We start from the raw sequence: 139330 nt of genomic DNA, 5'->3' as shown, positions 1-139330 counted from the left end.
GAAATGATTCAGAGGTTAAGAGCACTGGCTGCTCTTACCGAGGACCCAGGTTTAATCCCAGCACCCACATGCTCATCCATAACCATAACTTCAATTTCAGGGAATCTGGCCTGTGTGGGCACCAGGCACACACACAGCACACTTGCATGCAGGCAAAACACTCATACACCTGAAATAATTTTTTTTAAAAAGAGGGTATGGGTTGAGGATGTAGTTGGTAGACCGCTTTCCTGACCCACACAAAGCCCTGAGGTTCAGTCATAGGGGACCATATGGGATGAGGGTACACATCTGTAATGCCAGCACTTGGGAGGTGGAGGCACAGGCAGGAGAATCACACATTCACTGTCATACTCGGCTACATAGGCCATGTTTCAAAACAAAGGGCTGCGATGCGGAACAGCTCGGCTGTTAGTAGCTGTGTGAACCTGAATGGCAGCCATCAAGCCTCACTTCTCATGTGTAGAACATGATCCATCACAAGTGGTTGGGAGGAACAAGGCTGCAGAGAGCAGAGCAAGGCTGAGGCCTGGGCAATCCTCAATAATGGTGACCACTGGGAGTGTTGGCCTTTCCCAGGAAAAAAAACTGTTGACCAGACAACTAGTGACCCCTAGTGGCCACTGAGAGCTGGGCCAAGACTGAGGGGTGAGGATTGAACTGTGGGTATGCCCCATTCCCGGAACTTTGGACTGTTGAACTTGCTGAACAAGAGAATGTGACCACTCAGGAGGCACTTCCTGTGGCTTGAGCCAGGCCTGGATGCAGGGAATACTGTTCACACTCTTAGACTTGCTCCCAGGTTTAAGAAGGGAGGCAAGCTGGAGGTGAGGGACAAAGGCCTCTTACCCAGCTGGCAGGTGAGGGTAGGCTGTCAATAAAGGGACAAAAGACAGCCTGAATTGCCATGGGAAGGACAGGACATTGAAGGCAGAGGAAGAAGCACTGTAGGACACCAAAGCGCTGGACTTGTGACCATGCTGACCCTGACACTGTAGATGTGGTGTGGAACAGTAAATGCCTGCCATCCCAGCACTGAGGCTGAGGCCACATTTCCTAGGCACTTACATGTGTACCTGACTAGCCAGGGTTACAGAGCATGATGTGTCCAAAACAGCAACAACAAAAAGCTAGGGAAACTGCTTCTGGTGAGGACAACTCTAGAGGAGTGAGGCACCTGTAGAGAGGAGCAAACAGCAGCCCAGTCACTGAGGGGCGGAGACAGTGGCGGGAGGCAGGCAGCCTATGGTCCAGGTGGGATGCAGGCCAGGACATGGTCCCAGTCTTCAGGCAGGCCTCCTGCCAAGGATTCTGATGTCACTCAAGCTTATTAGGGCCCTTTCCACCAGGACCGTCTACTAGCCCCAAGAGCTACTGCTCTTCCCTGCCCCTGCTTGGGCCTTTCTAAATGCTATTCCACGGTTAGACTGGAACAGCCAATTTCCCTGTACCCCCCAAATGTTTCAAAGAGGCAAGACACAGGTAGTTTTGTTTGTTTGTTTGTTTTTTCCCACTTTGAGGAAAATAAACAAATAGAGATTTTTAGAAAATTGTTTTTTTGTTTTGTTTTGTTTTTTGCTTTTCAAGACAGGGTTTCTCTGTGTAGCTTTGCGCCTTTCCTGGATCTCACTCTGTAGTCCAGGCTGGCCTCGAACTCACAGAGATTTGCCTGGCTCTGCCTCCCGAGTGCTGGGATTAAAGGCGTGCGCCACCGCTGCCTGGCGACTTTTAAAAAATTGTAATCCCTAGCTCACACTTTGATTTTAGACAAACAGGCCGGGTCCTGCCAGGCCCTCACATAACATCTACAGTTGAATCAAAGCGCAGCTCTGGAGTCCTGATCAGAAGGAGGCTGTTCTCTGGCTTCGGGCTTCAGAACACAGCTCCGATCCAGACAGGGAAGCCGTGCCCCTAGTGCCAGAGCACCACCTTCCTGCCTTGGTCCACACTCACAACGTGGTTCCCAGAGAAGCACCAGGCCACGGCGTTGACAGCGGCACTGAAGAGAGGAAAGACGGGCGTCAGGAGGACAGCAGGAGCAGGAGGGCAGCAGGAGCAGGAGGGCAGCAGGAGGGCAGCAGGAGCAGGAGGGCAGCAGGAGGGCAGCAGGAGCAAGCGGGCAGCAGGAGCAGGAGGGCAGCAGGAGGGCAGCAGGAGCAGGAGGGCAGCAGGAGCAGCAGGAGCAGCAGGAGGGCAGCAGGAGCAGCAGGAGGGCAGCAGGAGCAGGAGGGCAGCAGGAGCAGGAGGGCAGCAGGAGCAGGAGGGCAGCAGGAGCAGGAGGGCAGCAGGAGCAGCAGGAGCAGGAGGGCAGCAGGAGCAGCAGGAGGGCAGCAGGAGCAGGAGGGCAGCAGGAGCAGGAGGGCAGCAGGAGCAGGAGGGCAGCAGGAGCAGGAGGGCAGCAGGAGCAGGAGGGCAGCAGGAGGGCAGCAGGAGCAGGCCGGCAGCCTGACTCTGCCCCTCAGCATCCGACCTAGGCAGCTGGAGGAGCCTCGCTAAGCCCAAGACCATTTCCTCATCTATAAAATGGGCTCCCAGGACCGTGGCAACGATGGGCCCAAACACATGTGGAAGGCATGCATGTGGTGGTGTGCTCACCAGTGGGGTCCCTGTAGGCTGCTCTCCAGTTTCCCAGTGTCCACATCCCAGATGTACAGGGCTCCATTTGAGGAACCTGCCAGCGCATAGCCTCTGTCAGGGCTGGACAGGTCACAGCAGAAGATGAGAAGGGGTTCAGAAGTACAGACACGCGCACACGGGCTACACAGGCATGCCCTCCCAGACGCACCTGAACACAGCTTTGGTCCAGTCAGAACTGCACTTGAAGCCATCCGCCCTGAGGACAGAACAGGGCTGGAGTCAGAATGCAGGCTGCTTCCAGGGGGCCTGTCCTCCTCCAGATGTGAGAAGGGGCCGGCAGGTCCTAGTCTAGAGGGGCTACCAGGGAGTGCCCCCCACGACCTTGCACAGGGGAGGCCCAACAGGCCCAGTACCTGAACACCTGTCGGATATTGCTGATTCGCAGGTCGATGACCTTGAGTGTATTGTCTCGGGAACAGCTAAGCAGATGCAGCTGGTCGTGGCTGAGGCTCAGGGAGGTAACCCGGCCCTGTACAGGGATGACCTGGATGCAGTGGGGGCCCCTGGCGGGAGGGAGGGGAATAGGGATAGAGAGGAATGAGGAAGAGGCATCCTAGGGTACTTCTGACAGGCTGTGTGTGGCCACTTTCCCAGCTAATGTATTCCAGAGGCACCCCAGGCCTGGATCCCTGGGGCTGAGGCTTACAGGACTACCAGCCCTTCCTACTACAGCCAGCTTTCCATTGAGAGACTGATGTGAGAGCTGGAGCCTTGGGTCACTTGGGAATAATGGTGTTAACCAGACGTGGTGACAGGCCTGTAATCACAGCTGAGGCAGGAGAATCATTTGTTCAAGGCCAGCCTGGAAAACTTTACTGAGATCCTGTCTCCAAATAAGTACCTAAAAAGGCTGGGAGCATTCTAGCAGATATAAAGCCCTTGGTTCAACCCCAGGCAGATGAGCAATCTCAAAAAGAGAGGCCGCAGAGACCTACAAAGCACTAGCCCTGCTTTGGTCAGCCAACTACGCTTTTTTGCTGTTTTTGACTAAAATGTGGTGCTAAATACGGAAAAGGTGCTTGTCTGTGTTGGTTATAGGCCTGGGGAAGAGTTCGGTGCTGACTTGAGAACCACTAAGAAGGCGGCACAGCTCCCCAGACACACTGAACCCTCAAAGACCATGCCCAGCAGAAGCCACCCACTGGCACACTTCCCCAAGGTTCCACAACCCTGCCACAGCCAGAGAAAGGAACAATAACTCAGGGCCTCTACCACCCACAGCCCGTGCCTGTCACCTGCTGTCCCAGAACCGGATCTTCTGGTCATTGTGGCCACTGATGATGATGTGGTCCCCGCACACCACGTCATTACAGTAGGAAAGCACATTGATGGTCCTGGAACCTGAGGACCAAGGAGGAGAACCCAGAGTCTCAGAATCAGCGGCAGCCACTGAATGTGAGCAGTCTCCTTCCAAGACTGGGGTACAGGCCTTCCCAGCCCAGGGCTCACCCTACCTCTAAAGACCAAGGTCACCACGAAAGCAGGAAGAGAGCAGCAGGGAGTGACAGAGAAGGGAAATCATTAGAGGTGTGAGGCCCAATGACATGAACCCCGGAGCCACCGCTAGAGAATAAGGTAAGGTCTCTGTGACTAGGAGCTGGGGCGAGTGGGACTGAGCCTCACAGTAGGCGCGGCCCAGGTCCCATTCCTTCACAGTCCGGTCTCGGCTCCCAGTCACTGCCTGATGCCTCGTTAGCTTGAATTTGGCAGCTGTCACTTTGTCCTTATGTCCAGACAAGGTTTCCTGTCCCCACAGAAAGCACAGATTAAGCCAACCCCGCAAAACAGCCATTCTGCAAATCCCGAGGCATGACCCTTAACCCTTAGGGAGCCTCCCCAGCCAGGCCTCACCTTGGACTGTGTCTCCCCCACCTTCCAGAGCTGGGCAGCCTGGTTGTAAGTAGCTGCCAAAACCTGGGAGCCCTAGAAAAAGGGAGTAGGAGAGGTCCTGGGCCATGGTAGGCCTGACAGAGGCATCAGGCCGTGGGCCAGAGAGCCAGGGGAGACTGCCTCAAAGCTTCCCGGTCACGGAGGGCAGCTCCTCCAGGGTCGGTTCTAAGACACCCACAATGTGCCCTCAGGCCCCAGGGCCCCACTGCCCTGTGTAGAGACTGAGGTGACATCCATGCCACTGGGGCAAAGTCTCCTTACCGAGGGGTCAAAATCCACACTGGTGATGCTGCCACCAGCTCCTTCGAGGGTCTGGTTGGCCTCCAGGCGACCTGAAAGCAGGGGAAGGGATAGTAGATGAGATTATTAGCCTTACAAAATAGAGGAACTGGGACCCCGGACAAGAAGTAGAGGACAGAGTGGCTGGGTCTGGCTTGGCCTGGGGGAGAGTGCCACCTCCTCGAACTGCTGTACAGCCCTAGGGGCAACTAGGCAGGTCACACTGCTAGAGAGGACCAGAGAGGAGGGACTGTCCCTAGGTCACAGCAGGCCAGGCCAGCCTGGCTGCACGCCCACTTCTGGGAAGCCTTCAGGAGTTGGTGCTCGGTCCCCCTCCCTACAGAGCACACATCCTAAAACAAGGTGGACAGTCAGTGTGGACCACCTCATTGATTTCCGGGAGTCTAAGTGATCCGAGCATAGGATGTAGCTACTCTGGGCACATTGGCACAGAGTTAATACCAGCACCGAGGAGGCAGAGGCACCTGGTCTGTTGGAGGAGGCCAACCTGGTCTGCATAGTGAGTTCCAGGCCAGCGAGGGCTACGTAATGAAACCCTGTCTAAAAATGAAAAGGAGGTAGTTTGGTAGACCCAGGGACTTGCCCAAGACTTGGCTCTACATGCCCTCAGGAAGGATCAGGTATCCCTACCTCCTCCAACAGCAGCCATCTGGGCTGGGCCTCCCTGTCCTGCAGACCTGAACCCAAGGAGCTTCTTGAGAGCAAGAGCTCAGGGTCCCTCTTCCTCAGAGTTCTCTAGCCACTGTTCATAGACTCCTCCCAGCAGGGGACAGGGGGGACAGGCCTAAGACCAGGGCCAACCAGGATCCAGCTGAGAATGGGGTCTGCAGGAGAGTGCTGGGTTGACTTTCAGGAAGGAGCTCTAACCTCCCACGACATTCCAGAGGTGGATGAGCCGGTCAGCCCCTCCCGTGGCCAGGAGGCTGCTGTTGGGGCCAAAACAAACAGCATTGACCTCAGAGAGATGGGCATCCTGTTTAAAAAAAAAAAAAAAGAGGGGAGGAGTTGGTACCCCAGATCCTCCCCATGCATGCCTCTTTGTGTCCACTCACAGGCATTTCCACGTCTCTTCCTGGCCTGGCAGCTCCCTTTGTGTGTGTGTGGGGGGGGGGGGTCTCTGAAAACCCTAAGTTTCACATTTGGCCCCACCAGGTCTTTCCAACTATGCCTGGACCCCTGCTGCCCCATGCCTCATGCTGAGTGTCTGCCTCTACCCGACTCCAGTCTGTGTTCTACTGTAAAATGCTGTGTGGCTCCCGCCACAGGCTACAGACAAACTCCTGCTCAGCCCACTTGGTCCGCCCTTGAACATTCTCATTAGCACCCCCGACATGAGGCCCAGCTCCTTCCTTACCAAGACGTCCTGAGCCTGGGTAGGAATCTGAGCAGATACACACACAGGGATGCTTTGGTACCGCTGCTCAGGGGCACCCCCCACCGAGTGACCTCGCCTCTTCTTGAAGCTACAGGGGTGAGGAGAGAAAAGCATTCGGCAAAACCTGCTAACATGGGGACTTTAAGCTCTCCTGAGGCAGCAACAAGAAGCAGACATGGCAGGTGGCGGGGACATTCCCCAAGGTCCACAACCCAGCCTGACCCCTGTGGAGATGCGGGCAGAGACGAGCAGACACAAGACAAGGTAGGAAGTACAAAGAAACGTTAAGGCTGGCTGGCATTCCGGTAATGGCATTACCACTGCTAGGCTAAGTAACTGAACAAATCTTAGACATTTCCGAGCCTCAGTTTCCCGACTGAATGGGCGTTCTTGATCAACCTCAGGCGAGAGCTCTTATAGTCCCCTGTGAGGACCCTGAATAAGGACAGTGTTACGAACCTGAAAGATAGTTATCAGGAGCTGGTCTCGAGCTATCCACCCAGATCCTGCCTGTGGGGCCCAACAAGATGCACAGACAGACAGACATCATATGGATGGACAGACCAAGGCTGGGCTCAGGGAGCCTTCCAGGGGGTGCCCATCCCTTCACACATGAGCACACACACTTACTCAAGCAGCCCCTTCACCACGTCCACACAGCGGGACAGTGTCAGAGAGGTGGCCGAGGCAGACCTGGGGCAGAACGGAGAGGCACACTGAGAGCCTGGCTCATGGTGCTCCACCCAGCAGTCACTGATCCCTATATTTCACGAGGGACCCCTGAGGAGGTCATGATCACTCAAGGCAAGAACCAGAACTCGATTCACTGAAAGCTAGGAGAGGCGTGACATAGATTAACCAAGAAGGGTGGCGGGAGGGAGATTCTTGGCAATGAACACCTCCCCAAGTCTCCACCAAGATGACAAAGAGTCTCATTCCCCAGGTGCTCACCAACAAAAGCTCCTGAGACACCGAGCCCCGGCCTGTGGAGAGGGCTAAGGAAGAGAATGATGCTCCCAGGCTGAGACAGTGAGTGGGGAAAACGCCAGCTCGCTGAGCAGCCCTCAAAACACCCAAGTAAATGTTTGTGCTGAGACATCTAGACCATTAGTGCTGCCAGAATTTGGGGAACCAGCATTTCATGGTGCTCCCGTTCATTCACTCTCCCAGGGACAGAGGTTCCTGAAGGAAAGACTTCTGGAAAAGAGCTTCAGGCCAGCAAAATGGGGAAGGACTGGCAGCCCAATGACAAGCCAATCAAGATGTGGTAGAAGCCAGATATGCTGGCCCATGTCCTAATCCCAGCTATTGGGAGGAAGACCAGGAGTTTGAAGTCATCCTTGACTATACATTGAGTTTGAGGTCAGTCTAAGCTATATGAGACCCCCCTATATATGGGGGGGGGGTTTGAGCAGAGAGACACCTGAAGATTCAAGCTCCTGTCATAGCTCAAGTGTGAACACGCTTTAACTCAGGCTCACACTCAGATATGCTCACTAACCTTGCACACATGCTCATGTCCCTGTGCGGACACACACATGCACTCCTGTGCTTACACACACAAGCCTGGGACACCTGAGCCTTGGGTCTTGTCCACTTTCTTCCCAGTGACACTCTTTCATAAGCCTTATGGCTCACCCTAAGAGCCCTGGTTCTTGGAAGTAGAGAATGGAGTAACACTGCCTGCCTCCAGGCACTGAGGTCAGAACAGTACTGGGCTGTACACAGCCCTCTCCAAAAGCTGGCCCCGATCCTGGAAAAAGACATGGGCAGCCTTCTGGGTGGGAGCCAGCTGAGGTAGGAGAGTACCTGGATGCTCACCTGAAAGGCCTTTTCCATTTCTCACAAGTCTCACTCTCCAGGAACTCAGGTGTAGCAACAGGGGACAGAGGCGCAGACTCCTCCCTGGTCCCACCTTCTAGAGTGTTTGGGATCCTGGGAGAGAAAAGCAGCTTGGGAAGACCAAAGAAGGCCACCCCTCCCCGCCCCAGCAGTACACAAAAGTAAGTGATCCCCAGCAGCTAAGAGCCATGGACTGGCTTCCATGACCACACATATCTCTACACCTGTCCAGGGACCTGACCTGTGCACACAGGCACCCAGGTTGCAGGCCGGCAGGAGTGAGGTGTGCATAGACTGTAGGTAGTGAACACATCCCAGGGCTGCAACCCAATACCAGAGTCATCCCTGTTCCCTCCCCATTCTTACTCGCTGATGCTCACAGTCCGCTTAGCCGCTCTCTTCAGCTCCTGGGACACCCGGGCTTGGTTGGCCCTGGCAGAGAGAAAAGCATCCTAAAGGAGATGCTTTGCAGGTGGAGTGGCCCAACTTAAGCGGGTCCCTTCTGATCAATGGAAGGCCCTGACCTCCCCGGGCCCCACCCCGCCCCGCCTCATTCCCAGTCCTCTCAACCAGGTTGGGTCCACACTGCCTCCCGAAGGCGTGGCCTATTTCTGATGGGGCGTGGCCCCGAGCCTTCACCTCTCCTTCGCTCATTACGCAGATTGCACTCGGCAGCGGCACGCGCTTTACGCTGCACAAGCCGCTCCAGCAGGTCCCGTGCCTCCTCCTGGAGCCTGCGCAGTGCGGCCTCCTGGTGTGCTGCTTGCTCTAGCAGCGCCCGGTAGGCTTCCCTCTGCGCCGCGTTCTCCGCCTGCAGTTCCTCCAGCTGCCGGGACTGCTGCGCCCGCGCCTCGCTTAGCTGTACCACGCAGGCTTGCAGGGCTTCCAGCCTGCAGGGCGGAGACATCAGGCGGTGGCCTCTAACCTCCAACCACAGGTCTAGGGGGCGCTTGGGGACCCAGGGGAAAGCTCTAGGGGCCTTTCCCATCCCCTCGCCTGAGGCAAGACCGCTCCCGACCCTCATCTCACCTGCCCTGGCGCTCCTCCAGCTGTGACTGCAGGGTGTCTAGGGCTGCGCTCTTCTTCACCACCTGGTAGGCCATCTGGGGAGGGCAGGTGACATGGGGGCCTCTCCAGGGTGGACCTAGCCAGCCACCACCCCGCTACCCACCCGTTCCTCACCCAGGCTGAGATAGGTTGGGATCCTGTATAAGGATGCCCCGCACTTCAAGGGATAATTGTCAGACCCAGGGCTCTGGAGTTTGACTCCTAACGGTCAGTCCTAGCTGTGACCCAGCGATAGACATTTAACCCGCTGCAAGAGGAAACTGCTCCATTTCCTTACCTGTAAAATGGCAGGGGAGTGCGTTCCTAATCACAAGGTAAACCAGAACTACTATCAGGAACTCCATGGCAGACTATTAGCTTACACTTGTGTCGCGCCTCGTCCCAAGCTAACTTTCAGTCTCCGTCACACCCAAGTGAAGCACTCCCATTTTCATACTGCAGATGAGGATGCTGACGGGTTAAGGGACTTATCCAAACTCACACAGCTAAGTGGCAGACCTGAGGACTCGAACCCAGGCCACCTAACTACATTATGCTCCGCTCCGTATAAAGCACTGGTGTTCTCGGGGCTGCACTGGACGTGAGTTCTAGTTCCCAACTCCCAACACCTGGCTTCCTAGCCCATCCCCCACCACTGGCCAACCCAGGCAGCCCGGAGCACACAAGGCTAAGAACAGGAGCAGATTAGGAGCGAACGGCCCAGACTCAATCCTGGAGCTGTGGGCTGAGGATACCTCAGCACTCCTTCCGTGGAGAGCAAAGAACAACTGCAGGGGTGCATGGAGGGAAGAACTGCAGGGGTGCAGCCCCACCCTCCCCTTTCGGTGCTGAAATCCCGGGAAGAACAGATTCCCGAGGCAAAGCTGTGCCCACCAGTGTGGCAAGGAGACCAGCATGAACACCTCTGGCTCAGGAAACGATGGAGCTGGGGGCTGGCTCTTCTTGCTAACTTGTCCCTCACCCTTTCTTCCCAGAGGCAGAGGAGCAAGCCAGGGCTGCTCACCTACCCTGACACAACTTCCGGTGTGAGAGGCCTGGGGAGGGACCCTGCACAGGCAGGGTGGACCGCCCATTCCATCATAAGCCAATTATAACGTTTATCTTTTTTCTTTTTCTTTTCCGAGACAAGGTTTCTTTGTGTAGCTTTGGTGCCTGTCCTGGAACTCACTCTGTAGCCCAGGCTGGCCTCGAACTCACAGAGATCTGCCTGTCTCTGCCTCCGGACTGCTGGGATTAAAGGTGTGCGCCACCACCATCCCAGCTCATCATTTTCAATACTGAGAAAGCCAATTACCATCTCCACCTCCCTCACCAGTCACTTGCTTTCAGAGTTCAAATGGTAGAGAGAGGTAGAAACAGATTAGTGGTGGCCAGGGATTAGCGATGTTTGGGTGTGACTAAGAAGGGGTAGCAAGAAAGGGATCTTGTAAACAAGCACTGCAATATCCTGATTGCTACACGAACCTACACGCGATAACGTCACACACCACTCTCAAATTACAACCACACAGCACTCTGGGGAGGGGCTCTCCAGTGTCTTCCTAACCCACTCCGGCCTTGTGTTTGGGCAGGTGAGGAGGCATGCTATAAAAACATGTGATTACTGGCTCCTCAGTCTCCATGGAAACCCACAGGGCCAGGCCTAGTTTATGGCCGCACTCCCTGTTCCTTGGATTGTCGATAAATAGGTGTTGAGAGAATGAATGAAGAGTCACAGAAAGTGGGTTTGTGTGGGTGAATGTTCGAGTCCAGGGTCCACACCTCGAAGCTCCATCCTACTCCTCTGCGACTATAAAGTTGTGGCGGCGCGCTGGCCCAGATACTGCCACACAAACAGGACCACTCACTCAGTGCCAGCTTTTGGGGACCATCGCTCCCTGGCCCACCGTTCGTGCGCAGGCCCCACCCCGCTTACCTCACCGCAGACCAGCTGCAGTTCCTTCTCCTCCTGCTGCCACATCATCCTCAGAGAGGCTGCTGAGGAGACCCGGTCAGAGGCAGGCCCGGAGAACTCCCCCCTGACAATAAGAAGAATTCACGGTCCCTCCTCTCCCCCCTGTCCCCGAAGAATACCCTAAGAGTGCCCCCCATAAAAAGCTCCAGGAGCCATTAGCTTTCTCTTGGGGTAGGGGGAAGCCAATCAGAGAAAAGGCAGTCTCAGAAATAAGCTGTCCAGGACCCCTCTGCTCCAGGATGGTCCAGACCTCGGATGCCTGCCAGTGACACCCCTCAAGTGCACAATGGCACTTACTCGCTTCCCCAGAACTCAGGAGGCCAAACCGTATTCTGAGATCAAGACCAGCATGAGCTACATAACAAGACCCGGTATAAAATAGCTCAGGGTTGGAAGGATGGCTCACTCGGTACAATGCAAGCCACACCAGAATGAGGACCTGAGTTTGGGCCCCAACACCTACATTAAAAAACCTGGCACGAGGCCAGGAGGCAGTGGCGCACGCCTTTAATCCCAGCACTCGGGAGGCAGAGCCAGGAGGATCTCTATGAGTTCAAGGCCAGCCTGGGCTACAGAGCGAGATCCAGGACAGGCACCAAAACTACACAGAGAAACCCTGTCTCGAAAAATCAAAAACAAAAACCTGGCACACTTTACCAGAGCTAGGGAAGTTGAATCGGCTCACTATAGGGTCAGTACAAGACCTTGTCTCAAAAAACTAAGGTGAAACGTAATTAAGGAAGACACACAGTGTTAACCTCCAGCCTCCACAGATGCTCATACAAATAGCATGTGTAGTCCGGTGGTGCACACCTGTAATCCCAACCCCTGAGAGGTGGAGACAGGAAACCAGGAGTTCGGGGTCAGCCTGCCGAGGCTACACACTCTTCTCATTCTGTCCCCCATTTACTCCTGCTCTTGGGAATGGGTAGCAAGCCCCTCTTTGTAGCTATCGGGAACAGAGAGAGGGAAAAGACACAGAAGGGAAAACAAGATTGCGGGATAGGCCAGGAGGCAAATGCAGAAAGAGAAGAGCCTAGGAAGAAGATGCTAAGCAGCCAGCTTGGCGGGGGGACACGACACACACACACTCACGGGGCTGTCTACTGTCCCCTCTCACATCCCCAGCAGCCACAGGCTGATGAGGTGCCAGGGCTGTGCATAGCAAAAGCAAAGCGCAGACAAAGAGGCAGGCACAAGCAGCCCTGCTGTGATCCCTCACACGGACTCACCAGCAGTCCTGATGCGGGGCGGAGGTGACATCCTCTGGCTCTGACTTCAACTTCTCTGAGAACTTGGCTAGCAGTTCAGCCTTCTCTAGGAGGTGGTTATCTGGGGATGTGAGAGGGCACAAGCCTGTGGCAGAGGCAGACACTCGCCAGCAGACCCCTGGCATACAAGTTACCTCAGGCTGGGATGGCTGCAGAAGCCCAGGATCCTGGGATAGGGAAGCTGCTGGGGGCCGGGCTCTGGCCCTTCCCGGGGGGTGGGTAGCTGCCTGGTGAAGCCTCCTCACAGCATTGGCCTGGTGAAGCCTCCTCACAGCATTGCCCTCCCCCCCCCAGGAGAGAACCTGTCCCCTCCAGGACAGAAAGACCACCACTGCTGGGGACAGAGACGTCTAGGTCACACTTGGTAAAGGACAGAAGGAAAGCAAGGAGATGAATCCATCTCGGCCAGAGGTCTGAATCCAGAGCATGAAAGCACACCTGCCTGTCCCTCCAGTAAGACACTTCCCCTTCAAGGCCTCGGAGTTTATAATTAAGTAATTCTCACTTCCACCCAGTAGCTTCCCCCAGGTCAATATTGAAAGTCCTTGAGCAATTACCTAACAATCTTCCCAGGTTAGGTGGTTTGACCTTGGACCCCCCTCGCCCACACCCCTTTCCAGTCATTTCTGCTTTTTTTTTTTTTTTTTTTAAACCAGTTCCAGGGCAGACTGGAGTTGAAAACCTCGTGCGCAGATCTTCCTCTCCCTCCCTCACTGTGACCTGACTGAGGTTCCTGGGCCTGACCTAATACTCAAAACTCGACCCCAGACTCCTTCTAAAAGCGCAGCCCCCCCACTCCCAACCCCCCATACAAGGTCACAGTAAGCCTCATTTACCAGTAAGAAATCTGAGGTTAAGGACTTGAATTATCCATATCACAGACCTGGGTCTCTCTAGTTCCCCAAACTTACAACTCCCATAGAGGTCTTGGGAGGGTGGTTCCCCCCTCAAACAGTCCCACTGCCCATCAGAGCAGTTGGAGAACTGAGGCTGCCTGGAGGTAGACAGAGGTGGGTACACAACCCCGGGAGAAGGCCAGCCCCCGGCAAGTTCCAAGGAAAAACAAGTTGGATGGCATAGGTGCATCAAAATTAGCAGCAAGTGAAGAAGCAGCAGAGACTGTGGTTAGACTTCCAGCCCAAACATACAGTCACAGTTGACCAGAGGCAGTAAATACAGACGCACTCCAGTGTATCTTGGCTTGAACTGCCACACCCCCTCCTGACCAAACCGGCCCGAAATAACTGTATGAGGGCCTGTCTTCGCCGACACAAGAAGCACCTAGGATCCGCTAGGCACCGAGGCGCTCCACAAACCTGTGCCAGGATTAACCTATCAGTAGCAGAATCTACCAGGGTTTCGCTCCTTCCTTTCGGCCACTATGGCTGCTCTGGCCACGCCTGCCTTCCTTGACTGCACTTTGGGGACCAAACGGACTGACCAGGCCCTGCCATGGGGACCGCCGGTAAAGGGCGAAACCAGCCCGGAGGGACGGAGCTGGTGTCTAGGATGCTCAAGGGAGGCAGAGCTGAGTCTTGAGGGCTAAGCAGCGCCCAGGCTGGAAACGGCAGGTAGGGACCCTGGTCAGTACGAAGAGGGGCGTCAACAGGTTCCCCGTGCAAGGCTGGGAAATCGAGACAGCGCCGCTGCCCCGAGTCACCAGCCTAGCGGCGGGACGAGCCCTCCCGCCGAGCGGGGAGCCCCATCTCCTCAAAGGCCGACGTCCCCGAGTCCCCCGGGGCGCACTCACAAGCCGGCACGAGCTCCAGGAAGAGCGTCTTCTGCGTGCGGTCCCGATGCCGCAGCTGTCGCACGATGTGACGCTTCCAGACGGCGGCGGGCGCGGAGGGACCGCCGGGGGCGCCGGGTCCCGCCATGGCCGCCCAGTCCCCGGCCGCGGCGCTCAGCTCTCGCCGGAGCCGAGCTCGGGGGCGGGGCTTCCCGGGGACTCCTTGACGTCAGGGCGGCGGCGGCGGCGGGGAATCCCCGGGCGGTACCAAGTGCATTCGTGGGGGACACCTGGGCGCCCCAAGGCGGGTGCTGCGGCGGCCAAAACTTCTACCTCGAAGGAGCTCGTTTCGGTCTCCCGGGGAAGCAGCTTCCCCGGCGCCTGTGGGCGCGTCCGGGGCGGGGCCTCGGGGTCGCGTTCCTTAACCTCGCCACGCCTGGACCAGAGTCAGCTGCTAAGGATGCTTTTCGCTGTCGCCTCGGAAGCAGGAAGGGCAGAGACCCTGTCACCCCGGGGCTGTACAGGGACAGGCACCAAGCACAAGTCTAACCGAAGAGACTGCCTGAAAGAACCCCACTGTCGCCCGATGGTCACGTTTGAGTGGGGTTTATGAGGGATCAACCAAGAACATTAATTAGCCAGAGAGGAGGAAAAAAGGACTCAAGCCCTTGGAAAGAACAAATGAATAAGTTTGATGACATAAAAATGACCAATGCAGGCCTGGGGTGGGAGTAGCTCAGGCATAGGGATCTTGCTTAGCCTGTGCGAGGGCCTGGGTTCAAGGTCCAGTGTTTCAGGCTTGGAAGGACAGGAAGCAGAACTTTAGGGCTCTAAGAAAAGGCTCAGTTTCGCCAGGCCGTGACGGCTCACACCCTTAGTCCCAGCACTCAGGAGGCAGAGGTGGATCTCTGTGAGTTCGAGGCCAGCCTGGTCTACAAAGCAATTCCAGAACAGCCAGGACTGTTACCACAGAGAAACCTGTCTCGAAAACAAAATAAACAAACGAAAAAGAAAGGGCCCTGTTTATTTGGAAAACGCCAGGCTCGGAGGAGAGAAGGGCCCTGCTTGCCTGAGGCTGCATGCTGTAGGTACCTGAGGTAGCCAGCAACCCAGTATTCTGACTCAGGACCATTAGGCTCCCTCTCCTGGACTAGGAGCACAGACATCTCTTGTGGGTAAACTTGACAGTGAATCCTGGCTTCACAGAGAACTGTAATGAAACCGTCTCTAGCAAAGTGCCTATCCAGAGTTCTGCAGGTACATGCTGGGGTAAAAAATGACAGGAGAGTGGGGGGGGGGGGGGGGGAGTGGCACGCCTTTAATCCCAGCACTCGGGAGGCAGAGGCAGGCGGATCTCTGAGAGTCCGAGGCCAGCCTGGTCTTTAGAAAAAGTTCTAGGTCAGGCAGGGCTACACAGAAAAGCCTTGTCTCAAAAAACCAAAAGAAGAGGAGGAAGAGGGGAAGAAAGATTCACTGGCCCAGTCTCACAACGTGACATGCCAAGGAAGGTTCAGCAGGCCTGTCCTCAGTGAAGGCTGACCTGGCTCTCCGTGGGAAATAAACCAGAAAGGGGCGGTGTCAGGCAGCCCTCCAGATCTTGAGATTCTGATGGGGTCAGTTACGGGACTTGGAGAACAGTAAAGGCAGATGACACCCAGGACAGTGTATCCTGTTGTCCTCTGAAACCACTGTGGAACGGAACATGGGGGTGCATGCCCGTAACCCCAGCACTGATGCCCGCCTGGGGTGCACAGTGAGTTCAAACCAGCCTGGTTACACAACAAGACCCTGTCTCCAAACACTATAAACTGACCTTAGTCCCCCGTGTGTCTTTGGCTCGGGCCCTCCCAACCTTTGCATATGTGCCCAGCGTTACTGCAGGAAGTCTGGCTCTGCCCACACATCGGATCCAGGAGCACTTACTTCCCAGGCCCTGCACACAGCTAAGGTTTCTGTGACCCCAGCCTGCCCACACCCCAGCCCGACACAGTGTGCGTATCTTTCAAGTAAGGAGTCTTTTTTTTTTTTTTGGTTTTTTGAGACAGGATTTCTCTGTGTAGCTTTGCGCCTTTCCTGGAACTCACTTGGTAGCCCTGGCTGGCCTCGAACTCACAGAGATCCGCCTGGCTCTGCCTCCCGAGTGCTGGGATTAAAGGCGTGCGCTGCTGCTGCCGCCGCCACCACCATGTGGCGGGCAGGTTTCCTAACACTTTTTAAAAATGTATTTTAATCATGGTGTGTGTGTGTGTGTGTGTGTGTGTGTGTGTGTGTGTGTGTGCGCGCGCACATGAGTACAGGTGCCTGCAAAGTCTAGAGGCATCAAATTCCCTGGAACGGAAGTTACAGGCAGTTGGAAGACACCTGATGTGGGTACTGGGAAATGGACTCATTTCCTCTGGAAAACCGTACCTGCTCTTAACTGTGGAACTGTCTTTTCAGCACGCCTAATTAATGCTTTTTTAACTCACGAAATACCGCTAGAAATTTTTTAATAATTTTGTCATTTTTGAATGATAGATGATTCAAAAAGTATGGTAGCATACTTCCAGCTCTAAAAAATTTATTTACTCATTTTGAATTGTCATTTTTTTTCTCACCCACTGGGTCCAGTTAGTGCCACCTCTATGTGAGCTTATCCACTGAGACGTGGGAAACCTGCTATGGCCACACCCTAAAAATCTGATTTCAAGTGAACTTTATAGTTTTTCTAATTCTAAATATAGAAGATAGTTTCAGCCAAAGTTTATCATTTGGTTTTTTTTTATTTATTCATTGACCATTTCATACATATATACAATTCACCCCCAACTCCTCTTCCACTCTTCCAATAACTTTTTTTCATTTTTTTGCCTTTCTTTCTTTTGAGGTTTTTTTTTTGTTTGTTTGTTTGTTTGTTTTTTTTTTTTTTTGTTTTTTTTTGTTTTTTTTTTTTTGATTTGTTCTTTGAGCTTTTTCAAGGCAGAGTTTCTCTGTGTTAGCCTTGGCTGTCCTGGAACTTGCTCTGTAGACCAGGCTAGCCTCAAACTCAGAGATCCACCTGCCTCTACTTCCTGAGTGTTGGGATTAAAGATGCATGCCACCACTGCCTGGGTAGCTAATAAATTTTATATAAGAATATGCAGGAGCTGGAGAGATGGCTCAGTGGTTAAGAGCACGGGCTGCTCTTCCCAGAGCACCTAGGATCAATTCTCAGCACCTACATGACAACTCACAGCTGTCTTGTAACTCCAGTTCCAGAGGATCTGACACCCTCACACAGATATGCATGCAGGCAAAAATACCAATGCACATAAATTGAAAATAAATAAATCATTAAAAGAAATAGAAGAAGAAGAAGAAGAAGAAGAAGAAGAAGAAGAAGAAGAAGAAGAAGAAGAAGAAGAAGAAGAATACGTAGGCAGAAGCCCCTAGACTGACTAATCTGCTGCCATCCAGGCCTAGATCCACTTGTTGGCTGTGGCCTGTGTTCTCTTGAAGTCATGTTGATGTCTGTGGCCTGTGCTGCCACCTGAAGCCATGTTGATGTTCTAGGGCTGGGCTACCCCTGCAGGCTACAAGCACAAAGGGGAGCCTGGGGAGCCTCAGGGAGGCGGGAGGCTGACATGGGGGGGGGGGAATGTCAGCCTGGAACTCACTCTTCGGAACCTGCCCCTGTACACCCTGCCTAGCCTCAAGATCACCCTGACTCTGGACAACAGCTGGATATCTGAGATGAGTCCTGGTGATGGTCCAGTATTTATGGTGCATCAGAAACCAGAAACCTTGAACCAGACCAACAACTCATTGCAATGTGTATTTGCATGTAAAACTGTTTGGGAAAAAAAAATCCTGTGTGACACACTGCATTTTCCAACGCCACTATGAAAAAAAGAATATGCGATGGAGAGGTGGGAACGATGAAGGAACAGAGCAGTGCGTGGGTGGTGGAGAGAGGCAGAACTAGACAGGTGTGAGAGAAGGCCGTGCCGATGTCCATGATCTGTGCTCCCTCATGCAACCATGTTGATGTTAGTGGGCCATGCTGCTACCAAGGGCTATGTCTGGGTCGGTGGTCCTGCCACAGCCAGGGGCCCTGTTGATGGCCATGGCCTGTGTTCTCTTGAAGCCATGTTGATATCTGTGGCCTGTGCTGCCACCTGAAGCCATGTTGATGTTCTAGGGCTGGGCTACTAGTGCAGACCTTGTTGGTGTCCTTGACCCATGTTGCCCTGGAGGCCATGAGGATGTCCTTGGCCTGTGTTGCCATGGAGGGTTATGATAGTGTCTGTGGCAGAGGGCCATGTTGATGTCCGTGATCTGTATTGCCACCAGAGACCATGCTGAAGTCCGTGGCACATGCTGATGCTGGAGACCATGTGGATATCTGTGATCCGTGCTCATCAGAAACCATGTGGACGTCCATGAAACATGTTCCCCCAGACGGTAGAGGGCAAGGAAACTACTTCTGCAGTGTTATCGATGACTGCAGACTCAGAATTGAGAAAGAGGGACATAGAAGGCTTCAGTGACAATTCCCACCCTACCCCCAACCCAAAAAAGTGACAACCTAGACAGAAAACGGAAACCATTGAAGAGAACTCTTAAAAACTGTGATAAGGCTGCTGAAGTGTAGCTCTCCACAGCTGAGGGCTGCTGTCCAGGGTGCAGATGAAGGACTCAGCTTTCTTTAATGGGCTGGCCACTGGAGTTTGACCGTTTTCGGTGAGTGTATGGGCAACACAAATTGGACTTGTCGGGGTGTTTTTCTTTTTTCTTTTGGGGGAGAGTCACAAGGGTGAGGGTGGATCAGGGAGGACTGGGAGGTGATGGGATTGGGGTGCATGATGTGAAATTCCCAAATAATAATTTTTTTTGTTTTTGTTTATGTTTTTGTTGTTTTTCGAGACAGGGTTTCTCTGTGTAGCTTTGCGCCTTTTCCTGGAACTCACTTGGTAGCCCAGGCTGGCCTCGAACTCACAGAGATCCGCCTGGCTCTGCCTCCCGAGTGCTGGGATTAAAGGCGTGCGCCACCACCGCCGGCTCCAAATAATAATTTTTAAAAAGTATGAGGAAAGAAAAGAATATGTAAAGACAAATTTCTATTTTTGTGTCCAAGTTATCTCTATGTAAGAAATATATGGTCCACTACATGTAAAAATGACAGTATAAACCGGACGGTGGTGGCACATGCCTTTAATCCCAGCACTCTGGAGGCATAGCCAGGTGGATCTCTGTGAGTTCGAGGCCAGCCTGGTCTACAGAGTGAGATCCAGGACAGGCACCAAAACTACACAGAGAAACCCTGTCTTGGAAAAAAAAAATGGGAAATATTATAACACAGGGAGTTTGGACCTTTTATGGTGCTTTATTAATTTTGAATATTTTGAATGCTAATGAACAGACAACAACTGCTGAGAGACACTGGATTGTGGAAGAGACTGCTAAATTAATCCAACCTATGTACTTTAGGAATGCTTTAACTTTAAAATAGAAGTCAAAAATGTATTACTTTGGGGAAGAGGTTATGCTTTCATTTTTACAGGGAACGAGGGGTTGTGGATTCTTTCCAGGTTAATATAGATCGGATCTGACCAGGGGAGACCTCCTAAGTATCTTGGCTACAGACATGGGGGAGGAAGCCAAGAAAGACTACAGGACAGGTGACCTGTAAACTGATCCCTCTGCATGGGAACAGCTCAGAGACGAGATGAGACATGGTAAATCTTGTTGGTTACAGAGTCCTCAAGACTTATTATTACATGCCATCCTTTCCTATGGCATGGATAGAGATTTATATTACAGTTTGATTATGCAGTCCAAATGGACTTATAAAGTTGACAGATGCCTTTTAACTGTTCAAACAGAACAAAAAAATCATCTTTATCTGTATTGTGCACACTGCCCATTCCATACTTGTGTTAGTGCAGATATGTATGTTACCTTAAAAGTTTACATGTTTTCAGAGCAAGGGACCAGACACCAATGCAAACGGGTGGCCCAGGTGATCCAGCCTCTCAGATGCCTCTGTTGTGGTTTCCTCAGAGTTCTGCATCCAAAATAGCTTCAAGGCTGCTGGCTGAGATGGTCCAAACGCAGAGTCAGGACTTCAGATAATCCTTGTACTTTCCCATCACACAGAGACTGGACAACACGTGATACTGCTAGCTCCCCCAGGACCTGACCATTATCCCAATTTTCTCAGGGTCCCCTAAAGATGTCATCGCCCCCAGACAACAGGAAGCAGCCTAGAGAACACACTGCTCACATTCCCAAGAGGTGGGGTTTTTGGTCATTCGGCGGGTTATGGATATTTGTCATTGTTTAGAGGGGTTGGTTACAAGTTGTTATTGGTTATAGTCAGGAAAAATGCTGAACAAAGGGAGATAAGATTCAGGGATCTCATTCTGAAAAGAAAAAAGGGGGATATAGAAATGGTATGAATCTACTTTTTTTTTTTTTTTTTTTTTTTTTTTTGAGACAGGGTTTTTCTGTGTAGCTTTGCACCTTTCCTGGGACTCACTTGGTAGCCCAGGCTGGCCTCAAACTCACAGAGATCCACCTGCCTCTGTCTCCTGAGTGCTGGGATTAAAGGCATGTGCCACCACCGCCCAGCTATGAATCTACTTTTACACTAAAAAAGGAACTACAAGTCTTAAATATTTTACATTGGTATGGATATTTATATATTGTTCTAAATTCAAGGTTATTTTTAAATTATACTTTATATATTTTCCTACTCTTATTTAAGGTATTTTTGTATATTGATACAAATTTAAGGTTATTTTTGTTAGAACATACTGTACATACATTCCTACTCTTGTTTAAGGTATTGTACCTATATAGCCCATTTAACAATGTAATGTAAATTCCTAGTCCTTAAAGGTTATTATCACAAACTATTTAGGATAATAAAGATGTAAAGTTAGTAGTTAGTCACCTATAACAATCAAACTTGTAGTCGTATTACATATGTTTTCAAGGTCAGAGATATATTTTAGGTAAACAGGTGGTCTTCAAACATTTCAGAGATCTACAGAATATGGCATTTAAGATGTTTTAATAACGTAAGGGTTTTCATGACGTTGAGACACATCTGCTCCTGGCAGCACCAATCTACTTCATAAAAGGATGATGGGATCAAAGAATCGCCATGTGGTGTTTGCTTCCTTTGTGGCAAAAGCTAGTCACTGGGCAGGAGAGTGCCCTTGCCTCAGCTGCTGACAGTATGCTGTCCAAGCTGGACAAACAGGACACAAAAGAAAGTGGCTGCCAAACATTGCCAAGACAGGGTAGGATAGTCCTTCAAAAATTTCTGCTTCACAGAAAGGTCTGCCAGATATAACAGGCCTGTAGGCCAAAGATGATGCTCCAACATTACAGAGGAACTTTGGGGTGACTGTCCAGGCAGCCAGATGTCTCTGTCGTTTCTTAGTTTTGGAAGTTGTTTGCTCTGCATTTCATGTTTACTCAGGTAATATTATATCTTTCTCAGGTCTCTGATGGAATTGAAGACTAGATAACTATAGTTAGAGTTTTCTTTGTTACCAAATTTTTAAAAAAATATACAAAAAAGATGTAAAGTGTATAAGTTGAGAGACATAAAAGCTTAAGTTGTTTATCTAAGAAAATATTTTAAGGTCCAAAAAGATATTTTTAGGTTGGTCATACAAGCTATGATAAAAAGTCAATTAGGCACAAAACTTTTGACTCACCAAGATAGGATATAGATAATACAGTACTTTCTCAGAATTTGCCAAATACAAATGGACTAGATATTGTAAATGTCATTCTTACCTGATAATTGTTCTTATTGTGTATAATTTTACTGTGTTAGAGTTAAAACCTTTCCTTTTTATTTAGACAAAAAGAGGGAATCAACAGGTGAGTGGATCAACAGTGCATGACACAGACACATTGTAGGATATTATTCAGTCATTCAAAGAATGGAGTTGTAGCAGGGCTGTGGTGGGGCACGCCTTTAATTCCAGCACTCGGGAAGGGGGGGGGGCAGAGCCAGGTGGATCTCTGTGAGTTTGAGGCCAGCCTGGTCTTCAGAGTGGGATCCAGGACAGCCAGGACTACACAGAAAAAGAAGTTGTGATAGATCATGTGTGTACCTGGAAAACATGATGATTAAAAGGCAGACATGCAAGAATAGATACTTGGGCTGAATTGGCAGCTAACTGGTTAAGAGCCCTTGCTGCTCCTCAGGAGGACTGAGTTCAGTTCCCAGAACACACTGGGCAACTCACAGCCATCTGTAACTCCAGCTCCAGGGCATCTGACACTTTTATGTCTTCCATGGGTACCTGCACACACGTACTATACATACACATAGATACAGACACATATAAGAAAAAATAATTTTTTAAAAAGAACAGATACTGTATGATTCCATTTATACTTAACATAGGACATAAAATAGACTTATTTAGGTTGCTTGGAGCTAAGAGGATCAAAGAATGGAGAATTACTGCTTAATTTTAACAGAAGTTCTACTTGGGATGATGAAGACACTTCAGAAGTGCACAGTATTGTGATGAACTGATTGCCGGGGCATAGACTCCTAAAATGATAAAAGTGGAAGCTTCTGTGTTTTTTCTTTTTATTGGCATATACTGATTATACATAACAATTCATATTTTGCTTTCAAATATTTATATTTGTTTTATGTGTTGTATGTGTGCCTGAAAATACATGCTTGTATGTATTGCACCATGTATGTGTAAGCGCCTTCAGAGGCCAGAAAAGAGCATTGGATCCCCTGGAACTAGAGTTACAGGCAGTTGTGAGCTGCCTGATGTGGGTGCTGGGAACCGAACCTGGTTCTTCTGCAATAGCATCGGGTGCTCTTAACTGCAGGGCCATCTCGCCAACCCCCATTACGACATTTCCATGTATGTATACACTATGAGTACATCTACTCCCTCCCTCCCCATTATGACATTTCCATGTGTATATACAATATGGGTACATCTACTCACTCCCTCCCCATTATGACATTTTCATGTGTGTATACACTATGAGTACATCTATCTACTCACTCACTCCCCATTATGACATTTTCATGTGTGTATACAATACGGGTACATCTATTCACTCCTTCCCCATTACCCTTTCTTGTCCTTCTCCCCATCTCACTGATTCCCCTTTTTCCAACTAGTCCCCACTCTGCTTTGCTATCACGGTGTGTGTGTGTGTGTGTGTGTGTGTGTGTGTGTGCTTCCTAGTGAGTCTCATCAGGCTTCCTTATAGGAGCACAGATGAGGAGTTACTGGAACATTGGAACCTTACCAGAGGTTACACCATAGAAGAAAGCGTCTCTTCCCTCTCCATCAACCATTAACCACCTCCAGATTCTGGGGAAGGCGCGGGGCTTACTGAGCCCTCTCCACTGCGTGACAGGATGTGGACAGTGGCAATCCTGTGCCAGTGGCAGAACTGCCGTGAGCTCCACAGTGTACTGGCCATGTGACGCCCAGAAGACAGCGTTCCACGACGCTCCACCCCTTCCTCCGACTCTGATATTCTTTCCGCTCTCTGTTCCCTGATGGGTCCCTGCACCTCGGAGAGGGTGATATAGACGTCTCGTTTATGGCTGAGTATTCAACAATCACTTGTCCTCAGCACTCTAACCAGTTGTGAGTCTGCATTCACTGCTGCCTGTTGCAAACTGCAGCTTCTCTGTCTAAGATGGCAGCCATGGGAAGCTATGGAAATAAACCTATTTAGAAGGCGATTTGATGGACACGTTGTGCCCATTTAGCAGAACCACGGCTGTAGCTTCCTCCCTAGGGCCTATACAGCTCTACAGCCACTGTTTGGGCCAGGTCTATAGTACTATGTATGAATTCCTTCTTGTGAAGAAGGAAGACATCAGTTGCATCTCTAACAGACTTGCCACTGTTTTACCAATAGGTACACCTTGTTTGACAGGTCTGTAGTGTAGCATGTGGGGTCCACAGCTGAGTAATACTTGATGACAACAGTCACCAATGTATCACACCCTCTGGCCCTGGGAAGGTCAGCCAGCAGGGAGAAAGCCACTGTCTAGTTCTAGTGTGATTTCCATACGTCCTATGACCAAGCACGTGGTATCTTTAGCAATAGGGTCTTACTTTTTTGTTTGTCTTTTAGAGACAGGATCTTGGGCTGGAGAGATGGCTCAGAGGTTAAGAACACTGGCTGTGGAAGAGGTCCTGAGTTCAATTCCCAGCACCCACATGGTGGCTTACAATCATCTGTAATGAGATCTGGCTCCCTCTTCTGGCCTGCCGGGATACAAGCAAACAGAACATTGTATACATAATAAATAAATCTTTTAAAAAAAAAAAAAATAGAGACAGGATCTTGCTATGTAGCCCTGACTAGCCTAGAACTTAAGGCAATCCTCCTGTCTCAGACTCTGAAGTGCTGGGACTGTGTGTGTGACACTAACTCCAGCTCATGAAATGTAAATGAAAGTTCATTCTTTACTTATCAGATTGCAAGAATTAAGAAGTTGAATATTAAGAGTTGATGGGGTGCAGAGAAACGGAGTCCATCCTTGGTAGTGATGAAGTTCAAGCTGGTTTAATATGTTGGGAGGCAACTTGGACGTATCTGACACACCCACCCTCCAAGGGTACGCTATGGTGTGTGACAGAATGCATGGTTAATTATACCATGGCACATCTATAAAGTGAAAAACAACGCAATCCAAAGAAGATGCTGAATCTGGAGGTCTTGACACTGGACTTCATAGTACTACTTAAAACTAAACCCCAACATGTTTATGTTCTGTTTCTAAAGTATATCAAAGAGTCAGGGTGCTGTTTGGAAGTAGCACGGGATACCTGTAGGAGGGGGTTGGCTTTATTCTCAACATATACAAATCAAATGTGGCAATCTCAGTACTCAGAGGGCAGAGACAGGCAGATCTCTGAGTTCTTAGGCTAACCTGGTCTATAGAGTGTGTTCCAGAACATCCAGGGCTACATAGAGAAACACTGTCTTGAAAAAAACAAAAACAAAAACAAAAACAAAAACAAAAAACAGAACAAGAAAAAGAAAAACATCAAATGGGGTGTGATCATTCATGTGTCCTTCCTTGTTATCTGTGGGTTTGTTTTATTATTTGTGGGTTTGTTTTGTTGTTTGTGGTTCTGTTCTGTTATGTTTTGGTTTGGTTTAGTTTTTTTTTTTGTTTGTTTTGTTTTGTTTTTTGAGACAGGGTTTCTTAGAGATCTGCCTGCCTCTGCATCCCTAGTGCTGGGATTAAAGGCATGTGCCACTGCCACCCAACAGCTTACTTTTTTTTTTAAGATCTATTTATTTATTTATTTATTATGTACACAGTGTTCTGCCTGCATGTGTCCTTGCAGGCCAGAAGAGGGCACCAGATCTAAATTACAGATGGTTGTGAGCCACCATGTGGTTACTGGAATTGAACTCAGGACCTCTGGAAGAACAGTCAGTGCTCTTAACCACTGAGCCATCTTTCCATCCCTAGTTTGGGTTTTTTGTTTGTTTGTTTGTTTGTTTGTTTGCCATCGGGTCTCACTATGTAGCCCTGGCTGTCCTGCTGGCCTTGATCTCAGAGATCCACCTGCCCCTGCCTCCTGAGTGCTGGGATTAAAAGTGTTGGCCACTACACTGGGTGTCTCATTTTTATTATGTTTTGTTTTGTTTTTTCTTCTTTATAGTCATGGCTCTCAGTCTTGGTGACATCTGGATGTGTTGTATATGAGTTTGGATTTTAAAAAAAATCAGATACAACCAAGAATCTGTTATTATCATCTCGAGGCAAATTGGTAAGTTTACTTATTTTTATGGTTCCAGGAATTGAGCCCAGGGCCTCACATACGATAGGCAAGCAATATTCCCCAACCCAAGTTTATTTTTATTTTACAACTATTTTTTAAATCCTCTCTCTCTGTATCTGTCTGTCTGTTTATCCATCTACTTGTCTGTGCTGGGAATCTAACCCAGGGCCTCAGACAAGCTAAGCAAGCACTCTACCACTGAGTTAGATTCTTGCCCCCGCCCCAGATAAGCTGGCCTCAGATTGACTACATCTCCCAAGAGCTGGGATAGCAGGTGTATGCTGCACAGCCTGACCTCAAATTCCTCATACAATGGCACTAATTCTACCTACAAGGCTGCAGCCCACTAACTTTCTAAATACTCCACCTCTTAATATAATTGCTGGGCAATGAGCTCCAGCATGAGTTTGGCATGATGCCCACATTCCCACCCTAGCACAGCATGTGCACCCAGTACTGACTTGTCCTTTAAAAGGAAGACCGCTCAGGAGGATGAACTGGAACTCTTCTCACCTCTTCCCTCCAAGTGGAAAAGCTTCAGATTTCAGCATCATTCCCATAGTGGCAAATGCTATGAAATGAGCAAGGAAGGAGAAGGTGACCTCATATTAGTCTAGAAACTGGGTCAATATTATGTAGATAAGAGGACTACAAATCTGCTCAAGTGAAATACAGCAGCAGCAGTGGAGCGGACGACGAGGCGAGAAGGGACTTCACAAGTGAGTCAAATGCTCCAGCTGTTGGAGCAGATTTGGTGTAAGGAAGTGTTTACACTGTGTGAATCTATGTCACTTTGACTGGGTTAGTGAAAGCTGATTGGCTGATGGCCAGGCTGGATTTTGGGGGGTAGAGAGAATTCTGGGGAGAAGAAGGATGGAGTCTGGGGATACGCCATGAAATGCAGAGCAAGCAGGATGGGCAATACCTACATGAGGTAAACGTACCTCAAGGCAGCACATAGATGAATAGAAATGGGTTAATTTAAGTTGTAAGAGCTGGCTGGAGACAAGCCTAAGCTATTGGCCAAGTATTTATAATTAATATTAAGTCTTTGTGTGGTTATTTGAGGATCGACTTGCAGGACAGAAAAGACCACCTGCAAGGAGCTGGGGATGTGGAGAGCTGGGAGAGCCCCAGCCTAGCATGCACAAGACTCTGGAAAAAGGGAGAGCCGAAGCAAAGCTTCTGCCCACTGCTCATCCTGTCTCCCAGCTACTCACAGGCCACACTCCTTGACCCTCTGCAGAGCTTTCAAAATGGCCCCTGGAGAAAGCCTCCAAGCTCCCTGAAGGCCGATGTCTGTGAAACTTCCAAGCACCAGAAGAGTAGAGGGTAGAGGGGGCAGGGACATAGCTCAAAGGCAGAATGTGGGCTTCCTAGCATGCCCAAAGCCCTGGGTCGGAACCCCAGGAAAACACAATCACACATACAAATGTGCATGCCTGCACACACACACACACACACACACACACACACACACACACATGTGCACACACTCATGCACAGAACATTTGGGGAGTGGATAGCGTGGAGATGGAGACTCTGAATGGACTTCAAGGGAGAGACCCCAAGGAAGATGGAAGCAGGAAGAGAGATAGGCAAGACCTTCACTCTGAAGCTCAACTCTGTGGAAGGGATGGAGATAAGAAACACATCAGAGTATGTTCACCTTTCCCTACCCAGTCTTGCCAGTTGTCTAGGTCTTATGATATGCCAGATGGCTGAGTTGCTGCAACTTGAATACGGGGGGTGGGAGGGGGCTACCTGGTGAGGACCGTCTGACACCCATCCCTCCCTCTTTGCCAGAGGTGGTTTGGCCTTCCTTCAAACAAGAAAAGGTCAGCAGAAAAGAGTTTTGAACACGCAAGGGACCTTGTGGGCCGACCTGAAGAAGGTATCCTCAGTCCAGAAGAAAGGCTTGAGTTTGGGTTTGAGAGTCCTGAGCAGATGGGTGGAGGTAAATGAGGTCATCCTAAGAGCATGAGCAGAGGGTCGATGGGCTATGGCAGAACCTAATGGATGCCAACGTTTTAGGTTGTCCTGGCCCAGTCACACAAATCTAAGCCCCTTGTGATGGCATTTGCCTATAATCACAGCACCCAGGCAAGAGAATTATCACAAGATTGAGGCTAGCCTAATCTACAAAGGTAGTGAAAGGCCAGCCTGGGCTACATAGCAAGACACTGTTTCAAAGCAAAAACCGTTGTCTGATGAAGTCAAGTTGACTGCTAGACATGGCGTTACCCACACTTCTGTACTGGCAGCACCGGGAGGCAGAGGGGTCGCAAATTCAGAAGCAGCCACATAATGAAGCCTTAAAAAAAGAAGTTGGGGGTGGAGCCAGAGAGGTGGCTTAGCAGGTGGGGTAAGAGAGCCTGCTGCTCTTCCAGGGGATGGGGGTTCGGTTCCCAGCACCCACATGATGGCTCCCAATGCCTGTAACTCCAGTTCAGGGACTCTGACACCCTCTTCTGGCCTCCTCAAGCACCAGGCACACACATGGTGCACCCATACACATACAAGAAAAATAAGTATTTTTTTTAAGTTGGGGTGCCTGGCATGGTAGCATATACCTTTAATTCCAGTCAGGCAGGTGGATACGCTCTCAGTGTGGCCTACGATTCCAACTGTGGCCTCTTCCAGGTGAAGGTACAATCCCTGAAATAAACAAAAGGACAAAGATGGTGCAGTGTGTCAATTACTATTCCTACTTTTCTGAGGGACCTCTGTGAATCTGAGTCTACAGAGTGAATCCCAGGCCAACTAGGGCTGCATAGAGAGACTCTGTCTCAAAAAAAGAAAAGAAAACAAAACAAAAAAAAAAAAAAAAAAAAAACATTGTGAATGGTGCCACATGTCTGTAAGTATATAATACTTGGGAGGTAGAGGCAGAAGGATCATGATTTCAAGGTCCCTAACTGAATAAAAAGAGAGCTGAGCACAGCATCCCTCACACTCTGCTGCCTTGACTGTGACCCCCTGAACAACTTCCTGAACGACTTCCCTACCACCGTGGACTATCTTCTCAAACTGTTGCTTCTGTGGGGTGTTTAATCACAGCAATAGGAAAGGTAACTGATGGCTTCACAATGAGAATCAGCCATGTGTGCCAAATCCTTTGTTTATTGTGGGTTTGTGCCTTCTCCTGGAGGAGAACGCAGTTGAGGTCATAGGCCACACTGAGTGAAGGTTATGTCCAATCCTGTCCATCTGTCCATTCCTACTCTTGACATCCATCTGGGCAGAGAATATGCCTGTAAGAGATTTTGTAAAAAGTATAGTGGTAAGCTGGACATGGTAGTACACATTTAATCTCAGCACTTGAGAGGCAGAGGTGGTGGGGATCTCTCTGAGTTCAAGGGCAGCCTGGTCTACAGAGTGAGTTCCAGGACAGCCAGGGCTACACAGAGAAACCCCATCTCAACAAACAAACGAAAAGTATAGTGGCAGTCTCCATCCAAGCAGGCACAAACAGTGGCACTGACAGTTGAAGTGGCGTGTCACCAGAGAATGGCCAGGTTCATTGCCCACTTGCATTTGTCTTCGCCTGAACTAGCTGAAAAGGGGGAGGGAGGGTTGGATAAGGCTGATGGCATGCCCTAGTAACTAGCACAAAACAAGACCCCACGGTCGCTGCCAATGACTTGGTCCCATGGATCTCGACCTGGAAGGTGGTTCTTGCATGGTCATTAGTTCCATGTGCTGAAGCTGCCTGTGACCTCAGGAAGATCTTGATGTAGATCAACATCTCTGTAGCCAGGACATACTCAGAGATACAGAAATACGTCATACAGCTGAAGGGGACCACATGTGAGAAGAGATGTGTCATGAGATGGAAGTTTTCCTTGCAGGTGTTGGTGGTACTCTTCACTTTTCTACCTGAGAGATAAAATCAATCTGAAGCCAAAGGCAAGGACCCAGATGTGGGTGGAGTTTCTCTGTGTCTCGGCATCCACTCCCAAACAACTGTTCAGAGACTTATTATTAATTATAAGTGCTTGGCTTTGTAGAGTATTATATTAAGATGTGTTACCTTTGTTCATGCTGTAGAACACTTGTTTAATGATGCAAAGATGTGTTGCATTCTTTTATGTTGCATTTGTTTAACTCTGTGAAGCTGTGTTACTGTGTCTGTCTAAAACACCTGATGGTACTAAGTAAAGAGCTGAACAGTCAATAGTTAGGCGAAAGAAAGGAGCTGTCAGTTGGGGCTGGCAGGCAGAGACAATAAATAGGAGGAGAAAAAGAAAAGATTAAGGATCAAGAAAAAGAAAAAAAGAGAGGATTCCAGGGGCCAACCCCCAGCTACACAGCAAGCCATGGAGTAAGATGTAAAGAAAAGTATATAAAATAGAGAAAGACAAAAGCCCAGAGGCAAAAGTAGATGGGATAATTTAAGAAAAGCTGGCTCAGAATAAGTCAAGCTAAGGCTGGGCATTCATATCGAAAGAATAAGCCTCCCTGTGATTTATTTGGGAGCTGGGTGGCAGGCCCCACAAAGAGCCAAAGAGTAAAAATACCAACTATACTCAGCCAATAGCTCAAAACTCTTACATTTTAAATTAACCTGTATTTCTTATCTACCCTCTGCCACGTGGCTGTACCTTCTTTCAACACAGCATCTTCTTCTTGCTTCTCTCTGCATCTCTTGCAACTCCCAAGACTCTGCTCTTCTTCTTCCCACTGTCCTTTCAGTTTGGCTGTCCCGCCTAACCTGTCCATCTATTGGCCAGTCAGCTTTTTAATTAGCCAGTGAGAGTGATACATATTTACACTGCACAAAGTTGTTCCACAGCACCCAGAGGACAGCAACGAGCCCTTTGAAGAGCTCAGGACACATGGGGGCTGGAGAGGCGGCACAGTGGTTCTGAGCACTGACTGCTCTTCAAGAGGAGGCCAGTTCAATTCCCAGTGCCCATACGGCAGTTCACAACTGTCTGTAAACTCCAGCTCCAGGGGATCCAACACCCCCACACAGACATACATGCAGGCAAAACACAATGCACATAAAATAAATTATTAAAATGAAAAAAAGAAAAGAGCTCAGGACCTAGGGACCAGTTACATAATGGAGCAGACTACTACAGTGGCTCTGCCAGAAACATCAGAGAGTGGCTGGTGGGCGTCTGTAACATGCTGCACATGCCTACTGCTGGGAACATCAGCACATTGCTCACCATCAGCACAATGTCAACACAAAAACACAGATCTCACAGCCAATGTAGGTGGATTTTTCTTTCCCACCTGGCAGCTCCCAAATCACGACACAGAGACATGTTATTAATTACAAAAGCTCAGCTGATAGCTTGGGCTTGTTACTAACTAGCTCTTTCAACTTACATTGACCCATTTTTATTAATTTACTGTTTGCCTCATGACTTTATTCCCTGTACTCTGTACTGCCCATGCTGCATCCTCTCTGTCTAGCTGGCACCTTCCACCATCTCCACCTTCTTCTTCCCAGTGTCCTCTCTGCCCAGAAAATCCTGCCTCACTATTGGCCATCCAGCTTTTTATTAAACCAATCTGAGTGATAAATCTTCTCAGGCTACAGAAAGACTATTCCACAACAAGCGAATAAGAGAGTTTATTCTGGAGCCAAATATGAGTGACATGGCCTGGAGAACTCAGATAAGGTCACCCCAACACCGTGGTACAAAGGAATGACATCGTGAACTTTTTATAGTAACAGAACAAAGAGACAAGCAAGACGCCTTTCAGACACAGTAGTGGAAACATCAGGTAGGCAGCTTATTGCAAAACAGAGACATAGTCTGATACAGGCCTCGGGCTATATGGTGACAAGGCTTAGCCTACCCTGCGGCCGGTGAAAGCCAGACCTGTTTATACATTCCAAAGGGGACTTTACCTGATAGCCACAAGGGTGTCTTGTCAAATGTAGAGGTAGGCAGTAAATGGCTACTTAGAGGGTTAAAGATAGTTCAAGATAGTTTAGCTTGGACCTGGGACATTCCATCAATCTGTAAAGTTTTTATCAGTCAATCAGCTTGTTAGAATGTTCAACATAGTTGTCGCTATTTTTTTTTTTTTTCTCTTTCTGGGAAATTTGGTTCAAGGCATCAATGGCCAGGCCCGGCACAATGGACAGCACATCCTGTGCTTTTGGTCACAGCCCAATCACCCCGGTTACCTGGCCCAGCCTCAGCCTCCTGAGTCGGGTGGTCAGGTGAAATGTAAGCAACACATTTTGAAAAGCTCATCAAGCCTGCACTGCCAAGTGGACCCAGGATCTTGTTTCCTTGGAAACAATAAAGATAGATGTAATGTGTCCAGAGGCCCTTTCTCTGGGTCTCCAAACCCAAATGGTAAATTCTGTCCACTCTGGCTCAGATCCCCAGGCAAGACTTTTCAGTTTGCTTCATATCATTTCCAGCAGCAAAGTTGCCGATAGCCTATGATTTCAGAAAACAAGCCTGCTGGGTTGGTAAGAAATAAATTGTTACTCAAAGCAGGAGGTCATTATAACATTTTTATAGCTGCCTAATGTCCTTGGGAAAGCATTATTTCCTGTTAATTTTACAGCTGGCTTTCTCTGCCTCTGTTATTCCAGCCTAATGAACAGTAGGGAAGATTTTTACAATCGAAACTAATTTTTAGTTCGCAAGGGACAAACAGTGGAGGAAGAGGAAGTCAGCAGGCAAGAAGAAACAAGCCTATGCCTCACGAAGAGAGGCAAGGCCACTGTGTTGAAGACAGCAACAGGTTTCATTTATGGAGCTGTCCAGTAAAGTAGCCCTATCCACAAGGTAGCCATTTAAATGAGTTAAAACTAATTACATTAAAAATTATATTTGCAGCCCAGGCAGTGGTGGCACACACCTTTAATCCCAGCACTCGGGAGGCAGAGCCAGGCAGATCTCTGTGAGTTCGAGGCCAGCCTGGTCTACAAAACGAGATCTAGGACAGGCACCAAAACTACACAGAGAAACCCTGTCTCGAAAGACAAACAAACAAACAAACAAACTATATATATATATAATATATACATATATATACATATATATACATATATATATATATATACCAAAGTAATGGTGATCTGAATATATATATTCACTGGGTGAATGGTGATGCACACCTTTAATCCCAGCACTTGAGAGGCAGAGGCAGGCAGTTCTCTGTGAGTTTGAGGCCAGTCTGGTCTAGAGAGTGAGTTCCAGGACAACTAGGACTACACAGAGAAACCCTGTCTCAAAAAACAAACAAACAAAAACAAAAACAAAAAGAAAAGACATTAAATTAGGGCGGTGTGTGTCATTACTCAGGACCGGCTGGGTATTGAATACAGGGTCTTGTGTCAGCTAGGCTAACATTTTACCACTGAGGTCTCTCTATAGAGCCCAGTTTGACTTGAGATTCATGTCCCTCCCATCTCCAGCTCCTGGGAGCTGGGATTACAGGTGTAAGCCACCAAGGCTGACTAATGTTTTTAATTCTTTTGTGGCATTTAGCTATGTGTTAAATAGCCACACATTAAGGCAACGGAATTGGACTGTGCAGGCAGAGAACATCTTCATCACTGCACAAAGCTCTATTTAAGCTGGTCATGCAGGCACTGACCTGTAACCACAGCACTTGGGACGCAGACACACACACATAGACACAGACACAGACACACACACACACACACACACACACACACACACACACACACACACACACACACACATTGGATTTAACAGCAGTAGGTTAGAAGAGTCCAACGCAATGGTGATCTGAGTGCTGACAGGCAGAGTGGCAGGTGCAGACAACTTAGTATTCTTTCTAAGACACAAGCTGGCAACTGTGTAATTTACATGTCGAGCCCTGTGGCTCCGAGGCCTCACTGCCTAGCTCCTCCAGCACAAGACCTCCATGGTCTCCAAACTTCAACTCCCAACATGCCCTTCTGCGGGTGCTTTCGGGAAATGTAGTTTTTACAGCGCTTGGGCCCAGAGCTCCTAAGGCGAAGTTCAGCGCCCAAGCCACTGCGCTCCGCCTCTTCAGCGCTCGTTCCTGCCGCGGCAGGTGGCGGAATTGGCGTCCGACGCTTCACGCGGCGGCGACTTCGCTGCCTCTCGCCGCTCCACGGCTGTGAAGACGCCTAGACCCGGGGGAAACCCCGAGAATGCGTTGGCAGAGCGTCCACAAACACTAAGGGGCTGCGGGGTCGCTTCTGGTTCCCCGGGGCTCGAGGCATACTCGGTGGAAAGCGCACGCGCAACTGCAGGCCTGGCGGCCTCGGTAAACACCAAAAGGCGCCTGCGCGATGGGATCGCCTCTTGTTAGACACGCGGGGGCGCCTGAGCAAAGATATAACACCAATGAGGAGTAACAGAACTGTCCTCTTGTCTATCTGTGGTCCTTTGATTGTCTGCAAAGCACAGCCCCTTCGTTGCCTTGGTCCTCACACAGGACTTTTGCAAAGAACGTAAAGAACCAGAGAAGGATTCCAGAGCTATAGTCCAGCCTCCAACTTTTGACTTGCTATGTGACTTGGGTAAATTGCTTCCTTGGGAACCTAAGCTTTCTGACTTTTATAGATGGAATCAGCTTGTTGGGAGGGTCTAATGAGATCCAAGGATGGAAATGAAACTCGCAAGCAGTCTGTAAAGGCGGAAGATTATTACAGTCCGTTGATTGCAGGCTGAGAGGCGCATTTCCTCTTTCTGCAAATTGCAAACCTGGGATACATACCCAACAGGCCTGGGGCTAGCACAGGTCACTGTGTGAGCATGGGCTAGAGCCCAGCCGTTCTGCCTTTGGGCCTGAAGCCCTTCTTGGCACCCCAAGGACTAGTGTTTTTGTTGAATGTTGAAACAAGTCTACGTGTTCCAGAAAGCCCTGGAGGAGTCACAGTTAGGTTTCTGACCCAATTAGGTCTGATGAGAAAGGCCGGGCTCCACTGACTTGACCTACAGTCTCAGGAAGAAGAGGAGGATCTGAGCGTTCTTGGAGGAAGAGAACGGTGTAGCTGGAGCTATACAAACCATGCTTCGCATTGACGGTAGCCCCAGGGGTGGCAGATGAGGGGCCCACTAAGAGAAACAGACTGAATGGAAAGGGATGGGAAGACACTAGACTCCTGAGCCCCGGGGTGTACTGGTACTCGAATCACTTTAGTTGGGGCCAGCAGCCACCGGAAGTGATAGTGGAGCTGGCCTGCATGATGATAGGAAATGATGCATATTGAACTGAAGCTTTAAGAGCCTTTGGAAGCCAAGTGTAATGGCACACGCCTTTAATCCCATCTCTCGGGCAGTAGAGGCAGGTGGACAGCCAAGACGGTTACACAGAGAAACCCTGTCTTCAAAAACCAAAAAGAAGAAAAGAAGAAAAGAAGAAGAAGGAGAGAAGAGAAGAAGGAGAAGAAGAAGAAGAAGAAGAAGAAGAAGAAGAGAAGAAGAAGAAGAAGAAGAAGAAGAAGAAGAAGAAGAAGAAGAAGAAGAAGAAGAAGAAGAAGAAAGAGCCTTTGGAACATGTAGTTGAACAGGTGAACATACCATGCCACACATAGGACAAGTGAACTTTTCCATGTCTCTATGCCTTGCAGCAGTAGGCTTTATGCATCTGTTTATGGAGTGTTCAGAGATGAGGGAGAGACTGGAAGACACCGAGGTCTGGTTGATATGAGGCCTCCTTGGGCAACTCAGGGAAGGTGGATGCATGTAGAAATGGAAATCCAAGATATGTCCCACCTCCGAATATCTAATCCTCTGGCCCTCACTCACTGTTTCTGCTTTTCAGCCAGGGAAACTAAGGCTAAAGAAGGAAATGGAAGGCTGGGGATGGAACTCAGTTGGTGGAATACTGGCTAACATGCGCAAAGCCCTGGTTTCAAGCCCCAGCCCTGCATAGACTCAATATGGTGGCACATTTTTATAATCCCAGTACTCAGGAGGATCAGAAGTCTAAGGCTATCCTCAGCTACATAGCAAGTTCAAGGCCTGCCTGGGATATGATACATAAGTCCTCCTCAAAAAAACATGCACAGGGGTGTGGTTGGAAATTATCTTCTCTTTCTATGTGTGTGTTTCCATTTTGTCTGGATTTCATTGTTTGTTTTTTTTTTGAGACAAGATTTCTCTATATAGCCCTGGCTGTCCTGGAACTTGCTCTCTAAACCAGGCTGACCTCAGAACCCAGAGATCCACCTGCTTCTGCCTCCTGAGTGCTGGGATTAAAGGCATGTGCCACCACAGCTGGCTTCAGAGGGAGCTTTTGTAGGAAGGAAGACAGTTCTGCATTTGCTGTCCAGATAGAACTTCCCACTTTGAAGAGCAGGAGGCCGTGGTAGGGCCTCGGGGATCCTGTATGTCAGGCCGATGGAGTCTTGTTTTTTCTTTTCTTTTCTTCTCTTCTTTTCTCCTTCCTTTCTTTATTTCTTCTTTCTTTCTCTCCTCCTCATTTTTTTTTCTGAGTCAGGGTCTCTCTACTTAGCTCTGGCTGTCCTGGAATGCACTATGTAGGCCAAGCTGGATCTCTTGAACGCTCAGAGATCCTCCTGCCTCTGCCTCTGGCTCCCAAGCACTGGGATTAAAGGCGTGTGCACCACACCACACACCACACCACACCACACCACACCACACCACACCACACCACACCACCACCACCACCACCACCACCACCACCACCACTGCCTGGCTTGGATTTCTTTTTTAAGACAGCATATTGTTATGTAGCCCAGACTGGCTTCAGACTTGGAGTAATCCTCCTGTCCTCAGTCTCCAGAGTTCTATGTAGGCATGTGCCACCTTAGAAAAGGACTCACTAAGGACACACAGGAGTTGGGACAGAATTGGACCAGGATGGGGATCTTTCCATCACATGGCAGTGACCAAGCATCTTCATCAAACATTTATGGAGTATCTAATGTATACCTCTGAGAGGAGCTTTCTTAGAACCAATGGAAGCCAGAGTTGCAGTCAGCCCTGGGTTTTCATTAGCCCTCAACAGTGTCCATACTGTGACCTTGGGTAAGTCACTGCCCCTCTTTTATGGCTCCTGTTTTCTCTAAAGTGGAGGTGGTAAGCATTATCCTGGGCTGTCTGGGGGGGGGGTTAACTATAAATTAAATGAGTTATAACCTGTCCAGTACAAAGAACGGCACCAGTCATGTGGTAAGTAATAACTGCTGGCTGTCATTGCTTCTGGGAAAGACAGGTTAAAGCAGGCTACAGCCAGACAGCAGCCCCAGGTTTGTCCGTCTCCTCCAGACTTCCACAGCATGCCTCAGGCAACAGATCTGAAAGTGAAGCGGGGACCCGGCTCTCATGCTCTCCTCTGGGGAGACAGATGTCAACACCAGTGCCTGCTCATGCTCTGCCCACATCCCAAGGCCCAGAGAGAAGGGGATTCTTGTCCTGGGTTGCACATTCTAGCTTTGATCACACTGGAACCAGACAAGCTCCTTTGGAGTGGGAGGTAGTGAGGGATCTTCCTCAATGAAGGACAGAAGTCTAGATTCTTGGCCTGTGCTTTCTTTGAATGGAGCAGGCATTAGGGCCAGGAGGAGGTCCTACATGACAGACAGGACCCACCCACCAGACATTAGAAACTACATCCCTAGCCCACTCTGACTGAGGTGGGTGGTAATTTCAACTTTGGTCCAAACCTTTGTAAGTAATGGTTCAAAGTCCTTATTTAGAGGTGGAGAAGAAAAGTGCAGGAAAGCCAGAGAGAGGGACTCTGGTGAAGAAACAGACCTTGCCTTCAGGTGTGGGCTGTGTCTAGGAGCCAGATGGAAGGGGGCAGGACTCGGTTCCACCCCTTCTCCCCTGGGAGAGAGCCCCCAAGAAGGCCACCCAGCTGGATCTGTGGCTGTGGCTGGGGAGGAGGAAGTTGGGAAGGCAGAAGCAGGGTTGGAGTGTCGGATCTGGTCGGAGAGGCACCCACAGCAACTTGGCACGTGGGCGTAGGGAGTCCTGCTTAGGCTGGGGTTCCTGCAGGATTGGGGGCCTGAATTCTTCAGTCTGTGGCAGTGGAGGATAAAAATACCGTGGGAGCACACTCCTGGAGGAGGGATCCAAGCAGATTCAGAAATGAGTCACAGAACCAAGCCCTAAATTTAGAAGGTGCTGAAGGAGGCAGCCTCCCCCGGGGAGGACGTGGTGATGCCCGCTGACCCAGGACTCCATAAGACTTGGGGCAGGAAGAGTCCCCCAGGCAGTAATGCCCCATAGCAGCTGAGCCGACTGCAGGGCTGTTTCGGGACTAGATTTTTGATCCCAGAACAACCTAGAACCTCATTCTCACAGCAGAGCTCCAGGAGAGGCCCACCCACACCGGCCCCTTGCTCAGCTTGAGAAACAGTCCCTCTGCTCAGTACTCCTCTGCCCTGTGACTAGGAAGGGCCAGACCCCCTGTGCCCTGCTGGCAGGCACTGTGTGAGCACAAGGAGGTAATGCCGCTGGAGGAGGTCTCGGAACTGCGGATGAAGGCAGGGGACAACATGCCATCATCCCATGTGTGCTTACTGGGAACTCACTGTGGTCAGGCCACTGAGCTCAGCACTCCTGCCCAGCGGCTCTCTCTCCCCACTGTAATAATGTAAATCTCATCAGTCAGTCTTAGAGGCAAAGACAGTCTAGACATACTGAGGTCAAGAAAACTCTTTTAGATCCCAGCGCCGAGTGTTGAGGTCTTGACCCAGACAGCCTGGCTCCCTTGCCCAAGCCACTTTTCTGGACTAGTGCTAAGCTGGGTACTTCACTCCATCTGCAGGTCTCCTTGCCCATCATTCCCAGTCTATCCTCTAGTTTCTATGCCCTGAATTTTGGGGACTGCCCTTCCAAACTTGTTAGGTTCTGCTGCCCAGGCCATCCCCAGCCTCTGGGGAGAGAGAAGCCTATCCCCTCCATGAAGGACTTCACAGGGGACAGGTCCCAAAGGTCCTCCTTTGGTTCTCCTGTCTCAGTCTTTGGGGAGTCTCTTGAGCTAAGGGGTGCATCTAGGAAGACTCCAACTGAACCAAGGGAGTGCTTCCTCCACCCTCCCACCCCACAAAGGATCCCAGAGCCTGTGGCCACCACACCCCTGTGCAGGGGACCCTGCTGACAAGGTCCTGATGGCGCAGGAACTCAGTTTGATTGATAGCTGGGTCGATGCAGCCTTCCAGAAACCCTTGAATTTCCTGTTAGAGGCACCGGATCCATCTGCTGACTCCAAGTCCTCCCCTGGGCTCTGTGCTCAGGCTGGGTGGTGAGGGGGTGTCTGGGAATAGGCTGTCTAGTCCTTCTTCTGCCAGGGTGGACAATAACTCTTGGGGCTCCTGTGACACAGGTTGGGCCCCCTTCTCACAGCCCAGCAAGTCCTTCCTTTTGGTTTTTTTTTTTTCTTTCCTCTCAAAGCTGGATGGACCCTGAGGGCCTTGAGCAGGACAGTCATCACCATGTAGGCCTCTGGGGAGTGGTTCGGGTGACACTATGAGTGTGACCCTAGCCTGACTCTCCATATCCAGGGGACCTCAAGTTGAGGCACCTGTTGTAGATCTGGCTCTTACTGGACTTTATTTCCCTTGCTGTCAAAGTGGCTGACGGCCCCTGCCTAACCATCAGCCTGTGTGGTTGTGGAGTGAGACAAGTCTAAAGACCTGACCCGGCCTGGCACCTCCTCACATGATCAGGATGTGCAGAGCCGCGTGCACCACTGTTACTCGGATGCAGAGTGTGTATTTAACGGACATGGATGCCTGACATCTGTGCAAGCAGGGAACTGCCCTGCCCTGTGCGATTGGACAATGTGGGTGCAGCTGCCCCTCAGAGGTAAGCGTTTCAGATTTAGTAAGTATTTGGGGTGTATTTGTTGTAAAAATGATTTGGGGTGGGGGTGGGGATTTGGCTCTGTGGTAGAGCGCTTGCCTAGCAAGCCCAAGGCCCTGGGTTCGGTCCTCAGCTCTTTTAAAAAAAATGATTTGGGGTGTGTATGTGTGTGTTTTCTTGAGATGGGGTCTCATTACGTAATCTGGCTGACCTAGAACTTACTATAGAGACAGGCTGGCCTCAAATTCACACAGAGATCTTCCTGCCCCTGCCTCTGGGGTGCTGAGATTAAAGGCCTCAGTCATCACGCCCTGTGTGGTTGTGTCTGAAATTCAGATTTCACTAGGCATCCTGCATTTTCCACCTGGCAACTTCAATCTGATGGTGTGTATAATTATATATGTACATGCCTTTGTGTCGGGCTGGCCATGGATGTGACCGGGATGATGCGTGTCTGTGTGGAACCTCGATAGGGCAGCGAGTGGCGATATATGGCTGTGACACTGTCATCATGAATGAGGATGTGGGTGACCTTGAGTGACTGGCTTGGTGGCTGTGGCTCCTTCAGGGCAGCTCTGGGCTGTTTGTTCAGTGAGGCCCAGGAGTGCCTGAGACTCACCCTGGGTAAACACTTAGATCCGGACCTTGTGGGGCTTGGGTATCGCCCCTATTGTCACTGATTGGACATGGTCCTCTCAAGGCCAGGCCCACATGGAGGCCTGAGAGCCTAGGTGTGGAACTACCTCTCCATTCCACTTCCTGGTGACATCACACAGGCCACTGTCCAATCTTCTAGAACAGTGGTCTCAGGGCACTGTTGTGTTGCCCTAGACAACTTCTCAGCCTTTACTCCACCCTTAGTGGCAAACAGGGCTACCCCAGGAGGAAGGTGGGGGGAAAGGGGCCTGTGGGGGGTAATTTATCATCCAAAAGCCTCCATCTGTCTGGCTAGATGGTAAGTAAGGGTGAGCACCTCCTCAAGTCAAGGCTGAATGTGGGTGATCCATCTCTGTACTCCTGTCACTTCCGAGGCTGAGGCAGGACTGCCTCAAGTTCTAAACCAGCCTGCTGGACTACAGAGTCAGACCATGTCTCACAAAAACCAAAGCGGAGACATAGGCAGTGTGTGTGTGTGTGTGTGTGTGTGTGTGTGTGTGTGAAAGTAATAACTTGTCAAGTTGTCAAGATCCCCACAAGTAGAAAGGATGGGATGTAACCAGGGTGGGAGCAATTTCAGACTAGGAGTCAGGAGAACTGGGTCCTTTTTTCTTCATTCTGTGTAGCCCAGGATAGCTTCAAACTGCCTATGTAGGCGAGGATGACTCTGAATTTCTCTTGAATCTGCTGTCTCTGCCTTGAAAAGGCTAGGATTACATACTCCACTATACCCAGCTTCTGGGTTTTTATTTCCGATGACCCCTGCACTGTAGGCCCTGGTGTCTGTGCTTGTCAGGGTGGGTCCATGTAGTATCAGTCTGGGTGTTTTTAGACCTGGTGCAGGGAGTTGAGGGCATTGAGGAGCAGGTAAAAGGGGTAGCCCCAGGCAGGTAGCTCTGCAGGACCCTTGCACCAACAGCTGTCTGGCATAAATCTCAGTGACCTCTGCTTCTCCCCATTCCAGGAACCACAGTGCTGAGGTGCTGGAGGACCCTGAAGCACATGCCCTCTTCCTGAGGTTGCATGTGAGGCCCAGGCTTGTTCAGAACCTGCCTTGGGCCTGTGTCCTCACACTCCCCGAGCCTCTCTGTGTGCTGATGACTCTCTCACAGAACCTCTTATCTCTCTACCCCCATGGCACCCGCTCAGTGCCAAGCTTTGTGGAGCTGGGAGCCATAAAAGAGCCAGGCCAGCCTCTGACCTGGAACTTCCAGGGGCAACTTACCTACCTTCTGTAGAGGGGCATCGCTCTGGGCACCGACTGGGCTCAGCAGGCATCTTGCTTTGCCAACCTTTGCACTGTCTAATCTTGCCAGAATCTAACCACATCATGATGTTTCCTTAATCTTTTTCTTTTTTTTAAACTCAGGACCACCGTTTTGGACAATGTGTTCTCTGCTCATTCCATCCTCCAGTTGTAGTTTTGGTTACTTCTCTAGGGGGGAAGGGGGGAAAGACATACACAAGTCCTCATTGTAGTGATTCTCAGAGGTGAGAAAACAGGCAGGGAGAGGGAGAGAGAGAGAGAGAGACAGAGAGAGAGAGAGAGAGAGAGAGAGAGAGAGAGAGAGAGAGCGCTGTTTCCAGTCACACAGCTAGGAAAAGGTACTGTTAGGATCTGAACCCAGGTCCACAGCCAGGCTGTGGGAAGCAGGGGTGGCTGGGTCCTGGGACTCATGTCCAGACTCTTCTGCCAGGCTTGTTCCCTATCTCCTTGCCTCTCTCCTCTTGTATCTCCTGCTTAGGGGTGTGGTGGAACAGGATTTGTGGCTACTTTGTCACGCTCAAGAGGCTGTCAAAAGCCTCAGAGCCAGGGACACCTAAATTCCTGCGGTGGGGAGCATGTGTGGGCAAATTAACCAGTAGGATGATGAGTGACATCCGTCTGCTCATCCACCAGCAGGTCACCTGCTACACTCACCCTCAAGACTCAAAAGATTTGTTCTTAATCTAGATTATGTGAGTGACAGCTTGGCTCCTGTCCTCTGTCTCTCCCTAGCCAGCTGTCTTCACCTCAGGCTGGCACCTGAGGGCTGGGGAGGTCCTTCTGTCAGCTTGCCCTCACAGCACCACCTGCTCTCAGCCCAGCCTTACCTCCCCAGCAGCCCGGACTGGAAGGTGGGCATGAGAGATTTAGTAACTTGCTGCCTGATATCTGAGTGACGTTACCAGGGCGCAGAAAGCCATCAGGCAACTGCTGCCATTTCTTTCTTCATGGTCACTTCCTGAGGATCCAGTTCACAAAGCAGGCTTTGCTGGAGTCCCCTTTGGGCCGCCCACCAGCCTGGGAGCGTTGGCATCACACATACCCTGAGGCTTGGGGAAGGTGGACTGTGGTAGAGGAGGACTCAGCGCCTGAGGCCTCCCAAGCCCAAAGCCAGCACCCACTGCCACCTACTCATTCCCAGACAGTTCTAAAGAGTGGGTTTAGAGGGCGTGTGTATGTGTGTGTGTGTGTGTGTGTGTGTGTGTGTGGTTAGCTGACGCCGCCTCCCACGCTGCAGATGGGAGGCCTGGGTATCTAAGGTCATTGCACAGGTCTGATGCGGACCTGCAGGGTTTTGTTTAGTTTTTAGAGAAGATTCACTTTGTAGGAAGTCCCTTAGGGTCACCTGCCATCATGGCTACCTGCTTGCCCCTGGTTATTTTTATTTGTGGTACTAACAACTAAACCTAGGGCTCTACCACAAAGTTAGAGCCTCAGCCCTGATTTATTTATTAATTTATTTTCATTTGAGGCAAGGTCTGACTTAGTTGCCTGCACTGGTTTTGAACTCAATATGTAGCCCAGGAGAGCCTTAAACTTTGTGTCTTCCTGCCTCAGTCTCCCGAGTAGCTGGGATTATAGGCCTGTGCTACCACATCCAGCTTGCTGCTCATTTTTTAAACTGGGCACGATTTACAAACATCTCAGAGCCCTGAGCACTTCAGGAAAAAAAAAAAAAAAAAAAAAAAAAAAAAAAAAACCACATCTATTTTTGAACCCCAAGCGCTGATTCCTCAGCTTTCTCTTAACACTGTAAGAAAAGAACTCTGCATGGTGAAGCTGGGAGGTAACTTCTGAGGGCCCAGGGAGGGGATGCAGCGGGCAGAGCCAGGAGCCCTGGGTGTCAGAAGTTAATGCTCTGGCTCTGGTGTGGACGGCCATGAGCGCCCTCTGGCACTAGGTCAACGGTGGTCACTTATTACTCCTGTTAGCAGCAAGCTTATCCGGAGGGGCAAACACATCAAAGGCCTTCCCCGCTCTTCTGTGGCCCAGACCCAGGGACAGGGACAGACAGTCACACTCATACTGGCCTGGCTCTAGAAAAATTGAGCCCCCAGCCTCAGTTCACGTTGAATAGAGGGGGCAGAGCTGGCACAAGGAAGACCCAGAGGACCCGGGCTCCCAGGATGGAGGAGTGGGCAGAGGCATTAGCAGACAGCTCTTACACCAGGCTGTGGAGTGGGGCTCTGGGCCACTGTATTCTGCAGGGGGAGGGACAGGAGAGCTCCGGGTTCTGGGGCCCTGTGCTTTTGGGAGCCAGTGTAGTCTATAGGAAATGTATGTACACGTGGATGAGAGCTAAAGAGGGGCGGGCGCTAAAAACTGCTAACTAGGGGCTGGAGGAGGGGCCTGGTTCAGGACGGTTCTCTGGCCAGAGCAGAGCGAGACTGAAGTGGAAATTTTGCCAAATTCTGGCCAGCCTGTGAACCTTGAGCCTTTGAAGTTGGATCAACTTCCGGCTGGGATTGCACACCCTACTGGGAATTGAGTTGGGTGTGTGGAGGCTTATCACGCTCTGGGTTGTTGGGGGTTGCAAGCTGTGGCCATCTCTAAGTTACTGAGGGGCTGCCATCCCTATTCCTGTTAGTTAGTCTCTCAATAGTCGTGTGTGTGTGTGTGTGTGTGTGTGTGTCCACTTCGAATCCCTGACGTGTGTATGGGAACAGGCTCTTGCAGAAGCGTGTACCTGCAAGGGTGGGAGAGGGGAGGAGAGAAGCGACTCACAGTTAACTTCCAGAATCCCTCTCTCTCTGCACCGAGTCCTTACTCGGAGAGTCCATGTTCCTTTGCTACTTCGCTACATTGCCTACTGCTGCTCCCCAGTCCCTCGTTCTCAGCTGGTCTACAGCCGCAGCTCCCGGACCTTGCCCCTTCCGGGGGCTCACCGGGGCTGGCGCTAGGACCCGGCGGGGCGGGGCGGGGCGGGGCTCGGTGCTCCCGCAGCTCTTACCTCGGCTGCCTGGAAAATACCGAGCGAGGCGAGCGGAGCCCCGGAGCCCCGAGCCTAGCGGGAGGGAGGAGGGCAGAGGGGGCGCGCGGGGCGGGGGCGGGGGGCGCGGGGCGGGGCCGGCGGCGGGACCCACTGCTCCTACCCCTAGGGCCCCCGCGCGGCCCCCGGTCGCCCGGGCAGCAGCGGCGGCGGCGGCGGCGGAGGAGCTCGCACCCCGGCCCCGGCGGGCCCCAGCAGAGAAGCCCGCACAGGTGAGACTCGGCCCCCACGCCCCGCCCCCACCGCGGCCCCGCGCCGCTCGCTGCCGAGTTAGTTGAGCGAGTCCGGCCCGCACCGCGCGGGGACTCCGTGCCGGACCCGCACCTGCGGTCCCCAGGGTGCTGCCCGGCTCCCGCGGGCTCCTGCACCCGCTACGCAGCAAAGCCGCTCGCTGCCTGCCGCTCCAGGGAAGTGTGAGGTCGCTCCTTGTGGGAGGGTGGCCCCAGTGACTGTCCTGTGCCGGTCGACAGCCGCCCGGGGCCAGCACCTGCCCTTCTCGAGCTGCCCGCTGGCCCGGGACCCCGGGTAGCCCCACCCGCGCCCCCAGCGCACTGACTCTGGTCCCCAAACCGGTCTTGCAGGTCCCAGGAAGGTGGCGTCAGCATCTGCAGCCGCGTCGACGTTGTCGGAACCTCCGCGGAGGACCCAAGAGAGTCGTACTAGGTCCAGGGCCCCGGGCCTCTCCACGCTCCCTATGGAGAAGCCAGCTGCCTCAACGGAACCCCAAGGGCCTCGGCCCGCATTGGGCCGCGAAAGTGTCCAGGTGCCCGATGACCAGGACTTCCGCAGCTTCCGGTCAGAGTGTGAGGCCGAGGTGGGTTGGAACCTGACCTACAGCAAGGCCGGCGTGTCCGTGTGGGTGCAGGCTGTGGAGATGGATCGGACACTGCACAAGATCAAGGTAGGGTTGCCCTATGGTACCTGCCGCCTCCACTGCTCCCTAGCTCCCTCGCAGGAGTCTTCTTGTTCAGACTCAGGCCAGGGACCCGCAGAGGGGTGCATCTGGGCCCAGAGTCTCCTCCTATAAACCAGGAGGAGGCATGGTCCCCCATTACACACATGGGCTAACTGAGGCCCAGATAGGGCATGTGGATATGACTTATCTGGCTCACTGCACTCTAACCCAGGCATGCCTGTCTGTTTGGGAGATGGGTAGTGGCCAGGCCCACTTAGGGGAATAGTTTCTCTCAGGGATATCTCTTCCAGAATAGCATCCACGTGGACACCCCCCTCCCCCAGCTTGATTCACTAGGCCGGAGAATGACCCTTTAGCTCCGTCCCCCTGGTTCTTGAGCCTGAGATGGGTCTTTCGCTGTACTTTCTACACTCTTGGGTGCCAAGGATGGGATTCCTGCCTGCTGGATCCCTTGTCCTCCCTGTCCCTGCCCGGTTGTTCCACCAGGCTCTGAGTCTCCAGCAGGCCTTTAGGACTGTGGTTGGCAGCTCCTGAAAGCTCCCTTGCCCTGAACCACATGGGAGTGGGGGGCGGGGGTGGGGGAAGAGCCAGGGGGAGGCAGGGACTTGGAGTCCAGGGAAACCAGTTCAGAAAGCAGTGTGTACTCATCATCCCTCACTGCCATCTCCCCTCCTCCCAGTCCCATGATTCTCCTCTCTCTGTCATGACAGGGCAGGCTTGGGGTTGGATGGGCAGAGATCCTGGTCTAGGGGCCTCAGGAGCTGTCCGTCACACGAGTGGTTTTGTTGTGAGGGCCACATTTCAGGGTGTGAAGTTCCCTTCCTTAGCACCCTTCTGCTGCTCTGGCTCAGGCGAGGAGGATGCATTCCTGTTCTTAGAGGCCAGGGCACTGGACTTCACAGGGTCCCCCCTGCCTAGGGCCTGGCCTGTGACTCCTGGCTTCACACCAGAACCTGAGGCGCCGTCCATCCCCGCTGGCCCTGTGCTTTTCTGTCCTGCCGTAATCGTTCACAGCTTTCTCCACCTGTCCCCACGCGCTTGGCCTGCTCTTCCTGATGTCCCTTTGCCCTCTGTGACTGTCTCTGTATGCCCTGGCCCGCTGACTCTGAGTCCCCTTCCTCTGAGCTTCTCCAGGGCCTCGCCTAGGTCTGAGTCTGAGGGGCGGGAAGGAAGAGGCAGCTGGTGTGCCAGCATGGTGCCGCCTGTGTGCAGGCTTTTCCCACAGCGTCCGCCAGGGCAGTGATGTTGGGGAAAGACACAGGGAGGAACAAAGTGAAAGGTGGTGGAGGTGGACCATGACTGAGAAAGGCGGAACACCAGCAGCATTAGCCAGGCGGTGGTGGTGCACGCCTTTAATCCCAGCACTTGGAGGCAGAGGCAGGGAGATCTCGGTGAGTTGGAGACCAGCCTGGTCTGCAGAGTGAGTTCCAGGACAGCCAAACAAACAAACAAAAAACCCAAAACAAAAAATAAATCCCAGCAGTATTGTAGGAGCTGGGAAGTATGGCTTCCTTATAGGGCTGGCTGTCTAGGGAGTGTGTGTGTGTGTGTGTGTGTGTGTGTGTGTGTGTGTGCATGTGTATGGGGTGTGTGTGGGTACTCCTACCCTTTGTCAACAGGGCGGAGCTGCCTCCTCCATCTGGCTTGGTTAATGAATAAACCCAGCCTTGCCCAGGACAGGAGTTGGCAGATATAAGGACCAGGCTGCCTCCAACAGACCCCTTGTGGCTAGATTAGACTTGAGAATGGAGACTGTCTGAAAAAGCTGTGGTGTTATGGGCTTCTTTCTGGGCAGGACATAGGGCTTTTTTTTCCCAATACACAGGTTCCAGTTCTTCACCTGCTGAACAGAGGCTGAGGTACTAGACAGACTTTTGTACAATCAGCCTTGTAATCTTGTCCTCCTACAACAGGGTGCAGGTGAGGATCTGAGGACCAGGGAACAACAGGGGCTAGCACGTGGTCATGTGACTAAATCCCCAGAGAGGAGAGGAGAAAGGAGAGCGAGAGTTCTAGCTTCAAGGCTTGACGGGTTAGCCTCCAAGTCTAGTCTTGTTTCTGACTCTTCTCCCATACTGCCTCAGCCCCATTTCCCACAGTAGAGGAGGTGAGCAGAACCTAGGCCCAGGGGAGAGTGAGTGATACCTTAGTTATGGGTATCACCAGTGGCTAGCCTCCAGGCCTGGTCCTGTCAGCATAGCAGAAGGAACTCGGGGAGATGAGCAGAGGTCTCTGAGCTTCCTGTCCCTAGGTTCCAGAACTTCCAGTTGCCACACAGTTAATTCTATTTCTGATCCGCACCCTGTTCCTGGCCAAGCATTTTCTCTTGGTCATCTGATTTAGCCTCAGGCCAGTCCTGGGGCGTCATCAGTTTGTTTCTGTGTTACTAAGAAAGAAACAGACCAAGAGAAAGGTTACCCACCAGGCAGCGGTGGAATCCCAGCACTTGGGAGGCAGAGCCAGGTGGATCTCTGTGAGTTCAAGGCCAGCCTGGTCTACAGAGTGAGATCCAGGACAGGCTCCAAAACTATGCAGAGAAACCCTGTCTTGAAAAACAAAACAGAAAGAAAGAAGGAAGGAAGGAAGGAAGAAGGAAGGAAAAGGAACAAAGAAAGGAAGGGTACCCCACAAATGAGGCAGGAGTGTAACCCAGGCCAGCATGTTCCAGAGTTGCTGGCCCTCTCTGATGAACTTGCATCCTTATGCAACACTGGCCTTTAACCCCATCAATAACTCTTTGAAGAACTGAAGGACATTGTGTTCTCATCATCCCATTCTTGTTTGATGGATGACAAAGCTGAGGCCCAGAGGGGTGAGTGACTCTTGCCAAGGTCAGGTAGGAGTCAGAGTCCTGGGGATCACTGGGTCATTTCAGGAGGCTGTCCTCAACCTCAGATTTTTGTTGAGATTCTGTCCCCTCCCCTCCCCTATCTCCTGCACCAGGGCATGCCCTGTGCTCTGTGACTGTGTGTGGAGGGGGTGGCACCTTCCTATTTACTTGATTGATTTTATCCTGCTCTTCTCCCTATCTCTGTGTCCAAAGGTCCCTAGAAGCCACCATGGCTCTGGGCCCAGCAGTCAGAGCCAGGACAGAGGAAAGGGGATGATGGACACTACCCCTACTCTTTCCCTCCCTCCTGGCCTCCAGCCTGGCCTGGCTTCAGGCCTGTACTGGGCTCTGGGTAGTGGAGAGAAGGCAGACAGTGCTGCCTCAAAGTCTAGACCCGGCACCAGAGGCAGATGCTGAACTTGGACCCCAGAGACAAGGCAGAGGACCGCTCAGAACCCACATGCAGGTTTCCCAAAGCCTCGACCCACTTCCCCTCACTGTGAGAAGCAGAAAGCATTTCTCAGTCGTTCAGGGAACCGACTAGTTCTGGTATCCTTTTGCTGTGTGTGTGTGACTGAGGCCCATCACTCCCACTCTCTGGGCTGTCTGGTCATCTGCCGTTGGACCTTCCCGACTTGGAGGACCTCTGAACTCACTGGCTGGGCCACGGGCGAGAGATGACAAGCAGCCCGGCCGCTGTGTTCTGATGACCTGTACCCAGGTCTTCAGATGCCTACGGCATGCCTCTCCGTGTGACAGGCAGAGGACTCCTGGGTTCCTTCCCAACGTGTTCAAACCTTATGGAAAGCGGGAAGACAATTCTAAGCGGGTCCAGGCCGGCTGGACGGGGCCCAGGTTTGTGAGCGCACACAGAGGCAGGGGTGAGCCTAGTAGGAACCAGCACTTAGGACAAGAGCAGCCTGGTGTCAGAGGCTCTGGGGGCTGGGGGTTGGGGCAGGTGGGAGAGAGTTCTTGAGAGTGTATGGCTGAGAGCCTCTTGCTGCAGGAAACTGGGTAATGGGGGCCTGTCTGCTGACTTCAGTCCTGTAGCCCTCCCCTCCTGGCCCTGGCTCACTGTCCACCTGTCCCATGTCACAGGCACCTGGGGTACAGCCTCGCAAGCCAGTGTCCAAAGGCGCCCCTCTCATGAGCACTGCGTTCCCTTGTGACATGTGGCTCACTCAGGGTTCTCTTACACTTAGGAGTCTGAGACTCAAAGCCGTCCTGGGAAAGAAAGGGTGGGTGCAGAGGGCCCGGATGACTGTCCATTTTCTTACCGAGTCTGCCATCGTCCTGGGTGATGGGGCTCAACCCAGTGGAGCAGGTGTGGAAAAATGGAGGCCGGGCAGGAGTTCATGTGTGCAAGACTGAGTAGTTAGAAGAAGTGGCTGGAGCTGGATCAGAACCCAGGTCCTCGCCCCCCGCCCCCAATACACACAAAGCTGCTTTCTCTCTGCCCCTTGGCCTGGCTCTCAGTCCTGTTGGGCCTTTCTGTTTCCAGAACCCCACGGAGACTCACCCCCTGTCCTTGGGTCTCTCCATGCTGTGTCATTGTGATTGGAGACCTTGGAGGGGACCCAACTGGGTAAAAGTCCAGTCCTCACTCTGTGATCTGAGGGGTCACTTCACCTTTCTGGGTCTGTTTTCTTATCTGTGGTGGCCAGGGAGGGAGTTGATATGGTTTTAGGGTCTGGAGCTGGGGGAGTTCAGGTCCTGGCTTGGCCTTTTCCTCTCTAGGGTCAGTTTGTCCATCTCTGCAGGAGTTGCTGGACAGGTAGTTTGTAGAGGCGATCCTAACCTTAGGCCTGGGAAAGGTGATGAGACTTCACTGCAGGGCATGGGGTAAAGATGGTTAGCTAAAGCCCTGGGTGGTTTGTGCCCCAGTGAGTACCCTGAATCCAGGGATAGTGCTGAGGATCCCTGCCTTGGCTCTAGCCTGACCTGATGTAGGACACCTGGAATAAGGGGCTTCCAGAGCTGTCCTGGGGGGCACAGGGAGGGGGCAGTTCCAGAGGGGTGCCCAGGGAGTTAATGGTCTGTGCCGTGGGGAATGGGCAGTGGTGGCTGGAGGTGGTGAGGATGCCTTTCTGGCTGAGGTGCCTGCTGGAGTTGAAGCTCTACAAGAGACAACACAGGATACAAAGTCTTTGCTCAATGGCCCTGGGCGGGCTGCTTCTACTCCCTCATCTGTTCAGCGTGGACGGAAGTGTCAGCCTGCCTGTGTTCATCCTGCTCCTTCAGTTACCCATTCTGTGAGCATCATCGGGTAGCCTCTCTTCCCAGGCCCAGGCTGGAAGTCCAGGACAGCCAGGAATCAAAGGGCTCCCAGTGGAACCCAGAGCGGCCACTGAGCTGGCCAGTCTTCAGGATCAGGGAAGGCTTCCTGGAGTACCATGCCTGGGTGGTGGCTTTGGAATTGAGAGGGGAACGAGTAGGAGATTGACAGCATCGGGAGCATTCTGCACAGACGCGAAGAAGAGTAAAGGTGGATGGGGGAGACCCTGGGACAGATGCCCTGGGTGAGAATGGGAACTAGAAAGGAGTTAGAGAAGTAGACCAGGCCTTTGACTCTCTGGAATGGGGTGCGTTTTGGTGTCAGGGTTGGCTGTGAGGAGAGGCTGCAGCAGCAGCATCCATCTGGGCAATGGTACCAAGTCTATGCTGAAGCGGGGGTTGTGGGTAATGCAGCTTGGGATCAGTCCAGAAAGATTAGGGGGAGACAGGCTGCCAACTGGCTTGCTGAGTAGACTAAGGTAGAAGATGGTGGCACGCACAGCCCCTTGTGGCCCCTGTCCTGACGGTGGTGTGCCTCCAGGCTACGCCCCCATTGGGGGTAGGGGAGCCCTCAGCTCCTAGGCTGACTTGGTGCCCTCCACACCCAGTTCCCCAGGCTCCAGCGTTTAAACTTTAACGAGCCTCAGCTCAGTTTCCAGCCGAGAGTGTTTAAAGTTTCAGGAGATGAGAGAAAGGAGCGAGTCCTGGAGACAGCTGGGTTCTCTTTCGTCCCTTGTGCCTCCACGCCTGGCTGGACCACTTGGAGCCAGAGCCCCGGGTACCCTGACCCTGGAGACTCGGCTCTCTGTAGAGGTCTGGGACCTAGGCTGGGCCCCTCTGGAGGATTCCCATAGGTCTGGGTGCCAGGTTGCCAGCAAGCATAGATGGGACTAGAACCCATCACAGCCCAGTCCCCTTACCCAGGCAGATGATTATCCTCTGGCTACAGGTGGAGGGACACAGCTCGGAGTAGGTGTCAGGTTGGCGGTGTCCCCAACCCTCTTGGTGTTCTTTATGTCCTTTCCTAGCATCCTTACGTTGGTGTAGATGCTGTAGGTCCCTATAGAGATGAAAAAACCTAGGAAGGAAGAGTCTCATGCCAAATACACACTTGTCCCTATAGAGATGAAAAAACCTAGGAAGGAAGAGTCTCATGCCAAATACACACTTGTCAACTGCCATTCAACGGAGCCTGGGTTCATGGCTCAGGGCAGCTGGCACCGTTCTCTGGGGCTTTATTTGATTTATTTGTTTATTATACTTTGTGTGTGTATGTGCACATATGCATGCACATGCGTATGCCAAGGCGGGGGTGTGGCGGTCAGAGGACAATTTACCGAGGTTGGTTCTGTCCTTCCACCATGCGGGTCCCGGGGATTGAACCTGGGCCCTCAGTCTTGGTGGCAAGTACCTTCAGCTGCTGAGCCATCTCACTGCCCTCTCTGGACTCTAGCATACTACTCCCTTCTCGCCTTTTAGACCGGGCTCCCAGAAGACAGGCACATGCCACATCTCTAGAATCTTTCTGTCCTGGGGCAGGTATCACAAGAGTCCATACATTTAAGGAGTTCGTACTATATGCCAAGCAGGAATGTGTATGTGTATGCAGGAATTTGGCATCCAATCACACTTCTCAGACCCTGTTGTTATGAGGATCATATCCTGACAGAGAGCCAAGCAAAACAGAAGCAAACAACTGAAGAAGACACCAGAGGGTGGCCCTGTTCTGAGCACAGGGTAATGTGAGGGGGTGGAGGAGTCTGCGCCTGGACTTCTCTGTGTGGAACTGGATTGTGGGTGGCCGCGTGTGACACAGCCTTCTGACAGTTGGACTGTGGGGCCCCCACAAGCAGGTACAAGGTTCCCCAGTCCCAAGCAGGCACCTGAGAAGCTTGGGTCATTCCACACTGAATGCATGTGTGTGCCAAGTGTGAGACTGCGTGTGTTTCTGTGTCTGGCATTGCTGTGTGTGAGTCACACCCCCTCACTGCAGGAGCAGAGTTGTCTCTGATCCAATTATGTCTGCTCAGCTGTCTCCTGGCAGCTCCTGCCCCCTGGTGCTGCTCTGGCTCTTCCATGGCTTTCCCTTCCTGCTTCTTGTCTGCCTCTGGCCTCACTCTGGGTCTCAGGGTCTCCCTTTTCCAACCCTGTCTCTGTTCTTTACTCCCTGCCTGGTAGCTGCCCGGGTCCCTGATGACTCTGCTTTCTCTCTCTCTCTCTCTCTCTCTCTCTCTCTCTCTCTCTCTCTCTCTCTCTCTCTCTCTCTCTCTTCTTTCCCTGTCTCTGTTCTTTACTCCCTGCCTGGTAGCTGCCCGGGTCCCTGATGACTCTGCTTCTCTCTCTCTCTCTCTCTCTCTCTCTCTCTCTCTCTCTCTCTCTCTCTCTGTCTCTCTCCTTTCCCTGTCTCTGGTGTTTATTCGTTTAGCAGACCTCTTCTTTTGCTATCTACCTACTCTGCCACGCTATTGTGGTGGGGATATGGAGGGAGATGAGACCTGGGCCCTCCTCTCCAGAGACTCCAGGCCTGGTGGAGAGGCAAGGAGGGCCTTCAGAGGGGCGCTGGGACAGAGACTTACTTGGGCTGAGACCAGCGACTGACGGACCAGGGGTGGGGTGGGGAGGTGGGGGGGCAGGGGAGGGGGAGAGGACGAGGCAGGGCTTCATCAGGGGGCAGTGCTTAGGCCAAGCCAGATCCTGTGAGTCCCTGGAGGGGGCAGGTGTGTACACCGAGGCTGAGGCAGAAGGGAGGCAGGTCAGTTGGATTTGATCCTGCAGCCTTCAAGCTTGGCATTGCCATTGTCAGAGTTTAGAAAATTCCCTGGCTTCAGGGGACCAATTGACTTGGAAACCTGGAGACTTAAAAGGAGGAGGAGGCTACAGAGGCCAGGCCGTGATGGTGGGGCCTGTCTGATGGGCAGAGAGGACCTGCCAGGAAGGCTGTGGTGCAGCAGACCTGGGAAGAAAGGAGAGGAAGGAATTAGTCCCGAGCCAAGCTCAGGCTCCAGGCACTTGGGACAGCTGATAAGCTAGCGCGGGACATGGGCTAGGGGAGCCCCGTGGCCTGGGGGGCTGTCTGAGGCTTGATGCCCAGAAGGCTGCTGAGGAAACTGTCTGGTACTTGCTAGATCTTTAGGGATCATCGTCAGTGGTGGTCCCTGATACCCAGGGGAGCGTTTGTCTTCGTCTGTCTCAGTGTCCGATAGCAGCCCTGATCCTGTCCTGTCTCACTTAGCTGCCCCCCCCATCCCATTTCTTCTACCTCCCCATTATACCTCTTTCCCAGCTCCCCCTCCATCTGTCTCCCCTGTCCTCAGGATAGGAGTGGAAAGGTCGACGACAGAGCAGGCGGTTAGCCTCTGCGGCCTTCCTCACTGCTCAGAGCTGGGCCTGCTGCTGAAGCTGGGGGCGGGGGGTGGTGTCCAGGGAAGCCGCTGGAGACCTGTGGGAGGGAGGGCACCAGGGAGAGCAGGGATGAGTCACCCAGCCCTGGATGGAGAGCAGCAGAGACAGAGACGTGGCAGGATGTCCCTCCTCCACCAGTCTGGGGGTGTCCTTTCAGAGGGAAGTTGAGCTGCAGGTAGTTGCTGCCAGACCCCTTTCCTTCAGCGGAGAAGGCTGTGGGGACTAATGGTGTGAATCAGATCCAGGTGTGAATACCGAGCTGAAAGAGGGGGTCAGAGACTTTGTATCTCTATCAGCATGCGTGTTCTCCAGACCCTTCTTCCAGTAGGCCAAGCAAAGCCTACCCCAAGATCCCTCCCCATTCCACACTTTCCCCATAAGCCCCAGCCTCTAGCACAGACAGCCCTCCTCTGGCTATTCCCCACCTCGAATTCCTTAATTCCTCACAGAACAGAGCCTGATTCTTGCGGACCAGGCTCAGGGGTGGACTTTGGGTTACGCCGGCGCTCGGCTGGTTCCTCCGCTCATTTTTCCACGTCACCGTTCACTAAGGCACACTGACTTCCCATAGAACGGGCCAAGCTGTCAGCCCACTAGCACAGAACCCGGCCCAGCGGGCACTCCATTAACAGTTGCTGAATGGATGAATGAATGAACAGGTTGGGTACCCAAGGGACAGCTCCATTTCCTGCCTTATCCTTGTTCACTCAGAGTGACTCAGGTTACCTCAGGCAGCTGCATGTGCCTTCTCCTCCCGTAGGCCGGTCGTTTCTGGTTCCCAGCCTGCACCAGCCTCTGCCAACAGCTCCTTCCCCCTTCCCCCTGGGTACCACTGCCCATCTGGCTCGCTTTCAGGGTGTGGCTTTGCCGTGTTTTCTTTTGTCTGTAGTTCTTCTCTCTTCTGTCTCTGCCCTGACCCTTCTGGATCGTCATCGCCTGCTCCTGCCCTGGCCCAACAGTGAGCGGCCCAAGGCCCCCCACTTCCCGCTCCTAGCCCAGTCAGTCTGTGGCCATCGGTGGCATAAAAGCCAGATACTGCTGAGCACTTCCAAGTGTGGTGTCAGCCAGTGTCAGGTCCAGGGAGCAGGGACTTAGAGGTTCGGGACGGAACCACTACTACTTCTTCTTTTCTTTTTTGTTTTGTGTTTCGAAGAGAATCATGATTTATAAGGCTAGAAAGGGCCGTTGGGGCCAGATCCCTGGGGATGCTGAAATCAAGGCTGAAGAAATATTTGATGTACAGTAGGACTATAACTAAAGTTTCTTTAAAAAACAACTTTATCACCCACCTGTGGTGGTGTATGCCTTTCATCCCAGCAGTTGGGAGGCAGAGGCAGGAGGATCTCTGAGTTTGAGGCCAGCCTGGTCTATCAATTGAGATCCAGGACAGCCAGGGCTACACAGGGCTACCCTGTCTTGCAAAACAAACCAAAAAAGGCACGTGCCACCAGGCCGGTGTGCATCACTACCACCTGGCCTGCACAGAACTAGGACACCAAAGTGGTTATTTTTTGACAGGTCTGTCATCAAACTAATTTACTCTCCTGCATTAGCTTCCTGCATACTAGGATTACAGATATGCAAGACGGAAATGGTGCTTTTGTGTTTCATAAATATTATAGTACTAGTAAGAAGAATCCAAAAATTATAACCTGGAGAAGTGGCACATGCCCGAAGTTCCAACTATTAGGGATGCTGAGGGATGCTGAGGGATGCTGAGGTAGGAAGGTCACTTAAACTCAAGGGTTTGAGGCCAGTCTGGATAAACAGCAAGAACCTTGTGTGTGTGTGTGTGTGTGTGTGTGTGTGTGTGTGTGTGTGTGTGTGTGGTGGGGGGTCAGGGGATTGATGTAGTTCATTTGGTGCTTGGCAGAGTGCCAGCCTGGCATGCATAAACATGAAGCCTTGCCTTCTTTTCCAGCACTGCACACACTGGATGTAGTCATACAAGACTAGGATCTGCACTTGGGAGGTGCAGACAGGTTAAGAAATTTGAGATGACATGGGAAGCCTGCCCTTTTCTGAACAGAAATGGAGGAAGACTAAGTTGGGGAAGGGGGGAGAAATACAGAGGAGAGGTGGGAGAGGGCCTGGGAAGGGAAGAGGGAAGGGAATGGCAAACAGGATGTAAAAGAAATAAATTTAAAATTAAAAAAGGGAAAAAAACAAAGAAATTTGAGATGATTTTTGGGTATATAGCAAGTCCATGGCTAGCCTGGTCTATATGAGACCATCTCAAAAAAAAAAATTTTTTTTTTTTTAATTTTAAAAAGGAAACCTCCTCCACCCCAAACTCTGATTTCCTGAGGGGAACATCCCCAGGACTCCTTCCAGCTCTTTTCAAAGGTAATCTGTGAAGAGCTGAAACCATGCATAGTGTTCTGTTTGTTCATTTAAATTTGCATCGGTGGATGTTGCTCATATCACTAGAGTTATTAATTCATCAACATTTCTGGCAGCTGCTTTCCACCAGGCCTGTTCTGGGCTCTGGGGGTTGCAGAACTGACTCTGAGGCTGCCCCTGTCCTGGGTGGGGGAGGGAGGGGATGGACAACATGGCCCTTGGTGGCTCTGTACTCTTCACGGTGGTGGGTCATTCTGAACTGAACTGGACTTGCTTATTCTGTTCTCCAATATAATTTTCTAATTACAAATGCAATAATATACTCATGAATATTGTAACAGAACTTTTCTTACTTTATTTTTTCCTGAGCTTAATTTTTTTCCAAGCACTGGGGATTGAACCCAGGCCCTCATTCAGGCTAGGCAAACACTCTACCATGGAGCTACATTTTGTGTGTCATAGGTGCACATGTATGTGTGTGTGAGCACATGTATGTATACAAAGACCAGAGAAAACCTTGGCTGTCATACCTCAGGCACCATCTACCTTGCTTTTTCTCCTCCTCCTCCTCCTCCTCCTCCTCCTCCTCCTCCTCCTCATTTCTTCTGTTGTTCTAGTGTCTCTCATTGGCCTAGAACATAACAGGTAAACTAGGCTGGCCCATGAGCACCAGGGATCCATCTCTCTATTTCTTGAAGTTCTGGGATTACAAGTATGGGTTACTGCCTTTTAAGAAATTATTATTAAATTGTATGTGTATTGGTGTTTTGCCTGCACGTATATCTGTGTTAATGTGTACCTGGAGGCCAGAAGAGGCATTAGGTCCCCTGGGACTAGAGTCACAGGTGGTTGTGAGCCTCCAGATGGGTGTTAGGAATTAACTTAGGTCTTCTGGAAGAGCAAGTACTCTTAACCGCCAGCTCTCCAGGATGCACCCCTGCCCCCCACAGCTACCATACCCCACCCCACCCCCCTTTTTTTTTTAACATGGGTTCCAAGGATCAAACTCAGGTCCTGATTCTTGAAACTCAAGTATTTTATCAAGTGAACTATATCCCCAGCCTCCTAATCCTCTTTTTAGTGTGTGTGTGTGTGTGTGTGTGTGTGTGTGTGTGTGTGTGTGTGTGTGCATGGGAGCCTGTGCACTCACCTGTGAGTGTGTGCAAATGTGGAGGCCAGAGGTGGATATCTGGTATCTTCCTCCTTTGCGCTCTTAGTTTTTGAGACAGGGTCTCTCACTGTACCTGTGCTTGCTATTTCAGCTGGGCTGGCTGGCCAGTGAGCTGCCAGGATCCACCTGTCTTCACCGTGCAGGGCTGAGGTTTGCAGGGCTGAGGTTGTGGCGGGTGTCTGCTACAGTGCCTGGCTTTGACGTGGGTGCCGAAGATCCGAACCCAGGCCCTCATGCTTGCACAGCAGTCTCTGCTTGCTGAGCCGACTCCCCCGCCCTTTCCCTTAGCCTTTTCTTTTCCTTTCCTTTTACTTATTTTGAGACAGGGTCTCATTAAGTTGTCTAGGCTGGCCTTGAACTTGAAATCTTCCTGCCTTAGCCTCTCAAGTAGCAGGGATTTCATAGCTGTGCCAACCAGGCCTGACTTGCCAAATTATTTTCTTTTTTCTTTTCTTTTCTTTTTTTTTTTTTTTTTTTTTTTTTTTTTTTTTTTTTTTTTTTTTTTTTTTTTTTTTTTTTTGGTTTTTCGAGACAGGGTTTCTCTGTGTAGCTTTGCGCCTTTCCTGGAACTCACTTTGTAGCCCAGGCTGGCCTCGAACTCACAGAGATCTGCCTGCCTCTGCCTCCCGAGTGCTGGGATTAAAGGCGTGCGCCACCACCGACCGGCCACATTATTATTCTTTTGAGACAGAGGCCTCATAATGTTGCCCAGGCTAGTTTTCAAAAGACACCCACTCCTTCCCTCCTTTGTCAGCCTCCTAAGGAGCTGAGGCTAGTGAGCTCAGGCCTGCCCTCCTGATTAGCTTATTCCCTTCTTTTGACTATCAGAACTATCAAAGATCTTAAAACAAGTTCCAGATCTTCCCTGGACCTGCCTCTTGGTATTCCTGACCCACCCCAAACTCTCTACTTCTCTGTCAGAGGAATTGTCCCTAAGGCAAACCAATTTACAAGCACCCAAGGGTCTTCCCCAGCTGTGCGGGTGACGGAACTGAAGCGGAACACTATAAGCCAACGGCTGACGTCCAGAATTCTCAGTCAGAGAAGCCCACCCAGGCACAGCCTCCCCAGATCCTGTCCAGGAAGCACTTGCTATATGCTAGGGGCTGCCATGTTCAGGGCCCACAGAACTGCAGGGAGAAGAAGAATGCACTGTCTGCTTCAGACAGAACGATTGTCTGGAGTGGAAGAGATGAGGAGGTGGGGACACAGCACAGCCTGAAGAAGTTAGGGACAAGAAAGCAGACCCATTAGGGAAGGAGCCAGTGAGGGGATGTTCTGGGAGGCATCTGGACAGACCTGGAGGAGGCGCCTTGCTACCCATCACGGCAGGACTGATGTATCTTTCCTCTTCCCTGTTGCCAGCTCTTGGAGAAAGGTCTTAGGAGTTTCCGTTCTGAGGACTCCAGAGTCTCAGGACAAGGAAGCAGGTCCTCCTTCAGATTGTCCTGGGCCTGGCTTTCCGTGGAAAGGAGAGCTAGGGCAGAGGCCCAAGGGCCCAACCAGCTTCAGCGCCTCTGCCCTGTGTCCTGTGCCTCTCAGATCCTCCTGTCCTGGGCCGCCCCAGTCGGGGTCACAAAGGGTGATTGGGTTGACCTGTGCAGGCCTTCCTGTAGCAATTGCCCACCTGTTTGTCCACTGGAGCCTTTACGACTCATCTTTGTATGTCCTGCCCTGTGGAGGTTAACAGGGAGGCACTCCCTGGGCAGGGCCAGAGAGCTCGGGAAGAGCCTGGGCTTGAAGCCGGTGGAAGGCAGATATTGGAAGCTTTCTCTACAGCTCTTTTTTCACAGCACCCTAGAAGGCAGATATTGGAAGCTCCTTTCTTTGCTCAAGCTGAGGCCATGTAGCCAGGATGTAGCGAGAGATCTGTCCCCTGCACACAGCCCAGAGCTGCTAGGAAAGCCAGGAGCCTGTGGGGCCCTGGCAGAGCAGGCTTCTCGGAGGGGCTTCCGAGTCAGAGCCCCTGTGCTGGGTTTCAGGAAAGCGCAGCCCTGCCTTTGAGCTGTTCCTCGCTAGCCGGCCAGCCCTCCTCCAGAATGGCATGAGTCCTGCGTCGTATGTTCCTTAACCAAGTCTCCAGGTGCCAGGGTGTGCTGTTTTAGCTGGCGACTCTCGTGATGCTTTGGAGTCAGGAGTCTATGGGCTCTGGTTCTCTGCTCCGTACTGTGTGGACTTGGTCCATCATTGTACCTCTCTGGGCATGTTCCATCATCTGTAAGATGGTGATTCCCGACTCAGGCTTTAGAAGGTGATGGGGTGATACGTACAAAGAACACAGCACTGTGGTCTCAACATTTGCTAAATTTCGCTTCCCTAGAGTCCGTGATAGGTGCTTCGGTCTGGTTTGTGAACGATGCATGTGTCCATGACTCACAACACATGGTGTGGCTGCTGAGCTCCTGGTTATCGGTCAGGACTGTGATTGACTTGGACCTCTCAGCTCAGGGGCCTTCCTTTGGCTTGAACCCGGCTCTGTTGGGAAGGGTTGCCTACTTATTGGTTACTCCCTTCACAGAACCATCTGCTCAGATAGTGTGTTGAGGAGTCAGTGGGGTCTTCCCTTACCTTTTTCAGGGCCTCAGTTTCCCTAGTGGTGATTTTCAGAGGGGCGGTCAAAGACATCATCTGTTTTCCAAGGTCAGGGATACTCGGGACCACCATGTAAAGTCTTAGTGGGAGGGTCCTAGGGGGGTTGGTTATGTGTTGGTGTGCCCGTTTACTTACCATTGCCTGGGCACAGGTTGTTCAGACCAGGACGAAGCCTCTTGGAGGTGACCGAACATCCTTTCCTAACCCAGGTCAACAGCTGGGCTGGGAGAGCCTCTTGCCTGTGCAGAGCCTGCATCTCCAAGGCAGAATGCTGGGCCCAGGGGGCCTCTTCAGAGTTCTGACCAGACCTGGCCTCTGGTCTCCTCCTCCTGACACGGCCCTCTTTGCCCCTGCAGTGGTCTGTTCCTTTAGCTCAGTTGCCCCGTCCCCTGGGCCTGGCTCCTAACCCCTGCTTGTCCTGCTCTGTGCGTTTTCATCCTAGCCTCTTTTACTTTTTCCTCTGCCTAGGAGCTCCTCTTTGGGGGCTGGGCTTCGGCCTGGCTTGCCTCTGATTGGTTCCTCACTCCCTGGGTTGATTCTAACAGGCCTGGCACTCAGCAAGTTTCAGGAAGCTGTGCAGGGATGATTGGAAGGGCAGGGACCAGGGTAAGGGTAAGAGAGCTGCCAAGCCACAGACCATGAGGGTGTGCGGGCAGATATGGCCTTCTAGAATGGAAGCCTGCTGGGGACGAGCAGCTACTTCTTGAGTGTTTATTATATGCTAGTCATATCTCACACATTATCTCATCCGGTCACAGTATCCTTAGGAGATAGCTGTTATTACTGTCCCCATTTTTTTCTGTGAGGAAACTGAGGCTCATGTGTTCAGTCTTGTGCCTAGGGGTGAGAGCTGGGATTAGACCGGAGATTGCCTGCCACAGAGCATTCTTGAATGTTCCTTGGCAGTCTTCCTTGCTTATCCAGTTACTTCTGCTATGGCTCTGTGGGTTTGAGGTGCTGAGTGAGGGCTATGTCCAGGGGTTCTGGGCAACCTCACACAGTCACGGGGATCCCCTACATCCACAAGATTTGGAGAGAGTGCTGGGGACACAGCATGTACGTAGTTTCTCGGGGTGACACTTGGTCCCCTTGGGACTCACTTGTAACATGGCAGCTGTCACACACTGCTGTAGCCAGACTTTGAAAGCTTGGCAGCCCAGGAGGGCTCCTGGGGAACCAGTCCCCTTGAGTTAGATTTCCAGGTGAGGAGGGGCTCAGGGTCCAGCGCAGTAACAAAGTTGGATGTAATTTGCTGTGCTCGGCACTGTGGCGCTGCCTCCTGGGTTGCTGTGGGAAGAAGCTAGGCCCTTTGCCACAGGCTGCAGATGCCTCTGGACGCACCTGACCCGGCCACTCATCTCGCCTCACACCCACCCCTTCCCGGTAGCAGCCGGAGTCCTCACCTTCCCAGCAGTCTTCAGCTCCTTCCTCCTCCATCCGTCTGGGAGTCCTTTGAAGTTTCTCTCTGTCTTAAAGATACAGTGTCATGCAGTGTCTGTGCCATGGAGCTCTGCTCTGTTCTGTGACTCAGCGTGATCCCATAGGGTTCTTTGGGGTGCTCTGGAGCCATAACAGCTCTGACCTCAGAGTCTTGGCAGGAGGATGGTCATTCCCGGGCTGTGTTCCTTTTTCCCATCCAGATCTGGGTACTGCAGGGTCAGGGGGTAAGGAGGGGCTAAGCCTGGCCCCAGGGCAAGCATCATCCTGGGCTGGATTTCAACACGTGGGGCTGAGATGTGTGGTCACTGTCCCTCCATCCTCATTGTCCAGTGTGACCTGTTGAGGACTTGCAAGGCCTAACCAGCTTCCAAACCTGGTTTAGAGAAGTTCTGGTTTCCTATGTTCCTTGATGGTTAAGAAATATGAGGAGGGGCTATTGAGATAGCTTAGCAGGTAACACTTGTCGCTACGCCCGAGGACCTGAGTTCAGTTCCCGGCGCCCACATGATGAGAGAACCAGCTTCTGCAAGTTGTCCTCTGACCTCCGCATGTATCTCACACACACACACACACACACACACACACATACACACACTGTATATATGTATATGTGTGTATGTATGTATATATATTTATTTATTTCAGGACATGAGAGATGGTTCATCGGCTAAGAGCAGTAGATGCTTTTCCTGAGGACCTGGGTTCAATTCCCAGCATCCACATCATCTGTATTCTAGTTTCAGGGCATCTGATGCCCTCAGTCTGGTACAATTCTCCAGTCTTCTCCTGACATTCAAAACTGTGACACTTACAGACCAGTTCTTTTGCAGAATTCCCTCCGTTGGGGATTGCCTGATGTTTTTCCTGTGGTCAGTGTTGTGTCTCTGTGGTGGAGACACCACCTATGTGCTGTCTCTGTTTCCATCGCATCCCATTAGGGAACACATGATTGTGACTTGACCTATGACTGGTAATGTTCACAAACCTACCAGCCTTCTCTACTGGGAAGTTATCCCCCACCCCTTTGTGTATTTGGAACTGGGGACCTTCTGTACAGCACACCCCAGAAACTTGAGCCAGGTGGATGCTCTCAACCCCTCAGTACACCGTGCTCTTGCCTGGCCCTGGGCCTTGGTCCTGACTGCACCTCCTGCCTCCATACTTGATGTGTGCATGCATGTGCACACATGTGCAGAGGCCAGAAGCTGACATCGAACTAACTGTCTTTCCTGATAACTCTCCACCTTATTTAATGAGGCAGGATTCATCCGTGAAGCCATCACCAATTCAGACAGTCCAGCTAGCCAGCTTGTCCCAGGAATCTCCCGAGTACTGGGGCCGCCTCACTGTCCAGCATGTCCATGGTGATGGGGTCGTACTTAGGGCCCTCACACTTGCGTATCCGTGCTTTACTTACTGAGCCATTTCCCAGGCTCTTATTTTCCCTTGCAATTAGCAATAGATAGGCAGTGCCTTGAAGCTTTGCACATAATCCATTCTTAATCATACATTGCATTTCTTTAGCTAGACCTGTATGTACTTTGATTTCTTATTGGGTTCAGTATAATCTGTTGTTATCACTGTGCTTTCATGACTCATTTTCATCAGCTTGTCCTAGATGTAGCTCATGGTAGAGTGATCAGCTGTCCTAGTTTGCCTGGAATTAGGGTCTCCCAGAACTTTCAACTTTCAGTGGTAAAACTTGGAGAGGCCTGGTAAACTTCGAGGAGTCGGTCAGGCTCCAGGCTGGCGCTCATGTCTGCTAGACACCGTCTCTGCCATCCTTTGAGTGCTTCCTTCCCTTCTAGCAGTAAGATGCCCCAGGTTCATCCTAGGCTTCCCATGACCAGCCCTGGAATCACCATTTGTCCAAGCTGACTTGGAACCAGGGACCTTTTGAGTATTAGGCCATGTGTGCCACGCCACAGAAACTGGAGCCACGTGGACGTACTCAGCCACTTAGTAGACCATGCTCTTGCCTGGCTCCTCACTGCACTCTCCGCCCTGTCTGCCCTGCCCTGTCCTTGGCAAACACCTCCCCCCTAGACTGAGCTTCTCCAGGAAGTCTGCTCCCCACTGGCCCCTGAGGAGCCAGGCTGTTCTGAGCCCTTCCAGCATGCTAGGTCATCTTCCTTGTCTGGAAGATTAAGCCCAGGCTTCAGATTCACCTCTGTCTCCTCTGACTCAGGACAGGGCTGGAACTGGGGGCTGCTAGTTGAGTGGTGGGATCCAGTGACACGCTTTCATGGACTAGAAAAGGAAATGGGGCAGAGAGAAACAACTTATATAAAGCCATGCTTTATAGATATAGGTCAGAGTTCATTTTTCAATCCCCCCCCCTCTGTTGTTGTGGTACTTGTAGAACCCACAACTTTGGCCATGCCAAGCATTGGCTCTGCTAATGAGCTCCATCCTTCTCTTGCCTGAACTTTAGAACTCTCTTTAAACTGGTTGTGGTAGCACATGCCGGTAGGATTTCCTGAAGGAGGTGGTGGAGGCAGGAGAATCACGAGTTCAAGGCTAGTGTAGAACTCTTATTAAAGTAAAAAAAATTAACATACGTGTATTTGTGCAGGTGCATTTGTGTGCATGTGTATGTTTCCAAATTATTTTGTTCAGAGTCTTGAAGGTAGGGAAGGAACTGAAGATTTGTCTGGTGTCCTCAGCAGGGCAGATCTGTCTGTCCTCCTCGTGGCTGACATCTAGAACTCTTCACTCTAAAATGGGCCTCATTCTTCAGAATGTAGCTGTGTCCTGGTGTGTCCTGGAGGACCTTTTTTTTTTTTTGGTTTTTTGAGACATGGTTTCTCTGTGTAGCTTTAGAGCCTATCCTGGAACTCGCTCTGTAGCCCAGGCTGGCCTCGAACTCACAGAGATACACCTAGCTCTGCCTCTCGAGTGCTGGGATTAAAGGCATGCATCACAGCCGCCCCAGCCTGGAGGACCTTTTTAATTGAAAACTTTCTTATTAGCTGGGCGTGGTGGTGCACACCTTTAATCGCAGCACTCGGGAGGGAGAGGCAGGCAGATCTCTGTGTGTTTGGGGGTAGCCTGGTCTACAAAGTGAGTTCCAGGACAGCCAGGGCTACACAGAGAAACAAAAGGGAGAAGAATTCATTATTGCTGAAGCAGTACTACAGACATTTAGGAAAACCAGAAATACAATGAATGGAAAACAAAACATTGCACTCTTATCAGACGGCCAGCTGCCGTGGCCGGCCACCTGAGAGAGTTGTGCGACTCAAGCTTCTTCTAAGCACAGATTTTCCTCACTGCACTCATCAGTTTGTAACATCCTTTGGGGGGGGGGGTCGGTCAGAAACTTCCACCACTTGTTTCCATACATTTTCAGTGCATTCAGCCCTCGGGTCCCCTTTGTGCTTCTATAACTGTCCCCAAAACCTCTCTTGTAAGGTGGTGCGGGGCTGTCATCCAGGCACTAGAGGTTGAGGCTGCAAGAGCGCAAATTCAGGTCCAACCCGGGCAATTCAACGAGATCCAATCTCCAAAGAAAAGGGAAAAGCGCCTGGGGATTTAGTACAGTCTCCAATGCATGGGCCCTAGATCAGATCTGTGGTTAAAAGGAGGAGGAGGGAGAGGAGGAATGTCCTATTTATAGCTGATGGTTTTTTAACAATCCAGAGTCATACTTTACAAATGGTGGTGCCCCAGCCTGGACAGATGACAGCAGTTAAGAGCACTGGCTGCTCTTCCAGAGGACCTGGGTTCAATTCCCAGCACCCAGGCAGCTCACAACTGCTTGTAACTCCAGTCCCAGAGGATATGATGCCCTTACACAGATACACATGCAGACAAAACACCAATGCACATAAAATGAAAGTAAATCATTTTTAAAAAGGGCCAGGTGGTGGTGGCACACACCTTTGATTCAGTACTCAGGAGGCAGAGGCTGGCAGATCTCTGAATTCAAGGCCAGCCTGATCTATAGAGCGAGGTCCAGAATGGCCAGGGCTACACAGAAAGACCCTGTTTCGAAAATCCAAAAACAGCGACAGCAATAACAGCAAAAAACCAAATGGTGGCACACGCCTTTGGTGGCACACGCCTTCAATCCCAGCACTCGGGAGTTTGAGGCTGACCTGAGCGAGGTCCAGGAGAGCTGGGGTCACACAGAGAAACTCTATCTCAAAACAAAACAAAACAAACACTATTATGATATCAACCTGACAGTGTGCCATTCATCGACAAAGCCCAGCACCTGGCTTTGTATATATCTCTTCTCATGGTGTCACTTAGCTCGTTCCTCTGTGACCTTTATTTTTTATAATCTGAAGTGGTGTGTAGGGCATAGTGAGTTTCTTGTACTTAGAATCCTCAGTTGGGAGCAGCTCATTATGTGCTTTCATGGTGCCAAGGCCTGTCCTGGGTGAGGAGGGAGGCGGTGCCGCCTCTCCAAAAGCTGCATGGACTCTCATGGGTAGAGGGTAGCGTGTGGGTTTCCTGTGTTGGGTGAATGTCCGTTCTGAGAGCGTTAGAGACTACACAGCAAAGCTGTTGTATTTACCATGGGGAACTTGATCTAGGGGGTTGGGCTTGGGGTGGAGTAGAACAAGGGCACTGGATCTCACCTTTTTGAATACAAATCTTGAGAACCCTGGCTCTTTCTTTACTTGCTTCCCAGACATGTGAGCTGGATTAAATCCCAGCCCTGCTGCTTAACCAGCCAGGTGACCTTGGGCCGGCAGGTACTAAACCTCTTTGAATCTCGTCTCTCCTTGGCTTTCTTAACTGGCATAATCATGGGTAGGCCTAAATAAAGCAAGACGCGCTGAGCGGTTCGCTCCCCTAGATGGGAAGCTCCTTGAGGGTGCAGCTAAGTAATAGGGAGATGTCTGAAGATAGACTCCCAGCCAGGATGACCGGCAATTCATTATCTAACCCAGGCTGACCTTGAACTTGGGGGATCCTCCTGTCCCACCCTCTCAAGTGCTGGGATCACACAGATGTTTGTTGAGGTGTGCACGAGCGCGCACACACACACACACACACACACACACACACACACACACACACACAAGTGTGGCCAGGTAGTAAGGTCTATTTGGGCATTTGATTTTTCATTTAATGTGTACCTATCTCAAGCTCCTTGTTGAATTAACTGTGAGCTTCTGCCCACATGCTGCTCCCAGGGGATAGGGAGGGCAGACACAGAGATTCAGTGTGTGGGAGCCTAGATGGTTCACCTGAAAAGGATTCCTGAAGAGGACACCGGGCTGAGCTGGGGGTGGGGTGGGGGGAGGACTGACTGTCCTTTGGTACCGGAGGTTTCTGGGGAGCTGGACCAGTCTTGTGATAAGAAATGAGTCCATGCTGGCTTCAGTGACCCCTGGTCTTACGCCTTCTCTTTCTCTCGTGCCTGTGTGACCCTGACAACCTGTGTCTGTCTGCAGTGCAGGATGGAGTGCTGTGATGTGCCAGCTGAGACGCTCTACGATGTCCTGCACGACATAGAATACCGAAAGAAGTGGGACAGCAATGTCATTGAGACTTTCGACATCGCTCGCCTGACTGTCAACGCTGACGTAGGATATTACTCTTGTGAGCAGACACAGAGCAAGACTCCAACCCCTCAGACTCCCAGCAGGTCTCCTCCTCTAACTTTCCCACTCTGTGGTCACTCCTGTGGCCAGGCTGCTCAGAGACCTGCATGCTGAGACGGAGAGCTGTCTTCTCCTTGGGCATGCTCACTGACATACACACTTAAGAAGGTCCCCCCCACAAACATATGCATACACATTGGCACATACAACTCATAGCCACATGCCATGTACCACATTTTTATGCATGTGCAATCACAGTACTGTCTTTCTTTAAAATATATTCATCTATACAGACAAGTCAGAACAATAAGGTAAGGGCTCTGTGAGGCCCTGAGGGGCAGGGTAGGCAGAGATAACGGGGACAAGGGACAGGCTGCACCCTCCCTGGTTCCACGGAGTGTCTATGGTAGGGGTGGGGGTGCCTGTCTGGAGGGGGAGGGCTGGCAGTTAATAGGACCCCCGAGTCTCTGGTCTCCATCGCACCCTCCCTTATCAGAAGATGGGCCAGCCGCCGGGCTGAACTGTTCCTTGCCTTCCGCAGGGAGGTGTCCCAAGCCCCTGAAGAACCGTGATGTCATCACCCTCCGTTCCTGGCTCCCCATGGGCGCTGATTACATCATTATGAACTACTCAGTGAAGCATCCTGTGAGTCGTAGGCCTGCCCTCCCTCCTGGGTGATGGGCAGAAGGGTGATGGGCAGAAGGGTGATGGGCAGGGCTGGGTTGTGGCTGTCACAGTGACTTCAGGCCGGCACGGGGGGGTGGGGGGGGGGGGGTGGGGGTGGGGGTCAGTTTCCTTCCTGCACAGTGAGGACAATGACGTCCCTGCTGGGGTTGTCAAGCAGCTTGGAAGGGCAGTGTGGGCAGAAAGGCGAGTGGTTTGAACTGATGTGGCTGACTGGCCCTTGGGATAAGGCTGGCCTAGATGGGGGAGCAGGAACTCGATGGCAGGATGCTATGGCAGGACTCACTTGAACTCCCTGGGCAGAGAGGGCAGGCAGGGTAGCCTAGGCAAGGGTTGAGTGCCCACAGACACTCGTAAACCCTGACACAGCCCTGAACTTGACTGAGGGCACAGAGAAAGCTGTAAGAGGGCCGAGGATGGCCTGGCCTGATTCCTTTTCCCTTAACCCATAGATGCCAAGGGATGTGAACAGCTCTGAATGTGTGTGTGTGTGTGTGTGTGTGTGTGTGTGTGTGTGTGTGTGTGTAAGAGCATGCTCATAGAGACATTTCCTCTGTCCCTACCCAAGTCTCACCTCGCTGTGTCTTTCATCCCCAGAAATACCCACCTCGGAAAGACTTGGTCCGAGCTGTGTCCATCCAGACGGGCTACCTCATCCAGAGCACGGGGCCCAAGAGCTGTGTCATTACCTACCTGGCCCAAGTGGATCCCAAAGGTGAGGGCTTGGCCCGGCAGCCCATCCACGGGCTCCTGCCCTGTACAGGGCATGAACTTGATCTGCCAGGCCATCTGAGGGCCAGCTGTTAGGATCCACTTAGTACTGGGGGTGTCTGTATCCAAAGCTAGTGGTTTGAAAGGAATGGACCTACAGGGCAGGCATCGCTCCTCCCAGGAGCTTGGAACTGCCTCCCTGGTGCTAAGTTTTCTAGCTTGGACCTGCCCTGCCCTGTCTCCTTCGGCCACATCCCAGAGGCCTGGGTTTTCCAAGCTTGTCCGCTCACCTCACTTCTGTGACAGCTGAGCGCTCATCTCTGTTGAGGTGGTCAGCCTCCTGGACATCTTCCTCAGGATGTCGTCTAGGCACTGGAGACTTGTATTCAGCTATGAACCCATCACTGGTCCCCCTAGACCCACCTTTCTTCACATCACCCACCACTGCTCAGCACTTGCCAGTTAGCTGGGGCCAGCTTCTCCTTGTCAGCTCCCAAGTCCAGCACTTAGCCTCTCTCCCGCTTCCTCCCTTTCTTCTTCCTCAGTCTGTAGCCCAGGCTGCCCTTGAACTCGTCATCATCCTGCCTCCATCTCGTGAGTTCCGGGCAGTGCAGGAATGTGCTTCCCTCTTCACCCTCTGACGTAGCTCCTAGCCTATGGTTCTCTTGGTCCTCAGCCACTTTGTCCAAACCAGCTACTAGAGGAAATGAAACAACAAAAACCTCTTATTTCCTCTGACTCACCTGCTTAAAATGCCACTGTGACTCTGTTGCCCTCTGAGTGTAGCCTGAGCCTCTGCCCAGAGTTTCTAGCCCCTCCCTCCACACCCTTCCATTCCCCGCCTCCATGTTCATACAGCCTTTGTCCTCCGCTAGCTGCCTGCACCTCCTCCTCTTCCTCAGTGCTCCAGGGATGCATGAAATGGTCCTTCCTTTGTCCCCAGTTCCCAGAGTGAGGGTCTACTCCCTGTTTGTGGGCCCATCCCCCTTCCCAGCAGAACACCAGTCCATGCTGAGACAATGAGTTCCTGTTTGGATTCCCCAGGCTGGTCCAGGGCGGGTGTCACGGTGGAGTGAGTGTGTGACTGAATGAGTGAATTAATGATGGTGAAACCTCAAGCGTCATTGACAGGAATACCCTATGTCACTTGGGCACAGTGGCCCAGGCCCTTGGCCCTTGATGAGTATACAGAGCAGGTACTTGGGAGTGAGACCGATGGAGAGCTGGGCTCTGGGTTCCAGGTCAGCCTAGGCTGGGGTTCTGGGCTCACGGGGTCTTAGGAGGCCCAGGAGGCCAGGCAGGAGAGCGGCTGGGCACCAGGGACAGTCCTGGGTGATCGGTGTGAGGGGAGGAAGGTGACAGGCTGGAGTTTCAGGGGGTCAGAATGTCAACCCACAGGTCTTTGTGGTCGCCTAGGACCCTGTGGTTTTCTTCTCTACAGCTGAAGCTCCGCAGAGACAGTGGGGCAGAGATGAGCGTGGGGGTTTGAGAACTTCATTGAGAAGGAATGAAAAGGGGCGGGCCTTCCTGCAAACTCTGGCCATGGGCGGGGCTAGCTAGATGCTTAAGGCTGTCTTTTTCCTCTTGGCCTATCCCTGCCCCCACAGGCTCCTTACCCAAGTGGGTGGTGAATAAATCATCTCAGTTCCTGGCTCCCAAGGTAAGTGGCTTTGTACTTTGGGGCACGGGGGGGGGGGGACAGGTAGCAGTGGGCAGGGGCAGCGTTAGCTCTGGCTGATGGACCAGGGCGCCAGACTGGGCCGTAATTGGGACACTGGGGACCGCTGTGCACCACTGGAGGGCCCTGGAGGGATGTGGAGAAGTGCTGGTCCTCCGGGCACCCCTAACCAACCGCGTCCGTACGCTCCGCAGGCCATGAAGAAGATGTACAAGGCCTGCATCAAGTACCCCGAGTGGAAGCAGAAGCACCAGCCCCACTTCAAGCCGTGGCTGCACCCGGAGCAGAGCCCGCTGCCCAGCCTGGCGCTGTCGGAGCTGTCGGTACAACACGCGGACTCCCTGGAGAACATTGACGAGAGCGCGGTGACAGAGAGCCGGGAGGAGCGAGCCGGAGGCGCGGGCGGAGAGGGCAGCGACGACGACACTTCACTCACCTGAGCACAGCCCCTCGGCAAGGACCAGGACAGGACTGGGGCCGAGCCCCGGGGCACGGAGCCCTCTGCACTTCCTCCCTCCCCCCACCTGCCTTCGGGGGCTCTGGGCTCCCGCTCAGGTGGCTGTGGCCTGGCTGGACATGGCCCCAATAAAGGAACCACACAGCCCCAGCCAGCTCTCTCTTGTGCCTGCTTCTCATCTGCCTGTCAACGCGCTGCCCTGTTCTACAGTGTTTTCCCTGAATACTATTCTTGCTCGCCTGGACCTTTGCACCTGTAGACATCTTATTTCCGCTGTGTAACCGCAGGAGGGGGTTGCCGCCTCCCCCGTCCTCTGTTTCCCTTCTCCCTGTCCATCTGCACATTGACCTTGCTGGTCACAGAGGTTGTTGGCTTCTTCTTCAGGGCTCTACGAGGAGCTGGTCTGACCAGAGGTCAGGTTTTTGACTGTGTGACAGACCTCTCTGGTCCAATCTAGCCATAGACTGTTGGTCTCTCACACTCTCTGGCTCATGTCATCACAGAAGGAAGGGGAGGGACCATAGGTCAAAGACCAGGGCTGAGATCTGAGGCAGGGCAGTGAGTCCTGGAGGAGGGAGAGGGTGGGTGCCTGTGAAGACGTGTTTCATGTGCACCTAGAGGCAGTCAGTGTTGAAGACTGGGACTGACAGGAATCGTGGGGTCCCCTCCTCGGACCAGGCGCCAGCCCTCACTAATGTTACCCCTGGCTGCTCTGAGATCTGGAGGGAGGCCGGGGCTGCCTCTGCTGTCTGTGGCTTATCTCCTGCCCAAGGGATGCCCACAGTCCCAGACTTGGTCTTAGGCTCTGCTCTGGTACTTTTGGCATCACAAGAACTTGGGTCTGGAAGTGCTCCCCAAGATCTGACCCTGTTCACCTCTCCTGGAAAGCCCTGCCAGTGGAAAAACAGCTCAGAGTCAAGTTTTTCCCAGAGGAAGAGTGTCTATGGAGAGGGCCTAGACAGGAGACCCTATCACCCAGAAAGTTCCAGCTCTAGCTCTGCCCATAATGGTCTGTAACTTTGAGGACACCCTGAAGAACTACAGACTCTCGCTTCCTGGCCTGTAACCTAGGGTGATAGCGTTTACCCTTAAGCAAGTGTGAGAACTGAGACTGAAAAGACCCAAGGGCCCAGCACTGGGCCAGGCATGGAGTAGGCTCTGGTTAAAGGCACCTTCCTCCTTTCAGAGCAAACCCCTCGGCCCACCCTGCTGAGAGCTCTTCTTCTAAACAGGCCCATTTACCTATGGAAAAATGGAAGCCCAGCTAAGTTAAGGCCTCTGGTTTGGCTGGCTCCAGGACCCAGAAATGCCTGCCAAGTCTGAGGATGTCATCTGTATGGGGAGGAGGTGAGAAGCGGCCAGGCTCCGGTGGGACTTTCCCAGCACCCTCTGCAGGGAGATGTGGTCTTGGGGACAGAAGCAGGGGTGCAGGAAGACTCCCAGGGAAGGTGGTCACCCGCCATGGTGGTCCCGCCTCCAATGACTTCCTATCCTCTGGAGGTGGTGTGTCTGCTCTCCCGGGGTAGACTCACCACAACAGGGATGTCGAGGCTAGGAGACTCAAGGATCGGCGGGGTCTCGGCAGGGGCGGGGTAGACATGGGCCTCAACCCCTTAGCAAGCAAAATGGCAAGGGAGAGACACAAACCCAGCGGGCAAGTCGGTCCAGGGGACTGAGGATCCGGACTAGACTGGGGGCGGGACCGGCAGGCTTCCCTGCCCCTTCCCCGCCCTCACGTCCCCCGGGGTGTCACGTGGGGCGGGCGGAAGCGCCGGGAGAGGTGGGCGCGCCCGGACCGCTGCTGCGAGTTGGTGGCGGCCGCGTGTGACAGACGGGGCCGGGACCGGGACCGGTGTCCCCCCGCGTGGAGTTCTCTTCGCTCCAAACAGGTCAGTTCCGTTGCTGGGGTCTCCTAATCGTCCGCTGTGACCTGCACTGGCCCCATTCCTCAGAAGGGAATGGTGAGGCCTGGGGCACTTTGCTCGGGGTCATCTGGTGTGCTCTCCTGCCTGGGAATGGAGTGAAATGGGGTCACCTCCGGAGGTGGAGGCGTCCGGCCAGACCCGTAAGGACAGGGAGGGTGAGCTGGTTGACACCCGCTTCCAGCCGTCAGCGATTCTGCTTGCGGGCTCGCAGGCTCGGAGCCACCCGTCGTCGAGCGGCTTGGTTTTGCCACCCGATGAAGGCTCCACCTGATCGCCCGCGGACGCTACAGCCTCGCAAAGCTTAGGACCTTAGCCCTGGACCCGAGGTGTTGGTAACCTTGGGCAGGCTGCTTCCGTCCTCGGCACCTCAATTCTCCACCAGTTAATGGGGGCACCGTTTCTCTAGAGCCTACCTGGCCCAGTTGCTGGGAAAGGAGGGGTGTGTACATTGAATGGGGTCAGACTGGGGGTGGGTGGGTGGATGGGCTTAGAGCAGGCTTGCAGTAGAGCCGGGGCGGCGGGGTGGGTGTTTGGTCTCAGATCTCCATGGGTAGGTTTGGGTGCTGGGTGGTTAGGACCCCGCACAGTAGGCTTCTGCCCTATGTTCCTCTAAAAACCGGTGTCCTGGGGAACCTTCCCTAATGCCCAGACTCGGGGTTCGAGGGGTCAGGCTGGACTTGGGGCTTACTCAGAAGGATTTGACTGCTGCTGGGTCCCCTGGGACCCTGATACCTCTCCTTGGAGAGCAGTGACTGCCTTGCTAGGGGAAGCCTAGCATCCTGGCACGTCATTACAGGGTAAAAGAAACTCAGCAGAACCTGGAGACAGGTGTGGACAGGTGTGGAGCTGGGGAGGAGATGATTCCTGGAATGAGCCCTGGTAGTTATGTGGAGGTTTGCAAAAGCTGGCAGGGTGAGGGCAGAGCTCGGAACAGAGGAAGGGATTCTTTAACTTGGAGGAAAGGCGAGGAGGTGGGTGTGGCTGCTGGGGTGGTAGGTGTGTGGAGAACTCATCCATGGGACTCATGTCCCGTTGGAGTTTATTTGGACCCTGGCCTGGGGACCCTGCTCTGCAGTGGAGTAGGGTACAAGTGAGATGTCCCAGGCAGGCTACTGATGGCTGTGAGGTGGAGGTGGCCCCAGTGCCCCTAGGTTTCATTTGGATATTCAGGCTTCCTTACTTGGTCCCCATCACTTGGGGTCCAGCCACACACACCACTCACTCATCAAAAATCAGCCTTTGTGCGGAGGTGTGCCTGTCCCACGGGTTTCCTCCTCATCCCCATGTTCTCTGAGACTTCAGGGTTCAGATATGGGCTGCTGATTGCCATGTCCCAGCCTGGTTTTCAGTTCTGGGTAATGGCAGGGCTTAGGAAGGGTTGCCTTCGATGTCTGTGAAGATGGGGTACAGTGTAAGACCAGCGAGGAATCTGGTTGTCTGGAGTTCTGGTCCTGCCACCAAGCCTGTGTGACTTTGACACTCCATCCTTTCCAGAGTACCCTTTCCGCATCGGAGGGGTGGGACAATAAGCCTGGCGTCCTGTTCCAAGGACAGCTGCTCAAGCAAGTCAGACCAATGGGAATCCTGCCTAGAGCTTCAGGAAAGGTGGTCCGGAGGAAGGGGCGGCGGGGAGCAGGGCTCAGAGTACTGGTGCTAGCCATGATCCAGGCCTAGGGCCTCTGCCGAGGGAGGGGAGTCTCCCCCATTCTCTAGGGCTTCTCCCTCCCGACTCCACTCTCCCTTGGCTGAGCTCAAAGCCAGCCGCCAATGCCCAAACAAGTGGCCTCTGTTCCTAGGGGAGGGGGAGGGGAAGCAGGCCCTGGGCTCCAGGCCCGCCTGGCCAGCACTGACCTGCCTCCCCCTTTTGCTCTGGGTCTTAACTCTTGGAAGCCTGGACTGGGTACTAGGCTGTTTGAGGGCGGGTACTTCTTGTCCTACAACCGACCTGTCTGTCTTGCTTCAGGTTTCTGGGCTCTGTCTTTTTCGGAGGGGACTGACAGGATGTCCTCAGAGCAGTATGTATGTGGGGTATGACTGCAGTCAGTTCCTCTCCACTCCTTTCAAGTCCACCAGGCCAGATTTAGTTTTTCCACAGACAGCATGAGGGTGTTTGTGTTTTAAAGAGGGATCTTGGGCTAAGAATGACTCCCAAGTGTCTGACAGGAGAGACGGGGATCCCAGAGTCCCCTGCAATGTGTATTCTCCACAGAGCTCAGACTTACAGCTGACCCGACCAGGACTCCCACCCCACCCCAGTCCTGACAGAGAATATATTACATAGCTTATTGTCCACCTACCCCTCCCCTCAGCCAGGCCCCCAAACCTGTGTATTCCCACTGGGGCTCTGGGGAGGACAGTGCCTTTCCAAGGAGGCTTAGGTATCAGAGTTCCCTTAGGTGACAGAATTCAGGTGTGCTGTGGGGCCACCGTTCAGGGCTCATCACTGCAGCTTTCTTGTGGGATGTCCATGTCTGTCATCCTTTGGGTCATAGGTCAGAAAGAAAAGCCTGTCCTATAATTAAGATTTCTGAGCTGGGTGTGGTGGCGCACGCCTTTGATCGTAGCACTCAGGAGGCAGAGGCAGGTGGATCTCTCAATTTGAGGCTAGCATGGTCTACACAGTGAGTTCCAGGACACCCAAGGCTACACAGAGAAACCCTGTCTCAAAAAAACAAAACAGCAACAACAAAAAAGATATCTGTTCTAGATCACTGGGGTAGAGTAGCTGGGAAGGGATGAGGAATTGAGTGACTAGTTCAATAACAATATTTCATCCAGTGCGATAAATTATTATTTAAATATAGTCATAGCAGCAGCAGTGGAAGCTGCTATTTCTTGGCTGTCCCCATTTTCTAGGAGTGCAAAGTGAGGCCAAGAGGCCAGGTGATTTTCTAGGGGCCATCCATTTCTTAGACTAGCTGGGACCCTGCATTTTCATTGTTTCACAGTGAGACCCTGGAGCATGGGGAGATTTTTGCAGACAGCAGATTCAAACGCCGTCCTACCCTGGATTCCTCATTGCCATAACTGGAGGACTGCCAGGTCCCTGACACTGGTGGTGATCAGTTTTGGAGCAGGGAGGGATGCCTGCAGAGGTATTATACTTGCAGACTGGCCTAGTTGCAGTGTCTTGACTGCCCCCCTCCCCCAGGGGCCCAGTCCTAGGAAGGGCAGCTCCTGGAGGATTAATTTCCTGCCTCATCCCCCTGGCTTTCCCAGACCCTGTTTTGCTGCTGAGGAAGCCAGGGTCTGTAGATGGTCAGCATCTGAGGGGACAGAACTGGGGCAGGAGTCCAGGCTGGGGCTCTGTGTGCTCTCTTCCCTGGCCGGGGCCTGGTTAGGGTCTCTGAACCCCTGAGCTTCCTGCAGCGGCTGCCCACTGCCTTGTCACAGGGCTTAAGTCTGTATCAAAAAGCCAGGAGCCAGCTCCTCCTAGGGGCCCCGGGATCTCTGCCACGTAGGGTGTTGGACTGAACAAACGTGGGAGGGTTTCCCAGAGTCAAGAGACCAAAATACAGAAGCCACCTGAGGTCAAGTGTGTGGTGCTTAGGGCCTCAGTGGGTCAGGGAGAGTGCAGGGATTCGAGATCCATTCTGTACCCTCCCTCTGTGGATCTTCTTTCCCCTCATTTTCATGTCGTGAGGGCCTCTCAGGGCTGTTCCTCTGTCGTCATCCGGGGTTAGAGAGCTGGAGCCACATCTGGAATCTTGGCGGCCCAGGGCTCCTGGGGGAGTCTTGTCTGGCCCCATGTCCTTTGGCCAGGCTGCAGCAGGTGGACGAGTCCCAGGACAGGACAGTTCAAAGCTGAACTGCTCTTGCTCCATAGCCTCCTGGGTTCCCGGGTCTCCCTCACTGGCATCCATCTATCCAGACATTCTTTTCTTTCCTCCTCTTCCCGGGTCCTCCTGTCCCATGTATGGACCGTGCTAGACAAAAACCAATGGAACACGCGGGGCGGTGGTGGCGCACGCCTTTAATCCCAGCACTCGGGAGGCAGAGCCAGGCGGATCTCTGTGAGTTCAAGGCCAGCCTGGGCTACCAAGTGAGTTCCAGGAAAGGCGCAAAGCTACACAGAGAAACCCTGTCTCGGAAAAAAAAAAAACCCAAAAAACAAAAACCAGTGGAACAGTCTAGTTCTTGCTAGGGTGGTTGTGGCTGGGAGGGAAGTCTCTCCCATCCCATCCCTCGCTCCCTCATCCACATTAGCTGCCTTGTAAGATTCTGACTCTGCCCTTCAAAGCATTAGAGATTTGAGGGGTCCATTTGCTGTGCAGTTGTTCCCAATTTTTAAATTCCCAGAAGTTGAGGTCCCTGGGGGTCTACAAAGCTTGGATTTGGGGTGGGTCACCTTGAGTTGAAGTTAAACCTTATGCCAGCCACACTGTGGCCACATTGAGGCCTGCAGGATTTTGTGGGTTGTTCAGTGGCTCTGATTCCCTGCTGGCCTCCACGCTCATGCGACTGACCACATGTGTTCTGCTGCTTCCCTTTCTAGAAATCCACAGGGCCTGCCCTGGGGCCGGTGGTAGCACATGGTACAGCAGTCTTGTCATGGAGAGCTTTCGGGGGTAGGACCACTGACTGCATTCATGGAAGAGAAGCCTCATGGACACCAGGGTGCAGTTGAGGGGCAACCCGGACTAGCGGCTGGAAGGATCATAGAGCCAGGTCAAGGGTTGCCCTGTGGACACCGGAAACAGCATGAAATGTGGCTCAGCAGACCCAGGTCAAGTCTGCAAAAGATCGGGCTCTGGAGGCCCCTACAGAGAGGGGTGGCGCAGAGGCTTGAGTCAGGGAGACCCATGAGGTGTGCTGTCATGCCTTTGGGTACAGGAAGCTGGGCCTTGGCCAGTGGGCTTTTACCACACCAGCCATTGCTGAGTTGGGGCCTGCCTCTGTAGAAGGAGACCTGTGCCTTATAGTATGTAGACTGCTTCACAGAAGGCCCCCTGGCTGGCAGGCTCCTTGACGGGGATTGGGGTACACTCTGTCATTGGCCTCAACATTTGATGTTCCAGGGGTTGGGGCAGGTAGAGTCCATGATGTGTGAGCCTGGCTAGGCTTTCAGCCCCCTGAGTGTCAGCCCCTGGTCTCTATAGTGAGGACCTTCAGTGGGCTGCTATGTAGTTTTGTAATGAAAATGCCATGATTTCTTTCTCCCTAAGACACCAGGCCTGGCAGGGAGAGAGGGGACCCCCTCCCCGAGGGGCAGAGCTGGGACAGATACTTTTCCAGTGGGTGGGTCCCACTTGCTTAGTGAAGGGGTGCCAGGGTGTCAGCTAATGGTCTACCTTCCCCGTCAGGGCGGGCCTGCTCCTCCTGTCTCTTCCTCTGCTTTAAAGACGACTCGCTGAGCCTAGGGACATTCAGGGACCTGACCAGGACACCTACCCGCCTGTACTGCTTGTGGCCTGAAAACCCACATTTTTGGGTCTGGAGAGATGGCTCAATGGTTTAGAGCTCTGGCTGCTCTTCCAGAGGACTCAGGTTCGATTCCCAGTGCCTATATGATGGCTCACCACTGTCTGTAATTCTAGTTCCAGGGCATTTGATGCCCTCTTCCAGCCTCTGAGGGCATCAGACACACACGTGATGTACAGACATACATGCAAGCAAAACACCCATAACATAAATAAAATGAAAATAAACCCCACATTTTGGACCTGGGGTGTAGTTCATTTGGTAGAGTGTTTGCCCAGCATGCACAAGGCTCTGGGTTCAATCCCCAGGATGGCAAAAACGGAATGTGATAGTATTTCTGTAATCCCAGCCCTTGGGAGGTGGAGGCAGGAGAAGTTTAAGGTTGGGATGAGGAGATGGATCAGTGGATAGAACACTTGCCTTGCAAGTGGGAGGGGCAGATCTCCTATCACCGGAACCCACGACGGCGGCGGCGGCGGCGGCGGCGGCACGTTCCCACGGGAAGGCCCAGAAGCCTGCGAGCTGGCTAGCCTGGCCTGTGCAGCAGAGAGCAGCAACCAAAGACCCTTTCTCCAGCCAGGTGGAAGATGAAGACAGACCTCTGCGGTTGTCCTCTGACCTCCACACGTGTGCCGTGGCATGTGTGCCTACACTCAAAACACAAACATGCATGAGCATACACATGCACATCACACACATACCATACCTATAGAAAGAAGTTTAGGAGCCGGGCGGTGGTGGCGCACGCCTTTAATCCCAGCACTCGGGAGGCAGAGGCAGGCGGATCTCTGTGAGTTCGAGGCCAGCCTGGCTACCAGTGAGTTCCAGGAAAGGCGCAAAGCTACACAGAGAAACCCTGTCTCGAAAAACCAAAAAAAAAAAAAAAAGAAAAGAAAGAAGTTTAGGGTCCTCATCTGCTACATAGGAAATTTAAGGCTAGCTTGGGCTATGTGAGACCATGTTTCAATCCAACAAGAATATCCCTGCCCCCCCCCCCCACTTATTTCTCAGTGCCGAAGTGGCCCAGCCCATTTGCAGGGGTTTTAATGTCATCTGAAGGGACCACCCTTCCTCAGTTCTTCCCATAACAAGCCAGAGAAAGACGAGCTCAGGCTGTGTGGGCTTGCTGAGTCCTGGTCCTGACCTGCCATGTGGCCCTGGTTAGGCTCGCTCTGGGACTCACTTCTCTTCTGGAAATGGGGAGCGTCGGATGAGGTGGTGCCTGTGTGTTAGGGGGTGGTTGGGGCCCAGGTAGTGCTGGGAAGAAAGCACACATGCTGAGAAGGCCACTGTCCTGCAGTATGACCTGGGATCCTGCTGTCTGTGTGTCAAACTGGGGAATGTATTCAATTCGTAGCTATTTACTGTGGGCCACCTTTGAGACATAGGGGAATCAGAGCCTGGCCCCGGCTGGGTTGGGGTGAGAGAAAGTGTGTGATGCAGCTGTGACCTGGGAGTCAGGGACTGCCTCTTGGAGCAGGCGGCCATCAGGCTGGGAAAACTGGGTAGAGACGTAATCCAGGCAGAGGGAGTTGTGTAAGCCCAGATCTGGGAGGAAGCAGGCCTGTCAGGGAACATAAAAGAAATGAGGCCGGCGGTGTCCGAGCTCACCTGGGCGGTGAGCACCAATGGAGGGTAGGCAGGCAGGGGAGAGGCAGGTGCTGCCTTTGAGAAGGGTGGCTGGGCTCAGATTCCGGGGAGCCAGGTGTTGGCTGCTGGAAGGACCTGTTAGGCTGTGGGCAGCGTAAGTGGTGTGAGCCAGCATTTCTCCTGTGTGTGGGCTCCCCAGAAGTGTTTATCAAGCTACCCAGCAGGAAGTGGCTAGGGCAGCCTCACTTGGGAAGACAGGTTGGGGCAGCTCCAGAGGGCTCCAGGGGACCCCAGAACCTTATGTCTGAGAGATTCCTAGACTTGGACTCCACGGTTGCCTTGCCCAGCTCTCCTCTCTGCCGTCTCACCAGGCGGCTCCTGTGCGTACCCTAGCCACCTGTAGGTCCTGCCCTGCCCACGCTGACCCACGGTGGCTCACTGTATCTGTGCCCTGCGCGTCTGCATTCTGGAGGCTGAGGGGGGTGACTGCTACCAGTTCTAGACCAGCCCAGGCTAAAGAGCAAACACTGGGGGAAAAACAAACAAACAAACAGACAAACAAACACCTCCTCCCTCTGCCTGCCCCCCCCCCAAAGAAAATGAAAACAATTCATAGTACAGACAACAAGGAACCAGTGTCAGAGCTGTCGTGAATTCCTGGGGCTTAGAGAGACGGTTCAGTTGGTAAAGTACCCGGTGTGCATTCCTGAGGACCTGAGCTCCGATCTCCAGCATCCATGTAGAAAGCTGGGCACAGTGCTGGGCCCCTGTAACCCCAGCCCTGGATAGATGGAGACAAGTGGGTCCCTGGAGCTTCAGGTTCAGTGAGAGATCCTGTCTCCGAAAATGAGGTGGAGAGTGATGGAGGAAGACACTTGATGCGATCCTCCAGCCTCCACGTGCGTATGTCAAATGTGCGTGCACACATGCATACACACTCAAAAGAAAAAAAAAAGGGAAAAGCAAGTAAATCCTCAAGTCTCCTAGTGCTTGGAGCCCTCCTGTCACTGAGTGCTCCTGTACTCCATCCCTTCCGGCTCTGTCACTTCCCGTTGTCTGGACAAAACAGATGAGTATCTTTTTATTTATTTTAGTTTTTGGTTTTTCAAGGCAGGGTTTTTCTGTGTAGTCCTGGCTGTCTGGGAACTTGCTCTAGACCAGACTGGCCTCAAAACTCAGATTCCCCTGCCTCTGCATGCACCACCACCTCCCGGCTAGAGATGAGTGCCTTCAAGGCCTTGCGCAGCCTGCACTCACTCTCTGTCTCTCTTTCCTTCCTGCCCTTCCTGTGTCCTCCTTTGGCCTGCTCATCGCCACATACATTCTCCCTTCTGAGGAGATAAGAGTGGACGGACCGGGGAAGGGGGCTGGAGAGATGGCTCAGCAGTTAAGAGCGCCGACTGCTCTTCCAGAGGACCTGGGTTCAGTTCCTGTCACCCACATGGCAGCTCACAATGGTCTGTAACTCCAAGACATACATGCAGGCAAAACACCAGTGCACATAAAATGAAAATACAGAAATTATTAAGTGTGGACAGAGGGGTCTAGGAAGCCCTTGACTCAGATTCTGGCTTTTGTGTTCCCTTGAGTGAGTTACTTCACCTCCCCAAGGCTCAGTTTATTCATCTGTAAAGTGGGTTCCACCACCTGCTTTCTAGCATGTGAGGGTCGTGGGGCAGGGCATGCAGAGTGGTAGAGGGGTTCCTTGTTGGGAGGTGTGGACTCCAGTCTTTGAGTGCCCTGTGCAGGAAGACTGATGAAGGATAGGGTGGGGTTATACCCCACACCCTCACCCTGGCCCTTCTTAGACAGGGCTGGAGAGGGAAGGTGGAGTAGTCTTCCTTCAGGTTGTCCAGTTGAGGAGTGCAGGAAGGGGACACATTGCAGTGGGGGCCAAGCCCTATGGGGCTGCCCCCACCTCCCTCTCTTCCGCCCCCAGCCCCTGCCCCTGGTGCAACCATCTGGTCCTCTCCAACGTGGCCACTTTCACTTTCAGGCGCCAGCAGCAAAAGACCCACTTATCTCCAGCCTCTCTGTTCCGGGGGATCTTCTCAGGAAATGGCAGGTCTGGGTCACTAGTTCTGGGTACCGAGACCTAGAGTCCCTTCCTCATGGGCAGGAGCTTTGGGTTGCCCAGCTCTCTCCTCCCCAACCAGTCAATGCTGGCCTTCAGCCTCCGAGGTATGGGGTACGTTGTGCAGGTCCTACCATGTAAGCACTGATGACACTGATCTGTCCCCTCCTGCTGCCTGTGATCCTGTGGTCAGCTCCGTGCCCTCCCTCCCTCCTGTGGTCAGTGGCTTCCTGTTTCTACCCCATTTAGTCTCTCAGTCCCCTGGGTTTCGGGGGTGCAGCAGTCACAGGAGGATCTTCCTGGAGTCATGCCGTGGCATCTTGAGCCTCCCCCTTGCCCAGTACATGCCCTTGTAGGGGCAGGAAGTCCCAGTCCCCAGAAAGCAGTGCTATAACGGGGGGGGGGGGGGGGTGGCTAGGCCAATGCTCAGCTGCCCAGTGTAGCACCCCAGCAGCCTCGGGGTGGAGGGCTGGAGCAGAGGGACTGGGAACAGAAAGGGGGCAGTGAGGACACCAGCTCTGCCTGATACATATCGTGTTGGTCCAGTGGGCTCTAGGCTATGCTGCAGGGGAGGGAAAGACCGGGACATGGCTAGATAGGGGCCAGCCAAAGGCTGTGGCTCTGGTAGAGGCCTTAGGGGGCTGGGTTCCACCTCTAGCAAAACCAGAAAGGCCTGGGAAAAGATTGAGGGAAGCATGAATGAGAAGCCTGCTAGGGAGAGGAGTGGGCCCATCTCGGGGTCACGTTGGGATAGGAGAGGAACTGTTCGTAGCACTTTGTCACATGACCTAAAACCAGCCTTTAGACTTTCAGCTTTCTGGATTTGAGAGACTTAAGGGAGTGACACCCTCTTCCTGTGTGACCTCCTTCTAGGGTGGGGCTTGGGCATGAGGGGGACCTGGATAAGGTTTGAGGCTGTGATGGCTCACGTGATGCCTAAGGGGACAAACCAAGGGTCCCTGGAGTCTGGGGTTCACTCGCGGGCCTCTGTGTTTCCTTGTGGAGATTTAGCAGGTCCAGCATCACTGCAAGATGGAGGGGGAGGGGCCGAGTCTCCTATTTTAGGCCAGATGGCCCCGGACAGTAGCAATTTCATATATGACAGTTCCGCTAGTAATCTATATATATTGCTGGGTGTGGTGGTTCACTTCTGTAATTCCAATACTCAGGAGGAATTTCAAGTTTGAGATCAGTCTGGCAAATATCAAATTCCAGGCCAGCCAGGGTTGCTTATGTAGAAGATTTGTCTCAAAATGACAACAACAAAAATTAAAAAACAAAGAAAATCAAGTCTGACTGTGTTATAGTTAAAATCACGAAGGATGAGATTGTGTTATATTTGGTACTGAGAACAAGTTGCCACGACTCTCCTTTTGTTTTTTACTTTAAATTCATTTATTTATTTATTATGGTGTGTGCGTGCACGCACGATGATACATGGGGGAGGTACACACACCTCAGGGTGCATGTAGAGGTCAGATGATAGCTTTACCCAATCAGCTCTCTCAATCCACCTTTACATGAGTTCCGAGGATGAAAATCCTGTCTCCGGGCTTTGCCAGACAAGCACCTTTACCTGCTGAGCCACCTTGTGGGCCCACTGTGTTGTTTGTTTGTTTGTTTTTTTTAACTTAAATAGATAATATTTTTGAAAAATAAATAAATAAAAATATTTTTGAAGTGTGTGTGTGTTTGTGAGTATGCCATGCTTGTATGTATAAGTACATAGATGTGGAGGTTCAGAGGCAGCCTCGGGTGTCGTCCTCTCCTTCCTCTGTGTTTGAGAGGGTCTTTGTGTTGTTCACCACTGTGTACACCACACTAGCTCCTAGGAATTTTCCAATCTTGCTTAGCAGTACTGGGATTACAGGCGCATGCTACTGCTACGCTTAGCTTTACATGGGTTCTGGGGATTCGAACTCAGGTCCTCACACTTATGTGATAAGTGCTTTACCTGCCGAGTCATCTCCCCAGCCCTCTGTCTGCTTTTGAGACCGGGTAGCTGAGACTGGACTCTAGCTCAAGCTGGCCTCCAGCTCATGGTTCTCCTGACTCAGTTTACAGAGTACTTGGCTACCACGCCCACCCCTGAACTCAGTTCTAGGGATTTAAAATACACACGTCATGGTTGGGGGATGTAGCTCTCTGGGTAGAATGCTTACCGAGCATGCTTGAGGTCCTGGTTCTCTTCAGCTCTCTGTACACTGGGCATGGTGGTGGAGACAGGATTTGAAGTTCAAGGCCACACAGTGAGTTTGAGGCTGGTCTAGGATACTGAGACCTTGTCTAAAAAAATAAAAAAAAATTGGAAAGCAAAGAAACTTGTCATCTCCTTCTCCCCCGCCTTCCTCCTAAATGGAATCAAACCAAAGCCCAGTGTGCCAGGCAGTGCTCTACCTTTGAGCTCATCCCAGTTCCTGTTCTAATAGTAGAAGTGATAACACAATTTTAAAACCTTTGAACAACACAGACATGAGATTTCTAGAAAGTTTTTCAAGATGGTGATGAGGGGTGGGGTGTAGCTCAGTGGTAGAGCATTTGCCTAGTGTGTGCAAATTCCTGGGTTGAAATCCAGCAGTACACACATGTGCACACATACATGGAGATGGGGGGGCAGAGTTAATTACCACCAGGGATGGTCCACTGCCCTTTTGCCATTAACATCCCCTGGCCATTGATAAAACTGTGTGTGTCTGGGGGGGGCGGTGCTGGAGAGATGGCTCAGAGGTTAAGAGCACCGACTGCTCTTCCAGAGGTCCTGAGTTCAATTCCCAACACCCACATGGTGGCTCATAACCATCTGTAATGATATCTGGCTTCTTCTTCTGTGTACATAATAAATAAATAAATCTTTAAAAAAAACAAAAACTGTGGGTTAGGGGTTGGGGATTTAGCTCAGTGGTAGAGCATTTGCCTAGCAAGTACAAGGCCCTGGGTTCGGTCCTCAGCTCCAAAAGAACAAAACAAAACAAAACTGTGGGTTAACATTGTAGTAGAGTGATGCTATAAGAATGTTAAACTGGCCGGGTGGTGGTGGCGGCGGCTGCGGCGGCGGCGGCCGCCCTTAATCCCAGCACTTGGGAGGCAGAGCCAGGCGGATCTCTGTGAGTTCGAGGCCAGCCTGGGCTACCAAGTGAGTTCCAGGAAAGGCGCAAAGCTACATAGAGAAACCCTGTCTCGAAAAACCAAAAGAAAAGAATGTTAAACTGTTGTGCCTTGGGCTGGGGGTGTGGCACAGTGGCAGAGAGCTCGTCTAGCATTGCAGTGCTCGCCCAGCATCGGCAAGGCCCTGGGTTCACACATCAAGCAGGGGTAAGATGCGTCAATTAGTAAAAGTAAAATCATATTCAAAATGTTGTGCCTTTTGCCAGATCCTCTGTGTATGGATGCCCATGCCATGGACTGTCTGAGGATTCCTGGTGGAGGGGCATGGGGAAAGCCAGGAGGGCGAGGACTGAGTCCCAGTCTGTCCTCCATCGGCTGAGCTGTATCCTGGTGTGGGGTCCCGGGGGAAGAGGCACCTTTTCCTGATTTGTGTAAGGGCCCACCTGGTTACAGCAGCTCATTTAGAGTGGGGATCAGTGGGGGTTCTGTGTGGGATGGAGCATGGAGTACCCGAGGTATAGGCCAGGTGGGAGTGAGTTCCATGCAGCAGAGGTGTCTGGAACAAAGCTCTTCAGAGAACATCGTCGGAGCTGGGGTTACAGACTCATTGGTGGCTCAGAAACCTGAGAACATTAGGGACTGTGGGTCTTTACCAGAACCCAGCTACAAGCCCAAAGGCCAAGTCCAGTCCGGACCAGTCATGTCAGGACAGGGGACAGGAAGTGACTGCCTGAACTGTGTGGTCTCTGCTGTGCATGAGGTGACATGTCACAGTCATCTAGGTTCCTGGCTTTGGGCAGGGACAGAGACCTTTACTTCACAGAGGGGAAACTGTGGCCTAGGATGGGGTGGGATATACGTAGAGTTTAGAACAGGCAGCAGAGTAAGGTTGGAATTAGGCTTGGAGCCCCCTGGGAGGCACAGCCATACTCAGGACCCCCAGAAAAGAGGCTCCAGCCCAGATGGGACTGATAAGATGTTCTTGGAGGCCAGGAGGGTCAGCAGGGCAGACCCAGCTGGGAGGAGCGCAGGAAGCCATAGCGGCCTTCATGAGACCTGCATGCCGCAGCCTGCAGTCCCTGAGAGGCAGGAAATAACTTCTTGGTCCAGGGGTCCATGTTGCTGTGCCCCCCCCCATGCCCTTGCTGCCTTGGCTCAGAGGAGTTAGCTTGCCAGGGTGTGAGGGGGTGTCACTTCTGCACCCTCTGAGCTGGGAGCCCAGCCCCCACCCAGTTCCTCATAGCTATAGGAAGTATCTCCAAGGCTTCTTGCCTGTTAGTGGAGGCTCACAATCCCGCGGACACACAGGGAGTAGCTGGTGCCCAGGAGGGTGGCCATGCCATAGGTATGACCTGGCTACTGGACCAGGCATGGGTGGGGTGGGGGTGTTGGGCATGTCAGGGTTTTAGAGAAGTTGTTGCGGAACTCTTGGGCAGTTGTGTGGGGTTTCTGGGGAAGTTGTGTGAGGATTCTGGGGCGGTTGTGTGGGGGTTCTGGGGCACTTACGTGCACTTGAGTTGTTGATATGAGCGTGGGTCCTTCAGGCAGAAGGGCGGCTCTGCCCAGCAGCTGCTGGGTAAGCAGGAGGCCTTAGGCCTGGGAGGTGGGGAGGCAGGCAGAGGTGTGCTTATGTGGTGCTCTGGGGTGTGGTTTGCAGAGCCAGGTGGGTGTGCGGTTGTGGTTCCTGTGGAGATAGATCTGAAGGGTTTCTTGAGGGCTGAGCATTGGGGGGTCCCTGTCCACTGGCATGGTTTGGGAGAGCTGGAGTCTTGGGGCAAGCGTGGGACTATTCAAGGGAGTGAGGGAAGGAGAGCTAGGGCCACACACAGGTAGGCCTGGGGCCGCATTACCTTTCCCCTCTCTCCAGGGCTGGGTCTTGCCTTGAACCTGGAGCAGAGTCCTGTGTAAGGAGGTAACACAAGGCAGGTCAGTGGGCCATAGGCCTCCAGAGCTTAGAGTGGGAGGGGCCAGGACCTTAAGGTTGCTCTGGCTGTCTGAGTCACTCTTGCAAATCCGAATGCAAAGAAGACAAGAGGAGGCCTTCAGAGAGGGCCACACCCACAGGGCCAGCAGGCTCACTAGTGGCCCCACCGCTGCTGCTGCTGCTGCTGCCCAAACCTCTGGGGTGCCGCTCTTCATCCCCCCCTGGACTGTCTCGCCCGCAGCGTCCTTGGTCCTCTTCTGTAGGCTCCCTGGGCCCTGTACATTCGGTTCCCTTTGCATGGAACTGTGTCCTTCCTGTCTCCACCCGGCGAGGCCCAGGGTAGGAGGGCTCTGGAAGCCTTCCTGCTTGCCTCACAGAGGCAGCCCGTTCTCCAAAGGCTCTGTGGGCTCCAGCAGGGGACTTGGGTAAGTGTCCACCTTACCCATACGACGTGGGGTAGAAATCCCAGGTCTTGGGGTCACTGTAAGGTCTAAGGGGACCGAGATGGGAATCTGGGAGGGGCTGGGATGACAGTGGCATTTGGGAGAGGAAAAGGCTGTGAGCTACCTTGCTGGGTTGGTGAAGTCGGGTGTCACTAGTCAGTACTGGGTAGGCACACCAAGCAAGAGATGTTAAGCGGGGCCAGAAATGGACAGTGAGTTCAAACTCCGCCTTGGGATTGCGCGTGATAAGGTCATTAAAAGGGTGAAAGCTTTGGCTCCAGCAAGAGGGAGTCAGGCTAGATCTGAGGAAGGACTGGCTGGCAAGGATCAAAGATTTCAGACAATTCTTTCTTCTGAAGTGGACTAAGTTCCCTGAACTCCACTATGGATGGTGGGGTTGGGAAGAGGGGCAGACTCGGGCCATCACAGAAGATGCTGAAGGCGCATATAGGCGCAACCTCACAGAGCAAGCACGGAGAGCAGGCAGAAGCATGGTGGCCAAGGGGCAGTTCGGGAGGACTTTCTGGAGGAGGTGGCTTGGAGGGGGGCCAGCGTGGTTGACATACTCATTGTCAGCCGCCTGTTTTGGGGGGCTCCCCTATTTCAGGCTGGGGCTGGTGTAGGAAATGACACGAGTCGTGGATGGGGACGGAGCTTGAGGTATGTCACTGAGCACTTGGGCAACTCACTTCCTCTCTGTGGTGTTTGTTTCTTCATCCATAAGTGGCAGGGCCCGACTGCAGCACATGACAGGCTTGAGGAGCCCTCGGGGCACAGAGAGACCCATCAGCTGTGCCAGGTGCCAGGCCTAGTGAGATACTGAAGGGAAGGGCAAAGGTGGTGTGGGGCGGATGTGCTGGCCTGGCTGGGTCTAGGGGTGTGGGGTGGGGTGGCTGTGCAGGGCCTGGCTGGGTCTGGGGGTGTGGGGGTGGGGTGTCTGTGCTGGCCTGGCTGGGTCTAGGGGTAGGGGGTGTGGGGGCAGTGCTGGTCTGGCTGGGTCTAGGGGTGTGGGGTGTGGGGGCAGTGCTGGCCTGGCTGGGTCTAGGGGGTGTGGGGTGGGGGGCAGTGCTGGCCTGGCTGGGTCTAGGGGTGTGGGATGGGGTGTCTGTGCAGGCCTGGCTGGGTCTGGGGGGGCAGTGCTGGCCTGGCTGGGTCTAGGGCTGTGGGGTGGGGGGGCAGTGCTGGCCTGGCTGGGTCTAGGGCTGTGGGGTGGGGGGCTGTGCAGGCCTGGCTGGGTCTAGGGCTGTGGGGTGGACCCCTCACCTGTGGTGGTGCTGTTGGTGTATGATGATGCCTCCTCAGCAGGGGCTCTGGTTTCCAGAGAAGCAGAGCAGAGCAGGGGAGGGCCGGGTGCTGAAGAACTCTGCCACAGAGGCAGATGATGTTTTGGTGCCACCTCGGGGAAGCCACCCTGACCTAGCCTGGTGAGGGAGGGCCCCAGGCTGTGGTTTCCCGGGTGGCAGTGTTCCGCTTGAGGTTCCTGGAGGCTTCTGGGTTATGCTTCCAGCTCCTTGAATAGCACTGTCCGCAAGGCTATCAGCACCCAGTCCCCAGGTCTCTGACCTTGGCCAGTGCCCTTTAGTGCAGGAATAGGAACTTGAGAGAGGCCAGACTCTTCTCAGGGAGAGCAGTCTGTTCCTGTTTCCCAGCCCCAGCCTGTCCAGCAATGAGTTTGACCATCACCATTCCTCAGTCAGCTGACCTCAGTAGGTACTCTTGACCTTTGCTTAGGCAGCACTTTTGAGAAGCAGCAAGCAGCATGGCTAAGAGAAGAGTGGAGAGCATGGCTGAGAGAAGAGTGGAGAGCATGGCTGAGGATGGAGAGGATGCAGAGCATGGCTGAGGGTGGAGAGGATAGAGAGCATGGCTGAGGGTGGAGAGCATGGCTGAGGGTGGAGAGGATGGCAAGCATGGCTGAGGGTGGAGAGCATGGCTGAGGATGGAGAGGATGGAGAGCATGGCTGAGGGTGGAGAGCATGGCTGAGGGTGGAGAGCATGGCTGAGGATGAAGAGCATGGCTGAGGGTGGAGAGCATGGCTGAGGATGGAGAGCATGGCTGAGGATGGAGAGGATGGAGAGCATGGCTGAGGATGGAGAGCATGGCTGAGGGTGGAGAGCATGGCTGAGGATGCAGAGGATGGAGAGCATGGCTGAGGGTGGAGAGCATGGCTGAGGGTGGAGAGGATGGAGAGCATGGCTGAGGGTGGAGAGCATGGCTGGAGAGGATGGAGAGCAGGCTGAGGGTGGAGAGCATGGCTGAGGGTGGAGAGCATGGCTGAGGATGGAGAGCATGGCTGAGGATGGAGAGCATGGCTGAGGATGGAGAGGATGGAGAGCATGGCTGAGGGTGGAGAGCATGGCTGAGGATGGAGAGGATGGCTGAGGGTGGAGAGGATGGAGAGGATGGAGAGGATGGAGAGGATGGAGAGCATGGCTGAGGGTGGAGAGCATGGCTGAGGATGGAGAGGATGGAGAGCATGGCTGAGGGTGGAGAGCATGGCTGAGGGTGGAGAGCATGGCTGAGGATGGAGAGCATGGCTGAGGATGGAGAGCATGGCTGAGGATGGAGAGGATGGAGAGCATGGCTGAGGATGGAGAGCATGGCTGAGGGTGGAGAGCATGGCTGAGGATGGAGAGCATGGCTGAGGATGGAGAGGATGGAGAGCATGGCTGAGGGTGGAGAGCATGGCTGAGGATGGAGAGGATGGCTGAGGGTGGAGAGGATGGAGAGGATGGAGAGGATGGAGAGGATGGAGAGCATGGCTGAGGATGGAGAGCATGGCTGAGGATGGAGAGCATGGCTGAGGGTGGAGAGCATGGCTGAGGATGGAGAGCATGGCTGAGGATGGAGAGGATGGCTGAGGGTGGAGAGGATGGAGAGGATGGAGAGGATGGAGAGCATGGCTGAGGATGGAGAGCATGGCTGAGGATGGAGAGCATGGCTGAGGGTGGAGAGCATGGCTGAGGATGGAGAGGATGGAGAGCATGGCTGAGGATGGAGAGCATGGCTGAGGGTGGAGAGCATGGCTGAGGATGGAGAGGATGGAGAGCATGACTGAGGGTGGAGAGCATGGCTGAGGATGGAGAGGATGGAGAGCATGGCTGAGGATGGAGAGCATGGCTGAGGGTGGAGAGCATGGCTGAGGATGGAGAGGATGGAGAGCATGGCTGAGGGTGGAGAGCATGGCTGAGGGTGGAGAGCATGGCTGAGGATGGAGAGGATGGCTGAGGGTGGAGAGGATGGAGAGCATGGCTGAGGATGGAGAGCATGGCTGAGGATGGAGAGCATGGCTGAGGATGGAGAGCATGGCTGAGGATGGAGAGCATGGCTGAGGATGGAGAGCATGGCTGAGGATGGAGAGGATGGAGAGCATGGCTGAGGATGGAGAGCATGGCTGAGGATGGAGAGCATGGCTGAGGATGGAGAGCATGGCTGAGGGTGGAGAGCATGGCTGAGGGTGGAGAGCATGGCTGAGGGTGGAGAGCATGGAGAACATGGCTGATGATGGAGAGGATGGCTGAGGATGGAGAGGATGGCTGAGGATGGAGAGCATGGCTGAGGATGGAGAGGATGGAGAGCATGGCTAAGGATGGAGAGGATGGAGAGCATGGAGAGCATGGCTGAGGATGGAGAGCATGGCTGAGGATGGAGAGCATGGCTGAGAGAAGAGTGGAGAGCATGGCTGATGATGGAGAGGATGGAGAGCATGGCTGATGATGGAGAGGATGGAGAGCATGGCTGAGGGTGGAGAGGATGGAGTGCATGGCTGAGGATGGGAGAGCATGGCTGAGGGTGGAGAGCATTGCTGAGAATGGAGAGGATGGCTGAGGGTAGAGAGCATGGCTGAGGATGGAGAGGATGGCTGAGGATGGAGAGCATGGCTGAGGATGGAGAGGATGGAGAGCATGGCTGAGGGTGGAGAGCATGGCTGAGGGTGGAGAGGATGGAGAGGATGGAGAGGATGGAGAGCATGGCTGAGGGTGGAGAGCATGGCTGAGGATGGGGGTGGAGAGCATGGCTGAGGATGAAGAGGATGGAGAGGATGGAGAGCATGGCTGAGGGTGGAGAGCATGGCTGAGGATGGGGGTGGAGAGCATGGCTGAGGATGGGGGTCATGGCTGAGGATGGAGAGCATGGCTGAGGATGGAGAGGATGGAGAGCATGGCTGAGGGTGGGAGGATGGAGAGCATGGCTGAGGATGGAGAGCTGCCTTGACCAATAGACAGTGCAAGAGCAGGTTGGGACTATGGTTCCATGATTCAAATCCTCGCTGTGCAAGTCTGATGCCCTGAATTGAGATCTGCAGAACACAGGTAAAAAGCTGGTGACGTGGACTGGTGACATGGCTCAGTGAGTCAAGGTTCCTGCCCCCTGGTCTGGCATCCTGAATTCAGGTGGCACATGGTGGAAGGAGAGAACAGACTCTTGAAATTTGTTCTCTGAGTATGTACATGCACACATGCATGTGTGCGTGTGCACACAAGTACAGTAAACAAACAAACCTGGATGCAGTAGTTTATGTGTGTGTGCTGCCATGCTCCACCAGAGGATGGGAGGTAGAGCCAGGAGAGTCTCCAGGAGTTTGTGGAGAGTGGTGGAAGTGGGCTAAGCTGCTAGCCTCGTATAGTGGGGAACAATGAGAGGCTGTCTTAAGGTGGTAGGACACATGCCCAGGGCTGCCCTCTGATCTCAACACATGCGTCGTCATGGTATGCATGTTTACATGCTCACACATGTGCATGCACTCACACCATCACACACATGCATGAGAGAAAGAGTAGGCATATTGGCACACTTCTGTCAGCCCAGCACTCGGGAGCCTCAGTGGTAGAGGCCTTGCCTAGCATGTGCAAGGGCCTGGGTTTGATCCCAAATGCTAAACAAAACAAATACGAGCAATGGATTTTAACATTTTTATTTTTTTGAATATGAGTGTTTTGCCGGCATGTATGTACGTGTATTACTTGGGTGCCTGGTGCCTGAGGAAACCAGAAGACCAGGGCGTGGAGTTCCCTGGAACGGAGCTGACAGGTGGTTGTGAGCACCATTTGGGTGCTGGAAACTGAATCCAGGTCCTTTGTAAGAGCAACAAGTGCTCTTAACAGCTGAGTCATCTATTTAAATTTATTTAAATTTTTAAATATCATCACCACCACCACCACCACCACCACCACCACCACCACCACCACCACCACCACCACCATCAGGTTGTTCTGTAGCCCAGGCTAGCTTCAGACTCACTGTGTACCCAAAGCTAGTGAATTCTTTATCCTCCCCACTCTCGTTCCCATGTGCTGGGATTCTAGGTGTGTGCTACCATTCCTGGCTTCACGTGGCTTTAGTAGTGTTTTAAACCCAAGTAGCCCCAATATTATTATTCATCATGTAATCAATAGCAAGACATTGAGATATTTTCATTCTTTTTCTCTTTCACTCTCTTCAAAATCCCATATATTCATAATTCAGTGCTCCTCACTCTGGGGGTCGTGTTTCAAATGTTCAAAGCCACGTACGGCTGTGCCAGCTACTGCACTGGCCAGGGCAGGCCTAGATACATTGAGACGACGCTTTCCTGGCTGTGTGACTTTGGAAAGTCACTCTGCCTCTTTGTACTTTTGTTTTCATTTCAGAATCTCTAGAGGGTTGTTAGAGGGTTATTTGTCATTACAGGTCATGGTAGGGATAAATGAATTGAAGGGTAGAGACGCTAGGCAGAGGCATGCTGTTCGCCTTTTTTTTTTTTTTTTTTTTTTTTTTTTTTTGAGATAAGGTTTCTCTATGTAGCCCTGGCTGTCCTGGAATTCACTCTATAGCCCAGGCTGGCCTAGAACTCAGAGATCCACCTGCCTCTGCCTCCCAAGTGCTGGGATTAAAAGTGTGTGCCACCACCACCACCATCCTGCCCTGTTTGTCTTTTTTCTTTGTTGTCTTTTGAGACAAGATTTCTCTGTGTAGTTTTGGTGTCTGTCCTAGAACTCGCTCTATAGACCAGGCTGGCCTCGAACTCACAGAGATCCGCCTACCTCTGCTCCCTGAGTGCTGGGATTAAAGGCATGCGCCACCACCGCCCAGCTAGCCACTGTTTGTCTTTTTAAAGCCATCATTTGAGAGGTCTGCTGTTCAGGTCCACACTTTTACCCAGAGTACCAGTTACTTAACATTTGTTTTAGAGGCTGGGGAGATGGCTCATTGATTAAGAGCACTGTTTCCTGTTCCAGAGGACCCAAATTTGATTCCAAGCACCCACATAATGACTCACAACTGTCTGACTCCAGTCTCAGGAGATCTGACACTTCTTCTTGCCTCCTTTGGCATCGCAGGCATAAGGTGCACAGATATATATGCGTGCAAAATACCTATACACGGAAAATAAATACAATCTTTAAAATTTTGTCTTAACAATGCTCACTTTAAAATCCAAGCCCTGGGGAGACAGCTGTCCATAAAGTGCCAGATAAGCATGAGGACCTGGGTTCCATTCCTATTTACCTAGGAAGCTCCGGTACACTTGGCTGGGGATGGGGTGGGGAGGGGGCAGGGACACAGTACAGAAGTATCCCCTGGGGCCCTGGCTAGCCAATATAGCCTAATTAGTGAGAAAGAGACCTTGTCTCAGAAAACAAGGTAGATGACTCTTGAGGAGTGATCCTTGAGATTGACCCCTGACCTTCATACACCACGGCATGCACTTATACCAGCACCCGCAGAGGCCGTGCTCTCGCACAAACACCCACATAAAGCACCATGCTTTTTTTTTTTTTTTTTTTTGGTGGGAGGTGTTATTTTGCTTGATTTTTGAGACAGGGTCTAACTATGTAGCCCAGGCTGGCCTGGGACTTGCCTTGTTGTCCAAGGTGGCCCTCTGTTTACAGCAGTTCTCCTGTCTCAGCCTCCCAAGTCCTGGGATCCAGATGTGCATCATCACACCTGGCTCTGTTCTCAGCAGCGACAGTTGTAGGGTCACTTACACTTAAATAAATGCTCATGAGCGCTCCCAAAGCCATCCTGCAGAGCCCAGCAGTTACTAAGACACTGCTGCCCTGACTTTGCTTTGGGCCCCAGGGAGCGGGGGTCTGTGTAGTCCACTGTGCTCACGACCCCCACCTTGTAGAGCCTGGGCCTTCTGAGGCTAGCCTGTTCTCTCCTCCCCTGGGAATCCCCTACTGGCTCATTTTCCTCAGCCCTTCTAATCTCATGTCCTTGTCCCCATTGTGCCCCACCTCTGTCTCGGCCTGTTCCCTGGTCCCCAGATTCGTGGAGAGTCTTGTGTCCCCAGCTCTCCTGTCAGGAAAGCATCTTGGAGCACATCCTCCCCCCCTTGCCCCATCACCCCCACCCCATGCCTCCCTCCCTGGTGCAGTGTCTTAGCAAGACTCCCCTGTAGGGGTTCTACCACTGGGGGGTCCCCAACCAGGGAGCCAGTAACCCCGAGCCCCTTAGTAACTGCATGTCTCACCTCTCGTGGTACCTCACCATTCCAACCCACATCCTCTCCTGGAAGGACTTTCTGGGGTCTGGCTCCGTGGCAGCGTCCTGGTACCCTGGAACCCTCTCTCTGCTCTCTCTCTCTCTCTCTCTCTCTCTCTCTCTCTCTCTCTCTCTCTCTCTCTCTCTCTCTCTCTCTCTCTCTCTCTCTCTTCACCTCCTCCCTGTCTCTCTCTCTCTCTCTTCCCCTGCCTTTGATTTGCCCCACCATTCTCTCCCTTTCCCCTTCCTCTCTCTCCTTCTCCTGGCATCACTTCCCTCAGGAATTTTCTCCCACACCTCTTTCCCTGCAGCGGCCACCTCGGAGCACCATGAGGAGCCTTTGGGAATAGGAACAACCTCTCCAGAGGCCCGGGAGAACGTGGTGGCCGGTAAGTGGGGAGCTGGGGTCCTGAGGTGGAAGTTTCATGGGGGCTGAAACCTGGGGTTTTATAATCTGTTTGGGGAGCTGAATTTGTGGGCAGAAGATGAAGCCTGAGAACTCGGTAAAACCTCCCCAAGGGCTCTGAGAGGAGGGGACCAGGCTGGCTTGCTGGGTGCCACCTGATTGGTGTTTCCTCCTTTCTTGCTGAGTTTTGATCTCTTTCTCCTTCCCGAGTGCTCTTAATGATGATCATAGCCCTCCTCCTTTAATTTGATTTTTTTTTGGGGGGGGGGGGTAGGGGGACAGGGTTTCTCTGTGTAGCCCTGGCTGTCCTGTAACTCACTTTGTAGACCAGGCTGGTCTTGAACTTACAGAGATCTGCCTGCCTCTGCTTCCTGAGTGCTGGGATTAAAGGCGTGCGCCACCATCTCCCGGCTTTTAAATGCTTATTTTGTTTGTGTGAGTCGGTGTGTGTGTGTGCCTGTGCGCACACACACTCTGGTGCCGCAGCGTGGATACGGATGTCAGAGGACACCTTGCAGGAGTCACTTGTGCCTTCCACCCTAGGGATTGAACGCACACCGTTATCCACTGTGCCCCACGTTCTCTTGAAATAGAGTTCGTTTTGTGGGGTTTGTGGCACAGAATCAAAAAGAAGGATCTGGAAGGGTCCTGTCTCCCCAGCTGCCGTGTATCCGCTAATGAAGCTTCTTGTTTGTCTGCTTGGATGTGTGTGTTCATGTTTTTTGTTCGTTTTGCTTTTGTTTTTCTTTAGCCCAGATGTTTATATAATGATGCTCTGCACCTTGCTTTTCTGATTGAACATACATCTTTTGGTTTGGTTGGTTGGTTTTTGAGACAGGGTTTCTCTGTGTAGCCTGGATCTCACTTTGTAGACCAGGCTGGCCTTGAACTCACAGAGATCTTCCTGCCTCTGCCTCCCAAGTGCTGGGAATATACATCTTTAACATCAGTTTATATAAGCTTTAGAGCCTAGCCTACTTTCAGTTTGGAAATTGTTTCCAGGTTCTAGTTCAACCCCAGAAGGCATCACTTCTTTATACTGTTATGCTGTTGAGGGCCACTGTACCCAAGAACTCCAAGGGCATATGTCTTTCTATTGAATGACTTTTTCTTTTAAAACTCACATAACTGAACATTAGGTGACAGAGTACATAAAATGAATCATCTTCTTCCACACCAAAGTAGTTTTCTAGGGTGGCTGAAGTTTTGTGTTCAAGGCCATTCTAGGATTCGGAAGGTAGGGTGGAGGAGGGGGAGGGGGCTGAGCAATGTATGTGCAAGGTTATACAGTTCGTTAATTTTTCAAAAATAAGACATTCTTGTGTTCTTTTCCCCCAAAAGGTCATCCAAATGACACAAGCTTTAGGTCCTGCGAGCTGTGTTTCTGACCCTGTTCCCTCATGACCCCTCAGCCCTTAGCTTCTTTCATTTGAGGAGATCTCTGGTGTGGCCTTGCCTCCTGTCTCTGTGGAGACACGTCTAACCAAGTGCCACACTCATCCTGGCACTCAACTTGCCGTGACTGTTGCTGGCTTTCCTTGTTTGGAAAAGGCAGGATGTTACAATCCCGTTCTGGACATTCTCTTGCTCCTGTAACAGGGTCGTTCGTGGCAGTGTAGAAGGACCTTCCTCCTTTTCACAGCCACTGTATTGTCTGTTGCATGACTACCCCATAATTTAGTCATCCATTTCCCAACGGACGGACATTTCGGTTATTTCCACCTCTGTAATCCACACGGTTTGGTAGGTGATAACCATTTATAGACGCTGCTTTGGATGGGTGCCAGTCACCCTGCAGGACAAATACCTGTATTTGTGTTTTGACCCAGAGTCGCTAGGTCAAAGGGCAGCGGCCGAGGGGCTCTCCTAGTGACTGTGACATTGTGCTCCCTGAAGGCACCCCTGCCATCAGGGAGGAGGCGCCCTGCCCCATGACCACTGTGTGTACTTTCAGGTTGTTTGTGTTGGCAGTGTGATGGATGGAAGGCGGGGTTCTGCTTCTGTGTTCTGTTGAGTTCCTTGATCCGTGTTTAAAGACTGTGTGTGTTTCCCTTCCTCGGAACGTCTCTGTTCAGATTATCCCCACCCTCACCCGCTTCTCGCTCTTGGTGTCTGTGGCTGTGATAAACACCATGACCAAGAGCAACTTGGTCAAAACCAAGAAAGGGTTTGTTTTATCTGACAGCTTACATCATGAAGGGAAGTCAGGGCAGGAACTCAAGGCAACAGCCTGGAGGCAGGAGCTGACGCAGAGGCCATGGGGCTCTTACAAGGGCTGCTTCCCGGCTTGTCCCCCATGGTTTGCTCAGCCTGCTTTCTAATAGGACCCAGCAGCACCTGCTCTGGAGTGGCACTGCTCCCAGTGGCCTGGGCCCACTCACCTCAATCGTCCGTCAAGAAAATGTCCCGCAGACTTGCCCACAGGCCAATCTGATGGAGGCAGTTCCTCAATTGACATCCCTCTTCTCAGTGACTCTAGCTTGTGTCAAGTTGATAAAAAACTGAAAAATGTGCTCACACTCGTGTGCCCACTTGTTCTCTCTCTCTCCCTCCCCTTTTCATGTGCCTGGTGCTTAAAGAGTCCAGAAAAAGATGTCGGCTCCCCAGGGACTGGAGTTACAGACCACTGTGAGCCACCCTGTGGGTGCTGGGAATCAAACCTGGGGCCTTTGGAAGAGCGGCCAGTTCTCTTAGTCACCCAGTGAGCTCTCCAGCCCCACATCCAGGCCTTTAAAAAAAAATCCCTCAGTAACACCTCAGACTTTTAGTCATGTGTGGTTTTTCTACCTGCGCACCATCTTGTGTGAGGAAGTTTTTAACCCTTGCTGGGACCTTCTGTCCCTCACTGTCGTCTCCTCCTCGATGGGGATCAGCCCAGCACCCCGGCCTCTGGCTGTGTCACCACGCCAAGGTGTGTATGCTTCTCATGTTCGTTCTTGTTTCTTCTGTTCTGTGAGACTCTTGTGAGTATTGCATCCCGGTTCCTACCTGGTTTCTGCACAGACATAGGGGTTTCTATTGTCTTAACTTGGAACCCAGTGATTGTACCGAACACTTCTATTAGTGTTAATAACAATGTCTCAGGTAGACTGCTTGGACGCCCATCTCAAAACTCAAATCGGTAACTATGGATAGTTTATCTGTCCTGATGTATTATATATATATATTGTTTTTTTTTTTGTTGTTGTTTGTTTGTTTGTTTTTCGAGACAGGGTTTCTCTGTGTAGCTTTGCGCCTTTCCTGGATCTTGCTCTGTAGACCAGGCTGGCCTCGAACTCACAAAGATCTGCCTGGCTCTGCCTTCCAAGTGCTGGGATTAAAGGCGTGCGCCACCCCCCACCCCCCAACTCCCCGGCCTATATATTGGTTTTTTGAAGACAGGGTTTCTCTCTGTGTAGTCCTGGCTGTCCTTGTAGATTAGGCTGGCCTCAAACTCAGAGATCTGCCTGCCTCTGCCTCTTGAGCACTTGGGATGAAAGGGGTGAGGCGGCCACTGCCCGGCCTGATTTATATTTTCAAACCTCTTTCTTATGTGTGATGCCTAGAACTCTCATAGCAATGCAGATAATAAACACAATAATGAAGTGGATATCTCTGTCCTGTTCCTGACTGTAATGGGAATTGTTTTCAAAGCTTTATTTGTATTTATGTCTGTATGTGTGTGATCCTGGTTATTGGTATGTGCGCCACATGTATGCAGGTGACTTCAGAGGCCAGAAAAGGACACTGGGTCCTCTGGAACTAGAGTTACAGGTGGTTGTAAGCCATCCAACACTGTTGTTGGTAACCTCTGAGCCATGTCTCCAGCCCCTGTAATTGGAATTTTGTGCTAAATGTTACTGTCTCCTCTTCTGTGCTGTGGGTGACCAGGTGGCTGTGCCCTTTGGATCGGTTAGTTGTCTCTTCCGCTCTTCCTTGGACTCTCAGCAGCTCAGAGGCTCCTGAGTTCTTGATATGTGTGTGTGTGTGTGTGTGTGTTCCCATTGTCCAGTGCCATCTTGGTATGTGGGGGGGGGGTTTCCCATTGTCCTGTGCCATCTTGGTGTGTGTGTGTGTGTGTGTTCCTATTGTCCTGTGCCATGTTGGTGTGTGTGTGTGGGGGGGTTCCCATTGTCCTGTGCCATCTTGGTGTGTGTGTGGGGGGGGATCCCATTGTCCAGTGCCATCTCAGTGTGTGTGTGTGTGTGTGTGTGTGTGTGTGTGTGTGTGTGTGTGCTTTCAATTGTCCAGTGCCAGGCTGTTTTGATGACTGAGTCAATGAACAAATGGATGGATGAATGCATGAACAAATGAATTCTCTCTCTCTCTGCTTTGGTGGCAGGGGAGGGGACTGCACAGAAGGCCAGGAGGCTGTGTGATGTGGGCTTTTCCCCCTCAGGAGCTTTTCTTAGGGAGATGGACGGAGATGGAGCATGCTGAGAGCAGCCGTGGTGCCCTGTGACCCCACGTGCTCACTGAGCCTCCAAACCTGGTCCTCCCCTGGGGGGGGGGGGAAGTGCCTCAGAGGGATTGGGCCCTGTAGTCCTGAAGAGACAACGGGGATGGAGTGTCTTGTCCAGCGCCAACCATGCCATTTTCCAGTCTCAGAGCAGTAGCTGAAGCTGTAGGTTGGGGGTATGATGGCTGTAGAGGATATGATATGCTAAGGAACCTTGAACTAGACTCTAGGGTCACAGGCACCCTCAGAGGCGGAAAACCAGGGTATTCAGTCAGGCCTAGTGTATGGGCACAGTGTGGATGTGCAAGAATAAAACTCAAATTGGATATGGTGCATACCGGTAATCCCAGTGCTCAGAAAGCTGAGACAGGAGGATTAATTTAAGTTTCAGGCTACCCTGGGCTATATAGTGAGTTTAGGACCCAAGGCCAGAGCCAAAGAGGCACAAGGTGAAACCCTATCTCAAAACACCAAGAATAAAAGAATAGAGTTTGAGTTCATGGCATGGGGGGGGGGGGGTCTGGGGCTTTCGGATTTCAGCATTCAAGGCTTTTCATCTTTTAAGGATTGCAGTTTCTGGGATTTGGGGCTTTAGATTTTGACTTTTCAGAATTCTATATTTGAGATTATGATGTTCAGGCACGTCATGGATGCTCACAGAGGGACATTGCTGGCCATGGTTGCCGTGCCCCTCACCCATGACCTCTTATTTCAGGTCTGAGCCTGGCCCTGGGCCTCTGCTGCCCGAAGAAGCCATGGCAGAAAGCAGCGATGCCGCTCTGTCGGTAGCTGAGTGGCTTCGGGCGCTGCACCTGGAGCAGTACACAGCCCTCTTTGAGCAGCATGGACTGGTGTGGGCCACCGAATGCCAAGGCCTCAGTGATACCATCCTGTTGGACATGGGCATGCACCTCCCTGGCCACCGCCGCCGAATCCTGGCTGGTCTGCTCCGTGCCCATGCACCCCCCGCCCCCGCGCCTCGCCCTGCCCCGCGGCCTGTGCCCATGAAGCGACACATCTTCCGTTCACCGCCTGCGCCCGTCACTCCACCTGAACCGCCGCCCACGGCGGCGGCGCCCACGGCTGCAGAGGATGAGGGGCTACCTGCGGCCCCGCCTATTCCACCCCGAAGGAGCTGTCTCGCACCTGCCAGCTTCACTCCCCCATCCACAGCTTCCGCGGACCCTGTGCTGCCCCCGCTGCCTGCCAAGCGACACTCCTTAGAACCAAGTGTTCCTCCTGTCCCTCCTCGCACTGGACCCCCCTACCCGCAGACCAGGTGAGCGCTACATCCCTGCTGGTGCGTGGAAGGTCCTAGAGTGCAGAAGGAGCCAGGCTGGAGGAATGACTCGGACTGCTGTTGAGGACACAAGCTTAGAGCGTAGGGAGCTGGGTCAGAGTTAGGGCAGGCAGGGTGAGGTGTGGGCCTGAGGATGGCCGGGGCTTGAGGACACCTGGATATATGCAGAGAGGGTAGGGGAACCACAGTGGGCCCCCAGGTGTCTATCCCAACAAATGGGTGGTGCCGCCATCACGGAGGTTGGCCCAGTAACAGAAGAAAGTTTGGGAGGCGGCTGAGTTCGCTGGAGCACCTGGCCTGTGAGATACTGTGGGGGATCAGGGGGTACCTCGCACTAGGAGGTGATGTGTGCTGGGATGATGGCTCAGGTGTGGGGGTGGGGTGCTTCTGTCTGCCATACTACTCCCCCCACCCAGGCTGTGCTCGAACAAATCTCACCAAATCCCAGGGCCTCTCTGAGCCTCTGCCTGCTCACTCTCCCTCCTCTCCAGAATTCCTTCTCCTCTCCCTGGCTCCTCTCCTCCATGTTTTCCTGAGCTTTTTCCTCTTTCTGTGGACATGCCACTGACTCTTCCTTCCAGCTGTTTGCTCGGTGCCAGTGGAGAAGCCTCTAAAGACAGGGCAGCTGTATGTTTGGGAGTAATGGCATTCTGACATTCCGCTGGATTTTTTTGGAAGGGATCTGCTGAGAGAGGTCTCTTGTGCTTCTCACTGCTGGACAGTGTTGGGGGATCCTGTTGATCCCTTCAGCAAGCCTTCTATGGAGGGTGGGGATTGTGTTCTGATTTCAAGCTGGGTGAGACTTAGGGCATGGAGGGAGGGACTAGCTGGGTCCCTGCAGAAACTCATTGCGGGGTGGGCCGTCCTGTGGGGCAAGTCTGGAGCTTTTCTCCACTTAGAGAGGAGCATTGAGTCAGGGGACCTTCTGGACCAAGCCAGGTCTGAGGTTCTGAGTTTTAATGGATGGAAATTAGAGATCTCGTGGGCTGGAGATTCATGGTTCTTGGTACTACTGCCCCCTCCAGTGGCCATTCCCGCACGCAGGAGAAACATTTATTTGAGAGAGGGCCATGGCGGATTCAGAATTGTTGGAATTTAGAGTACCCTAAACTCACCATTCCACATCCCTTCTCTCCTTCCTTCTCCCCAACCAGGGTCACCCTCTGGAGATGTTTTAGGAAGGGAGAGGTCTTCAGAAGAGGCTGATGGAAAGAATTCAGATGGGCTAGGATTTCAGGCTATAGACCAAGGTGTAAGCAAATCAGGAAAAGCAAGGATGGGCTCCTGCCCTCTGCCCTCGGGACCTGGTGCCCTATCTGAACTATCTGGGCCTTCCTTACGGGGTTCTCCTGACACTTATATCTGTTCGGGGAGCTTGCGGGGTAGAATAAAGACCATATCCACAGCCCAGGGCCCCAGGAGACAAGGTCCCAATCTCAGAGCTACTGTCTGAACATAGGGGCTTGGTCACATATGGGGAAGTTAAAGCCCCTCAGTAAAACATCTGGCTTCTCAGTAGGCATGGGGTGGGAGGGTCATAAAATGGTGTAGTACTTGCAAGGAACCTGTGTGCATTCTCTGTGCTTTTTGCTTTGTTTTGTTCTTTGTTCTTCTGTGCTTTAGGGATCGAACTCAGGGCCATGCAAATGCTCGGCAAGTTCTCTACCGCTGACCCATGTCCCCAGCCCCATTCCTTTACCGCAGGTCACCTTGACATCACTCACAGTGCAAATACACCGTAAATGCTGTGCAGAGAACTCTCGTACTGGATTGGTTAGGGAATGGGGACAAGGAGAAAAATCTACATGTTCTCAAATAGATGTGGATTTGCTTCACGTATTTTAGTTGGCAGTTTATTGGATCTATGGATGTGGAACCATAGGTTGCCAAGAACCTTCTTTGATCCCCAGAGTTTGGGACCATTCCTCAGGGCAGAGTGGTGCCAGTCCTGGCGTCCTATGCCCTGGGGATGTAGCATTAGGAGTCATGGGCATCTGCAGTCCTCAGCTCATGGATATAGAAAGTCTTTAGTTGTTTACTTATTCATTTTTTTATGTGTGTTGGGGTATTTTGCCTGTTTGCCTGTCTGTACACTGCATGCATAGGTATACATTGACACATTAGGCCAGCTGTCGGGGTGGTTAACATGTCTGTGTGCTTGCATATTTGTGCTGGATCTGCAGGTAGCCATGCTTGATCCTAATAGGTACAGGGTCTGTGCAGTTTCAGTGGTGATAGGCCCTGTGTGTGTGAGCTCCATCGGGGCTGAATAGACACACACACGTGCCCACGGCTACTGCTGCTGTGGGGGTTGCCGTGCCGGGCTGCATTATTAATAGCGTGCAGATGCTGTTTGGGTAAGTGAATTGGCACATGTATTGTTTGTGTACTGGCAAGTGTGAGTCACTGTGCACATATGTGTGTGCATATGCTGCCAAGAGCCTGAGCTCTTAGAATGTCAGCTCTCCTAGAGCCCTGGGATCGTTGTCAGTTTCCTTCACTGTTGACTCCTCTGGCAGGGTTGGGGATCTAATAGGCCCTTTGTACATGTCATGGGGGTGAAAGGTCAGTGCCGCCAGGAGCTTTCATGCTGCAGGTGCTGAGCTTGGGTGCCTGGAGATGAAGTGAGCAGGCCTCAGCCCATACTGGCCGTGGATCTAAAGGGCCCTGAGCTTATCATTTCAATCCTTTGCCCTAATCCATGTCAAACCACCCGTGGTGGGAAGGAGACACCTTCAGAGGAGCTGATGGAAAAAGTAAGAAGCTGATAGGATCCAAGGCCACAGACAAAGGTGTAAGCAAACCAGAAACCAAGCAAGGATGGAGCTTTCTGCCTGGCCAGGTTGAGGGCTTTCAGAACCAGGCTTACACGTGGCATGGGAAGACCCCACGTCACCTCCGAGTCTGTGATACAGTCTGGCATTTCAGCCTGTGGCCATGAACTGGCTGAGGGGGTCTGGGGCTCAAAGATACCCCGCGCTGGAGGGGAGCCAGCGTTCAGATCCTGCCTCCTGGCCTTGTCCCTGTCCACTCAGCTTCAGGTGTCAGAGATAAACCCTCTGAACTTGTTTCTCAGGGGTCATAGAGGAATCGCTTCTGATCAAGGGTCCCAGAGGCACTCCACACAGCCCCTTCCAACTCTCTGTGGGTCTCGGCTTCCTCCTCTGGGACTTGGATGCCTTGAGATATTTGGGGGGAAGGAAGTATTTGCCCAGAGTGGGCAGCTACCAGGCTGGAGTCATACCTTGGAAGGTTATCCTTCTGTGCTGTGAATGCCTTGCAGCCTAGCCAATCGTTGGCCTTTCTGGGGCTGATCACCTGTTGCTAGGGCAGAAACCGATCCCTCTGGAGAGCCTGTTTTGCAGCCTCTTTGGGCGTCCTTCAACGGGTGGGGACTGGGAAATCCACCAAGGGCTAGCTAGAATCAGGGTTTCCTGGACATTCACCCTGTGAGGCCTCAGGGGACCAACAGATGGGGCTAATTGCCCCATTTTAGTTTAGACGGTACTGGTGTGGCCCAAGGGGTGGGGAGGAAGTATCTGCCCCAGGGGATTATGGGTGACTTTTCTTTCTCTTAGCATTTTCAGGAAGTGTGTTGGCCCAGGCTGAAGGGGGTGGGGATAGGAGAGACGGAGAGCAGGAAGCAAAGACTACGGCTGGACGGACACACACACACACACACACACACACACACACACACACACACACACACAGAGGCTCACACTCTCTCTCAACAGATTTATGAGTATATTCAGAACCACACATACACACTTAGAGAAGTGATCCACACACCTTCAGAGACACCACCTACCTACAGGTGTGCAGAGGCATACCTGGGGCTCACACCTGCGAGGGAGCAGGACTTAGGAACAGCTGGCAGCAATAGGGACTCCGGCCACAAGACCAGGCCCGGCCCACACAGGCTTCCAGGGGCAGACCCAGGCCGCCTTGGCAAGCTCTGATCCACCTGGCTGGAGCCTCAGGAGATCTTAGGCCCAGGATTCAGCTGGCCTCTGAGGGTGAGTGAGGTGCAGCCCTGCCAGGAGGTTGGGCAGGTGGGAGGGCTGGGCGTCCCCCTTTGGCTGCCACTCTGAGCTGCTTTCCCAGCGTGCTCTGGTGCCCCTTGGTTTGCTCAGAGTTTTCTTTTACTTTCTCCACTGCTCCGGGTTTTTTTTTTTTTTTTTTCCTGCCCTTTTCTAACACCCCTCCCCCTCCTCTTTTCTCTGGGTTTTCAGGTCAGTGCCTCCCTGTCAGCCTCTCCTGGATCTACTAGGGACTCCAGTACCTGTTTTCTGGTCCTTTGTCCAGACCGCCACACCGATTGTGGTCGTGTGTGTGTGTGTGTGTGTGTGTGTGTGTGTGTGTGTGTGTAAGAATCTCTGCTCTCTGGGCCTCTGGTGCCCACCCATTCTATTCTGTCATTAATTTCCAGTTCCCTGCACCATCAAGAAATTCCCTTGGGGAGATTTAGGTGAGCTTGTGCACTGTCAGATTCAAGACTGCTTGCTGTGTGTCTAAGCCTCTTACCCCCAGCCCGAGGTGACAGGGATCTCCCTGCCGAGGACTGGCATTTCACTTGTGTGGGTCCTTCCCTGCTTGCCAGGGTTTTTAATTGGTAGGTACATGTTGATTATGAGGTTGACCTTCCCTCTTTCCAGTTACGAGAAATCCCCAATGAACCCAGCACCCTTCGGGTCACTAGGAGCACAGAATGGCTTCTACTTTGGACTGGGCACCAGAAGTGGTGGGGGAGGGTCCTGGAACTGTCAGAAAGCTCCCCGAGGGCTGACCTGTTCTTCTTGTCCTCAAGGGGAAAGTAGGACTAGACCCAGGAGGTGCGGAGAGCAGGACGGTGTGTAGATGCTGCCTGCCTCCTGTCCACCACAGCAGGACTGGTCTGTGAGGCAGCTCCGCACGAGTCAGACAGGGAGCGTGTGTGGAAGGCCGAGTGGGCTGTGTGAACTAAATGGGGGGGTGGGATGTTTGGGTGGGTGTCCTGGAGGGAGAAGTGTGTTTTAAGCACAAGGGAATTGGTTTGTGGTCATTCCATGTAGAAAGCCCCAGCAGAGGCCTGGCCCACAGTGGTGCTTAGCAAGGGCAAGCCCCTGGCCCAGGAAGAAGTGCCCTGGGCTGTGGGGCCTTGGTTGTGTGCTGAGCTCTAACTGGGTGGACTGGGGGCAGCGGCCTTTCCAGAGCAGGCTGCTGCTGGCAGGGTGGCTGTTCAGGGCAGCCCCTTTGTGATCAGTGACACGTAGGCCGCAGACCTCCGTTCTAGCGAAGGGAGCCTGACAAGAACGTTGCGCATTGTGGCCTGGGCAGAAGTGAGTAGGACAGAGGCAGGGCTTTGCAGCAGCAGCAGCAGCCCGAGGTGGAGGAGGAAGGACAGAATCAGCATGGAGGAAGCAAGGAGTGCAGGACCGGAGCCCAGCTGCTGAGGAGGAAGTGGGCAGCTGGGAAAGTTTACCCCTGGAAGGGGACACCAGGAAAGACTGATGTCTCCAGGTCACTGGGCCTGGCCTCCTCTTGCAGCTGTGCTGGTGAGAGTCCTAGGATTGACCCGGGACCCTCGAAGGCCCATGTAGCATTTTAGGGGGAAGGTTCTGACTCTGGGGTGGGAGGTAGCCTGGGTCCTTTGTCCTCTGAGGTCATCTCAGTGAAGCAAACACTGAAGGATATAGCCATACAGAATGATCAGAAGTATGGAGGTGGTCTGGAGAGGTGGCTCAGTGGTTAAGAGCACTGGCTGCCCTTCCAGAGGACCTGGGTTCAGTTCCTAGGACCTGCATGGTAACTCACAAACCATTTGTAACGTCAATTCCAGGGGCGTCTGCTGCCTTTTCTGACAGCTGTGGGCACCTGCATGCAGGCAGCGCCCTTACATACTCACTTACACATAAACTTCCGTAAGTAAATCTTAAAAAGAAAGAAGTAGTGGAGAGGATGGGGGAGCCCCAAGGAAGCCCCTAAGAAACCTGAGGCACGAGGAAAAGCCCATAGTAGGGGTGGAGGATGTGGGATGTGTGCCTCTTAAGAAAGTGGGAATGTGGCCAGACAGGGACAGATGTTTGAGGTGAACGGAACGCTTTATGTAAAGGCTTTGAAGTGTATGTGTATAGACTGCCGCTCGGGGTTGTAGAGATGGCCCAGAAGTTAAGAGTGCATCCTGCTCTGGCAGAAGACCTGAGTTCGGTTCACAGTGCCCACACTGGGTGGCTCACCACCACCTGTAACTCCAGCTCCAGGGTGCCCTCTGGCACTCATGTGCATATACCTCTACACAAACATGCACATACATACAATTTAAAGGTAAATGAATATTTATAGATTTCAGATTGGCTTTTTAAAGCAGCCGGGGCATGAGTGGATAGGGAATGGGGACTTAGTCCCAAGTCAGCTTGACATTTAGGCTGCCCCTCTCTGCCATCCCCTGCCCTCAGAGTGAGCCTTGGTTTCTCTGGCTGCAGGAGGCTATAGACAGATGTGTTGGGAGGGGAGCACAGGGCATTTGGAGGGGGAGGCTATAATGCAGCTTATGGCCTGGCCTCTGGGGCTGAGGCTCCTTTGGCCACAGCCCAGGTAAGAAACTGTGCTGTAACTGTGCAGTGTGAGTTAGCTTGCAGGCTAGTCAGAGTTTGGGAAACTGAGGCTCAGAGGGGATGACTGAGCTCTGGGAATCAAACCCAGATCTGCCTGCCTCCGAACTGGAACAGTCACACGTCTGTCTCACTGTGCCCAGGACAGGCTCTGTTTGCACCTATCACCTGTAATAGTTATTAGCAGAGCCTTAAGCTGCTGGTTCACACCATTAGTGTCGGGGTCACTCTAATCTTACCTACTTAGACTTGGGGTCCTCATATGTCCCCCAGCCCTGGGTACAAGGTCCCGTGATACTTCCCCTGACCTGTAAGGCCAAACTTGTTGGGCTCAGGACCCAGGTTGAGGTGGATCACCCTTGTTCCGGGTGCCTAGTCTTATTGTGAATGGCATAATAATTAGAACTGTACCTTGGCTAGAGAAAGGACTGAGGGGCAGCAAGGCTGGGGTGCAGCTTTGCCCTGTCAGGGCCTGTGGGCTGCATTTTGAGGTACAGAGGGTGCTTCCCTGGGTTGGGAGTGGGGGAAGAAGTCAAAGGAGAAGAAGCAGGATGAGCAGAGGCCTGGAGGGGCCGTTCCCTAGCACTCCAGGCTGGGCTGAGGCCAGAGCAGCACTGCTTTGGAGAATGGAACAACCTGGGGCTGTTTGTGAGGAGCAGACACCCAAGGGCTGCTTCAGGGGTGCTCCCCAGGCTCTGTTCTCGGTAGGGGATACTGCCCCCTTCCCTGGGGATTTCCCACAAGCTGTGCCTTTCTGACCTCACTTCTCCTTTCCTGGCCCTGGCCCTGACTCAGCAGTACCAGATGCCCTATGCCAGGCAGCCTGGCTCTCATGAAGGTTTCTTGCCGCCAGTGTTGAGAGGCCCTGTTGTCTCCCCCTCCTGGGACAGATGATCAGGACAGAGGGCACCTGCTGGTAGCGAGCCTCAGGGCAGGCTTGTGGAGCATCAGGACAGTGGTGGAGGTAGACAAGGTGAGGAGGGTTTGTGCTTGCCTGGTCCCAGAGGATGAGGAACAAGTGGGCACCCTGAAGCCACTCTCCACCCCTCAGACCCTCCCGAGGGAGGAGGCTGGCAATAGGGAGCCAGGCCCACTTAGACTTTGGGATCCCCACTTGCCCATAGTTCCCATTCTGCTGTCAGCTGACCCCTGAACATGGCCTCCACGGCCCTTTCCTCCTGCTGTCTAGAAGCAACTCTGATGGACGGATTTGCTCATCCAGAAGTCTAAGGACACTGCCCTGATGATCCGGGGCCAGGCACCAGGTCAAGCTGGTGGGCCTGTTTGCGTTCAGATGTTTAGTCATCATTTATTCATTCATTCGCTTCCCTTGCAACCAGAACGGTCAGCTTGTGAGTCTGTCCACAGATTGGTCCTCCCGTCTGCCACCCACCTGTCTGGCATGCTCTTGTTGCCCACTCAGCCAAGCTCTTCACTCGGCTGTGGGGACCTCGAATCTGATGTTTTCCCTCCTGTGAAGAGACTCGGGGTCAACTCGGGGAGCAGCCTGGTGCAGTGCCCACCAGGACATCGCTGTCAGTGCCACCTCCCCTTGATATCAGCTCCCCGAGAGGTAGACAGGGTATAGAGAACAGCTTGCTACCAGGGTAGCAGCAGGGGTCCTGACAGCCATCACGTCACAGTCCACACAGCTGTCTAGCAGCCATTCTTTGTGACCCTTGCAGGTGACGGCTCAGAGGTGGGAGACGGAGGACCAGAGTGGGCAGGTGACTCATGGGAGCCAGCCTTGCTTAGAAACTTCTTGTGCCAAGGGGGCTCGTGCACCGGGCGTTCCCAGTTGCAGGTCACTACACTTAGGAGCCTGTACACGAGAGGCAGAGCTTGCCGACAGTTTCTCCTGGTCCCTCCGCAGTTCCCAGGCAGGCGACTCTGGCGGTGCTGTGTGGGTAACCGGGCTGCTGTACCACCTCGTGCAGGTCATGACTCCGCGGGGAAGCTCCCCTCTGTCTGCCTGGTTGTAGGACAAGCTATGTGGAAACAGCGCATTCCAAGAAGCATGTAGTCGTAGAGCTGGGATTCTCTTAGCTCGGATGCTACCGAAGTGTTGGCAGGAGGGACACACTTTGAAGAATATTATTTGGAATGCTTTTCATGTACAGGAGAGAACAGAAGGTTAGGGAAACGGAAGGGTGGCTGGGGAGAAGTGGTGTAGAGGCAGGGATGTTCCTATGACAAGGAGCAGGGAGAGGGGCACCGGTCGTCTTCCCAGACCTCCTTGCAATTACGGCAGTCTCATGCTGCTATCCATCGCTGGGAACACTGGAGAACAGACCAGGCCAAAGTCGTCAGGGTTTGGGAGGAAGCTGCGTGCTCTGCTGCCCCTCTTTAGCCTTTGGCCAATGTGGACAGAGATAGTTGAAGGGCCAGGCCACCAGGCCCGCGACAGCCAGCTGGTCTTAACTGCTGGGCACCGAGGATCCTGTGTGTTGGTGTGTGACCCACTCTTTCACCCCCTCCGCCTTCGAAAACGGCTCCTGCTTCACTGAAGAGGAGACCCAGACCCTGAGTGGTTAGGCACTTAGCCCAGGACACATAGAAATGAAGACACCAAGGTGGGGGTTCGAACCCGGGTCTTGGATGACAAAGTCCTTCAGGAGACATTCATCACCAGGCTAGGACAACAGGTGGTGGGTGAAGAGAACTTGAGGGAGCTGAGTTCACTGGGAAATAGTGAATTTCTAAATATGGACAGAAAAAGGAGAGGGCCTTGGCCCAGAGACCATAATCTGGGCCTTAGGAATCAGTTTCTGAGATTGGCCTGTGTCTTTAGCCCTGGCCTGGGTGCCTGTTCCAATCCCATCCTCTCTCTGTCGGCAAATGCCCTGTACCCTCCATGGTACATGTCCAGACTTACCTCCCCCTCAGCAGTCTTCTCTGCCCCGTTCTGGCCCTTTTTGTCAGCGTGGAGGTCCCGTGGGTACGAGTCTAAAAGCTGGAGCCCTCGGGCCAGGTGACGAGCGTATTTGGGCTCAAGAGGTGCTGCCGAGTGAGCGTGGTTGAGGCTGTGCGAGGCAGGTTGCAGTCTGGGTAGGGAAGTGTTTCCCCAGGTGAGCAGGGCTTCAGTGGGTCAGGACCCTGGCTGGTGCACACTATCACAGGTGAACTTCAGTGGGTCAGGACCCTGGCTGGTGCACACTATCACAGGTGAACTTCAGTGGGTCAGAACCTGGCTGGTGCACACTAACACAGGTGAACTTCAGTGGGTCAGAACCTGGCTGGTGCACACTAACACAGGTGAACTTCAGTGGGTCAGAACCTGGCGTTGCACACTAACACAGGTGAACTTCAGTGGGTCAGAACCTGGCTGGTGCACACTAACACAGGTGAACTTCAGTGGGTCAGGCCCCTGGCGTTGCACACTAACACAGGTGAACTTCAGTGGGTCAGAACCTGGCTGGTGCACACTAACAGAGGTGAACTTCAGTGGGTCAGGACCCTGGCTGGTGCACACTGACACAGGTGAACTTCAGTGGGTCAGAACCTGGCTGGTGCACACTGACACAGGTGAACTTCAGTGGGCCAGACCCCTGACGTTGCACACTGACACCCAACTTCGTTCTGTTCGCAGCCTTCCCTCTAAGGAGGAGGCATTGCAGCCACAGGTGTCACCCCGTCCCCAACCAGAGCCTTCAGAGACCCTGTCCGCCCTCCTGTCTGCCTTCCCCCAGGGGCCTCAGCAGCCTCTGTCTCCGGCTCCCTGTCCTCCTGAGATCCCTCCCAAGCCTCCCCGCCTGTTCCCAGAGTTTGGTGAGTGCTACAGGACAGCTGGGCTCTGGGTGGCCTGGGATCAGCCCTGGAGAGCGTGCAGTGGGCATGCTCCCTCTCGGCCTGGTGGCCAGGCCAGCCGTCCCCTGGGTGTCCTGAGCCTCCTCAGAGAGCAGGCCCTTTTCCTCCTCCCTGTCTTCTGCTTGCCAAGCATGAGCATGGCTGACCCTTGGGGCAGAGCGAAGTTCCCCGTCCGAGTGGTGCTGGAGTTGGGGCTGCCACCCCCGGCTTGTCTTGATTCTTCTGGCCTTGTAGGCCTTGTTTGGACAGTCCCCTCTCCTGCCTCCAGAGCTTGCTGCCTGGTCAGCCTCCTTGTGGTGGCCCTTCCTTTCCTTCAGTATAAATAGCACTTCCTGTCCCTGTGCCTTTCTTTTGAAAGTCAGGCCTGGGTGGGGGTGGGAACTAGCCTAGCCTAGGGTTGGCCTTGGTAAAACCAAGCCCTGGTACCCCTTCGAAGAGGTCAAGCTCCTGGCTTCTGAGCCACCCCCTCCCTGTTTTTTTTTTTAACCAGACGACTCTGACTACGATGATATCCCAGAGGAGGGGCCGCGGGCCCCAGCCAACGTGATGACCAAGGTAGGCAGGGCGAGTGGTTGGGTTTGCAATGGCTGCCTGGGTAGTGGAGGGAGGGCTGGCTGCTCATTGGTCCTAGAGACCCCAGGATCTCCTCCCCTAGCAGAGTGGGAGCTTGCCTTTACTGTCTCACCACACAGGAGTCAGCCCCAGAACCTCATCCTGGGGTCTGCAGCTCTCTGGCCTATGACTTCCCTGGTCTTGGGTTGCTCTGGCTGGGTGTGTGTGTGGTCTGTTGCTGTTTGTGTCTTTGGGCATCTGTCCCTCTGCTTCCCTTCTTGTGTCCTCATGTCCCTTTCCTCTTGATTATACACCGTCTCTCTCTCTGTCTCTCTCTCTCTGTCTCTCTCTCTCTCTGTCTCTCTCTCTGTCTCTCTCTGTCTCTGTCTCTCTGTCTCTGTCTCTCTCTCTCTCTCTCTCTCTCTCTCTCTCTCTCTCTCTCTCTCTCTCTCTCTCTCGTGTGCGCTGAGTCTTTCTGTTTCCCCGTCTGTCTGTCTGTCTTTCTCCTTGTCCTAGATGAGTGCTTGCCACCAGTTCTCCTGACCCTGTCACCCTGGTCCCTGGTCCCTGTGTGGTTTCAGCTGCTGGGGGAGGGGTCCAGAAACAGAAGTAAAAGTGCTGAGCTGTGGGCTGAGGACGGAGCGGACGAGTGGGTGTGGCAGCCGGGGTGGGGGTGGGGGTGGTGTGATCTGGGGTTTGAAGGGAACACGTGACACTGAGGGGTCCTGGGGGTCCAGGAGGAGCCCTTGCCAAGCCGAGTCCCACGGGCCGTACGGGTGGCTAGTCTGCTGAGCGAGGGGGAGGAGCTGTCTGGGGATGATGCCGAAGATGAGGATGACCATGCCTATGAGGGTATCCCCAAGTGAGTATCCCCCAGTTCAGCTGTCCTCCTTCCCAAAGCCCAGCCTAGCCTGCCCTTCCGTCACAGCGGCAGCCTGAGAGATCCCTCAGCCTCCCTGCCTTCTTCTCTTGTTCTAGTGGCGGGTGGCCCACCGGTGGCCTGAACCCACCCTTCCGCAGCCTGATCCCCGATCTCCCGCCACACCCCATGGATGAGCTGCCTGGGGGCTCCACCCCCATCACACCGGTCATCAAGGCTGGCTGGCTGGACAAGAACCCACCACAGGGGTGAGTGGGATCTGCCAGCACCTTCTAGTATCTGCGTGGGAACAGGGCATGCTCCAGGATGCTGGTGTCGTGGATCCACAAATCAGAGGGGTCCAAGATTATTTGAGCAATTTCCCCTCCACACACACACACGTTAACCATTGGTAACTCCTGGATGATCTAGGTGCTAAGGAAAGGGGGACTGGGTATAATGGTGGGACCTTCCTCCTCAGTACCAGTCTTTGCTGACGCCTGCCTCTGCCTGGTCAGGTCCTATATCTATCAAAAGCGATGGGTGAGACTGGATGCTGACTACCTGCGATACTTCGACAGTAACAAGGTGAGGGCTCCGTCAGTCCCCTACGTGACCCTCGCTCCTGCCTAGGTCAAGACTGAACCCCAATATTGCTTCAGGCCCAATCCTCAGTGGGGTCCTGGTCTGTGGGCTGGCTGAAGGCAGTGATCAGGGCCAGTCCAGAGTGATCCCTGGCCACCTGCAGAACATAGGCTTACAGCCCTCATCTCAGTGGAGCTGGGCAAGGGGCTCCAGGGTTCCCGCTCTGAAATGCAGCTCTTCCCTCCCCCAGGACGCCTACTCCAAGCGCTTTGTCCCTGTAGCCGGCATCTGCCAGGTAGCTGCTATCGGAGACCAGAAGTTTGAAGTGATCACAAACAGTCGGACCTTCGCCTTCCGGGCAGAGAGCGACGGTGGGAATTTTGGAGTGTGTGTGTGTGTGTGTGTGTGTGTGTGTGTGTGTGTGTGTGTGTGTGTGTATGTGTGTGAAGGACTGGAAGTTTGGTCACCTTGTGGGGAGTGGGGAGGGAATAATGTATGTCTGTTCCCTAGCACATCATACCCAGGGAGGCATCATTCCTGTGTGGTCTGGGGGAGGATAAGGAAGGAGAGACTGACTGTAGCCAGCTCCTTCCCAGACACTCCCCAGCTCCACAGAACCACACGTCAGCATGGACAGTTGTGGTGGCTTGCCCAGTGTAAGCCAGACAAGATGGCATCGAGGCCTAGGTTGTCCAAGCTAGAGAAGCCTGGAAAAGTGACAGACCAAGCCAGTGGGTTTCCTAGCGAGGTGATTCCTGGGGAGCCTAGAGCCAGGAGGCCCCAGGGGTCCCTGCCAGCTGAGTTCAGAGGTCACTCTCACCCTTTTGCAGTGGAGCGGAATGAGTGGATGCAGGCTTTGCAGCAGGCAGTGGCTGAGCTGCGAGCCCGTGCCCGGCTCTCTAGTGCCTCTCTGTTGGGAGTTCGAGGTACTGAGCAGCCTGACCGTGCTGGCAGCCTGGAGCTCCGAGGCTTCAAGAATAAGCTTTATGTGGCAGTGGCTGGGGACAAAGTACAACTCTACAAGAATCTGGAGGTACGAAGGACTCTACCAGGCCGCTGACCTCTCGCTGCCCTGTGCTCATCACGGTTCCCTTCCCTGCTCCTCTCCTGTCCGTCTGGTGCCTCCCTGGTCTTGCTAGGACTCCAACCCAGTACTTGCCCCTCCAGCCTTTCCTGCCTGCCCCCTCTTCCCTCTGGTCTGCCTGTGCCTCTCCTCCATCCATCTCCTGACACCCCCCTCCCCTCCACCCCCCTCACCCCAGCTGCCCTAGTCCAGGCTTCTGTCCCTGCTCAGTCCCTTCCTCCTTCCGAAGCTCTTCCCCTGGCCCCTGTCCTGGATCGTAAGCCCCACTCTCAGCCTGGCCTCCCTCCCTTTCCGCACCCATCAGGAGTTCCAGCTGGGCATTGGTATCACCTTCATCGACATGAACGTGGGCAACGTGAAGGAAGTGGACCGGCGCAGCTTTGACCTCACGACCCCCTACCGTATCTTCAGGTGAGCCCCTGGCCCACCTCTGGCTCACCCACACCCTCTTGGTATTCCCCCCGCCCGTCCCCCCACCCTCACCTTCCAGTCCTACACCATGGAGCAGGTCTGCTTTGCTCACCCACCTGCCTTAGTCTGCCAGAAGTCTTCGCCCGTCTTCGTCTGGCCAGTTCTGTTCTTTCTGCCCACCACACTGTCCATGAGGTGTCCCGCCAGTGCCTGTCACCCTCTGTCTCCCTGGTTATTGCTCTGTAGTACCACCTGGCCATCCCCAACCCCAAGCCTGTGGGTTCTCCAGCAGAACCTGCTTATGCTCAAAGCTTGTGTGCCTGTGAACTCCTGGGCCGTCTCCCTCATGGCCCTTCTCTGCCTCAGGTAGTCTGTCACTGTCTACCTCTTTCGCACTCTGCTTTGGCTGTCCCCTCTCTGTGTCTGTCACCATGCTGGCTAAAGCCTGGCAGGCCCTCTGGTATCTGACTCATGGACTCTTGGATTGTCGGTCTTGGTGGCTTCACTCTGTCCCTAGTGATAGCAGGGTAAGTGACCTTGGACCTCACGAGCGAGGTTGGTGTTTGTCTGTTTCTTACATTTGAGATATCGTGTGTCATCGGCCCTGTGATTCTTTGGCATTATCCTTAGTGACAGCAACAGCTGCCGCCAGCCACTTTGGGGTTTCCCTTTCTGTCCGTTGCAGAGGCTGCTCCCCTGGTCACTGTCACCTATCCTAATGAGGCCAATAGATATTCAGCAGAAAGGGCCTCCACTGCTTGGGCCTACAGGGCTTGGTGCAGTGGACTGAGCATGCTCGTTGCTTCTCTGAGGTCCTGGCAGCTTTTTGAGTTCCTCTACTGGCTGTCCTGGGGGAGGCTGTCTTCAGCCCCCTCACAAAGAGGCGCTCTTGGCCATTACCCCTCCAGCAGCGATGCCTTCCTTGACTATGCTGGTAGGTTATAAGTGGTGTGGGCTCTTAGACACTTTGGTGTGACTCGCAGTTGGTGGTGACAGCAGCAGCCGCAGCAGCAAAAGAGCCAGAGGGAGTTTTTTTTATTTTGTTGGGTTTGTTTGAGACAGGGTTTCTCTGTGTAGCCTGGGCTGTCCTGGAACTCACTCTGTAGCCCAGGCTGGCCTTGAACCCAGTGATCCACTTGCCTCTGCCTCTTGAGTGCTGGGATTAAAGGTGTGCACCACGACTGCCCAGCTTCAGAGGGAGCTTTTGTAGGAAGGAAGACAGTTCTGCATTTGTTGTCCATATAGAACTTTCCACCTTGAAGAGCAGAAGGCTTTGGCAGGGCCGCAGGGATCCCCTTGTGTCAAGATGACAGAGTTCTTTTCTTTTCTTTTCTCTTCTCTTCTCTTCTCTTCTCTTCTCTTCTCTTCTCTTCTCTTCTCTTCTCTTCTCTTCTCTTCTCTTCTCTTCTCCTCTCCTCTCCTCTCCTCTCCTCTCTTTTCTTCTTCTTCTTCTCCTCCTCCTCCTCTCCTCCTCCTCCTCCTTCTTCTCTCTCTCTCTCTCTCTCTCTCTCTCTCTCTCTCTCTCTCTCTCTCTTTCTCCCTCCTCCTCTTTCTTTGGAGTCAGGGTCTCTCTACCTAGCTGCAGATGAATTTCTAAATGGTTTTATTAAATAAAAAAACACAGAGCCAGATATAGGGGTGAAAACCTGAGAGATCAGGGAAATAGGGAAAGCCACAGCTAACCTCACCTCACCAACTTGGCAACTTCCAAATGCGAGCCTATATGCCTTGCTGTTCTGCCATCTGATTTGCTCTCTCTGTCCAGCTACATCACTTCCTCTTCCTGCCCAGTTCTGTCACTTCCTGTCTGTCGTATAGACCTCCAGACATCCATGGTTAACTAGTATTAGAATTTAAGGGTGTGCCACCACACCTGGCTCTGTTTCCAGTGTGACCTTGAACTCACAGAGATCCACCTGCCTTTGCCTCTGCCAGAATTAAAGGCATGTGCCACCACACTGGACCCCCATTGGAGTCCTTTCTGGGATGGAGTCACAGCTGGGCTGGGATGGGAAGGAGATTGAAGGTGGAGATGGCACACACCTCAACGTTCTGTCTGTCCTCCCATATACACCCTCGATTGGTGCTCGTTCTAGGGTGCCTTGTGCCTGCTCTGCCTGTCTCAGGCCCGCCCCAGTCTATCCCTCACTGTCTTCTCTGCCGGTCTGCCCCCGTCCTGTGCCTGTGTGCAGTTCTGCCCTCTCTGTCCTATACATCTACCGCTTCATCCCCTGGCTTAGCCCTTCTTTTCTGTCTCCACCTCTTCCCGATTCCCCCTTTTGCTCCTGGTTCTCGTGGTGCCTTTGTTCATACTCGCTTTCCCAGCAGTCCCAAGATGATCTCTTTCCTGACCCAGAGCCCTCCAAGCCACACCTCCCTCACACCGACCCTCCAGTCCCTCCAGGCCCTTTCCCACCAGTTCTTCTCCTACGTCTGTGTCCCCAGCTTCTCAGCCGATTCAGAGTCAGAGAAGGAGCAGTGGCTGGAGGCCATGCAGGGAGCCATCGCAGAGGCCCTGTCTACCTCAGAGGTGGCCGAGCGCATCTGGGCTGCTGCCCCCAACAGGTTCTGTGCAGACTGTGGGGCTCCCCAACCTGACTGGGCCTCCATCAATCTCTGCGTCGTCATCTGTAAGAGCTGTGCAGGTGGGTGTGTGCGCGCAGCAGGCTGGCCGCTGGACCGCAGGCGGCCTACTCGGCCGGTCCTGGAGCCCTTATTCCTAATGCTGCTCCAGCACCATCGGCTCTTCTTCTGGGAGGGACCTTTGGTCCTCAGTTCATGGTTATACTCTCTCCCCACGGGGATGGGGACAGACAAAGTGAGGGAAAAGCATTTTTTTTTTTCCAGGGCTACAAGTAAGTAGCCTGGCAAGTAAGTGAGCTTAGATCGGAGCCCAGACTGTTGGAATCTGGTGTCCCTGTCACTTCAGAAGCATGCAGGAGGCCGGGCCCACCAAGGGCTCTTCATGCTGAGAGGGGAGCCAGTTTTGTCCAGAGGGGATGTAAGGCAAGGGGCCCAGGGGCTTGGTCAGCTCTGTGGGCCAGACTCTGGCTCATAGGCAGAAGCTGAGATTGGAGACCTGAGGGGTTGGGGGGCTGCTGCACCATCCAGCAGCGGGAGAGGAAGAGCCGAGGGCCTTCTAGGGTGGTTTGAAAGTTACATAGGAAGGTCTCAATGATACACGGCCGAGGAGGGTGGGAATGGAAGAAGGTGGGGCCCAAGGTGTCTTCATCTGCTGACTGCTTGCTGCACGCTGGGCATTGACTCATCCTGAGAGCTGACAGGGCCCAGGTGCTGGCTTTGCATGGCTGCAGTGCTGAGGTGGACTTTGATGTGGGAATTCAGGAGGAAGGACAGATCTGGGTGAGTCAGTGAATTCGGGAAGAACCCTAGGCCCGTGGGACTTTAGGGCAGATGTCAGGCCCTGCACATAGGACATGAGGTCCGTGTGCAGAGAAGAGGCAGCTTCGCTGGTGATCATGTAAGGAAAGCATCCGTTCGTGGGGCTGATACAGGCTGACTATGTGGACGTGGTTCTGTATGGAGGATGGTGCATGGAGGCAGGGCCAGGGCTTGAGCCGAGCAATGCCTGGCATTTCTAATGTCCCTCCCTCACTTCCCCTGTCCTGGGTCCCTCCTGGAACCTGTACCCGACAAGCTTCATTTCTCTAGCTCCAACCTTAGGCTTTCCTATCATTCTGCTGACATTTATCAAGTGCTTATTGTGTACCGGGGTTTGTTCCGGGCACTGAGGACAGAAACCGAAAGCCAGATCGGGATCCTCTTCATATGCAGCTGCACTGCAATGGGAGGGGCGGAAAGCACAGGAGCCAATAGAAGTATTGGAATTGCAAGAAGTGGGAAGAGAAGGTGCCGTTGTTTGGGACATCTCTGAGGAGGTGACATATCATCGGAGACCTGAATGACCGGAAGGCATGGCCATGTGGGGAGATGGGAAAAAGAATTGAGGCAGAAAGTTAGGGCTGGCAGGGGGCAGATAGGTTTTTATATCTACTACTAGAACAGCTGATGGTATGGAGAAGGGATTTGCACTTCAAAGCACTCAGTTGGTAGGGAAAGTGGCCTGGAGGGTCCACTGTGACTGGAGGGAGCCCTGGTAAGGTGTGAGCAATGGGTATGCGACCTGATTCTGGAGCCATGCCAAAATGGAGCTGCAAACTAGCCCTAGGCCTGCCTGAGGAGCACGGGAAGGGTTGTACCCAAGGGACTGTGTCTGGTCCTCATCGCAGGGGAGCACCGTGGCCTGGGGGCTGGAGTGTCCAAGGTGCGGAGCCTGAAGATGGACAGGAAGGTGTGGACAGAAACACTCATCCAGGTGGGCATGCCCTGCTTGTCACCTTCGCTTGGGGTTCCCCTCTCAACTGCTGCCCTCCATCCCCCCATCTCACTGACCTCAGAACTTTGGAGCGAGGGGCCTCCGGATAATGTAGTGGGTGGGGATTTTGGAAAAGCCTATTTTTGGCAAAATCAGCAAACTGGCTAGTGTACTAAGAATGTTTTTACAGTTTTAAAGGGTTGTAAAAAAAAAAAAAGATTTGACCGAGATTGTATGTGTTCCATAAACCCTAAACTACTTATTATTTGACCTTTTAGAGAATTGCCGACCCCTGATATAGTTCAGCTGTTGTCCTGATGTGGAAACTGAAGCCCAGGATTGGGCTGTTATGTGCCTAAGGTTACCCAACCACTGCACACTGACCACCCAGCCTGCTTCTTTCCACCCCATGCCCTAGCTGAGCTGGGCTCTTCTCCACTGTGCATGCACCCCCTCAGCCCCTCAGAGCTTTTCACTGCGCCTGAATTCTGTGCACAGTGTGTATATGATGCATGATTTGAGGCTCACGTGTGTACAGATACTTATGCCTATGTATTTAAGCTTCTCCGGTGCCTGTGTACGTGATAGGTGTTATGGGGAACTTGAGGCAGGAGGCTAGACCCAGGAATCTGTGCCCCCAGGGCCTTACTGCTAAGTTGGGAACTTTATAGCATATCCATTTCATATGCCCACACTATGGGCATGTTTGGCATGCCAATACAGAGAATGTTGCTTTTGTTAATGAATTGTCTTTCAGAATAATCCTGAGTTAGGATTAGAATACCCAGGATACAGATGAGTACACTGAGGCTCAGGGAGGAAAAAAAAAAAAGCCCGAGCAGGTCCATCGAGGCAGGGGCTGTTTTTGCTTTGTCCACCACTGTGGCTCCAGCACTCTGAACAAGTGGACTGGGGAGCCCAGGCAATGCCTGTGATAGGGTGAATGTGGAACAGAGCGGGAAGTGACCCTGGCCCTAATGACGCCCTCCTTCGCCTCCTGGAAACCGCCACCTCCTCTCATCCAGATAGACCCAAAGTCCCCGCCTACCCTATTGGCTGACAGGTTAGACACCACCCCTCACTGAGACAGCCTCAGGAATGCAGAGTTCCAGATGTGGGGCTGGGCGAGACAACAGCGAGGCCCCCAGAGACCAGGCCTCAGACATTCACCTGTCAGACTGTCTGGGACTATCTGGGCTGAGAGCCCGGGTCTCTAGCAAGAGTACCATGGCCACCAGCAGACCTCGCTGCTCCGGTCCTCCCGTCCGCCCCCTTGGGGAAAACGGGTGTGTGGTCTGATCACCTCAGGACCTCTTATCGTCAGCTGCCCCTCTCCCCTCTTGCCCACACCCACAGCTCTTCTTACAGCTGGGCAATGGCCCTGGGAACCACTTCTGGGCCGCCAACGTGCCCCCTAGTGAGGCCCTGCAGCCCAGCAGCAGCCCTGGTGCCAGGCGATACCACCTGGAGGCCAAGTACAGAGAGGGCAAGTACCGCCGCTACCACCCACTCTTTGGCAACCAAGAGGAGCTGGACAAGGTCAGCACGCCAAGCCCCTGGGATTCTTGAGCCTTCTTGACCCTGCCCTGTCGGGGACCCTTGAACCTATCCCTTTCTTCCTTGGTCCCCGTTCCTCTGTCTCAACCCATCTCTTCGTCAGCTGAGAGGGCTGTGAACATATGGGGAAACTGAGGCCCGGAGGGCAGCAGGGCCTGCATAAGGAAAGCTGGGACAATGCAGGGAGGAGTCAGGCTTGGTTCTTGGTCCAGGGCCATGTCTTCAGCATCTGGCTGCCTCCTCCTGATTCCTCTGTCTCCCGCACCCTGTCCTGTTCTTTCAGAATCCTGCCAAAAGGAGTGAACTTGATGGGGATGCTATTTCCTGTCAGGCTCATGAAAAACAGCTGGACTGCTCTGACCCACCCCATCCACACCCCATTCTAGATGAGGCCCCATATGGGCCCCAGACCCCAGAAGATCGGGAACCAAGTCTTGGACCCTGATCTGGCTCAGCCTGAGTGGGAGACAGCTCTCTTGGAGGCAGCAGGGTGGCATTTGTGACCTATGGGTGGCCTTCAGCTCTTCCTCCAAGCAGCCCTATCCAGGCAGGCTGAGTCCAGCTCCCAGAGCTCTGTGGAAGCTAGGCCTCCACCTCCCTAGGACCTAGGCGTCCAGCCCCAGTTCAGCCCTGCCCAGTCTGGCCTACAAGCCAGAAGGGTGGTGGCTCTCATTGGTCGGGAGGGCTGGGCAGGCAGTGAGGAATTCAAATGTGGGAGGAATTAGCTACAACCCTTGGCCCCGCCCTCTGCCCCCGCTGCAAGGCAGAGGGAGCCTGAGATCCTCCAGGGGCTCCTCGCAGCCTGACCAGCAGCTGCGCCCCAGGACCCACAGGGTGAGGCCCTGTGGCTAGGACCCCAGCCTCAGCTGGGTAGCCTCTGCCCAGCCTCCCTGGCTTGCCTTTTCCTCTTCTTTTTCTGACTCGCATGCCTTTTATTTTTTTCTTCTCTTCTGGCTTCCCCAAGCCCTGGTCTCTTTCAGTCTGAGGATGGTCCACCCAGATTTGGGTGACTCCTTCCTCTTCCCTCCTCCCTTCTTGCATGCTCCCATCCCTACCCCGTCAACCCGCTGCCCGCCCCCCCCAATTGACCCTCCCTCTCCTCTAGGCCCTGTGTGCTGCAGTGACTACCACGGACCTGGCTGAGACCCAGGCACTCCTGGGCTGTGGGGCTGGGGTCAGCTGCTTCTCAGGGGACCCGGCAGCTCCCACACCCCTGGCTCTCGCTGAGCAGGCTGGACAGACGCTGCAGATGGAGTTTCTACGGAATAACCAGAGCACAGGTGAGTGGCCAGTGACTCTGTCCTCTGCTGGCAGGGTCTGGCGTTTTAGAGGAGTTTACAGGGGTGCCTGCAGAAACCCGTGGCCCAGCTGAGAACCTAGATTTGCAGGCCACTCCCAAGCTGTGATTGAAGCTCCTTGGTGGTACCTCGGGCAGTGTGTTTGGGGCGTGTTTGGGGTTTGTGGGTCAGTGGACACTTACGCTTTCTGTGAGTGTCCTTTTGTGTCTGTGTCTCTGGGACGATTTATCTGTGTGCTCTGTCCTGACTTACAATGTGGGTCCGTAGGAATGTCTGTTCCGGGATGACCCTTAGAGATGCCTAGGTTCTTTTCCCTCATGCTGGGAGTGTTAAGGCTTTGGATGTTGTGTATGTGGGTCTGTGTTGCCGTGGAGGAGAGTGTTACTATGTGTGTGTGACCTACACAGCAGCCTTGTCTGTCGTCTGTCTACTCAGTCTGGGTGGAGTTTCATCACAGACCTGGGTTGGGTCCCATTTGGCTCCCGTTCTTGGGAGGGGGGTGGAGAGGGGGTTGCTAGGATGAATGGCGTTGGGTATGGCCCAGACCTGGTCTCTTGAGGCAACATCCTAAGGCTGAGGGTGGGGCTCAGTGGCTGGGGCTCTGGGCTTTGGGCCACGGGTGGGTGGGGCATGCTGGGCTGGAGAGAGCCCAGGTGTCTAGGGAGGTGCGAGAGACCACCCAGCTGGGTTGGGCTAGGGAGCAGGACCCTCCGTGCTGACCACTGGAGCTGGGATGCTTCCCTGGCCTCTGTGCTGTCTGGGGCAAACCTCTCTCTAGGGAGTGTTATTGAGTTGGCCCAGAGCCCCCCTCATTCCAGTATGCTTGGCTCTGTGTCTCCAGCAGGGAGTGTGGGGTGGGCTTGGGAATCAGTGAGGCTTCCTGGGATGGGAAGGACTGGAGCGGAGCCCTGGGAATGGAGTGACAGTCCCACTTGTGGGCAGAGGTGGAGATGTGGCTTTTCAAAACCTTGGAGGTGGCAGGAGGAGCCCGAGGGTGCTGGTAGGGAGCTGAGGAGGCAGCGGTGTCGCCGGAGCGTGAGCCTAGGTACCTTGCCTCTGAGGACACCTCCTGGACACCCACCATGACTACCACCGTTCTTTCTTCCACTCCACAGAGGTCCCTCGGCTGGACTCAGGGAAGCCCTTGGAAAAGCACTACTCCGTTATCCTGCCGACTGTGAGCCACAGTGGCTTCCTGTACAAAACTGCTTCTGCCGGCAAGCCTCTACAGGACCGCCGGGCCCGGGAAGGTGAGTGCTGCACATACCCATCCAGGCCCATGGTGTGTGAGCCTGGCTGCAGGCCCGGAACCTGGGGCTGGCTCTGCTGGTGGACCCGAGGGTGCAAGGGGACTCTGGTGTAGTTGTTGTTGTTTTTTCTTTTACTCTTTTGGGAGGCTCACCACCCAGCTCCCAAATAAACACACAGAGGCTTATTATTACTTATAAATGTCCGGCTATAGCTTGGATTATTTCTAGCTAGCTTTTCTTAAATTATCCCATCTATCTTTTGCCTCTGGGCTTTTACCTTTCTCTATTTCTGTGTAACTTCCTTTACTTCTTACTCCATGGCTTGCTGTGTAGCTGGATGGCTGGCCCTGAAGTCCTCCTCTTTCTCTCGATTCTTGATCTCCTCGATCCCAGATTTCTCCTTCCATTTATTCTCTGCCTGCCAGCCTCGCCTATCTTTTTTCCTGCCTTGCTGTTGACCGTTCAGCTCTTTATTATACCAATCAGGTATTTTAGACAGGCACAGTAACACAGCTCCATAGAGTTAAACAAATGCAACATAAAAGGATGCAACACATCTTTGCATCATTAAAATAAATGTTCCACAGCATAAACAAATGTAACACATCTTAAAATACTATTCTATAACACTCTGGCAGAGCCACCTGGAAAGTCTCCTGGATATGGCCTCTTGTATGCAGTAGGTGCTTGAGAAGTGGGCTGGTTGGGGTGGGAGTTGGGTATGGCACTGCAGGGTTTCCGCAGGCCTGAAGTCTGTCTGGAGCCCTGTTGGGTGTGGTCATGGGCTGGGCGTCTGGCATATTCCAGATGTGGATGGAAGGCAGTTGGGGGACTTGGACTTGAGTGCCATGCCTCACAGGTCTCAGCTGCCTTCCATTTGTTCCCTGTCTCCAAGTACAACCTACAGTCCTTACACATCAGACAAGAGCTACTGACAGCTGCCCACCCTCTTATAGCACAGACACCCCTCCCCAGATTCTGTCCCAGCCCTGTGACTTCCTTGCTTTGTCCCACATGCCAGATTTACACCCACCAGGAACCTGCATTTGCTGATCTGTCTGCCCCAAATGCTTTCTTCACATATCCCTTAAAATGTCATGTCTACAGGGATATCATGTCATCCCCAGCCACTTTATACTGTGCTGCCTGTCACCCTCAATCCTATTTTTTTCTTCTCACTTTTCCATCTGATTTTTAGTCTTTTTTTTTTTTTTTTCCCAAGACAGGGTTTCTCTGGGTAGTTTTGGTGCCTGTCATGGATCTCGCTCTGTAGACCAGGCTGGCCTCGAACTCACAGAGATCCATCTGGTTCTGCCTCCCAAGTGCTGGGATTAAAGGCGTGCGCCACCATCGTCCAGCTTCTCTCCTTCTTTCTAAGACAAGTCTCTGCGCTCCCCAGAGCCTGGGCCTTGAACTCCTGGGCTCAAGCTGCCATCTTGTCTCAGCCTTCCACGTAGCTGAAATTACGGACAGTGCCACCACACCTGGCTCAGTTGCCCACTATTGTGTACATTTGTGCACATGGTACCTATTGTAGCCTGAGCACCCCAGGAGTGCTGGTACCCAGTGGGAACTTGATGTACATCTGCAGAATGAAGGAGACCACAGTAGGAGAGCATATCCTTGGGGACAGGCCTGGAGGCACATTGCCCTCAGAAGGCAGGTGTCGGGTCACACAGACAGACGAGGAACAGCCTGCTGGGGGAGAGGCCATTTCTTACAGTCTCTCTCAGCACCCCTTCTTGGAGTACCCCAGATAAAGCCCTCTGACTCCCAGACATTGTGATCCTGAGCTGCTCCTGGTCCGGTTCCCTCTGCCTGATCATGTCACTGATGTAACCCCCGTCATTTATGTAACTCCCCTGCATCATCCTTTTCACCTTGGGCGCCAGGAAGCTCTGAGCCACTCTGAAGCTAGTGCTGAAAGCTGTGGACGCCGGCCTGGTTTGGGTGTTCTGTTCTTTCTCTTACCTCTCATGGTCCAGATTCCCATTTCTGTCCCCTTTGGGGATCTTGTGCATCCTCAGAGCCATTGTAGGAGGAGACAGGTTATAGAATGAGGTATGCATCTGGCAAAGAAGGGTGGGCATGGGGTGGGCCCCCAGGACTTCCGGTGCCTTTGGAACCACAGGTAGAGGGAGCAGGGTGGGCAGAAGGTCAGAGTGGTCAAAGAGCCAGAGAGAGGGCAGACCCAGGCTGAGAGACTCAGGTTGCCCTAAAAACTGGGGACAGCATGGGATCTAACATCTAAACAGAAGTAAGAGCAAGACTCCAGCACTCTTGGCCTCTAAGATAGAGGCCAGAAGTTCACCGAGAGGTTAACAGGGATAGAGGGGACTAGGCATGGAGGACTGCAGCTGGAGGAATTCTGGGATGCATGAGTCAGAATGAAGAGCCTATAGGTCAGGAGGTCGCAGGGACCCAGGAAAAAAGCAGGGTGCTTTTCAGCAAACCTGGAGGCTTCTTCATGGTTCCTCTGTCAAACTTCTCCCCAGAGTTCAGCCGGCGCTGGTGTGTCCTTAGTGATGGGGTCCTGAGTTACTACGAGAATGAACGGGCAGTGACACCCAATGGGGAGATTCGGGCCAACGAGATTGTATGCCTGGCAGTTTCCCCTCTGGACACCCACGGGTGAGCATCCCTGGCCATAACCACAAACTACTAGTGCCTATCAAGTTCAACTTCTGATTGGGGAGACAGGGACATAAGCCTAGAGAAGGACCGTGGACCTTCTCAGGTCCACACACAAAGGACTGTAAAACATTGGCCTTACCTCACGAGGCTGCAGCCCAAGGCTGTTTGTCCACCTCCCGGGGGTCAGGGGAAGGGACCTGACAAGGGCAGGGGTAGAGCGTGGTAGTTAACGGGGCCAGGGCTGGGCTGGATGGGTGAATCCTGGTTTGTGTATTTGCAGCTTTGAACACACCTTTGAGGTGTACACAGAGGGAGAACGGCTGTACCTGTTTGGGCTGGAGAATGCAGAGCTGGCTCACGAGTGGGTCAAGTGCATTGCCAAGGTGGGCCTGGGTTAGGGGGCAGGTGTTCGACAGAGGCAGAGCGGGACTGCTGACTGAACCCCGTGAGCCCCAGCAATTCCATCTCTGATGGAGCAGGAGCTGGGTGGGGGTGTAGCAGACTCGGGACAAGGGAAACATAGATTGCAGCCTCGTGGTACCCTATGAGGGGCAAGTTTTTAGGCCATTGTAGTGTGGACGGTGCTGACTCCAGGACAGTGAGTTTCAGAGCCTTGCAGGTGTGCAGACTGTCGAGAAAGGCAGGGAGGCTACAGAGGAGAGAGCTGCCCTAGAGACGAGAGCCAAGTGCCCTCTTGTGCCTTGAGAGCCTGGGGCTCTTCATCCCTCATTAGCTCATTTGCTGAGCTCTCTATGCCCAGAGTCCTGAGGACCCAGGTGTGCCAGCCTTGGGGCTTCTGTTGTTTCTAAGTGTGGGGCAGACAGACTGAGTTCAGGCACAGTAACAAATCCAGTGATGTAGCAGATGGCCAAGTATGTGAGCACTGTTGGGGCCCTGAGATGGGACATCCCAAGAGAAGGACACATCAAAATGGGTACAAAGCAGGACATGCTACCAGCTCTGTCACTGTGCTAGGTTCTGCCTTGGGGAAGAGGAAACGAAGTGGCTAGATGGGAAAGAGCCCTCACCCACAGGCCAGGGAGCTTGGGTGTCCCCAGAAGGCTATGCTGTGTTCACATTGTGTCTCCCCACTATTTCCCCACCTAGGCATTCGTGCCTCCCCTGGCTGAGGACCTGCTAGCCCGGGACTTTGAGCGGCTTGGGCGCCTCCCCTACAAAGCTGGCCTGAGCCTCCAGCAGGCCCAGGAAGGCTGGTTCGCCTTGGCTGGCTCTGAGCTCCGGGCTGTCTTCCCAGGGGGGCCCTGGGAAGAGCCACTGCAGCTCCGGAGACTGCAAGAGCTTTGTACGTGTACCCTGCCTGGTTCCCCAATCTCTAGGGCTCCTTGTCCCAGCGCCCCTGCCACTAGCCCTTGTCTGGAAGTCTCAATTCTTTTCTGGCCTGAGGCCACTTGACCCAGCCTGCCCTCCCATACCCTCCCCTCTCCTTGGAGTTCATCTCAGTAACCCTTTAGGTTGGTGGGTGGAACCCAAGGGTGTGGTCTCAGGAGCGCTTCATGAGGGAACAGTTTGGGGATCATAAACAGAGCCTGGGCCTCACCTTGACTGGCCCCTCTACAGCCATCCAAGGAGACAACGAGAACCAAGTTCTGGTGCTGGTAGAGCGGAGGAGGTGAGCTTTAGCTCCCCCGAGGAGCCTGGGGAAGCCTGAGGGCAGTCCAGCAGCCTGGGGAGAGGAGGGGTACAGGGACAGACGGATGGGAGAATGACTCTCTCTGGTCCAGGACGCTGTACATCCAGGGCGAGCGGCGACTGGACTTCATGGGTTGGCTCGGGGCCATCCAGAAAGCAGCAGCCAGCTTGGGAGACACACTGTCAGAGCAACAGCTTGGGGACTCAGACATCCCGGTGATTGTGTACCGCTGTGTGGACTACATCACACAGTGTGGTGAGCACCCCCAAGGTCCAGCCACTCCCCTTCTGGGGTGATCCCCAGCCCCCCGGTGCCCAGGATCCCTCTAAAAAGAGGGGTGTGACTCCCTCTCCAGGCTTGACCTCGGAGGGGATCTATCGAAAGTGTGGTCAGACCTCGAAGACCCAGAGACTGCTGGAGAGCCTGCGGCAGGATGCGCGCTCTGTACACCTCAAAGAGGGAGAGCAGCATGTGGATGACGTCTCCTCTGCACTCAAACGCTTCCTGCGGGACCTGCCTGATGGGCTCTTCACTCGTGCGCAGCGCCTGGCCTGGCTGGAGGCCTCTGGTGGGTCCTGCTGCCTGTATCCAGCCTTGCCCACCCTACCTCAGGATGTCCCCATCCTACTCTGGACAAGGCTTGTCCCAGCTCCTCGGCCTACTCTGCTTCTCAGTCCTCTAGCCAGGCTCTACAGAGACAGGGTGGCTGGGAGGTGGATGGTGGAGTCCCTGTCCCTGCCAGGGTGCCTGGGAATGCTATCTCCATCGTGAGAAGCAAAGCCAGAAGGGGGCATCGGCCAGTTTCTAACCCAGTCCGTCTCCCCCCACCCAGAGATCGAGGATGAGGAGGAAAAGATCTCCAGGTACCGAGAGCTCTTGGTGCATCTGCCCCCTGTCAACCGGGCCACCGTGAAGGCCCTTATCAGCCATCTGTACTGGTGAGGGGCCATGTCGACGTGAGGCTCTGGGTGGATGGGTGGAGAAGATTCTTTCACTCCCAGCCTGGCTGACTGCCTGCAGATGGGCAAGCAGGTGGGCCTGGGGGCCAACCAATGACTGCCCTGATCTTGGACACTGTATCTCAGCTTATTTCCTGCAGGATAGAGGGGATGGAATATTTGTCAGTTTGGGGCCAGGTTACTGAGGCCGAATGCCCTCGCTTCCCACCCCTGTACCTTGCCAGGACCTGAGATGTATCCCTCTTTCACTCCTTAATTAGGGTCCATGCTGTCTTCTTTGACCTCGGTCCCTTGGCCAGTCTTGGTCCCGATGGGAACTGGGAAGGTGGGTGGGGAAGCCCTGGGCCAGGCTCCTCTGTTCTCATTCCAGTGTACAGTGCTTCTCAGACACAAACCAAATGAACACACACAACCTGGCCATCGTGTTCGGGCCCACACTCTTCCAGACGGATGGGCAGGACTACAAGGCCGGCAAGGTGGTGGAAGACCTCATCAACCACTATGTGGTGGTGTTTAGTGTACGTCCCAGCCGGGATTGGGGGCTAGGGAAGGCAATGAGGGGAGGGGTGGGCAAGGCTGAACCTCTCAGACGGCATTGACCAGCTGGCCCTTCCCAGGTGGACGAGGAGGAGCTGAGGAAGCAGAGGGAGGAAGTCACTGCCATTGTGAAGATGCGAGTGGCTGGCACTGCCAGTGGGACCCAGGTGCCCGCCAGGGTTTGGGTAGGCTTGTGCTGGCTGCCAGCACTGCTCCCCGGACCTCTAGCTGAGCCCAGTCTCTCCTGCAGCATGCCGGTGACTTCATCTGCACCGTGTACCTGGAGGAGAAGAAGGTGGAGACTGAGCAGCATGTCAAGGTGGGGGATGCTGAGCTGGGCTGGGCCAGGCACAGATGGCCACTTTGAAATGTATGGGAATCCCCAAAGACACTCCTCTTTGCATCTCGGGGCTCAGCGGGCCCGAGGAGGAGTGGGTTTGGGGCTGAACCACAGGAGATTGTGGCCCAACAGAAGCTGGTGGCACATTTAGGGCTGGCTGACCTTCTCCTGGGCCTCTGCAGATCCCGGCATCCATGACAGCAGAGGAGCTTGCCCTGGAGATCCTGGACCGCCGCAATGTGAGCATCAGGGAAAAGGACTATTGGACTTGCTTTGAGGTCAACGAGAAGGAGGAGGCAGGTGAGTGGCCATGGATGGCCTTCAGCCCAGCCTCATTGCTCCTGCCCCCGACAGTTTGGGAGCCAGAGGTTTTGGGTGACACTTTTTGCTGACACACTAGTGAAAATGGTGGTGAAAATGTCATCACCATGCTGGTGATGACAGGCAAGTCGCAGGTCCAGGTGGTGGTTGTGATAGGGTTGAAGTGGACAGAGGAGGGGTGGGTGGTGCCAGTCATGATGGCGCTTTCCCACGCGTCAGGACGGTGTTGCTTGTAGGAGGACGATGCTGAATTCAACAGTAGGACCTTTGGGTGGTACTGTTCTTGGGGTAAAGAGGAGGATGGTTAGTGATCACACGAGCGGATGGCTGTGATGGGAAGCCTGCCTGTGGTGGTGAGGGGGCTAATTGAAGCCTTTAATGGTGAAGGGAGTGGTGTTGGGACGAGAGGCGGAAGTGCTGCTGACGTATGCATCAGCTCTTTTTGGTGAGTGGCAGGTAGTAGGCTGAGGAGCCGGGCAGTGGTCCCTCTGTTCGCAGGGGTCAGTCTGGTAAGGGACGGAGATGCTAATACCACCATCACTCCCAGCAACAGACAGCTGCCGTGGGTCTAGCTAACTGCTTTCCAGGAAAGGCCCAGGCTGTCTGCGGAGCCTCTGGCAGGGCCGATGGCTTTGGAGTCCCTGAGCCTGCTGTGAGGAAGAGTTAGGGCTACTTGGTAAAGTCGGGGACAGGTGCTCCCAGAAAGCACGGCCGCTCCAGCACTGAGCTGAGCTTCCAAGAAATGAGGAGACACAGGGTGGGACTGGAGGTGGGGGCAGCCACACAGAGCCTGGTGGCGATGCAGGGCCATCGGGTGATTAGTGACAGGACTTCGAGAAGATGCTGTTTGCTAGTAGACTGGGAGAGCTGTGACAGGGAGTTAGAGTACATGCTGGAGGTCATTGGAAGGTCCTGGTCTCAATCCAAGTAGAAGCCAGACAGTGTGGGACAGTGCAGAGGGACGTAGCGGATTCAATCTGTGAGGGTGGAAGGAACTGGAACACTTTTGGTCTGAGCAGGGGCAGCGCTTGTTGGGGACACGTGGGTGACAAGCCAGAAGCTGGCCTATGGGAAGGGTGGTCATAATTATGGTGTGTTATGATGCTCGTGGATGGTGAGAAGTGTAGGGGACGTGTGTCCATGCGCTTGCCCTTGGTGGCATTAAGCTGTGTGGACCCAGTGACAGTGGTGTGGCCTCTCCACAGAGCGCCCGTTACACTTTGCGGAGAAGGTGCTGCCCATTGTGCATGGGCTGGGCATAGACAGCCACCTGGTGGTGAAGAAGTACCAGTCCATGGAGGCCATGCTGTTGTATTTGGGTAAGTGGTGCCCGTAGGGGATGTAGGGAGGATGGGTACCTCCATCTAGAAGCAGGGTAGGACCTTGTGGCACCAGGGCAGACAGCTCAGATGGAGGGAACTGGGGGGGGCGGGGCTTTCATGGAGGCTGGGACATGAAGTGCGGCACTGGGGTCGGTAGGTGGCATAGTATAGCCCATGCCCACTCCAGTCCTCCCCTAGCCAGCCGTGTGGGTGACACCAAACATGGCATGATGAAGTTCCGTGAGGACCGAAGCCTCCTGGGTCTGGGGCTGCCCTCAGGTGGCTTCCACGATCGCTACTTCATTCTCAACAGCAGCTGCCTACGGCTCTACAAGGAGGTTCGGGTAAGCCCTGTGATGGACACTTGTATCCCATGTGTGCTCAGACACTCATACACAAACATTGCTCTTGGTCTCCAAGAGAGAGGTCCCCCTCTGAGGGTCTGGCTGCACAGTGGCTGGTGATAGCTGTGTGTTTTCCTGCTGTGGCCCCGAGTAGCTGCTTGAAGCCTCTAGCTCCATGAGGCCTTGGAGTGCATGTGATTGCCGTGACATCATACACACGCTCCCTTGTGGTCCGTGGTTTGACACAGCTCTCACGAGAATGTGTCCCACGACAACAGTCCCGAGCTGTACCTGTACTTGCTCTGCCCCTTCCTAGGACATGGCCTCCTGGCCTACTCTACCCAACATGCCGGGTGTTCTAGACCCCCTTGGGACCCCCATCTTCTGCACACACACCCCCTGCCATCCACCCTCCCCTTTCCCTTTACACCACGACATAATCTGTCCTGGCTCTAGACTGGGACGATGCCCTCCATAACCCTGCTCCTCTATCAAACAGAGCCAAAGGCCGTGGAGCGGGGCCCCTGAGACCGTGAGTAGCTATGGGATGTTCCAGCTGCCTTGCCTTACACCACCTGGGGCCAGGCGAGCCGGGTAGAGCTTGGGGGCACAGGGCTCCCAGTTCTTCCCAGGCATGGTTCCCTGTCCTCTTACCAGTGGTCACTGGCGCCTACCCTGCAGTACAGCGCCTAAACTCCACGCTTCATCCCTAACCCCAAACCAAGACCTTTTCCTCAAGATAGGGTCTCTCGTTGGTGTGATGCTAGAAGTTTCCACAGTACATAGAGAAGTTTTGGAGCCAGCAACAGAGACCCAAGTTTGGGTTAAGACTGTTTCATGTCCTCCGCTGCTCTCTGAGTTGCCCACTTCCAAACGTAGAGAAAGTGCTGGGGCTGTCTGAATGCCCTTGACACTGTTGACCCTGAGGTGCCAAACAGGGACAAGAGGCCGTAAGACGTTCTCTATCAGGGATGGATGTGCTACCCAGCCTCCCGAGCCAGTGCCCCAGCTCTCTTTTGCCGCCCACGAGAACCCTCCACTTTCCGCTTGAGGCTGCCCAGCCTGTAACTTCTGCCTGGGGGTCGCCCCTGGCTGGGGTTCAGCTGAGAATCCACCTTCCATGGTACCCTGTGGGTACCACCTCTGCCTTAGGGCACACAGAGTGTGGATGGGTATGCAGAAGAGCAGCGGAGGCATGATGCCAAGCACAGTGTTCTAGCCTGAGGTCCCTCGGCGACTCCAGCACAATCTCCGGCCCTTTCTAGTTCCTTGCGTCTCCTGAGCACGTGTGGACAGATCTGGCTGCCACGGAGGATCAGGCGGAGCAACGTCCTCATCTCTATGTCTTGGCCGGTTGCTCCTCTGCTCACGCTGCCTGGACTCCGGGCGAGCACCTACCTGCCTTTGTCTTTTCCGGCTCTCTCACTCTGAGCTCTTCACCCCTGCAGTCAGTCAGTCCGCTGTGGTGCTAGAATGTTATCTCCCCTGGCCCTCCTTCTAGAGGTGCTTCCTTAGTCCGGTGGAGCAGAGTGAGGCTGTCTGTGTGGGCCAAGGGGAGAAGAGTGCTCGAGATGCCTTGAAAGGCAGCTGCTGACCTCTTGGCGTGGAGAGAAGGGACAGGTCTGATGGTTATTGAGCCGGACTTAGCACTTGGTCCTACTCTCGAGAGGAGGAAGTTACCTTTTGCCAGGTCGAGAAAGGGCCAAGGGACTGGCTCAAGGCGACTTTGCTCATGACAGACTAGGATGAAGGCCATTGTGTTAGGGTTTGAGCTCTGGCTTGTGTCCTGCGGCTCAGAGCTCCGGGGGGCGGGGCCGGGGGGGGGGGGGCCGGGGGGGGGGGAGCTAGCCCGGAGGCCGTCAGTGTAGGCAGACCATGCTGGCGTCACTCCAGGGCCTGTGCCTGGCAGACGCTGTCCCTGTGCCCAGGCCACGAGAGTGCTGGTGACTCTGACATCAGTTGGTTATGGGGCCACAGGAAAGATGACTTGAAATTAAGATAACCTCATACCGAGCGGGAGGCTCTGTGGCCTCTCAGGCCCCATCCCAAGACCTTGTGTTGTTTAAGATCCTGGATCGAGTTAGAAAGGCATATTCCAGAGAAACCATGGGCATACATTTTATTCCTTGCCTGTGACCTTGGACCCCAGTGGTGGCAGGACCCTGAGCTGCTTGGAAGTGCAGTTCCTATAGGATGTAGTCTCCAAAGGGAGAATCATGGCGCTTCTGCCTCCCTACCCTCCCACTGTGTATACATCCCACAGCACCGTTCTGAGGAAGTGAGGCCTGACCGCCGCTCTGTTTCCAGATGCAGGAGCTGTCAGCCTCCTGCCCTGACTGGGCTGCCGTGTACTGCTGAGCACAGGCCTGCACCTTCTGCCTGACTCTTTCCCCTTCCCATCCTGCCTGACTTCTTCCAGGCCCTTCTTCCTGCCCCACTGGCCTTGCAGAGGCCTCTGTCCTCCCAGCCTGCCTCCTGTCTCCGCCCCCATTCCTTCTCGGGCCTCCTCCTGTGCAGGCTGACCGTTTCAGGGCTTTGCCTCTGCCTGTTGGGGGCGGGCGGGTCTTCCTGCCCGTGTTCTGCCCACACCCCGTCTTTCCCACAGACTTCGCTTCCTTGTCCACTCCACTCTTGATTCCCACACCTGCAGCCAGGTGTGTTCCAGATGTTGTGATTGTCGAGTGAGGCGCTCTCTGTAGAGGGGTTGGGGCTCCGTCATCAGGCCTTAGGTCATTACAGGGGTTCTGGCCATACCCCTGAGCTGACACAGATCACCCTCTCTCCTGCTGAGGAGCCATGCCTGGGGACGGCTGGGAGCAGTGGGGGGGACCAAGGTGGGGACGGCCCAGTTGTAAGTGCATCTGCCTCCCCTACTGTCCTCCCTGGGGGCCCTGCTGGCCCCAGGGGTGCCTGGTAAGGGAGGGCTCCAAGCAAATGGCTCCCAGAACAGGAGGAAGGTCACGGACCCTTCAAGCAGCCTCTCCCTTGAGGGTCACGGCTCCTGTCCCCTCTGTCTTTGAGCCAGCCTGCTCCTCCCAAGCCCAGACCCATATACGCGGAGGTGGGGGTTGGGCAAATGTGTCAATAACCTGGTTCCCCACCCTGGTATATGGGTCTCTTGCTTCCTGTCTTAGACCATTGGGACTTTCTCCCTCTGGCCTATCGTACAGAGCAGCCAGTAAGCTTCAGCTTGACTCATTGGCCTTCTGATGGGGCCGAAATGCTAGTGATTGCTGGTCCCCAAGCTTTTGTTCACACAGTCAACCCTGGAGCCTCCATGGTCAGGGAGGGAGAGTGACCAATGGGTGACTGAGACAAATACAGACCCTAGTGGGCAACCAAGGCTCTCACCCGGCCCGGGCCGGCTTCCACGTGTTGTGGAGGAGGGCGTCCGAGACGGCCCTGCCGCTGGTGTCAGAATTATTACTCTGGAGCTCCCCGCTGGAATGCCACCTTGGGGACTGAGGGTTGACTGTCTGATGCTACTGCAGAGAGCGGCATCTATGGCTGGACAGTGAACAGGGAGGGCTTTGGTGAGAAAGCCCCCGGGAGGAGGAGCCCTGTTCCGGAATGCCTAGGTGCTGGGGACAGGGGAGAGGGCGGTGTGCAGCAGAAGAGCCCCTTCTGACTGTCCCCACCTGACTGATGAAGTGTCCCCCCAGAGTCACCGGCCCGAGAAGGAGTGGCCTGTCAAGAGCCTCAAAGTCTACCTGGGTGTAAAGAAGAAACTGCGGCCACCTACTTGGTAAGCCAGGACTGAGGTGCCAGGTCTGTGGCTAGGACCTGGGGAGTCTCTGGACTGGTAGGAGGGCACAGCTGAGGTGGGGTGTCAAGCTTTCTAGGGGTAGTGTAGTAGTTTTGTAGTCAGGGTCCTCCTGGCCAGTAGCATCACCTGGACATACCATAGAAGCACAGATTTGATCAGGTGTCACCCTGGGCCTCCTGAGTTTGGGCTCCTGTGGGTGGGACCCAGGACTCAGTATCTCCTCCGGCTGTCCAGGTAACAGTGCTTGTTCATATTTGAGGAATCACTGGTCTGGGGTAGAATCTTGCTAGCATTGTTGAGAGTGAGTTTATGAGGTTTTTTTTGGAGGTGGGGGAGGTGTGTGTGTGTGTGTGTGTGTGTGTGTGTGCATGCCAGTGAGCATCTGGGTGCATATACCCTCACATGCTCGTGTGGAGGCCAGAGCAGGACTTGGAGTGTCCGCCTCCATCACTCCGCCTCACTGTCTCATTCCCTTGAGGTCGGGTCTCAATGTTTCAGGAGGGCTGGCTGGCCAGCGTGCTCTTGGGATCCGCCTGCCTGTCTCTGCCCCCCTCCAAGTGCTGGGGTTATGGACACCCACAGCCATGCCCATCTTTTTTATGTGATTGCAAGGGATTTGAACCCAGGTCCTCATGCTTGCAGAACAAGCACTCTTATTGAGCAGTCTCTCCACCCCCGAGTAGGTTTTAGTAAGTTGAGAAGTGGAGCATGCCGCTGTGGCTGTCCGGCACCGTAGTCCCATGACTTGGTTTTCTAATGTTCTCCTCGTCGGTTGGCCGTGTTTGGTTGACTCTGGTGCTTGAGTGGGCTTGGGCAGGCATCCGTACGGTTGGGTGGCCTTGTGGGTTTTGGTGCTGAGGGTAGAACCCAGTATCTCCGGCCTGCTAGGCACGCATAGCATCCTCACATCAGGCCCAGGGTTGGGGTGGGGAGGGAAAGGGGCAGTGGCCCTAGCGTGCTGTGTTGGGGGAAGCCGTGGCACTGCCTCTGCTCTGCCCGGCTTCTGGACTCTGTCTCACAAGTCTTGGCGAGTGCCGAGTGACACCCTGGCTCTTCCCTGCAGCTGGGGCTTCACCGTGGTCCACGAGACAGAGAAGCACGAGAAGCAGCAATGGTGAGTCAGGGCCCCTGTTCTAAGGCCTGGGCCCAGGGCGATGGGCAGGGTTGGGGCTCGCGTCTCTGCCCAGTTTTATGGCCTGTAGGGAGACGGGACTGGCAATTTGCTTACTCTGAAAGGCAGCGACCTGACCCGTGCCTTCTGCAGGTACCTCTGCTGCGACACTCAGATGGAACTCCGGGAGTGGTTTGCCACTTTCCTCTCTGTACAGGTACCCGGTGCAAGGGGCTCCTCAAGGGGCTCCACCATGGAGAATGGGACAGGAGCAGAGAGATGGTGTCATAGGAATTAGGTCTCTGGGCACAGGGAGGGAAGTCACCTGCAGGGGAGTGGCTTCTAGGTAGAGGAAACAGCATATTCAAAGGCCTAGGGGTGAAAAAGAAAAGGAAGGCTTATGAAAGGAAGCATATAATTTGAGGGGACTTGTAGTTCCACAGGGTTAGAGTCCGTGATCTGAGTCATGGAGGGATGGTGTTTGAGCAGTAGCTGAGACCTTATTACCTCATGCACAAGCAGAAGGCAGAGAGAGAGAGAGAGAGAGAGAGAGAGAGAGAGAGAGAAAGAGCACCCTAACTGGGAATGGCATAGGCTTTTGAAAATTAAAAGCCTCTTCCCCAGTGACACACCTCCTCCAACAAAGCCCACACCTCCTAATCCTTCCCAAACAGTTCCACCAACTGGGGACCAAGCATTTAATAGAAGCCTATGGGGGCCATTCTCACTCAAACTGCCACGTTCATCACTTGCAAGGAGAGAAGCCAAGAGTGCCAGAGGTTGGCCTGCAGTGGGTCAGCCGCAGATTGTGAGAGCTTTGAGGCCACACTCAAGAGGCTGAACTAGACCTTGAGTTTCAAGTGAGTTAGAGTGAGGTGAGGGTTAAGCCTTGGCTCCCCCGGCACCTGTGTGCAGGGAACAGAGCCTGGAGGGCCACACCCATGGAGAAGACATGCTGCAGCGGCTGGGTGACCACCCCTGAGCCAGAGCAAGGCCAGAGGCTGTGCAGACGGGAAACAGATGTGTTAGAACAGATGTTCAGCAGAGTTCAGGACTGTTGAGGGAGAAGGGAGTCAAAACCACCAGGGCCCTGGGCTGAGTTCTTTCCTGCAGTTCTATTTTAAATGTGAGCTTCCTGCTAGTCAAGGCCTAGATGGGAACAGTGGATTCTGCAGTTCTTGGTTGCTGGAAGTGGAGGCATAGGACAGTGTCTTCTGCGGGGAAGAGTTTCTTGATGCTGCATTCTTAGGGAGGTTTGTGGATCCAGAGATGGGAGATGTTGAGTAATCTGGCTGGCTGGGTTGTGCTGGGATACGGTCATCGGTCATCGGCAAACAGCTGCTTCTCATATCAGTCTTTGATCAAAGCTGAGGGCGGCAGCTTAGAGACTAGCTGGAGGCTTTTCTGAGAAGGGTGGGTGGATCTGGAGCCGAGCCTGCAAGCTGAAGTGTGGCCCAGACTCCTTTCCTGGTTGTCCCCTAGCACGACGGCCTGGTGTGGCCCTCGGAGCCCTCTCGAGTGTCCCGGGCAGTGCCCGAGGTCCGGATGGGCAGTGTATCACTGATCCCTCTGCGTGGCAGTGAAAACGAAATGCGCCGGAGTGTGGCAGCCTTCACTGCTGACCCCCTTTCTGTAAGTGGCTCTGGTCCCTGTGGGCAAGGTTGGGGGGACCTGGCTGGATGCCTGCCTTCACTTCACTAATTTTTCTCAGAGCCCCTCTAGTCCCTCCCCTAGGTTTCTGGGGTGCCCTCTGTCTGGCCCTGGGAACCGCAGCGGCTGACTTTTCTGCATCTACTGTGACTGGCTGGTCCCTTCTGCTGTCACGAAGCACTTACAGGATCTGGGTTTCTGTGCTCCCTACAGCTCCTCCGTCATGTCTGAGCATAGGAGTCATTCCTGGCTCTGGGACACCGTCAACTGCCACTAGGAAGCCTTCCTGTTCAGACACCCTCGTGCTCTGTGTGCTTGGTGTGAGCCAGCGGAACACACGGGGAAGCCGTACCCACACCCCACATCCTGACTGCAGCACAGGCTCCCGGGCTGGGCAGGAACGGGGGGCCGGCAATGGGATTTTCCTGGGGCGGGGCCCTTCCCTGCTCTCCAGGCTTACAGTGCTCCTGACCTGGCTTGCTTACCCAGGCTCGCTCTCCTTGAGTTCGTGGAGTTGGAGAGAGGGCCAGAAATCAGGAGCTCGGCAAGAGAGGCTGGAGGATTTGGGGCCCCGCTGGGAGGGAGCCCACCCCCTTCCCATAGGCTCCAGAGCAGCAAAAAGCTGGTAATCTGAAAGAACTCCTAGGGAGTCTGGGAGGGAGCTGGTGGGAAGCTTTACCAGCTCAAAGCTGGACCTGGGGTTGTCAGCCCACTTCTGGTGTGCGCTGCCGGGAGGCCCAGGCTGTGGCTGTCTGCTACCCCTCCCCCACTTTGGATACTTTTTGATAATATAAATATATCTGTATATTTTACCCAGTGGTGTGGGGCCTGCAGTTGTTGGGGGGGGGGATTGGTGTCCTGGGCTAAGGGCACCGTTGGTTGTAAAATCAAGGTAAGTGCTGGTACTTTGAAGACCAGAGCCTGAGCTCTGCCCTCTGCATGTTTACTGAGCTGTGTCCTCTTCCCCTGTCCCGGGAGAGGTCTGGCCTGGCCTCCACCTATTGTACCACTGTGCAGCCCGGCTATGGAACTCCAGATCCAGGACGAGACAGACCCCAGCTAGCCTGAGCCCCCCCCCCCTACAGCTGTCTGAGCTGGGGCCTAGATATGTATGTTAGTGACGCAGCACAGCCCTTGCTGGAGACGTGAGACCACAACTCACAGACAGAGGCTTTGGTGGGCTAGGGAGGAGGATTTCAGGCCACCCTGGGCCCCATGCAGGTGTTTCCAGAGTGGAGCCTGTCTCTCATGGGGAGTTGCCCTCAAAGGGAACTGCCTACCTGCAGAGGAGGTAGCCAGCTATTTAGAGATAGACTGGAGACTCCCTGGGAAGGTATGAGGCATTCTGCCTTCTCTAGAGCCCTGTTATAGCCTATCTCAGCGGCCTGGTGAACAGAACTGCTGCAATTCTGTCCCTAGCCTTGAAAGGGGCCGAGCAGAGCGGGATGAGCCTGGGCCACATGGCATCTGAGGTTTGTGATCCCACTCAATGGGAAACTGGATGCTGTGGGACTTTGCACACCTGGACGTGGGTCCGTTGGGGGCCTCATTTCTCAGGAAGGGGTAGGGTGTTTGCCAGGAGACAGCACAAGCTCCTTGAGCTCTACTGACCTGTTGCACAAGCTGGCCCAAAGTCTCCGTCACTTTGTTCTCAGGGATCTAGCTGTTCCAGGCCGTTCTACCATGCC

At 53.4% G+C, this 139330-nt stretch overlaps 3 protein-coding genes across 12 annotated transcripts; 2 read left to right on the top strand and 1 right to left on the bottom strand.

Annotated features, from left to right (window-relative positions):
- Nucleotides 1-1815: 1815 nt before the first annotated feature.
- On the bottom strand, nt 1816-14270 carry LOC114698739 (protein Atg16l2). The gene is made up of 18 exons (XM_028877558.2): nt 14088-14270; nt 12299-12398; nt 11028-11130; nt 9074-9147; nt 8686-8934; nt 8411-8479; nt 8024-8137; nt 6833-6895; nt 6182-6290; nt 5695-5800; nt 4789-4859; nt 4489-4560; nt 4261-4381; nt 3873-3978; nt 2991-3140; nt 2786-2833; nt 2596-2697; nt 1816-1999 (listed from the first exon to the last, which is right to left on the bottom strand). The coding sequence occupies exons 1-18, from the start codon at nt 14212-14214 to the stop codon at nt 1912-1914; spliced, it is 1872 nt and encodes a 623-aa protein (XP_028733391.1). The 5' UTR covers nt 14215-14270; the 3' UTR covers nt 1816-1911.
- Nucleotides 14271-40433: 26163 nt separating this feature from the next.
- On the top strand, nt 40434-70824 carry Stard10 (StAR related lipid transfer domain containing 10). The gene is made up of 8 exons (XM_028877564.2): nt 40434-40564; nt 44632-44734; nt 45104-45423; nt 66902-67049; nt 67593-67696; nt 68333-68450; nt 70054-70106; nt 70319-70824. Exons 1-8 carry the CDS (start codon nt 40562-40564, stop codon nt 70562-70564), a joined length of 1095 nt encoding a protein of 364 aa, XP_028733397.2. The 5' UTR covers nt 40434-40561; the 3' UTR covers nt 70565-70824.
- A 1510-nt stretch (nt 70825-72334) lies between these two features.
- Arap1 (ArfGAP with RhoGAP domain, ankyrin repeat and PH domain 1) lies at nt 72335-138454 on the top strand. Of its 10 annotated transcripts, none has more exons than XM_028877559.2 (35): nt 72369-72470; nt 94843-94920; nt 100091-100654; nt 110858-111036; nt 111566-111630; nt 112365-112489; nt 112606-112755; nt 113005-113074; nt 113322-113442; nt 113902-114104; nt 114460-114566; nt 117012-117211; nt 118817-118902; nt 120259-120441; nt 121565-121739; nt 122873-123007; nt 125503-125638; nt 125922-126024; nt 126749-126944; nt 127220-127271; nt 127384-127547; nt 127648-127860; nt 128125-128230; nt 128622-128769; nt 128869-128955; nt 129039-129107; nt 129311-129428; nt 130655-130768; nt 130970-131115; nt 131615-131647; nt 134778-134860; nt 135945-135995; nt 136146-136209; nt 137475-137624; nt 137856-138454. In XM_028877559.2, the coding sequence occupies exons 3-35, from the start codon at nt 100131-100133 to the stop codon at nt 137871-137873; spliced, it is 4374 nt and encodes a 1457-aa protein (XP_028733392.1). In that variant the 5' UTR covers nt 72369-72470; nt 94843-94920; nt 100091-100130; the 3' UTR covers nt 137874-138454. The 10 variants fall into 10 exon arrangements, 7 of the variants coding, with proteins under 7 accessions (XP_028733395.1, XP_028733392.1, XP_037052914.1 ...); XM_037197019.1 differs by lacking the exon at nt 72369-72470 and adding an exon at nt 85964-86041; XM_028877561.2 differs by lacking the exon at nt 72369-72470 and adding an exon at nt 86752-87045.
- The last annotated feature ends 876 nt before the right edge of the window (nt 138455-139330 follow it).

The sequence above is a fragment of the Peromyscus leucopus genome, chromosome 1 (genome assembly GCF_004664715.2).
Source record: "Peromyscus leucopus breed LL Stock chromosome 1, UCI_PerLeu_2.1, whole genome shotgun sequence".
NCBI classification, from domain to species: domain Eukaryota; kingdom Metazoa; phylum Chordata; class Mammalia; order Rodentia; family Cricetidae; genus Peromyscus; species Peromyscus leucopus.
Note: the sequence above shows the minus strand (reverse complement) of the source record. Positions and strands in the feature narration are given on the sequence as shown.

Coding starts and splice junctions, on each gene's coding strand:
- Arap1 (XM_028877559.2), top strand. CDS start 100,131: ATGGCAGAAAGCAGCGATGCCGCTCTGTCGGTAGCTGAGTGGCTTCGG. Junction 128,770..128,868: donor ACTATGTGGTGGTGTTTAGT/GTACGTCCCAGC, acceptor GGCCCTTCCCAG/GTGGACGAGGAGGAGCTGAG. Junction 129,108..129,310: donor AGACTGAGCAGCATGTCAAG/GTGGGGGATGCT, acceptor GGGCCTCTGCAG/ATCCCGGCATCCATGACAGC.
- Stard10 (XM_028877564.2), top strand. Junction 45,424..66,901: donor GGACACTGCACAAGATCAAG/GTAGGGTTGCCC, acceptor GTCTGTCTGCAG/TGCAGGATGGAGTGCTGTGA. Junction 68,451..70,053: donor GGCCCAAGTGGATCCCAAAG/GTGAGGGCTTGG, acceptor CTGCCCCCACAG/GCTCCTTACCCAAGTGGGTG.
- LOC114698739 (XM_028877558.2), bottom strand. CDS start 14,214: ATGGCGGGACCCGGCGCCCCCGGCGGTCCCTCCGCGCCCGCCGCCGTC. Junction 8,935..9,073: donor CTGGAGGAGCGCCAGGGCAG/GTGAGATGAGGG, acceptor TCCGCCCTGCAG/GCTGGAAGCCCTGCAAGCCT. Junction 4,382..4,488: donor TGGGGGAGACACAGTCCAAG/GTGAGGCCTGGC, acceptor CTGTGGGGACAG/GAAACCTTGTCTGGACATAA.